This window comes from Plecotus auritus, assembly GCF_963455305.1.
Source record: "Plecotus auritus genome assembly, chromosome: 7".
Lineage (NCBI taxonomy): Eukaryota > Metazoa > Chordata > Mammalia > Chiroptera > Vespertilionidae > Plecotus > Plecotus auritus.
Genome location: NC_137774.1, coordinates 133,373,937 through 133,518,115, shown reverse-complemented (window position 1 = coordinate 133,518,115; position 144,179 = coordinate 133,373,937). Strand labels below are relative to the sequence as shown.

The 144,179-nt window shown below is 39.8% G+C and overlaps 1 protein-coding gene and 1 pseudogene across 3 annotated transcripts; one reads left to right on the top strand and one right to left on the bottom strand.

Moving 5' to 3' along the window:
- Window positions 1–4,931: 4,931 nt before the first annotated feature.
- On the bottom strand, window positions 4,932–5,669 carry LOC308254265 (chloride intracellular channel protein 1-like; annotated as a pseudogene). Its single transcript has one exon. The product of its transcript is annotated as a chloride intracellular channel protein 1-like (transcript).
- Window positions 5,670–54,861: 49,192 nt separating this feature from the next.
- JMY (junction mediating and regulatory protein, p53 cofactor) lies at window positions 54,862–141,242 on the top strand. 2 transcript variants are annotated; one of them, XM_080682680.1, is made up of 11 exons: window positions 54,862–56,491; window positions 84,644–84,817; window positions 100,150–100,300; window positions 106,541–106,710; window positions 118,719–118,884; window positions 119,439–119,626; window positions 120,956–121,042; window positions 128,646–128,741; window positions 130,063–130,657; window positions 131,718–132,028; window positions 136,090–141,242. In XM_080682680.1, the coding sequence occupies exons 1-10, from the start codon at window positions 55,466–55,468 to the stop codon at window positions 132,023–132,025; spliced, it is 2,961 nt and encodes a 986-aa protein (XP_080538806.1). In that variant the 5' UTR covers window positions 54,862–55,465; the 3' UTR covers window positions 132,026–132,028; window positions 136,090–141,242. The 2 variants fall into 2 exon arrangements, with proteins under 2 accessions (XP_080538806.1, XP_080538807.1); XM_080682681.1 differs by lacking the exon at window positions 136,090–141,242 and adding an exon at window positions 132,862–132,955.
- The last annotated feature ends 2,937 nt before the right edge of the window (window positions 141,243–144,179 follow it).

The following is a 144,179-nucleotide window of genomic DNA, read 5'->3' as shown; positions in this document are numbered from 1 at the left end:
TTTAAAAAATATTGTTCATGTCTTTTGGGTTGACTTTTCAACAATTCCAGCAGATTCCACCTATTTGGCATAATGTTAAGGACATTTCTGCCCAATTCATATGTTTTTCCAACTGCTGAAAGACCTTGAGCAGGAATCAAGGCTATTTATTCTGGACCTAGACAAGGCTTAAAAGGCACATCCCAGAGGAAAGCAAGGCATTTATTCAGATTCACTCTAAAATATTCTCTCCCCCGGTGCTCTCATCTCTATTCAATTTCTTCATTACTACCTATACAGAAATGACTCACAAATTTATATCTCCAGTCCAAGTCTCTGTCTTCTCAGACTTCAAACTTAACTATACAACTGGCAACTTACCTTATCCTCTTGAGATTCTCAAAAGTGCCCAACCTTAATGAATTCATGCTTTTACCACTACCCATACTCACCAATACTCCTAACCTGGTTTCCTTCCACAGTGGCTCACCTCAGTGAACTAGTATTCCATTGAACAAGCCTGAAAGCCAGAAGTCATCCATGACACCCCCTCTCCCTCACCTCCATGGCCAAACCATTCCCCAACTCTGTCAAAATTACTTGTTTCCCTCTATCTTCTCCACCATTTTAGCCAAGCTTTGTCTATTTTAGTAACTCCTACTCAGTCTACCTGTATCCTTTAAAACCCAGTGAAACCTATTCACCATATTACAGAAAAAGCAAAAATTTTAATACATATTATATTCTTTGGCCCTCTACTATTACAGGGCCTTTGCTTATACTGTTTTCTTGATTTGAATCACTCTTCCCTCCTTGATAACTTCAATTCCCTCACATTTCAGCTCAAGCATCATTTTACAGTGAAGCTTTCTTTGACTTTTATGAGCAGGTCAAACCCCCCTGTCTCCTAGCACTTCGTTCATCTCCTTCAAAGGTTCCTTAAGTTGTTGTCTCACTAATCTAAGCCATAAAGGCATGAATTTTCCTAATTGCTTTCTCCCTACTGTATCCACGCACCTAGCATACTGTCTGACACATAATGGTTGCTCAAGAGATATTTATGGGGTAAATACATAAACTAAAATATAAATAATCAACATAAAATCCTTTCCCAAGAATAAGTTTTTATGACAACTACAAACCAGAAGGAGAATAAAACATTTCCTTGAATGAATAAAAGAACATATGGGGAAAAAAATGTCTAGCACACAATAGGTAAGCAATGTTGTAAAAAGTCTCCTGATTTAAAACTTTCATAGGACCAATATCTGCATTCTGTTCCTCTGTGTGTTTATGGAGAGCAGGAACAAAGCAATGCATTTTGCTTCCAGGAGGCTAATAATGAAATGTTTTTGTCTGTGTTTCTGCTCCTTGAACATTCTTTACTTTGTATAAATTTACACAAAATATAACAGGCCAAATGAAAAAAAAGAGTGGCAAGGATTTCTATTTTGCAAGTTGGGCAGGATGCCTAGATGGGACAAAATTTAGGTCTTCCTGTTAAATGGATACACAGCTGTCTAGTCTTAAACCTCAGATAAAAAGTATCTACTACAAAGGGAATCATCTCTAAATATGGAGCAGAGAATTCAGGATTTCAAATTTAGCTTCCTCCATGTGAAAGACATTCAAAGGGATCAAAGGTGAAGTGTTTAATCTTGAGTTCAGTTAAGGACACATTCCAATAAGAAAAAGCTGTGGGGCTTATAATTGTTTTATAAAATGGTGTGAAGAGAATTGTTTGGCTCTCATTTGCACATGACAAATTCACGATTCATTTCTTTAAATATGAAGCCTGAAATCACCCCATCTAAAATTATGTTTTCTACCAACATCACTTAGTAACTACACATTGGAATGAGCACTGGCCTGGAGGCTACACCCACAGATCTGATATGATGACATGCTCTTCCATTTACAAGACTCTGCTCAGGAGACCTGGGTTCTTGTCCCATTTCTCTGGCACTAATTAGCTCTGTGGCTCTCACACAGTCTCAGATCTTCACGTGTAAAATGAAAAGGTTGGATTTGACAAGTTTTTAAAGCCCCTTCCAGTTCTAAATCCTTTGATTCATGCCTAAATCACTGCCAGGAGACTGGATTAAGTCGCTAACTTCATCTGTGGAATCCCAAGTGCATTGGATGCAGGGGTTCCTGCTCCATTTCCTCTGGTTCCTAAGAGGAATTTATAGCACCATCGAAAAGTGAGCAGAGGAGAAACCTTTCCTTTCCTCAGAGGGGCATAAGCAGCCGCCAATCTGGGCTGACTGGAGGGATGGGGTGGGAAAAGAAGTAGGGCGGGCAAGGCCGCCATGATGATGAGGCAATTTTGCCCCCCAAATGGCACTGGCCAGACTTCCCTTCACTACTGCTGGGATCTCAGCAGGCAGGCCACTGACCTCACGTTCTGCAACAGTGATTCACAGGACTCAACCCAATAACATGAACTCTTCCATACCAACCTTGTTATGGAGCAGCCCTCCGTGCATTTTTTTTAATTGTTGGTTTATTTTATTTTATTTTTCAATTACGGTTTACAAGGAGTATTATTTTGTATTAGTTTCAGGTGTACAACATATACTTGGTTGGACAATCATATACTTTACAAAGTGTTCTTCCCTGGCACCATACATAGTTATTACAGTTGTATTGCCTATATTTCCTTCGCTGTACTTGACATCCCTAGGACGAATTTGTAACTACCACTTAGTACATCTTACTAGTAATCCCTTCGCTATTTTACCAATCCCCCAACCTCCCTTCCCTCTGGTCTGTGTCTATTTTGTTTATTTTATTCTTTAGGATCTAAAGAACAAAATGGTATTTGTCTTTCTCTGACGAATTTATTTCACTTAGCATAATATGCTCTAGGTCCCTCCATGCTGTTGCAAATGCTAAGATTTCATTCTTTTTTTATGGCCCAGTAGTATTCCATCATATACACTGAGTGGCCAGATTATTATACGTTCAGAGATCATAATAATCTGGCCAGTGTATATCCTATATAATAAAAGGCTAATATGCAAATTGTCCCCTCAACCAGGAGTTCGACCAGCAAGCAGGCTGGCTAACCACCCATGTCCCCTCCCCCTGGCCAGGCTGGCCGGACCCCACCCATGCACAAATTCATGCACCAGGCCTCATACACACACACACACACACACACACACACACACACACACACACACACACACACTGAGTGGCCAGATTATTATGCGTTCAGAGATCATAATAATCTGGCCACTCAGTGTATATGTAGCACTACTTTTTTATCCATCTGTCTACTGATGAGCACTTGGGTTGCTTCCATGTCTTGGCTATTGCAAATAATGCTGTAATTAAAATAGGGGTGGATATATTCTTTTGAATTAATGCTTTGGGTTTCCTCAGATATATACCCAGAAGTGAAATCTCTGGGTTTCTGATTTTGAGGAAAATGCTTTTAGTTGTTCCCCTGTTGAGTATTATGTTAGCTGTGGGTTTGTCATATATAGCCTTTATTATGTTGAGGTATGTTCCCTTTATTCCCCCTTTGCTGAGAGCTTTTATCATAAATGGGTACTGGATTTTGTCAAATGCTTTTCTGCATCTATTGTTATGATAATATGATTTGTATTCTTTACTTTATGTAATGTATCATGTTAATTGATTTGCAGATATTGTACCAACCTTGCATCCCAGAAATAAAACCCACTTGATCAATGTATTGCTGAATTCAGTTTGCTAATATTTTGTTGAGGATTTTTGCATCTATGTTCATCAGAGATACTGAACTATAATTTTTTTCTCTGTAGTGTCTTTATCTGGTTTTGGAAACAATATAATCCTGGCCTCCTGAAACAGGTTTGGGATTCTTCCCTCCTCTTGAATTATTTGTAGTTTGAGAAGGATGGGTTTTAGTTCTTCTTTGAATGTTAGATAAAATTCACCTGTGAAGCCATCTAGCCCATGGTTTTTGTTTCTTGAAAATTTTTTGATTACTGCTTCAATTTCATTAATTGTAATTAGTCTGTTCAGATTTTCTTCTTGATTCCAATTTGGAAGATTATATGTTTCTAGGAATTTAACTATTTCTTCCAGATTGTCTAATTTGTTGGCACGTCATTGTTTATAAGCTATTCCTTCATTTTTAAAAAAATGTATTTTGTCAAGTAACCATCTGGCTGGGTTATTCCACAACAGAAGGTTTTAAAAGCAAAGAGAAATACCTGTGCAAGAAGGACTTTTTCAAATAGGAGGCATAAACTCAAGCTGTCTCAATCACTTTGTGCTTCCTTCCCCAGCAGAGAAGAGAAACACTCTTTTTTTTTTTACATCTCAAAATTGGGTGCCTTGTCCCTACTCAGGACTTTACCATGGGCAAAGGCCAGTGTCAACTTCTCAGTCTATAGGAAAGTATTGTTTGTTCAACTAATCTACCAGAAGAAGATTCTAAATTAAATTTCCTTGCCTTGTTTTATAAATGATAAACTGCTATGCTCAGCATATTTTTTCCAAATGTTACACAAAATGGAATATGTCAAAGTAAGTTTCAAATTTCATACTTATAACTATACAATCTCTAACATGTAGCAAGATGTTGTCAAAGTATAATTTGCTTAAGAGTAATATTAATTGAGATTTTTACTTGGCTATAATATACATTTGTCATTTCTTGGAAAAAATTTTTGTCAACTCCCTTCATTATGGTTCTTAATTTTCTTGTTTTATTTTCTTCATTCTGCATTTTATTACTGAAATACATTGTCCTACCCATCTCACCCCACCCCAAAATAAAAATCTCACCCAGATCTCCCATTCCTTTCCTTCATCCTCAAGGCAGTCCTGCACAAGTGCTCGAGAATTCACTTCCCACTGGACATTTTGGAGTGTGTCCAAGGGGTAGCCAAGTGGAAACTACCAGGAGCCTTTGTGCAGAAAAATGGAGGGGGGTGAGCTAGCTCAGGAGGAGCTTATTTGAGGGCCTTGGTCACTTGCTCATAGATAAGCTCGATGTCCTCAACGTCTGGACAGGTGGAGATGAACTCTGCAGGCATAGGCATTGGGCAAGTACCGATGCACCCCTCGGAACAACTCAGAGATGGAGAATCCGCGGTACTTCTTACGTACCACCTGTACTATGTGGAGCTTTGGCAATGGGCTGCACTCAGCCAGAGTGAGCTCATCGCCACCCAGAAACTTCCTCTGAGAGATGCCCAGCACTGGTCTCATCCACTTCTTCTGGGGGCAGGAGAGGGGGGGAGATGTCAAGTAAAGGTCTAAACTTTCAGGGCTTTCAGGAGCCCCTTCTCCATATCATCATTGAGGCTTGGGTTTGAATTCTTGATGTAGGGAGAAAATCTGGCAAGTATGTCCAGGCCAGCTGTGTTGTATTCAGGGTTGAGAGTTGCCAACTTGGGGTACCTGGAGGACACAGCACTGCCTCCAAAAATTCCTTAATCTTGCTGGTGACTTGTGCACACTTCGTTGCCATACAGCAGAAATGGGAGCTGCCCTTCTGAATACAGCTTCTGTACCATCTTGGTTAACCTCTTGGTGTAAGTGGTGGTGATGCTGAAGGTGACTCCCTTGAGCCAGAGCACCATGAAGAGTCTCTGGGAGAAGGGGCTCTCAGTCTTGGCCCCATCCCTGCTAGCCTTTACAAACAATTCGACCAGCAGTTGTTCTTCAGCCATGGTTGCACTGGGGTCCAGGAAGTTGCCTTCGCTGAGGGAAAGGGAGGGACCCAGGTGCAGGAAGGCGGGTCTCACAAGCAATGATTCTCTCCCCAAGAGCTAGGACTGTCCCCTCAGCTCAACACCAGCCTGGTCAGACTCACTTACTTTAGACTGGCCCTCCACCAGTCCAGTAGACCCTATACTCAGCTCCTTCAGCTCAATCCCCTCTGGGGCTGGATCAAGGGGCTCTTCTGTTTTATTTGAATAAAAAATTGACTTTCATCTTAAGTAGACATGATAAAAAAGAAAATTTCTGTCTGAAAAAGTTGATAATATGAGCCCAACCTTTTACTATCCAGTCCTACAACATTACCTTGGGTATTTTTGGCCTAAGCCAATCTTTCAATATTTACTTTATATATGTAAATAATACAAGTTCTTTTAAAAATGCTACTTACATTCCAAAAAAGCAATCACTCTTATTGCCCACTGCTGTCATTCCAGACTTAAGGGTTCTAATCCAAATTTGTGGGTGACTATAAAGACACCACCCTCATCCTATTGGATTCATTATGAATAACACAAAGATAATGACACTTATAATTACTGTCAGATAGCTTGCCACCTTCTTAGAAGTTCTGAAAAGCAAGATTCCCCAAATGTGTACTCATAATTGTTTATTAGTCAGATTACAAAGCAAACTATAGCTTACTCAAAATAAAATGGCACTTTTTCATTTTTTAAATTTGAGTTACAGTGTTTCTAAGTTAAACACAGAGTATAAATACTGATATGCATAATGTAAATACCTGAGCTATTTGCATGAAAGTACCATTATAAATAGAAGTCAACCTATAACAAGTTTTGTTTTAGGAGAGTTATTGTTTAAATTCATATTGAAAGTAGTCAAATCCCACTAAATAAGGAGATTATTTTCTTTATAAGGCAAATTGTGTGTTTCAGTGAATATTCAAAAAGGAACACTTCAAATTACTTATCTTAAGATTTTGGAAAATCTTAAGATAAAGAATAAAGCCCTATCTACTCTCTGGTTTTCCCATTCCCCTCTACATTATAGATGAAATCTCATAATATTGTTTTGAATGTTATCTTCCTTCCTTCTGACTCCACATTCTATTTTAACATAGTAAATTTGTTAACAATTTGACACCCAAAACTCTATGCCTATTTTCATCTATCTCCATAGTAACTGCATTCAGCACAATGTAAAACATTAAATTAAAGACAACAACATATAACTAAGGAGAAATTGTTTTCTAAGTACAGAGACAGTCCAGTATATCTGCTATAAATTCCAGCAACAACTTTGTAATGGAATTGACTATGCCCTTTAAATAATCACCCTTTTGGGAGAAATGACATCAAGTTGACATATAAAATTGTGTATTATTCTATAGGATTGTTTAAGATATAACAGGAAAGACAAAACAGTTGCCCAGGCTGAAATCCAAAGGGAATGCAAATCATAAGGGCAGCTGTGGCTTCCCCAAGACTTGAGCAAAACTATTACAGTACTTCTCCCAAGGAGCAATTCCCCTTCCCAGCAGGAAACTCATTGGAACACCCCTGAGTCACTTGCAAATTGTTATGTGACATCAACTCACTTCCATCATAAGCAATTTCAATATAAACATTTGAATGTTCTCTTGATAGCTAAAGATGACAGATTCCAAAGGAGATTTAGCCAAGTGACAGTAACCCAGTAGATGCCTGCTAGGAGGCTGACCATCACAACATAGTAACTTACAGGTTTATATGTTGGTTTCTCCAGCACCCATCATTATAATGTTCAAGTGTTGTAACACATCAAACATTACAACACAATAGACTGCCAAAAACTTACACAAACAACAAAGCCACACTCTCCTTGTTGAATGATTCAGATAATTACAATGAAAATACCATCAACAAGGATCATAAACTGAAACTAATATTAAAGAAAACAAATGAAGCTTTACTGTGTAGAAAAAAACAACCACCATAAGATTCTGACCTAGAAAAATAGAATCCTATAGTTGGAAAGAGTCTTAGAGGTCATCTAATTCAGCAACCCACCTGATGCAGAAGTTTATTCTACAATGTTCTTGACAAGTAGCCATTCAGTTTCTCCTTATTCCTTCCTGACCAGTGCCCAAGATGCTATTGACTATTGCTATTGACTCAAAATTTGCCTTGCTGAAACTTCCACTCATGACTCTGTTTTCTAGAGCTTTTAAATTAATTAAGTCTCTGTACTAACTCAGTTGGTTTTTAAAAAATACATAATAATAAAATATCAAGCACTTATTGAGTACTTACTTTGTGCCAGGCATTTGACTAGGTATTTATATGAACCATCTTATTTACTTAGTGATTATAAGTGTAAACTCTGGAGCCAGAATGTCTGAGTTAGAATTCTGGCTCTGCATTTACTAGCTATATGATATTAGAAAAGTCATTTAGCCTCTCTGTGCTTCAGTTCCTCAACTATAAAATAGGAATAATAATAATAATGTCTACATGATACGGTTGATAGGAAAATTCAATGCTAGCATATGTAAAGTGTTTAGAATAGTGCTCAGCACGTGATAACAACTGTAAAAATGTTGTTGTGCTACTCATTGTTATTATTATTTCTCTTATAATCCCATTCTACAGGTGAGAAGGCTGAGGTTTAGTAAAGAGTTTAGGCAACATAAGTCTGGGATTTTCAATTATCAGTGTTCATTCACATCTGGAAAAGATTTATTATGCAATCTATTTGCTATTTCTCATGTATTTGTGATCCCATTTAGCTTTGTATATTAATATATTTAAATTGATTCCATGTCGGGAACTTTCTTCAGTGTTTGATTTGTTCTAAGAGTTTGGAACCAAGAGTATGGCTTCTCCAAAAGAAGGATTCCCAATATTATATTCTCTAATGAAACAAAATCATCTAGTGTTAAACCAGAGATGGTAAATGTGCGTTTGGAAAACTATATTATAAAATGTATCAAGAATCATAAAATCATTCAAAGCCTTTGATTCAATGATCCTACTCATGGAAAGTTATTCTAGGGAAATAATTGAACAAAATATATTAGGGGTATAGTTAGGTAAATTATGGTAAATAAACATGAAGGGAAATTATGTAGTAATTAAATAATCATTATGAAATATGGAAAGAAGTTTATAATAAATTTTAAAAAGCACCCAAAGTTGAGTTATTATGGAATTATCACTATATCTTTAAATTTATCTTTATTGTTGAAAGTATTACAGATGTCCCCTTTTTTCCCCTCATTGACCCCCTTCCCCTACTCCTGCCCCTTCCCCAGGCCTTCACTGCACTATGGTCTGTCCATGAATTATGGATATATACAGATAAGTTCTTTGGTTAATCTCTTCCCATCTGCCCCCCCCCCCCCCGCCCCCGCTCTGAAATTCATCAGTCTGTTGCATGCTTCCATGTCTCTGGGTCTATTTTGTTTGTCAGTTTAATTTGTTCAATAGATTCCACATATAAGTGAGATCATGTAATATTTATCTTTCTCTGACTGGCTTATTTCACTTAGCATAATACTCTCCAGGTCCATCCATGCTGCCTCTAAGAGAGCCTTCCTTTTTTACAGCTGCATAATATCCCATTGTGTAAATGTACCACAGTGTTTTTTTAACCATTCATCTACTGACGGGCACTTGGGCTGTTTCCAAATCTTAGCTATTGTGAATAATGCTGCTATGAACATAAGGGTGCATGTATTCTGTCTGATTGGTGTTTCTGGATTCTTAGGATATATTCCTAGAAGTGGGATCACTGGGTCAAATGGCAGTTCCATTTTTAATTTTTTGAGGAAACTCCATACTGTTTTTCATAGTGGTTGTAGTCTGCATTCCCACCAGCTATGTACTAGGTAGGGTTCCTTTTTCTCCACATCCTTGCCAGTACTTGTTGTTTGCTCACTATTAATATATGTATGCTTAAAGACAAAACTGGGAAAAAATACCTCAAAATGGAAATAGTTCTGTTAAAATGGCTCAATTCAAAAAAATGTTTTAATCTTACCTAATAATAGACAAAGAAGAAAATTGACGTACCTCCACTACACCACCAGCCAATCAGGAGTGATAGGCAAATTAACACAACAAAGATGGTGGTTAATTTGCATACACAGGCACTGAGTGACAGGGGCAGGACGCATGGTGATGATGCAGGCGTTCTGCCCCACCTCTGGTCTCTCAGGGCCTGTGGGCAGCGTGGGAAGGCGGGGCTGGAATGGAAAGAGGCAGCCCAGAGCGGAAAGAGGTGGCTCTGGGGCCTGAGCAGAAAGGGGCTGGGCCGGAGTGGAAAGGCGGTGCCGGCAGCCAGGGAAAGGAAAGCCCATTCTAGCACGAATCTTCGTGCATCAGGCTCCTAGTATTTATATAATAGGATACTATACTTAGTGACAATGAGCTAAAACAACATATATCAATATGAGTAAGTCTTTTTTAAAGCTTTCTTCCATTTCTTTTCTTTTTTTTTTTCTTCCTTACTTTCTTTCTTTCTTTTTCTCCCTCCCTCCCTCCCTCCTTCCTTCCTTCTTTCCTTCCTTCCTTCCTTCCTTCCTTCCTTCCTTCCTTCCTTCCTTTCTTTTTCTTTCTCTTTCTTTCTCTTCCTTCCTTCCTTCCTTCCTTCCTTCCTTCCTTCCTTCCTTCCTTCCTTTCTTTTTTTCTTTCTTTCTTTCCCCCTTGTCACACCACCAATTGAAGCAAAACAACACAATATGCTGCTGCTTCACCCAAAAGTGATGTTTTTACTTTGACCTTTCTTCACAGCTCAGTGGATCATTAGCAAAAGGCCCACAGAGTGCTTTAAAAGGGGTATGAATAAATCTTGAGCACAAAAATCTTCAGTAAGCTAGATATGACTTCATTTCATTTATACAAAGTTGTTAAAACTTATAAATGCCATACCATATTATTGTTACAAACACACATACACATGTGGTAAAAGCTTAAATATCTGGATAGAAATGATAAACACCAAAATTTAAGCTAATGATTACCTCTGGGGCTAAGGAGAGAAATTTATCCAGGGAAAGATTCACCAGGAAAACGTATTTCATAAGCTGGTTAGAGAGTAACCTGGTTATTTAACAGTATTATCTTCTACCAGTGGTTCTCAACCCATCTGACCCGTTTATTAAAAATACAAATGTCTGGGTGCCACCACTCTAGATTAGATTCAATTGGTTTAAAGTAAGATCTGGGCATCAATAATTTGAAAAGTTCCCAGTTGATTCTAATGAGCACCTAGAGTCAAGAACTAATGTATTTTTAGCATAGCTAAAATATATAATAATTATTACAACTGACCTTTAAAATTGCTGTGTTGTTTTAGCCATAAAAATATGAGGCTATATTTATACATACATACATACATACATACATACATACATACATACTTATCTTCGATTCTGCTTAACTCAGAAAACTAGAGAACACTGCAGCTCTCTGAGCCCAGGTATCCGTGGACTCTTTGCTGTCCACAATATGAAGAACCCAGCATGTGCATTATGCAAGAGTGAAAACCAAGCCAAAACAGATCAGGGAAACAGAACTGTTTAAATTGTCATGCCAGCAACAGCACAACTGAAAATGACACCCCCATAGTATTGTTTTCCCTGTAGAGTGAATTTCACAAGAGCTCCCTTGTAGAGGGTGACTCTACGCCTGCAGCTTCTTCCTCTGGGCCTCTCTCTGACTGTAATAAAGGAGAGAAGAGAAAGAAGCCCATCTGTTAGGTCTCTGCAAGGCAGGCTTGTCAGATTTCCACGATGCCAGGCCAGCAGCTACAGTGGCAGAATCACCCTGTGGGCCAACAAGGAAAATAAAACAATTGCCTTCTGAAGCAATTGAGGATGATCTTGAAGTCATGAGAAGAAGCCAAAGGAAGCTGCAGTGGCCAATGACAAACTCATCTACTAGTAGCTTCCTCAGGTTAGCTAGATGAGGAAGCAGAGCTCACAAGTGTTGATGGCAGGACTACTCCACCCGCTCACCAGCTGTTCACCCTCCTAAGCCTCTCCCTCTTCTCCGTTCCTTTCCGTCAGACTCTCCATGAATTTCTGTCCTGGTCTTCTACAGAGTGAGGAATGTGAAGAAGAGGACAGTAGACGGAGATGAAATCATAACTTTCGTGGTAAAAAAAACCAACAACAATTAAATAAGTAAAATATAGAAATAGTGGGGGGAAAGCCAAATTAATAGAATAACTTTTATTGATTGAAATTTTGGTCTTTAGCAACTTAAAATTAGATGCCCTTAAAGAGAAAAGAAATGCCACCTTTTGGTGAAAACACTAACAAAATAGTAACTCATTTTTTGCACAATTTATTACAAAATCTGTCATCAATGGAACCTAAGTTTTAACAGGACAATTGACACTTAAGGTCCTGTTAGTCAAAGGCCCCAGCATACCAAACTGTGGGAATATTTTTACTAAGGGACTTGAAAATTCCAATGGGTCACAAAAGGTTAAGTAAAAGGAAAGAAGAGACATATAGAATGAAAGCAGCACTGCTGAAATTAATTTTTATTAACTATCCTAATATTTTTAAATGGGGATATTTGAATAAAATATCCTGGCTAAGACTAGCTAAGGAGTGCCATGTTAAAAACAGTGACTTCCTTTTCTTAGAAAAGTGAATTTGTGTCAGCAAGTGGCTCTTATGGTCCATTTGTAGGAAGAAGTTCATTAGAAAATAGGCCTCTCAAGTTTCTCCAGACTGAAGGAATAGTGATTAATTTTGAGATGTTATGGATGAGTGAGCATGTAAACAAACGTGGGAAGAAGCAGGAAGGTAAGGAATGCTAATAACCACCGCTAATATGTCTGGCACACAATTTTTTAAAAAAATTATTTCTCCAAAGCTAATCATCCTAGCATCAGAAACAAAAGTTGAGGGATTAAGCTCTATTCCAAGAACAGTTTTGACAATATTAATTACATTGGTAAACAAACTCAGAAACAATAAAAAGAAATCAAACCATGTTTCAGCTCCAGTGAAAAGGCAGTGTTTGCCAAAAAGGCCCCAATAACAAGGCAAAAATCATTTTCAAATGACTGAAAGAAGTCTAACTCTGAAGACTAAAAAACTAAAACCTCTAGAAAGGAAAGAGAATAAAACAATTTTCTACTTTAATAAATATTGTAGTCCTTTTTAAAGAAACAAAATGCTGTAATGTGCTAGTGATTCTCTGGAATACATGAAGTTACCTAACAAGAATATAATATGCCTCACATGCAATTAGTCATTTATGCAGTCATCAAGCAAGGAATGCCAAGATTTTCATATATAGTAACCTGATGTCTTCAGAAGCAAAGACCAGTCAGACAAGTTCCAGATAGAAAAATAAAAGCAAAAAGGTAGAGACTGGGCTTGCATGGAGAAGATAAAGCTTGTCAACAAAGAGAAGACATGTAATTCTTGGTCCCATGTGAATTAAAAATTCACAATCTAATTAATTTAAAATTCAACAAATCAATCAAATAAATTAAAAACTCAGCACAAACTCTCCATTATCATTTAGGTATCTAAATACACTACTTCATCCAGATCATTCTGGATTATAAAAATGACAATAATAGTTTATACTTGAGTTTCTTTTACATCAAGATATAAAATGGTTACCTTATTAATCTCATACCACAGTGAAGAAAAATTAAAAAGTGTTGAGAATAATGACAGTAAATATACACACTCTAGAACACTGTTTTCAAATCATAGGGCACAAGTCTTAGGTGAAAGGCCATGTATAAGTTGTTTGTCTTCCTGCAATGGCATTGAATACATCTTTTGTATAATTCTTGAAATGGGGACTTCTCCAGTCTAGGGTTGTGGACAGGTAAAGATGATACATTAATACCCAATTTATATCAAAGTGGTCCATCTCAGTTCCCATTTTGAGACCCACCCTCCCACTGCTGGTATTGCTTGGAGGTTGTACCTCAGTGGTGGGGTCTACTGAAACAGCTCTAGCTCTACTACATTCATTCATTCATTCCTTTACTCATTCATTCATATATTCATTCACTGGTGATTTCAAGGGCTGTCATGAGGGGATATTAGCCACACCCCTTTAATTACCATAATTTCCTACAGCAAATACAATTTTAATTTCAATTCAAGTTTCCTAATCTCCAGTCCCAACCAGATGATCATCACTAAACCATTCCTATATCAAAATTCTGGTGATACTACTGTAATCATCTTTCACAATTATTTTTTTCTAAATTATTTTTCTTTTTAAAAAATAAATTTATTGGGGTGATGTTGGTTAATAAAAGTATATAGGTTTCAAGTGTACAAACCTGTATACATCATCTGCATATTGCATTGTGTGTTTACCCCCCAAAGTCAAGCCTTCCTCCTCACCATATATTTGACCCTCTTTACCCTTTGTTACTCACCCACCCCATTCTATCTGTTAACTACCATACTGTTGTATGTGTCTATGAGTTTTTGTTTCTCTGTCTTGTTTGTTCACTTGTTAATTTTCAATTTTTTATTGAACTTATTGGGGGTGACGTTTCAAGTGTTTACAGGTTTCAAGTGTTATATTCTATAACACATCATCTGCATACTGCATCGTGTGCTCACCACCCAAAATCAAGTCTCTTTCCGCCACCTTTTATCCCCGCCCCCCCTCCTTTGTCCTCTTCCACCTCTTTCTCTCTGGCAATAATCATACTGTTGTCTGTGTCTGTTTTTTTGTTTGTTTTGAGGGGGGTTGTTTTTTTGTTTTTTGCTTAATTCCTTTACCTTTTTCACCCAGCCCTCCCACCCCCCTCAAACATTTATTTTTCAGGCACTGGTCTGAACACTAGGTATATGGCTAAGATCAAGCTCTGCCCAGGTTTTTATCCTCTGTCTGGATTATAGAGTTGGGGGAGTATCTGCTTGAACTGAGGTGGGGACAGGATGGAATTAGAAAGAGAATTCTAATTTCTCAAGATTCTTAAAGAGGGAAAGACCTATAAAAAGGAGTCAGGATGTAGACATTCCTAAATATTCTTAATTTAGCAAAAGTAGAACTATAATTGAAGCAGATACTTCTTAGTGTGTCTTTCAGAAATGATAACTAACAATTATTGAGCATGTAAATACATAAATGGTTCCTGACTTACATTCATCTAATTCTTATTCTGTCTCTAACATAGAGCAGAACACTCTACAGATTAAAACATTTTCAATCAGGTTAACTGTGGCTTTACAGAGAGGTGGAATAACCTGCTGAAGATAACACTGCTGGTAACAGCAGACTACAGAATTCCCATCTTCCCAGTTTGGCCCCAGACCCTATACCTTTATCCACCATTCCACATGAGCTGTTGATGCCACTAATTTCACTTGTCCTCACATTCTGGAACCCTTTAAAATGTAATAACAATAATTACCTTGAAGGAGGAGCCCTCTGTGATATAAGGAAAATAATTTTTTACTGAAAATTCTGTTCTTATCCCGACACTGCTAATTAGCTATGTGAAGGACAAGTATCTTCACCTCACCTCCTCTTAGTTCCTCATCTAAAAAAAATTCTGACTTAGAACTTAATGGTCTCAAAAGTTTCATTCCTAAAATTTAAAGCTTTAAGAAAAATATATTCTAAGTTAAGGAGAATATATTTTAAATTAAGGAGTATATCATAATTTAAATTATAAGTCTTGGTCTATAATGACATGTTTCAACTTGAGTATACCTTAAGGAAAACCTCATAGGACTTCTGTTTGTTTCATAGAGGGCTTTAAAACTGAATTTTGATATACTAATAATCTCAACTAAAAATTATCTCATTTCATTCACCCTTTTCAGGAAGATAAATCCAGCTCTAGCAATGCCTTGAACTCATGAAGCTCCTCTCTTGAGACATAGCAGAGATAAACACTTTCTGAGTGGCATCTGGATTCCTCCCTTGATACTATGACGGCAGGTAGTGGTGATGGCCAATGTTGACAGGAAAAGGAGAGTAGTGGAATGTGGGAAGGTGGGAGGGAGACAGGTGGTGGCAGAGGAGGGGGTGGGACCCGCCTGAAAGGTGACACCTCCAGCTGCCCAAGCTCATTATCAGTTGTTGACTTTGCATAGGGAAACAAGTTTCACACACAGTATGCAAATGTTGCCGATTTCTACACAGTGTGTACTAACTTATTCAGCCCTTCTTCTAGCCTTAACGTCCCTCTTTCTTTTTCTCTTGATCCAACTCTTGAATACACCTGCTTGAATCCTGACTAAACAGTAGCTCAGAGTTAGGGGATCCCTGCTTGGAGACAGAATGCAGTTACAAAGAGAATTCTGAAACTGTACTAGATACCCATAGTGTTAATAGCTAGCATTTATTGAGAGCTTACTATGTGCCAAGCACTGTTCTAAAGCATGTATGTGCCCTGACCGGGTAGCTCAGTTGGTTAGAGCGTTGTCCCGAGATGCCAAGGTTGTGGGTTCAATCCCTGGTCAGGGCACATACAAGATCAACCAATAAATGCATAAATAAGTGGATCAACTAATTGATGGTTCTGTCTCTCCCTCCCTCCCTTGCTCTTTCCTTTCCTCTCTTTTTAAAATCAATACAAATAAAAATTTAAAAAGAAAACTAAAAATATTAATCAATCCATCAATGCATCAGTCCCCCAAATACCCATCAAGTTGTAGAACTTCTTTTGGTGGTTTGGGCGGGGGGTGAGGCGGGGGGGAAGAAGAAGAAAAAGAATGTATATGTACTAACCCTTTGTTTCTCCCAACAATCCCATGAAATAGGAACAATTATCCTATATTACAGAGGAAGAATGTAGGCACCGAGAAGTTAAATAAGAACTGGGTTATAAACTCAGGTGGTTTGGCTCCAGAGTCAGTGCTCCTAACTGCCACCCTATGCTACCTTGGTATATAAATTGTTCCCTGGAAACCCAGAATCCATCTTGTAGAATAAGGAAACCAAGGCCAGCAATGTTCAGAGGCTTGCTCACGTCCACATAGCTGGTTAAGGAAATAGCCAAGAAAATCATAACTCCCAACTTCTAGAACAGTAATTCTCTTATCTTTTGCTAACTCTAATGGGGTTGGGAGTTGGGGCCATCAGAGGGAAATGTCTTGAGTACCTTATTCTTGTTTCCTGTAGAACCTGTTCCATGTCCTTATCAGTTCTACTGTTCTTCTCTAGGAAGTTTTACTTGGCTTTCCTGAGATGTGACATCCAGAACACATTCTGGCTGAACATCTCCATCAGCAGGGCCCAGGCAGGAGCCCATTACCCTTCCTAAGACAGTTTGCCCACTTTTTTAAAGAAAAAAACAAACAAACAAACAAAAAAACAGCTGCCACCCTGAGCAGAACTTGTGCCTCTAATGAGCTTTTCTATTTTCAAAGCCTTCCTCTCCTTTTTCTTCTCCCTCTCCCTCTCTCTCATATATGTACCACAGAGTGCAGGCTCTTGAACCAGACTAGGAAGGGCCTAGTCCCAGCTCTACCACTTACCACTGAGGGGAATAAATAAAGTTACTTAGCCTTTCTGTGCCTCAGCTTCTTCCTCTGAATAATTAAGATAATAAGCCTCACAGGGTCATTGTGAAAGCTTCTTGTGAGTTAATACCTATCAAGCTCTTAATGTTAGCTATTATTGTAGGTAACATTAGTTCTGCAATGTTAACCCACTCTGAGAAATGATTTATAAATATCTTGCTGATAAAACAAAAATATCTCTCAAGTCCAATCAATATGTGGCAATTATATGTCTGAGATAGTCCAGGACAGCCCAGTATGAGCTTCATTATTCCAAGATTTGGGCCTCTCTAGTCTTTTTCTCTGTGTAACTAGAATATGTGTCCTTCATTCTACTACATTCTGGAGGTGAGTATTAAGTGAAATACACACACACAAACACACACACATTAACATACACACACACACTCGATACCGTCTAAGGAAAAACAATAATTCTCAAAGGTAGTATATTTATGGTAAGGTATATTAAAGAACAAAATATCTTTCTATATATAAAAGGATCAGCACAGAGACCCAGATCCACAGTGGAGAGGGCAGGGCACATCACTGTTAGTTGTAGTTCTAGCATCTGCCTGTTGAGCTATTTCCAAGGTTAACACACCTAGCTCATTGTTCTGTATACATACCAGGCCCAAAATCTGAAATTGCAGCCTTTTTCCCTTTCTTTATGCAAGATTAGATTCTGCAGCAAGAAGTCTCTCATCCCCTATGTTAATTTCTGCAAAGTAACAATGGCAAACATGAGTTTGCATAACTCCTTGTGCTGTACCCAGTCCCCAAGGAGTCAGAGGATGAGGGTGTAAGACATATTCTCTAAATTATGTTAATTTCAACATTTTTGTGCATCCTTAGAAAAATTTCAGCATATTTGTTTTAATCAAATATAACATTTATATATATGTACATTTTTGTGTGTGTGCTTTGGTTTATATATTAACATATCATATAATACTAGAGGCCCAGTGCATGAAAATTCATGCACTGGAGGGGGGGTCCCTCAGCTCAGCCTGCCCTCTCTCACAGTCCAGGAGCCCTCAGGGGCGGGAGGTGACCCGGTGATCAGGGGAAGGCAACGCCCCCATCACACCTCTGCTACTGCCACTGCCGGCAGCGCAAGCCTCAGCCGGCCCTGGTTACCTGAGCCTCGGGCGGCCCTGGGTGGCTGGGCAGCTGCCATCCGAGGCTTGCCTGCACCCTGGGCTGGCCCTGGGCGGCTGGGCAGCCAACATCCAAGGCTTGCCTGTACCTCGGGCATTGGCTGGGCAGCTGACATCCAAGGCTTGCCTGCACCTCGGGCATCGTCTGGGCAGCCACTGTCTGAGGCTTGCCTGCGCCTTGGGCCTGCCCTGAGCGGCTGGGGGGCTGAGGGCGGGTCCGGCTGCACTGTGCGCCTGCCACCCCCCCCCCCCGCCCCCAGCAGGGCTGAAAGGACTGGGGGACTCTGGAGGGACTGAGGGGACTGAGTGCCGCCATATTTGAGGGCGTGACAGTCAATTAGCATATTCCCTCCTTATTGGCTGTGGGCACCGCCATCTTTGTGAGGGTGTGATGGTCAATTAGCATATTCCCTCTTTATTAAATAGCATGCCAAACAAAATCATGATAAACTTATTGACTTAGAGATGTTTTGCCCTCTCAATAAATTCATACCTATTTGTTTCAAATGCTTAATTTTCATGATTAGATAACAAAAAAATTGAGAAATTATCAAAATCAATTATCACTCAAAATGTATAGCATTGTCCTAAAAATGAAACTATATCTATTTGCAAGTTGAGAACCATATTGTGATTAAGTCAAGTAAGATCTAGGAAGCTATAGTCAAACTTCTTACATTCCATCTTCCTGAGTAGTAATTTAAATGTAAATAAATTTTATTCAAATCAATTCTATCCTAAGTCATATGCATAAGTGCAATCATTATGAATAGCAGATGGAATAGATTCAGACAAATAACACTCAAAGATTAGACAGATGAATAAAAAAGAAACTGTCATTTTGTTCTGATTACTCAAAGAAAACATCAGGAATAAGTAACTGTTTGGGGAAGTCTGTGATATGAAAAGTGACTTTGTGACCTCATAAGAAGGGACATAATAGGAAGAAAGCCTTCAAACTAATTTTTGGCAAATCAATCCAACCAGATTTTCTAGACTGTATATCAATTCATTTTACCTGGTGCTAATCAACTTAAAATTTTTAAATGAGGGTATATAAGAAATCCGAATATATAAAATATTAAGAAGTTAAATGAATTATTAATCAGCATTATGAAATTTCAGCTTGTTTCTACCTCATCAGTCTATATTCCAAATTCATATTTATCTTATAATATGCTTCAGATTTGTATTCTAATCATTACCATCAAAATCAATAATGAATCCATAGGAAATAGTCATGTGAAGTTCTGACTCATAGAAAACATTCAGAGAGAAAATATTTTGGCATAAAGAAGCCACTCTTTCAAGGCAAGAAAAATTCAGATTTCCACTCTGCTAAAGTTACAGACTGAGTATGGATATTTAGAAAGTTAATTTTAATATAATAGCATTTTTCTTTATCATCAGCACCAGAATCTTACTTTATTGTATTTACTACCATTCTCTTGTCTGCCTATGACCTTATGTGACCTCATAGCAGAGACAGACCATGCTTTATTTGTTCTGGGTGTGGTCTCATCCATGTCTGGGAGAACAGCAGAGCAAAGCAGGATGCACGTATGTGACCAACACAAGGGAATGCTAGCAGTTTTATGGGTTTTATACTCAGTGGTGCTTCATGTTAATTTCCTGTGAGTTATGTCTTAATCTTTAATTGCTTCATTTTGCAGTCAGCCACCAGCTGCAGATAATGCAGGTCACACAGTCACCAGATTAGTTAGTCTCCCACTCCCGAGGCCGCTGTGCACATTTGCAACCAGCATTTAGACAGACAATTGGGTAAGGGCAGCTGGACTAGAGCCCTGATTCTCAAAGTGTGATCCTGCACTAGCAGCATCAGAATCACTTGGGAATTGTTAGAAATGCAAATTCTCAAGCCCCCGCCTTAGACTTAGTGAATTAGAAAGTAGGCCCAGCAACCTGGATTTCGGCAAGGCTTCCAGATGATCTGACACACACTAAAGTGTGAGAACCAGTGAATTAGAGTGATCCCCCAATGTTATGATTCTTTTAAAATGTGTGATATGTTGATTCTATCACAAACTTTCAAAATATCCAAGAACATTTTCATATTACATTGTCTCATGTACAGCTATGAAAAATTAAGGGAAAGGAATGTTGAAGACTTATGGGTATTCTAAAGAGCATAATATTTAAAAACATAGCTAACTTTATATTTACAGACATGGAGTTTGGGTGGAGAAAGGGTGTGAATTTCTTTTCCAAGACCTATACCCAACACAAGCTAAAGGCTCTCTGGGAAACAGCTTCCTCTCGATTCCAGTAATTACAGGCTGTTGTTGTTCCTTGTGATTAAGCCCCTATCCCAGTGGTTGGCAAACTCATTAGTCAACAGAGCGGCAAACCGCGGCTCGGCTTGTGAGCGCAGTTTGCCGACCACTGTCTAGGTCACCAGAGATGGGGCAATCATCTGCTAACAAGGGGAACATGGGGACAAGGGCCGGAGCTCAGGCCCTGGGATACTTGGATCACCACCATCAAATATTTAATAGAAAATTTTAGCTCATTCATGCCTGGTAGAATTTCTTGCCCTCAAAGAGTCTACATCATTGCTGAACCAGGCCAGGAGAGTCAGACCTGACCCACCAAGGCAGGTTAAACTGGTATGCATACATTTTAATGGATGTAGAACACCTACTGCCCTCCCCATTCCTGTCCTTTTCCTAATTTCTATCCTTTCCTGGAATCTCCCAGAAGAGTATAGATGCCAACTTCCAACATGGAGCATACTAATGCATTTAGAAAATCAGTAAGTTTATCTAATATATAACTGTTATGAATGAATTCTAGAATGAATGGATGAATGAAACAAATCAAATCTTGAGTACTTTTTCTTTATCAGACATTTTTTTATTTTTAAAATCTTGTTTCTTGTGTGGGTAAAATCTGCTGTTGTTTGTTTTTTGTTATTGTTTTATAGTTGTTATCTTTTAAAATAAACATAATATTGTTTTATGAAATTATTTTATGGTAATATGAATTCATAGCCCTACCTTTTCTAAAACTAAATATAGACCATACAGTAACTTTCAATAAGAGACACATATGAACACATTTATTGGGACAGAAATATAATACCAAAGTTATAAAAAGGAAGAGGAAGCATATACTCTAGCCCCAAAAGCTAACATGGCAACTATGCAAGATTACTAATTCTATTTCTGCCACCAGAAAAAGAAGACTAATCCAATATTGCTCCTAGAATGGAAAATAAAGAAACCAGTTTTTCAGAAGGGCTTTTCCCCCTACTACTAAACCCTAAAATAAACACATTATGTAATGCCTTCTGTAGGAGACAATAGTTTCATAGCAAATTTGGTCCTTGCACTCTCTAAAAGATAAACTCAATAATGGGGAATCTGGAGAGGACTTAGTTAATGTTGCATAAATATATAGCTTTACAACAATCTAATGAGATACAAGTACAACTCTTAAAAGTCACCAAAAAGTAGATGGATAACATGCTCCTTAAACAATCTTGACTAAAAGTCATTTTTCTCTGCTTAACTTTTTAAGAAAGTAAAATAATGACAATCCAGGATTCTTCTCCAACTAGAATGTAGTGTTAGGATTTTATGTTGCTGACTGATAGAAGATACTACATCTTGTACATCAGGCAAGCAGGGGGCAAGGCTAACATCTGTTAAGCAAGTTGAAAACCTTGCCCCAAACTCTGCTCTGAAGGAAGGTGAACTGCAGAATACCTGAGCCAAAGCCAGAATTCTCCCTCAAGAATCACCTTTACCTCCATTCTAGTATCTGGCTGAGGTACCAGAAACATACAAATTTGAATTGCATGGGATTCATCGTCTTATCACTGGTGCTTGGGCGGGCAGAGCCTGGTATACATAAATAAGCTTGATGTGGAAAACTTTTAGAGCAGGTATCATTAATTTAGCCTCTCAGCCATAGAAAAAGTCCGGTAATGTTCCTGTGGAACATTTGATGCTGAACAGCATAATTTCCTGACGTGCCTGCCAGAGTGAATTAGCTGCAAACTGTACAGCCAGTAACCTACACAACTTGACCTGTGACAAGGAGCTAATTTGAATTCTGGTGAATGACCACAGAAGGCAGAAGCTGAAATCTGAGCTACTCTTTCTGGCAGAAGTTAAGATAGTGGGAACAATTGCTTATAGAGGCCACCCATAATACATGCTATTAAAACTACATCATGAGCATGCAGAGACATATCTGTATGATTTGCTATGGCAAAGGGGCTTGCATTCCAGTAATGAAAAAGTGGCCTCCATGAGGTTCTTGTTTCTAATAGAATAATTATTGAAAGGGCAGTGAAATAAGGGTAAAGTCTGTAGTAGTTAGGGATCTATTTGAAACCCTATGAAGGCCAACAGTAAGAATTTTCCATTGAGTAAACAGGTTTGAACTGGCTTAATTTCCCCTTTTTTTTTTCAGTTGGATGTGTTACCCCCAAACTCAGTTTCCTAGGAGAGTGGTGACCACCCACCCTATCAAGGTCTCCAGGTTCTAGGTAGCTTTCACCTATGCTCAGACTGCTTTGTGCCAAGGCACATTTATCCCTGAGCCACACAAGACACCCTCATGCTTGCCACATTAAACAAGAGCACAAGGGATGTCATTGTCCTTTCTGCTGGTGTATAATCCCGAAGTGGCTTCAGCCACACCTCAGCCCAAACAAGCCTCTCTGCAAACACTGAGAGCCTGGGAGCCTGGTTTGCCTGCTAGCCTGCTCAGGAGTGGTGCACCCTGGTGTTTACCCCAAGCTCATTAGGAGACAAGCCCTTACAAGCCATAAAATAAAAAATTGATTAGAACCCAGAGAATGTTGTAACAATTGTTTTCTTGGACAAAACACCAAAGGAATATCCCCTTTCCCCCACAGCTATAGGCTGAAGGGGGATAAATTTCTATAATTCAGCTCTGACACACTTTCCTACAGATATTAATCCATAGTTTTCCTTATTTTGCCTTTTTTGGAAAAGGAAATGACTTCTTCCTACAGTTGCTGTTTATAAAAGTTTGTTGTCAGTTGTGTTGTTTTAAATACTTGCTTGATTTGGGTCCATCTCTTTTGTCCTTTTATTTATTTATATTAATTTTTGACTAGGCATAAAATTCAAAAGGTACAAAACAATGTAATTTTAAAAGTTTCCTTTTTATCTTATTCTCCAAATACCCAGTTCAAATTTCTGGAAGCATCTATTGTTATCAGTTTCCTTAGAGATTTTCTATGCATGTATGTTGTTGTTTTTTAAAAACACCAAAAATAGCAGAGCATACATCTTAATTCTTTTTATTCAACAATATATTTTAATAATCCTATATAATAAAAGGGTAATATGCAAATTGACCAAACGGTGGAATGACCGGTCGCTATGACACACACTGACCACCAGGGGCAGACACTCAACGCAGGAGCTGCCCCCTGGTGGTCAGTGTGCTCCCACAGGGGGAGCCCCGCTCAGCCAGAAGCCAGGCTGACGGCTGGCGAGCGCAGCAGCAGTGGCGGGAGCCTCTCCTGCCTCCATGGCTGTGCTAAGGATGTCTTAGGCCCCCTCCCTGCAGGTTGAGTTGAGGACCCCCGCCCCCAACCCAGTGCACGAATGTCAGGTACGAGGCCTCTAGTCACTTCATATTACTACAAACAAATCTTCTTCATTCATTTTAAAAGTTACACCGCACTTATCTCCTGGTTGGACTATAACTTAATCTGTGCCTATTGATGGACATTTAGGTTGTTTCCTTTGCAGTAATAAACCCAGCTGAATTTAATAAACTTATATATTTGTATTTTATTTATTTGTTTATTTATTTATTTATTAGAGAGAGAAAGAGAAAGGGGGGGGGGTTGTTGTTCCACTTATTTATGCCTTCATTGGTTGATTCTTATATGTGCCCTGACTTGAATGAGGATCAAACTTGCAACCTTGGCGTATGGGGATGATGCTCTAACCAAATTGCGTTTAATTTTAAATACATGTGTTTAATTTTAATAACTATTGTCAGACTGTCTCCCAGAGAAGGCTGTAGTCATTTACTGTCTCACTATCAATGTATCAGAGAGCCTGTTTCTCCACATTATGACCAACCAGGTGAATATCAAATAATTTTATCTTTGCTAATTTGATAGGTACAATTTATCTTTATGCTTCTAATGAAAATTTTATTCTTCATTTCCCATTTTTATATATTTTATTTCTTTACTTGTGTTGCATTAGCTACTACCTCCAGAACCATGTTAATAATCACGGTGAATATGAATATCGCTGTCTTGTCCCTGACTTTCAAGGGAAGGGGCTTGATGCTTCCCACTAAACATAATTTTAACTCTTTGGTTGAAATATAGATATTTTGCCATGTTAAGAAGGCATCCATCTACTTCTATTATTAAGAGGTTTATTTTTATTTATATACTAGAGGCCCAGTGCACGAAATTCATGCACGGGGCGGGGGTGGCCCTCAGCCCAGCCTGCACCCTCTCCAATCTGGGACCCCTCGAGGGATGTCTGACTGCCCGTTTAGGCCCGATCCGTTTAGGCAGTCAGACATCCCTCTGACAATCCAGGACTGCTGGCTCCCAACCACTCACCTGCCTGCCTGCCTGATTGCCCCTAACTTCCCTCCCCTGCTGGCCTGGTCACTCCTAACTATCCTCCCCTGCAGGCCTGGTCACCCCCAACTGCCCTCCCCTGCAGGCCTGGTCCCCTCTAACTGCCCTCCCCTGCAGGCCTGATTGCCCACAACTGCCCTTCCTTGGTGGCAATCTCGTGTCCACATGGGGGTGGCCATCTTGTGTCCACATGGGGACAGCCATCTTGTGTGTTGGAGTGATGGTCAATTTGCATATTACCTCTTTATTATATAGGATTTTACTAAGAATGGAGCTTGAATTTTTTCAAATGCTTTTCACCATCTAATTTCACATTTTTCATCCCTTCTCACCAACTCAGCAGTGTATCCTATCATTTCTGGATTCATCACTTTACTCGTCCTTAGTCATCCAATCATCAATTCCACATGTGGTGCATACTGCAATGCTCCACCTGGATCCCTTTACCCACCTTGCAGGTGCTAAAGGCTCACACAGCCATCCCTCCCTGGGAATTTCTCTAGGTCACAGGTACTGCCCAGCCCTAACCCAGGCTCCAGGCCCTACCCAGCATCAGACTAGCCAAGCAGAATGCCCAGGTCAAGCACTGCACTTGATGCTGATGGCCAGTATCTTGTCTGCTGTTGACCTGAGCTCCTTTTTGTTTCTCATGTTCCTGTCCTTGCTAATCTGACCTCGCTGATCTGAACTTACTGCCTGGTCCTGCAGAACCTCCATCACTTCTTGCTCCTGCTCTTGCTCCAAATTCCCAGAGCTGACCTCTCCAGACTTGATCTCTGTCCTGCCTGCCTTAGACACTGCTGTGGCTACTTCCCCCTGGTCTCACTGAAATGAGCCCGCCTCACACACTCTGGTCTGGCCTGACACAATCTGTCTTGATGTAGAATATCCATTGCTTCCCTCAGTCTCTCTTTTGGTACAAAATTGAATGTTGTCAGTCTCTGCTGTTAAATACATTCCCTTTAAAGAAAAGATTTAAACATTTTATTGTCTATGTACTGTCTATATATTTTAAAATACTTTCTGTTCTATGTTTTTATTAATCTATTCATTTGTTCATTCATTTGTTCCTTCACTCAATGATTCCAACTGATATTACTTGTCTACCACATGATCAGCATATTTTCCCTGCTTGAAACCTCCCATCCCTGTTCACACATATCATTCCTTTTCATCCATAGTGGAGTCTATTTCCTCTCTCCTTGAATCTGGCTGGCTCTGTCCATTTGAATGCAGCAATATGGCATCCTGCCAGTTTCAGGCCTGGGCAGCTTTGGCTTTTGCTTTCTTAAGGTTCCTGAGTCCAACCTCCCTGTTGGAGCAAAAGGGGCAACTGAGGTGCCAGACATGTGAGTCAAGTATCTTGGATCCTCCAGACCCAGTCAAGCTGTCCCAGCAAAAACCACATGGAGCCCTAGCTGGTTTGGCTCAATGGATAGAGTGTTGGCCTGCGGACTGAAGGGTCCTGGGTTCGATTCAGGTCAAGGGCACATGCTAGGGTTGTGGGCTTGATCCCCAGTAGGGGGCGTGCAGGAGTCAGCCAATCAATGATTCCCTCTCAAAGTTGATGTTTCTCTCTCTCCCTCTCCCTTCCTCTCTGAAATCAATAAAAATATATTTAAAAAACAAAACAAAAAACACAGCAGTCCCCACCCAGCCTTGCCCACATTGCAGAATTGAAACAAAGAAATGGCTTTTAATAATCATTATATTCCTAGTAAATTTAGAAAATATATTAAATGTGTAAACCCAATATTGTTGAGTCTAAGATAAATAGATATAATATTGGAATATTAATTTAAAGTCATAAAACTGTTCATACCCTTTGGCTTAATTCCACTTTAGGATTATACCTCAAGGAGATGACCAGAAAGAAAATAGTTTGTACAAAGATGGTCATAGAAATGCTATTTATAATTCTGGAAAGTTGGAAAAATCTCAAAAGTTCAACAATGCAGTAAGGCTAAGCAAACTGCAGTGTATTATCAAGATGGAAAACTATGGAACACTGACTAGTGTGGGGACTAGGTGGATACATGGAAATGATAACTAAGTTCAACAAAAAGACAAAAACAAAATCCTTAACTGAGGATGGCAGCTATATAAAACAGAGATATATGAAATAACTCGGATCAGAGAATAAGAAGGAAGGGTGTAGTGCTCACTTCGGCAGCACATATACTAAAATTGGAACAATACAGAGTAGATTAGTGTGGCCCCTGTGCAAGGATGACATTCAAATTCGTGAAGCATTGCATATTTTAAAAAAAGAAGAAGAAGAAGAAGGGTGTGAACAATTATAACTTAACTAGAGGCCCGGTGCATGAAATTCGTGCATGGAAGGGGGGGTCCCCTCAGCCCAGCCTGGACCCTCTCCAATCCGGGACCTCTTGGGGGATATCCAACTACCAGCAGTTGGACATTCCTCTCACAATCCGGGACTGCTGGCTCCTAACTGCTCACCTGCTTGCCTGCCTGATCACCCCTAACTGCCCCCCTGCCAGCCTGATCACCCCTAACCGCCTCTGCCTGCCAGCCTGATCGCCCATAACTGACCCCCGCCAGCCTGGTTGCCCCTAACTGCTGCCCCCTGATGGCCTGGTCACCCCCAACTGCCCCCCTCTGCCAGCCTGGTTGCCCCTCACTGCTCTCCCTGCCAGCCTGGTCACCCCAGCAGCCTGCTGGCCAGTCATTTAGTCGTCCCTCGTTAACCCCCCTGCCGGCCTGGTCGCCCCACACAGCCTGCTGTTTGGTTGTTACTGTGAGAACATCGTGACCAATTTACATGTTACCCTTTTATTAGTATAGATATCCTTTCTCCATTGAACTGGTTAAAGTCTGGATTTTTTAAATTGGGGGAGGGGGTAGAATATAGGGCTTGCCTTAGCAGACTTAACTACCTACTGTACTTCTTTTAATTTCTTGTTCCTGAGAACACCAGTGTTCTCCCTCTGCAGCAATGTGGTTTAACACCCACAAAAACAACTGGGCACATAAACCTTGGGGGAGTAGACTTTAATCAGTGCCACAAGTCAGTGTTTTACAAAAACACTGGTGCAGCAAAGGATATACCAGAAAATATGGCAATTGCAGATTAATAGAAGGCATTCTTTTCCTTTCCTATTCATGCCAAGTGATGGCATATACTTAGGTGATTACTTTATAAACATAGGGAATGGAACGTTTAAATGCTTTAAAAATATGAACTATCTCAAACATACCAAGAAGCAGAGAAAATAATATAATAAACACCCATAAACTCAACACCTAGGTTTAGCCAATGTGAATATCTGGAAGTCCTTTTAATGTCCCTCCCGATCCTACTCATTTCCCTCTCTCCTCAAAGGTAACACTATTTGGATCTTGGTGAGGGTCCTGCCCTTTTATTTGAAAATATCTTTACCACATAAGTGTAACTCTATAAATAATAGAGAATGTCATTTTGCTTATTTAAAAATTAAAATGGCATCATAATGTATACACCGTACTCCAACTTCTTGTTTCCATTTAACATTCCTTTTGAAATATAGCCATGTTAATGTTAGTTATAATTAATTTTGTTTTAATGACATGGTATTTTTTTTCTGTTTGTTTAATCCTGACCCAAGGATATTTTTCCCATTGATTTTTAGAGAGAGTGGAAGGGATAAGGGAAGGGGAAGAGAGAGAAAGAAAAACATCAATGTGAGAGAAACACATTGATTGGTTGTTTCCTGCATGTGCCTGACTGGGGCTGGGTGGTATTTTTTTTTTCTGTATAGATGATTTTTATTATAAACAATAAAATGTTATGTCTCCATTACAAACCTTTCATATTGAAAGGATCTCTAACATGAATTGTTTTAATATTAATTATGAAACAAACAAAGTTTTAGAACCTCACAGTGGGAAAAATCCAACACCGACAAACTCTAGTGATCAGACATTCTCTTTTAATGTAAAACAAACGTAATTCATAATTACATAGAGAATGTCCTAGCTGTGGGTGTTATGAGACAAGCTAACTTTCCAGACCAAAAGGCACTCACTGCTAGGGATGAAACAAGCTCTGAACCAAACCAGCCACGTTGGGTTGGTCCCTTGAAAACAGTGGTCACATACTGTTCAGCTTGAGCAGCCCAAGGACAAACGGAGCAAGCAAAATCACCCCCTTCTCTTTAAACCTACCACTCACACAGGGACTGGCCACCCTCATCACTGCGCAGGTAAAGTGTGTGGAGAGCAGTTCAGTTCTAGTTTGGAGCTGTCATCCCCCTCTGCACAACTGCCATACGGATGATCCAGACTCAGTATTTTTCCTGAGAGCCACCTGCCACACATCTTCATGAGGTAGCCATGACCGTGCACTCCCAGACTGCTTCCTGACTAGCCCCCCTTTAAGACGGACACTGATAGCGCCATTCTTTCCAGGGCCACATAACTTTCCTTGGTCAACTCTGGAATCCCCGTGACAAGCAAGAGGACCTCAAGCATCTCTGCTGCTGGGCCTGAGTGGAGCACAGGGACTGGGAGCCCACTGCAGTGTGGTGCTGGGCTTCACCAGCCCAGTTCTTGTGCAGATTCCCCAGCCCCCTAGTGTGTGGGTTCAAATTTTTCTGTTCATTTTCTTAACAGCAGGTATCCTACCCCACCCCTAATAAGATAAAATTTAAAAAAAAAATCACACTATACATTGGGGAAGACAAATAGGGCAGCATTTCTATGAGAAATAATAGGCTTGAAAAGCATGGCACTGTAAATGCTTGCTTGACCAGTTTCACTGAGCGTGCTCAGGGGTAAAATTTTAGCACCTTTTTTTTTTTTTTGCTTTTTTCTAACCTTTAGAAATTAAACACAACTTTTAACAGAGCACTTGAACAATAATGAAGTGTAGCCCTATAGATCAATACTGTTGTACAAATTGAAGGTGGGTGGTTTAGTCCCAAATTGACCACACTGACATCAATCCATGGCACCTAAAAGTAACTGTTGTCACATTTGTAACAAGACATTTATTATTCTCAGCAGCAGGAAATCATGAAACAATCCCTTCATCTTCAATAGCGTTTTTTCCTTACCTCTGCAAGGGAAAGTGGCAGGAAGTGAGAATGCAGCCCACCCTGGGCATCCAGATGTCAGCCCATTGCCCCTGCACGCGCCATAGCCTAAGAGGATGACACCAAGCTAATCTGCCCACCTTTATTCATCTCTTCCAAGAAATAAGACAGCTATGCCTATAATAGCACGTGTCGTTTCTTAGACTGTGTCCCTGTCCACCCCTTTCCCCAATTCCTGGCAGAAGAAAACTCAAAAGGTCTTTTGACTTGACTATTTGCCCATTCTGGGAAGCCACACCATCACCACATAAACTTTTACAAATAAATTAAATAAAAACATTTTGTCCACCAGGTTGACATCCAATCCACTTCAAGAGTTCTCTAAGCGCGCTGTTGAGCAGTGTTACCCTTAGGGTCTCCTCCTACTGGCCACTCCTCCTGTGAGCCCTTCCAGCAGTGCTTCCGTTACAGTGCTGCCACAGTGGGGCTACGTATTGAACCTGCAACCCAGTTATGTGCCCTTGACCGGGAATTGAACTCAAGACCCTCCAGTACGCAGGCCTGCGCTCTAACCACTGAACAGCACCAGCCAGAGCATGACATGGTATTTTAAAAATATTATTAATTTGATTATATATTCAAATACAAAAAATTAAGTAATATATTAAACACTCATGTGCTCAAGACAAAATTTCATCATATATTAACATTGTGTTATAATGCATATTAGTTCAGATCTTTAAAAAAAACAAAATTTATGGATACATATGTAATTCCCTGAACCTCTTTCCCTGATCTTAGTGCCCACCCTGCCTTCCTAGACATATGATGAATTTAGTGGTTAAAATTCCTGTGAATATTCTAATACTTTTCTTACATATTTCTGATCCATAAATATATAGTTGTATTTTGAATGCTCTTAAATTTTATAGAAATAATACACGTGCTTTTTTTTATGTGATTTTCTTTTCAATTAACAACATATGTATGAAATTTAACCATTCTGACAGTAACTCTAGTTCTTGATGGATATAGTGTTAGTTCACTCATTTTCATTGCTGTATAATTTTCTAACATATGACTATGCTACATATATTTATTAATTACTGTATAATGAAGATTTAGGTTGTTTACAGTTTTTACTATTATAAATACCACTACAGCTGACCCTTGAACAACACAGGGGTTAGGTGTGTCAACCCTCCACAAAGTGAAAATCCATGTATAACTTTTGATTCCCCCAAAACTTAACTACAGTAGTCCCTTGGTATCCCAGAGGAATTAGTTCCAGGATACCCCAAGATACCAAAATCCGCAGATGCTCAAGTCCTTTAAATAAAATGGTGATAACAGTGTAAAAAGTCGGCCCTCTTCATTCCCAACCACGGATAGAAAATACAGGTCGAGCCCTAGCTGGTTTGGCTTAGTGGAAAGAGCATCAGCCTGCAGACTGAAGGATCCTAGGTTCGATTCTGGTCAAGGGCACATGCCCAGGTTGCGGGCTCAATCCCCATTGTGGGGTGTGCAGGAGGCAGCTGATCAATGATTCTTTCTCATCATTGAAGTTTCTCTCTCTCCTTCTACCTTTCTCTCTGAATCAATAAAAATATATATTTTTAAAAAATACAGGTCGATTCACATTTGATTTAATATGTGGTGTAATACCTGGGGATAGGAAGGGCTGAATACTTACTGAAAAAGATCCAAGTGTCAGTGGACAGTATAATTCAAACATGTGTTGTTCAAGGGTCAACTGTACTATGAACCTTGTGGCAGAGACTTGGAGAGCAGAACCCAAATCCTCCTTCAAGGAGGGTGATGCCTCAGCTGCTGAGAGTGCTATACATAGCAGTCCCCCCTTATCCGCAGTTTCAGTTACTCACAACCAACTGTGGTCCAAAAATATTAAATGGGAAATTTCAGAAATAAACAATTTAAAATGTCATTATGAGCAGTGTGCTGAAATCTTACTGCCCCGTTCTTTCCTGCCTGGGTGTGAACCATCCTTCCATCTAGCATGTATCCAGGTTGTATACGCTCCCCATCCTATAGTCATTTAGTATCCATCTGGGTTATTAGGTATCACATGGTGTGTGTTCAAGTTACCCTAATTTTACTCAATAATGGCCCCAAAGCTCAAGAGTAGTGATGCTGGTAACTCGGATATGCCAAAGAGAAGTCATAAAGTGACTCCTTTAAGGGAAAAGCTATGTATGCATAGGAGAAAACAGTATAAATAGGATTTAGTACTACGTACAGTTTCAGGCTTCTACTGGGGGTCTTCGAATGCATCCCCACTGGATAAGGGGGGTGGGAGGAAACTACTGTACAGCTTTCATTCACCTTCAGCCACTTAGGGAATTTCTTTGGCTTCATCCAAGGTCACACCCATCCAGGGACAACCTATATCCAAATGACTGGGTAAATGCATAAACACCTGGCCCATTGCAGGAGCAACTCTGCTAGAGCTCCATGAGGTCAGGACGCTGAGGCCCCCACCACAGCTTGATGGCCTCCATCTCCCCACTTCTCCTCCCTCCTCTTCCTTTCACAAGTCTTGATCCCAAGGGTGCATCTTAGAAAACAACCTGTACATTAAACTATGCCAACAGCCCAGCTGGTGGCTCAGTGGTTGAGAGTGGACTTATGAACCAGGAGGTCCCAGTTTGATTCCCGATGAGGGCACATACCCAGGTTGTGGGCTTGATCCCCAGTGCAGGGCGTGCAGGAGGCAGCCGACTAGTGATTCTCTCTCATCACTGATGTTTCTATCTCTCCCTCTCCCTTCCTCTCTGAAATCAATTAAAATGTATTTTTAAAAATTAATAAATACATATACTCTGCCAACATTCACATATTAAAGAAGAAAAATGTGATTATCTCAACACATACTACAAGCTACTCTGTGGGAGAGAGGGACTCCACAGAGAAGCACAAAAGCCTCAGGTTTGTGAGTGAAATAGTAACCATATTGGATATCCAGCCTGGGTAAGCTCCAAGTAAGAACCACCCAACTAAGCCAGTCAACTTACAGAGACAAACAGATAATAATAAAATGTTGTTTTAAATCATTAAGTTTTGGATGATTTATTACAGAGTAATATATAAGAGGGCCATAAGACTAAAAGATAACTTCCTTGATATGATCATGTATAGCTACTAAATGCTATGAAAAATAGCCTAAGAATAATAAACCTTTAGAACCATTCCCACGAATGTCCAGAAGAAAATTAAGACACCAGAACTATTTTTAACTGATATTGTTTTGGAGTCCTTGGCTATAAGGCCTGTGGTAGGTAGAATAATGCTTTTCCTCCCCTACCCCACCTAAAGATGTTCATGTGCTAATCTGTGAAACGTGGAAATATGTAAGATTAAATGGCAAAGGGGAATTAAGATTGCAGATGGCATAAAGGTTGCTAATTAGTCAACCTGAAAATAATAAATTGTCCTGGATTATCATAGTGGGCCCAATAGAGTCACAAGGGTCCTTAAAAGTGCAAGAAGAAGGCAGAAGTCAAAAATCAGAGAAACATATGACAACAGAAGCTGGGTCTGTCTCAGAAGAAAGGTGGCGTGCCATGAGAAGAATTCTTCCCACCATTGCTGACTCAAGATAAAAAGAGCTACATGCCTATGGGCAACTTCTAGAAGTTGGAAAGGAAATGGATTTTACCCTAGCTGACAGTGGTCGGCAAACTGCAGCTCGCGAGCCGCGGTTTGCCGCTCTGTGGACTAATGAGTTTGCCGACCACTGCCCTGGCACTCCAGAAGGAATGCAGCCCTGCAGACACCTTGACTTTAGCCCAGACTCATTTCAGACTTCTCTTCTCCAGAATTTTAAGATAATAAATTTGTTGTTTTAAATCACAAAGTTTGTGGTAATTTATTACACCAGCCACAGAAAATTAATACACGATCATATATATAAAATAAAGGATACATGATAGGAAAGTAAGGAAAATTGTGTACTTGGGGATGTGTACTTCTTACACTCAAAAACATCTTTTAGAAATGCAGTTATTGTTCCACATTCTAGGTTTTAATTTATTATGTTAAACTCACCCATATTTTCTGCATTAGGTAAGATAAATACAGGAATGAGTACTACGGAAAGAGGAAGAGCCCAAACCCCATTCTCAGAACTTACCCTAGAATATGAAAAATCATTTCAAACCAAATAATAAAGCCATACTGTGAAGATCTGCCTCAGGGGATTTTGGAAATCTGTCTATTTTTGTTTCTAATTTCTGAAACACTATTCATAATAATTCACTAAAACTGAAGCCAATTACTAGAATGTGAGCACCACATTGTATTCATATTTTGCTCTTGATGTGTCACGAATCAATGAATGAATAGTATCGAGTGTGTGCTTTTTAAGCACAGATGGTGTTTGTGGCAGCCATGAGACTGCCTCTCAGATCTCTGAGCATAATACTGATGCCCCGGCTGCTGCATTATGAATCCACCACATTTCCCACAGGCTGCTCCTAAACAGTAACTGAGTTGTGGCAGGGAAACTCAAGCAGGCCTATTGCTCTGAGACACCAAACTACTCTGACGTGGGTTACTCGGGCTAGAGCAGTGGTCGGCAAACTGCGGCTCGCAAGCCACATGCGGCTCGCGAGCCGCGTTTGCCGCTCTGTTGTCTAATGAGTTTGCCAACCACTGGACTAGAGGATTCTACCTTATCAAAAACTTCCTTACACTGCATTACATTCTCCTCCTTTCCTTCACAATGTACCAGCGCTCCAGCACTTTCTTCTGCTTCCTCACTATTTCCCTCACAGGTGTTTTTACAAAAAAGCTCTTGCACATCTAATCCCATCTTGGTATCTACTTCTTGGAGAATCTTAAGTAACACAGTGATTAAGTGTATGAGTTTCAAAGGATTCCCTAGACAGGACATAAAGAATGAAAAGAGAAATAAAATTTAGAATATAAAGATTATTTTTGTAATTGATTTTTTAGATAGAGAAAGGAAGGGGAGAGAGACATTGAGGTTGTTGTTCTACTTATTTATGCATTCATTGATGTATTCTTTTTTTTTTCAATCCTCACCTGAGGATATTTTTTTTTAATTGATTTTAGAGAGAGAGAAAAAACAAACACATCAATGTGAAAGAGAAACACTGACCAGTTGCTATCAGTACATGCCCCAACCAGGACTGAACTCCCAACTCAGGTATGTTCCCTGAATGGGAATCGAACCTGCAACCTTTCGGTGTACAGGACAACGTTCCAATCAACTGAGCCACTCCAGCCAGGCCAAAGATTGTCTTTAAATGATATTAAAAGATGCATATTTATTAACATCTTCAAGACACATTAAGTGAAAAAGATAGTTTATAAAATAGTACTTATAGTAGGATCTTCTTTTTGTAAATAAGCATAGAAAATTTATGAAAAGAGCCGAAACCGGTTTGGCTCAGTGGATAGAGCGTCAGCCTGCGGATTGAAGGGTCCCAGGTTCGATTCTGGTCAAGGGCATGTACCTTGGTTGCGGGCACATTCCCAGTAGGGTGTGTGCAGGAGGCGGCTGATCGATGTTTCTCTCTCATCGATGTTTCTAACTCTCTATCCCTCTCCCTTCCTCTCTGTAAAAAATCAATAAAATGTTTTTTTTTAAAAGAAAATGTATGAAAAGAGATACAAGGTTTTAAGTGGCATCTCAGTAATATTTAAAGTTTCTTGTTTCAGATTACTTGCAGTTTCAAATATGCCTACATGTTGACATATGAACACATGTTGCATTAATAATAATACTTAAGGAATACTTATTTTAAGCTTTAAAGAAATATTGAAGTCCTAAATTAAGCATGCTACTCCTCTTTGGTACAGCCCAACATGAAAATTCAATTTTTTATCAGACGTAAACTTAGTTCACCTTCTCAGCTCTATTCAACTACCTTTCTTTCAGAAAGCACTGCCTGAATCCCAGACCACCCACCGCTGCTGCCTTTGTGGAGTTGTGTGGCTGGCTCCTATCTGTGGGTGTTTGTTGAACCTACTGGTGCTGAGCCACCCTCTATGTCTAGGCTGGATTGAAACACCACAGTGCAGAGCCCAAACTTTGGTTTTCTTAAGGGCTGGATGATGCAACCTGAAGTGTGAGCTCCACACCAGGTGAAACTTATTTTTTGGAAATGATAGATGAGAAGGACCAGGAAGACACATTCCCCTTTTTGTCTCCATTCCTGTGAACACAGTGCTTTCTTTTTAAATATATTTTTATTGATTTCAGAGAGGAGAGGTAAGAAAGAGAGAGATAGAAACATCAATGATAAGAGAATCATTGATAGGCTGCTTCCTGCACGCCCCCTACTGGGGATTGAGCCTGCAACCTAGGCATGACTGGGAATGGAACCCTGACCTCTTGGCTCATAGGTCGAAGCTCAACCACTGAGCTACACTGTCTGGGCAACATGGTGTTTTCTTGCATCCCCTCTGGGAAAGCAACCTCTTGCTGAGGGAGAATGGGTGCAGAGTGACCTACTGTGTCTTACAAACTGGTGGCGGAGCAGTCAGGTATCACTTTACAGAGATTCACATTTTTCATGCCTCCTTTTTCCCCTTTTTCTCACTCTCACCACTTGGGAGCTGTAAAATAAGAATACTGGCCATAATAGATGTAACTTAAAATACTAAAATGAGTAGCCATGAACATGCACTACTCAGATTCCTTTTTTTTTTCTTTATTGATTAAGGTATTATATATTTGTACTTATTCCCCCATAACCCCCCACCTCCCATTCATGCCCCCACCCCCCTGTTGTCTGTGTCCATAGATTAGGCTTATATGCATGTATATAAGTCCTTTGGTAGATCTCTCCCCCTTACCCCTACCTTCCCTGAGGTTTGACGTTCTGATTGATGTTTCTCTGTCTCTGGATCTATTTTTGTTCATCAGTTTATGTTGTTCATTATATTCCACAAATGAATGAGATCATGTGACATTTATCTTTCTCTGCCTGGCTTATTTCACATAGCATAATGCTCTCCATCTCCATCCATGTTGTTACAAATGGTAAGAACTCCTTTTTTTACCGCAGCGTAGTATTCCATTGTGTAGATGTACCACAGTTTTTTAATCAACTCATCTGCTGATGGTCACTTATGCTGTTTCCAAATCTTAGCTATGGTGAATTGTGCTGCTATAAACATAGGGGTGCATATATCCTGTCTGATTCATGTTTCTAGTTTCTTGGGATATATTACTAGAAGTGGGATGACTGGGTCAAATGGGAGTTCCATTTTTAGTTTTTTGAGAAAACTCCATACTGTTCTCCGCAGTGGCTGCACCAGTCTGCATTCCCATCAGCAGTGCACAGGGGTTCCTTTTTCTCCGCATCCTCGCCAGCACTTGTCATTAGTTGATTTGTTGATAATAGCCATGCTGACAGGTGTGAGATGGTACCGCTACCGCATTGTTGTTTTGATTTGCATCTCTCTGATGATTAGTGACTTTGAGCAGGTTTTCATATGTCTCTTGGCCTTCCTTCTGTCTTCTTTCAAAAAGTGTCTATTTAGATCAGTTGCCCATTTTTTGATTGGGTTGTTTATCTTCTTTTTCTTAAGCTGCATGAGTTCCCTGTAAATGTTGGAGATTAAACCCTTATCGTTGATATCGTTGACAAATATGTTCTCCCACACAGTGGGCTTTCTTGTTGTTTTATTGATGGTCTCCTTTGCTGTGCAAAAGCTTTTTATTTTGATGTAGTCCCATTTGTTTATTTTCTCTTTAGTTTCCATTGCCCTAGGAGCGGTATCAGTGAAGAAATTGCTTCGGCATATGTCAGAGATTTTTCTGGCTGTGGATTCTTCTAGTATTTTTATGGTTTCTCATCATATGTTTAAGTCCTTGATCCATTTTGAGTTTATTTTTGTGTATGGTGTAAGTTGGTGGTCTAGTTTCATTTTTTTTTGCATGTATCTGTCCAATTTTCCCAACACCCCTTATTGAAGAGACTGTCTTGACTCCATTGTATGTTCATGCCTCCTTTGTCAAATATGAATTGAGCATAGTGATTTGGGTCAATTTCTGGGTTCTCTATTCTATTCCATTGATCTATATGTCTGTTCTTGTGCCAGTACCAGGCAGTTTTGAGAACAGTGGATTTGTAATACAGCTTGAAATCTGGCATTGAGATCCCACCTACTTTGTTCTTCTTTCTCAGGATTACTGTGGCTATTCGGGGTCTTTTTTTATTCCAGATGAATTTTTGGAGAGATCTTTCTAGGTCTGTGAAATATGCTGTTGGTATTTTAATGGGGAGTGCATTGAATCTATAGATTGCTTTGGGTAGTATGGACATTTTAATGATGTTGATTCTCCCAATCCATGAACATGGTATGTTCTTCCATCTGTTTACATCTTCTCTATCTCTTTTTTCAGTGTCCTGTAGTTTTCCGCGTATAGGTTTTTTACCTCTTTAGTTAAGTTTATTCCTAGGTATCTTAATTTTTTTGGTGCGATGGTAAATGGGATTGCTTTTTTAGTCTCTCTTTCTGTAAGTTCACTATTGGTGTATAGAAATGCCATAGATTTCTTGGCGTTAATTTTGTATCCTGCTACATTGCCGAATTCATTTATTAAGTCTGTTAGTTTTTTGATGGAGTCTTTTGGGTTTTTTATGTACAATATCATGTCATCTGCAAATAAGGACAGCTTTACTTCTTCTTTTCCAATTTGGATGCCTTTTATTTCTTCTTCTTGTCTAATTGCAATGGCTAATACTTCCAGTACTATGTCGAATAAGAATGGTGATAGTGGGAATCCCTGTCTTGTTCCTGTTCTTAGGGGAAATGGTTTCAGTTTTTGCCCATTGAGTATGATGTTAGCTGTGGGTTTATCATATATAGCTTTTATTATGTTGAGGAATGATCCTTCTATTCCCACCTTGTTGAGAGTTTTTATCAAGTGTTGATTTTGTCAAATGCTTTTTCTGCATCAATTGATATGACTATGTGATTTTTATCTCTCAATTTGTTTATGTGATGTATCATGTTTATTGATTTGCGAATATTGTACCATCCTTGCATTCCTGGGATAATCCCACTTGGTCATGGTGTATGATCTTTCTGATGTACTGCTGGATCTAATTTGCTGGAATTTTGTTGAGGATTTTGGCATCTATGTTCATGAGGGATATTGGCCTGTAATTCTCTTTCATTGTGTTGTCTTTATCTGGTTTTGGTATTAGGGTGATGCTGGCTTCATAGAATGAGCTTGGAAGTGTCCCTTCCTTTTGAATTCTTTGGAATAGTCTGAGGAGGATACGTTTTAGTTCTTCCTTGAATGTTTGGTAAAACTCCCCTGTGAAGCCGTCTGGCCCCGGGCTTTTGTTTGCTGGAAGCTTTTTGATGACTGCTTCAATTTCTTCCATAGTTATTGGCCTATTGAGATGTTTATATTCTTCCTGATTGAGTTTTGGAAGGTTATATTTCTCTAGGAATATGTCCATTTACTCCAGGTTATCCAGTTTATTGAAATAGAGTTGTTCATAGTATTTTTTAACAATCCTTTGTATTTCGGTGGGGTCTGTTGTTATTTCACCTCTCATTTCTGATTTTGTTTATTTGGGTCCTCTCTCTTTGCTTCTTAGTGAGCCTGGCTAGAGGTTCATCAATCTTGTTTATCCTTTCAAAGAACCAGCTCTTGGATTTGTTGATCTTTTGTATTGTTTTTTTGGTCTCAATGTCATTTATCTCCCCTCTGATCTTTATTATTTCCTTCCTTCTGCTTACACTGGGCTTTTCTTGTTGCTCTCTTTCTAACTCTTTGAGTTGTAGGGTTAGGTAATTTATTACCATTGTTTCTTGTTTTTTTGCAGTAGGCTTGTAGCGCTATGAACTTCCCTCTCAAGACTGCTTTCGCTGTGTCCCATAGATTTTGGATTGTTGTGTTTTCATTGTCATTTGTTGCCATGATGTTTTTTATTTCTTCCTTGATCTCTCTGGTAACCCAGTCATGGTTTAATAGCATGCTGTTTAGTCTTCATGTGTTTGATTTTTTTTTGGATTGTTTTTATTGTAGTTGATTTCCAGTTTTATGCCACTGTGATCTGAGATGATGCTTGATATGATTTCTATATTCTTGAATTTGAAGAGACTTTGCCTATGACCCAACATATGGTCTATCTTTGAAAATGACCCATGTGCACTTGAGAAGAATGTATATTTTGTGGCTTTGGGGTGAAATGTTCTGAAGATGTCAATTAATTCCATCTGGTCTAGTGAGTCATTTAGGATTGATGTTTCTTTGCTGATTTTTTGTTTAGAGGATCTGTCCAATGGTGATAGTGGGGTATTAAAGTCTCCTACTATGATTGCATTGCTGTCATTCTCTCCCTTGATATCCTCCAGGAGTTTTTTTTATGTATTTGGGTGCTCCTGTATTGGGTGCGTATATGTTTACCAGAGTTATTTCTTCTTGTTGGATTGCTGCCTTTAGTATTATGAAGTGGCCTTCCTTATCTCTTGCTATGTCCTTCACTTTGAGATCTAATTTGTCAGATATAAGTATTGCTACCCCAGCTTTTTTTTCATTTCCATTAGTCTGAAAAACCTTTTTCCATCCCTTCACCCTCAGTCTGTGTGCGTCTTTTTTTCTGAGGTGGGTTTCTTATAGACAGCAGATATATGGGTCGTGTTTTCTTATCCAATCTGTTACCCTATGTCTTTTGATTGGGGCATTTAATCCACTTACATTTAAAGTTATCATTGATTGGTACTTATTTGTCGCCATTTTTATTCTTTGCCCCTGTGTTCCTTCTTCACTTCCTTTTTTTTATTATTTTATTTTATTTTTATTTTTTACAGCAGACCCTTTAGCATTTCTTGCATTGCTGGTTTGGTGGTAATAAATTCCCTTAGTCCTTTTTTGTCTGTGAAGCTCCTGATTTCACCTTCAATTTTGATTGATAGCCTTGCAGGGTACAGTGTTCTTGGATTCAGACCCTTCCTTTGCATGACTTTGTATATTTCATTCCATTCCCTTCTGGCCTAATGAGTTTCTGTTGAGAAATCAGTTGCTAGTCTGATGGGGGTTCCTTTGTAGGTAACCTTCTGTTTCTCTTTGGCCACTTTTAAGATCCTTACTTTGTCGTTGGTGTTTGCCAATTTAATTATAATGTGCCTTGGCATTGGTCTTTTGGGGTTCATTTTGCTTGGAACTCTGTGAGCTTCTTGGATTTGTGTGGAGTTTTTCTTCCCTATATCCCGGAAGTTTTCTGTCATTTTTTCTTCAAATAGTTTTTCTATTCCTTGCTCAGTTTCCTCTCCTTCTGGAACCCCTATTATGCGGATGTTGTTTTGTTTCATGTTGTCCCAAAGTTCCCTTAGGCCAGCCGTGGGCAAACTACGGCCCACGGGCCGAATCCGGCCCATTCGGCTGTTCTATCTGGCCCTCGGAGCTGAAAGAGCGGAGGGTTCTCTTGCTCTCCCCTCCGCTCCTTTACTTTGAATTTATATTAGTTCACACAAACACTCCATCCATGCTTTTGTTCCGGCCCTCCGGTCCAGTTTAAGAACCCATTGTGGCCCTCGAGTCAAAAAGTTTGCCCACCCCTGCCTTAGGCTCTCCTCCTGCTTTTTTTTTTTTTCTAGAAGCTGCTCTACTTGGGTATTTTTTCCTACCTTGTCTTCTAGCTCACTGATGCGGTCCTCTGCTTCTTCTAGTCTACTCTTGATGCTTTCTATTGAGTTCTTTACGGCAGTGATGTCATTTTTCATTTCTTCTTGGTTCTTCTTCATTACCTCTTGGTTCTTACTCATATTGTCGAATTTGTCTTCCATTCTTTTCAGCTACCTTATGACCATTTCTCTGAATTCTTTCTCTGACAGGTTGCTTGCCTCCATTTCATTTACTTCCTTTTCTGGTGATGCCTGCTTTTCTTTCATATGCAGGCTGTTACTTTGTCTCCCCATGGTCTCTCTTCTCTGGGTGTCTGGTTATGTAGTTCTCTCTCTCCTGCATTGATTTAAAGGCACAAAATACAACACAACCAGGTACAATACACAAGGCACTGAACAGAAATGTATTCACGATATTAATAACCCCAAATAAAGGTGACCACCAGAGAAAGGCAAATTAGGGGATAGGAGAGTAAGAAGAAGAGAAAGAAAGAAAGAAAGAAAGAAAGAAAGAAAGAAAGAAAGAAAGAAAGAAAGAAAGAAAGAAGGAAGGAAAGAAAGAAGGAAAGAAAGGAGTGCCAAAATGAAATTGGGAAAAGGGAAAAAAAAGTAAGAGAGAAAAGAAAGAGAATAAGAAAGAAAAGGGGAACAAACTATATATATAGGGAGAAAACTCCAATAGAACAGCCACTAATCCCAGCAAATGCCAGCAACAAGTACCTGGAGATGAATACAAACTACAAACAACAACTAATATCAAGCGAGGCGAGGGAAAACAGAAGCAAAAAACAAACAAAAACAAAGCAAACAAAAAAAGGAATAAGCAAAACAATCTCACCAACAAGCATAAAAAATTGATATAATCAACATTCAAGCAAACAACAACAAAAAGACAGAGAGAAAAACAATTTTTTGGATAGTGAAGACAGAGAAGAGAGAGGTGTGTATGAACTCGGAGCAGGGGATTGGAAATTAGGTATATAGGTAGGGTGAAATTTTAACAGGGGGTAAAAAGAAAGAATATGGAAACTCTAAAGCAGGAAAAGGGTAAGAGAAACAGGACAACAAAAGGGGAAAAGTTAGGAAGAGAGTGATGGCATAAAGGTAGAGTTGAGATAGAGTAGAATGATGCTAAAGGAAAGATGAAAATAGAATGTAGAACACTAATCTCAAAGTCAAATAAAGAAAAAATAAAATGACACTTTTTTTAAAAAAAGGTAAAATAGTAGTAGTAATAATACTGATTGAAAATAAAAATGTAATAATTAGAAAGGTAAAATCAACTGAGGAAAAAAGAAATTAGTTTCTTAAGTAAAAGATGAAAAAAATAAAAATAAAATGTGCAGTAGTGAAGGTCATTCACTTCCTCTATTGTTCTGTTTGGCACGCCTGTTTCCCAGTCAGGACAGTATTGCAGTTCCCTGCGTTCCACTGCTCCTCAGTGTTGTAAGCTAGTCCTGATTTTTTAGCAGGCAGTGTGTCTTACTTTCTTGTATTCCTTTATTTGTGATTACACAAGAGTCAATTTGTGATTCAGCCCCAGGGTGGCAGGGTTTCTGGATTGACCTCCGGGTCTATAGGTCCTCTCTAGCCTGTGCTTAGATCCTGCTTTCCCTGTGGCACTCAATACCGGTTTGTGGGAGTGGGCTGCCCCAAAGCTGGTTCTCTGACGGTCACTCCCCGCTCTGATCCCCAGGTTCCAGCAAAACAACTTTCCCCTGCAGTCTCCTAGGGTGTCCCCAACTGGGTGATCCTATGTATTAGGCTCAGTAATCAGAAGCAAGGATTCATAGAGGAAAAGCGCAAGTGTGCGAACTCCAGGGCTGCACGCAAGCCTGCGCAGTCCCCTTTTCCCCCTTGTGTCCAAGCAGCCGGCACACTCCCAAAATTTTTAGGCTGTCCTTCTGCGTCAGATCAAAATGGGTTGCTTTTTAGAGATCCCCTCCATTAGCAGCTCTGAGGACCCCCTTCCACATTCACAGATCACGCCAGCCCCAACAGCCACGGATTTTTCTAGGTGCAGACTTCCCCCAGTCCTCCAGCTCCCGCAGTGCGTGTGTTTCTCTGTCCTGCCAGGACCAGAGACCTCACCTTATCCCAGGCGAAATCTGACCTTTCCGTGGTGGAGTGTAGAGCTCCTCTGAATCCGCATGTTTGCGCCAATTGGGGACTGGTGCTCTGGGGTTCGCAGCTGTTTGGTGGGTGCCACAGTTGTAGCTTTTCAGGCTTCCAATAACATCCACTTTCCCCTTCAATATGGTGCGGTCTCCGTGTCCGAGCCGGAGGCTCCAGGAGGGAACCCAGCAGCAATGGGCTGCCCGGTTAGGGGAGCCCCGTCCAGCAGTCCCCCACCTTCTCCTGGAGTATAGCTGTCCCTTAACTCACCAACAGACACTTCCTGTGCGACCCTCAGCTGTTCTTTCTATCTGCTCTGGGACATGGCTCAGGACACGTCTGTCTATTCTGCCGCCGTTTTTTTCTCCTCTCTCTCAGATTCCCTTTTAAGAAAGTCTTTCTATTCAGCTGCAAAAAGTGGGTTTTGCTGACAGCTCCCAGCTGATTAGCACCTTTTTTATTCACCTTAGACTTTGAGCCTAGCTCAGGCACTTCTCAAGGTGGCCCTCAGGCTATGATGAGCTGTGACAATGGTAGCCAAGATAACATTCTTCTTGGCTGACTTATCCGATGACTGGATGACTGTGCAGGGCTGTCTGCAGTACCAAGGTCTAGCCATTCCTGTGCAGCTTACATCTCATCTAACAATCACTGTTCAGGTTCCTCCATTGGGCTGGCAGAGATTTCAGGCTGATGTCCCTCTACCCATGCAGCCTCCTCCCCTTTTCTTTCATAGGTCTTCCTTTCCATAAACTTTTTACACTCCTCACTTCCTCAGTGTCTGCTTCCCAGAGATCCCAGCCAGCATCTAGTACCAGCCAGATGGTACTAGAAGTAGTCCGAGAAAACAATAAGTAAGATGGGGTTTGGAGACTAGATCACTCACCACCTGACTAGCAATAAGCATACCATTCTGAGTGATGGGTATATCACAGAGAGCCCCTTGCAAAAGGTGAGTCCTGTTTCTAAAGTTTTCACTGAGGGTGAATTAGGATAATGTGCCAGTAGAAAGGAATGCACTGGCTGGTGCAATAATTTACTAGGTGTACCCGTTAATAATGTGGATTTTTTTCAACAGATGGAGTTACACATATGTTGATATATATGCAATTTGATTTGTATGCTACTTTGTTGTATTGACAAAAGCTTCAAAACTTCATATGTCAAATTTGCTGAAAGTGTTAACATCATAGATATTTTTACACTTAAAAATGTAGAATTTTGTGCCAAAAAAAGAGCATTTGCAGGAAGTTATAATTCATTACTTTATTTTGAAGAAAAGTGCTGCTGAATACTTTGGGAAGCTTATGGTGAACATGCTCCATCTCAAGATACTTGTGAACACTAGTTTAAATGCTTTAAAAGTGATGATTTTGATGTGAAAGACAAAGAATGTCCAGGTCAACCGAACAACTATTACAAGCATTATTGGATGAAGATGCATGTCAAACTCAAAAACAACTTGCAGAAAGATTAAACGTTGCTCAGCAAAAAATTTCCGATCATTTACAAGCAATGGGAACGATTTTAAAGGAAGGGAAATGGGTGCCACATCAACTGAACGAAAGACAAATGGAAAACCAAAAAGTCATCAGTAAAATGTTGCTTCAATGGCACGAAAGTCTTTTTTGCATCGAATTGTGACTCTCGATGAAAAGTGGACTTATTTTGAGAATCCCAAATGCACAAAATCATGAGTTGATTCAGGTCAACCATCAACATCGACTGCAAGGCCAAATCACTTCAGACAGAAGACAATGCTCTGCGTTTGGTGGGATCAGGAATATGTGGTGTATTATGAGCTTCTAAAACCAGGTGAAACCATTAATACTGAACGCTACCGACAACAAATAATCAATTTGAACCATGCTTTGATCGTGAAATGACCAGAATGTTCCAGAAGACACAGCAAAGTAATTTTGCTTCATGATGACGCACCATCACACACTTCAAAACCACCCGCTGTATTCACCAGACCTTGCCCCTTCAGATTACCACTTGTTCCAATTGATGGCACATGCACTTCCTGAGCAGCACTTCAAAACATACGAACAAGTGGAAAATTGGGTCTCTGAATGGTTTGCCTCAAAACAAGAAAAGTTCTACTGGGATGGTATCCACAAATTACCTGAAAGATGGGGAAATGTGTAGCTAGTGATGGACATTACTTAGAATAAAGCACTTTTGATGTTTCTCTTGAAATTATCGTGTTTTCTTTTATTACAAAATCCGCCATTAACTGGTACACCTAGTAGCTATTTGAAATGTAAGGGGAATGATAAATATAGGATAATGAAATTTGAGGGTTTTTATGGGAATTTTCTTTTTTAAAAATTTTATTTATTGATTTGAGAGAGAAAGAGAGAAACATTGATTTGTTTTTCGCCTTATTTATGCATTCATTCATTGATTATTCTGTGTGCCTTGACCAGGGATGAACCTGCAACCTTGGCTATCGGGATGATGCTCTAACCAACTGACCTGCCTAGCCAGGGCTGTTACGAAGTTTCACCCTATAGACATAATGAAAAGCTGTAACTAGCTTTGTTTATTGATACTCTCTCAGGACAAGATAATTTAATATTTTAGCTAAGACCCTAGAGCAGTGGTTCTCAACCTTTCTAATGTCGCGACCCTTTAATACAGTTCCTCATGTTGTGGTGACCCCCCAACCATAAAATTAATTTCGTTGCTACTTCATAACTGTAATTTTGCTACTGTTAATGAATCGTAATGTAAATATCTGTGTTTTCCGATGGTCTTAGGCGACCCTGCTAGTGGTTCTCAACCTGTGGGTCACGACAACCTGAGAACCACTGCTGTAGGGCCTAAAAGACCATCGGAAAACACAGATATTTACATTATGATTCATAACAGTAGCAAAATTACAGTTATGAAGTAGCAACAAAAATAATTTTATGGTTGGGGGTCACCACAACATGAGGAACTGTATTAAAGGATCGCGGCATTAGAAAGGTTGAGAACCACTGCCCTAGAGGATGTTGTAACTTGCAGCTAGAGTAACTCCTAGAAACCTGGAAAACAGAATGGCCTTCACAGATCCTGAATTGAAATGCTTGAATTCATATGGTACACAGAAGAGGGAGGGAGTAAAGACTCAGGGACGTGGGGATGCTGGAATGGATGTGTTATATGAAGCCAGAAGGACTGTGTTTCCCAGGGAGGCCTAAAGAATACACCATTCACCAAGAGCATTAGAAATGTGAGGGGGGTCTCCTCTGCAGGCCAGGGTTAATGACAGGAGAAGCAATAACAGAATTTGGCTCAATGAAAGCAATGGGAAGAGAAGGCCCTGGAGCAAGAAAGGCCAATGATGGCATTTCACCATCAGAAGCCAGAGGGTCACAGTGTCCCCAGTTAGGGGATGATTAATAGAACACAGCATCCCCAAAGGCAAAATAATTGAGCAGCCAAAAGGCACTGCTTAATACTTTACATAATCAAAATAGAATAAAAGTGGATGAGCAAGAAATTGAGGGGAAGTTGTTTTGCACTACTCTCCACACCCTCCATCCCCCCAAATCTCTTGCCCAAATTCTGAACCTGAACCAGTTTTCAGACCTGGTGCCCACTGACTAAAGAAATGACTGGATTCCAGTATGAAGAACCCTGAAATACATCATGATTTCCCCAGTGTTTCCCCAAAGGAATCTGGGTCATGTACTTGTGACTATTCACTGGTGGAAGAGGAATACTCACACATTTCAAAGACTGTTGAAGACAGGGTCCAAGTTGACACTGATACCTAACAACCAGAAATTTAATCATGGGCACTGGGCTAGAGTGAGGGCATACAGGAGCCAGGTAGTAAATGGAGTCTTGGCCAAAGTCAGAGTCCACTGGGTCTGTGAACTCGCTTAGATACTCATTTCCCTGATCCCTAAATATACAATTGAGATGGACATACATGGCTGTAACCCACACCTTGGGCCTGTTGGTGAGAGCTATCATAGAGGGGAAGGTAAAGTGGAAACTTGTGAAACTGCACCCCTCCCACCTATGTAGTGAGTCAAAAACAAGTATAACCCTAGTGAGAAATGGCAGAGATTAATGCCATTCTTAAAGATGCAGGCATGGAAGTCCCTGGAATATCTGTTTAATTTGCTGGTCTGGCTCTTAAAGGACCAGATGGATCCTGGAGACTATTGCTAGCTCAACGAAGAAGTATTCTTAATCACAGCTGCCCAGCCAGTAGTTTTTTTGTTAGGACAGACAATATGGTCTCTGGTACATAGTATACAACATTTATTTGGTGAATGTGTACTTTTCTATCCCAATCAGGAAAGATCAGAAACAGTTTGCTCCAGGGCCATGTTAACTCTGCCACCATCTGTCGTAATTTAGCCTGAAGACATCTGGACCATCTGGACACACTGCAAAACATCATATTGATTCATTACATTGGTGACATCATGATGATCTGGCAGCATGAGTAAGAGGGTATTAGCATGCTGGAGACTTTGGTAAGATACATGTACTCCAGAGTGAGGGAGATAAATTATAAAAATTGAAGTACTTGCCAATTCAGTAAAGTTTCTGCACAGACCATGGTCAGGTGCAAGCCAGGACATTCCCTTCTGTGGGAAGCCACCTACTGCTGATGCTATCTTGAGAGTGCACCAAGGAACGCGGAAGGCAGATGGACTTTGGGTGTTAGCAGGGTTGACACTAAGCACCTCATCTGTTGAGATAGTGGTGGCTCAAGGCAATTCCCTAACCTGATAATCCTTTTACTGTTTACCAAATTTTACCTTTGATATGCCTGTATGCATTGCTAAAGGGCAAATGTGTATTCAAGTAAATAAAAAGCAGACCAGCCAGAGGTCAGTGTGCTTTTCACGAAAGAGACACCACATGGCCCCCACCCCTTAACAATTAATATTTCTTGTCTAGTGTTTTCATTGGTGTGTCAGCCCTTCCTTCAGATCCTGAACCCAGCCATGCAGGTCATGGCACCCTTCAAAGTAAAGGACAGATTGCTGCATCATACATCCACTACTACAATGAAGGAAGCACAATAACTGTTAAGGCTCTTTGGCTTTGGAGGCAACACATTCCACACCTAGGAAAACTGCCCAACCCATATATAGAAGGTGCCAGCTTTGACTAGGGCTCAGAGTAGAAAATGGCTCTGCATCAGGTCCTGGCCATATGGGCCTGCCCTGGCCAGTGTGGCTCAGCTGGTTGGGCACCATCCCATGCACCAGGAAGTTGCTGGTTCAATTCCAGATCAAAGGCACATGTCTGGATTGTGGACTCATCCCCCAATAGGGGGAAGGAGGCAGCCAATTGATGTTGCACTCTCACATGAATGTTTCTCTCTCTCCCTCTCTCTCTCCCCCTCTTGCTTCCTCTCTCTCTAAATAAAATAAAATGTTAACATTCTTTAAAACAAAACAAAAAACACACCACAAATGACCATATGGGCCTCCCATTTAACCAGCTGAAGGAGGATGAAAAACTCCTAGCTTGGTTTATGGCAAGGCTGATTCAGTATGCAAAACTAAAAGTTAATGCTGTCTGCATTATAGCCTTATTCAGGGGTGGCTGTGAAAAACAGTAATGAGACACTGTGTGAAAGACAAATCTTCCCAGTGGGCAGAGCTTCAGAAGGTACACCCGGTCAACCACTTTGTACAAAAGGATAATGGCCCAAAGTAAAAATGTACATGGATTCATGGATAATGATCAGGGACCTGGAAAGAGAAAAATTAAAATATCAGAGACAAGAAGGTCTGGGAAAGAGATATATAGATGGACATATGACAGTGGGCACAAGGTGTGACGATTTCTTTTATTGTATTTTAATGCCCAATGAAAGCAACCTACATAGTCTGGACACCAAATAACCAAGTGGATAAAATAACTTGCACAGTTGACATTCACTGGCATGACAAGGCAAACATATGACATGTCCACAGTGGCAGAGATGGAGGCTTTGCCTGGGTCAAACAATATGGACTCTCATTCATGGAGGCCAATCTAGTAATTGCCTGCTTTGAATGTTCAAGCTGCCAGCAACAGAGCAGCAACACTGAACCGCCAGTGTGGCACTATTCCTTAAAAAGACCAATCAGGGAGAGATTAAAAATGGCGGCAGAGTGAGTGGATGCTGCACAAACATGCTCCCAGGAACAAAATGGAATTGCAACTAGAAAGGTTTGGCTCAGTGGATAGAGTGCCAGCCTGCAGACTAAAGGGTCCCAGGTTCAATTCTGGCCAAGGGCACATGCTCAGGTTGTGGGCTTGATTCCCAGTGTGGGACATGCAGGAGGCAGCCAATCAATGATTCTCTCTCATCACTGACGTTTCTATCTCTCTATCCCTCTCCCTTCCTCTCTGAAATCAATAAAAAATAAAAATAAATAAAATAAAATACAGAAAAATGTCCCGAATAAACAACATAAAACTTGCAGGAGAGAACCCTGACACCCGAGGACCTGCATAGAGACTGGTAGGAGGGGCGGAGGTGCTAAAGGATTGGCCAGGCACCCACAGACAGCAACTGAAGTCCCAGAGAGATATCTTAGCTATGGGGATTGCCACTGAGAACTCTGGGATCTAATCCCCAAGCTGGGTCCCCCCGCAAAGAACACAACTGAGAAGGGGACCCACATAACATTTGGCTGTGAAAAGCAGTGGGGTTGCTGTCTGCCAGAGAGTGATAGCTGAAAGTTCAAGCACCCTCTTAAAGAACCAAGGCACAAAATTCCCTGTGGAGCCACCCACCTTGTGCTCTGACAGAGGGAGGGCAGAGTAGACTAGAGCTGTGTGAGCAGAAGCCAGGATTCGTGGCTCGACTCAGGGGTTAGAGCTCAGAAGGCAGAAGACCCTAGTTTCCTGTGCTGAGTCATTTCCTCCATTTCCTCTTGCAGCAGAGGACATCTTTCCCACACAGACATTTGCCTGGCCTGGGGAGAAGACAGTTGACCCACCCTATTGGAAAACACCATGTTCTGAGGCCACTTAAGAGACTAAAAATAACAATTAGCCTCCAGGCAGAAGCAACTGCCCCACCCTGGGGCAATTCAAGTCAGAATCCTATCAGTCTGTAGGCAGCAGTGGTCTCTGGAGGTTTTGAGGCGTTGCCTGATCTATTTAATCAGAAACAGCATTTGACACAGTTCTGCACTAGAGATTCAGAGGGATAGAGGATCTACCTAATACATAGTCACAAACCCAAACAGACAGCCAAAATGAGGAGACAAAGAAACCACCCCAAATGAAAGAACAAGAGAATTCTCCAGCCTATCAATGATTCTCTCTCATCACTGATGTTTCTATTTCTCTCTCCCTCTCCCTTCCTCTCTGAAGTCAATAAAAAAAAACTTAAAAAAAGAAACAATCTTTGCATCAGAGAAATGAAAATTAAAACCACAATAAATATCACCTCACACCTGTCAGAATGGCTATCATCAATAAATCATCACCGAAACCGGTTTGGCTCAGTGGATAGAGCGTCGGCCTGCGGACTGGGGGGTCCCGGGTTCGATTCCGGTCAAGGGCATGTGCCTTGGTTGCGGGCACATCCCCAGTGGGAGGTGTGCAGGAGGCAGCTGGTCGATGTTTCTCTCTCATTGATGTTTCTAACTCTCTATCCCTCTCCCTTCCTCTCTGTGAAAAATCAATAAAATATATTTAAAAAAAATTTTTTTTAAAATAAAAAATAAAGCCCTAACCCGTTTGGCTCAGTGGATAGAGCGTCAGCCTGCGGACTGAAAGGTCCCAGGTTCGATTCCGGTCAAGGGCATGTACCTTGGTTGCGGGCACATCCCCAGTAGGAGGTGTGCAAGAGGCAGCTGATCGATGTTTCTCTCCCATCGATGTTTCTAACTCTCTATCCTTCTCCCTTCCTCTCTGTAGCAAATCAATAAAATATATAAAAAAAATAAATAAATAAAAAAAAATAAAAAATAAATAAATCATCAAAAAACAAGTGTTGGTGAGGATGTGGAGAAAAAGGAATCCTTGTGTACTATTGGTGGGAATGCAGAGTGCTGCAGCCACTATAGAACACAGTATGGATTGAGGTGGTGAACACACAATATAATATATAGATGATGTATTATAGAATTGCACACCTGAAACCTGTATCATTTTATTAACCAATATCACACCAATAAATTCAATAATAAAAAAACAGTATGGAGGTTCCTCAAAAAATTAAAAATGGAACTGCCTTATCACCCAGCGATATCCAAAGCATTAATTTGAAAGAACAGACACAATCCTATATTCATTTCAGCATTATTTACAATAGCCTAAATATGAAAGTAACCCAAGTGCCCATCAATAGAGGAGCAGATAAAAAGGTAGTGCTACATATGTACAATGGAATATTACTCAGCCATAAGAAAGAATGAAATCTTACCATTTGCAACAGCATGGATGGACCTAGAGGTTGTTAAGTGAAATGTCAATCAGAGAAAGACAAATACCGTATGATTTCACTTATAAGTGGTATCTAAAGAACAAAATAAACAAACGAACAAACAAAATAGAAGCAGGCTCAGAGATACAGAGAAGAAACTGATGGTTGTCAGAGGGGAAGCAGGTTGGGGGACTGGGTGCAAATGGTGAAGGAATTAAAAAGTACAAATTGAGCCCTGACCAGTTTGGCTCAGTGGATAGAGCGTCAGCCTGCGGACTGAAGGGTCCCAGGCTCGATTCCGGTCAAGGGCATGTACCTTGGTTGCAGGCACATCCCCAGTGGGAGGTGTGCAGGAGGCAGCTGATTGATGTTTCTCTTTCATCCATGTTTCTGACTCTCTATCCCTCTTGCTTCCTCTCTGTAAAAAATCAATAAAATATCTTTTTTAAATAAGTACAAATTGACAGTTACAAAATTATTACCGGGGATGTCAAGTACAGTATAGGAAATATAGTCAATAATATTGTAATAAATATGTACAGTGCCAGGTGGGTATTGTAAATATTGGGAGGAATACTTTGTAAAGTTTATGATTGTCTAAACACTATGCGGCACACCTGAAACCAATACAAAGTAATAATGAATGTGAAGTGTAATTGAAAAATAAAATTTAAAAAACACACACCTAATCTTTGGTCTGGAGCTCCAATTCTACGTCAGTCCTTTTTCTTTCACAGGTGTTACACCATCCACTACCCTCCAATACAGTTGGACGTTCCTGTCTTTTCAGTGTCTGCTTCTGAGAGAATCTAATTAGAACAGATGTCCATTAGGCCCCTGAACTCAAGTTGTCCCCTGCTCCCAATCCCGGGATGTTTGACCTAACAATCCAAACTATTTTTTATACATAAAATTTAAAGATTTATTCCTTTCATACCTATATTATGATTATTATAAAGATAAAATGAATATGTGCAAGAAAATGCTATGTAATTTGAAAATCACTATGTAAACTAGTACAGTTTTTATTAAAAGACCTAAAGAGTTAAAGCATTTCCCAGATTACCTAACAATTCACAGCAGTTTAAAAAAATTCGAAGAGATAAACATTTTCAACCCCTTTCAAAGCCAGTATGGTGTATGTGCTTTTTCTGTAGCTTTACTTATTCCCAGGGAGTAATTTATACACTCAGAGATCTTGCTTGACAATCAGATTACAGACCTAAACAAAGAATTGTAGAGTCCTACAGTAACCTTCCATGGGAATTTTTGTTTGTTTCTTTTCATTTCTTGTGTAACAATTACTTAGAGAGAGGAAACAAGAACCATTGAAACAATCCTTTTGACAAAACACAGTGGCTCCAGAGTATTAGGGGAAAATATTTAAAACCCGTGTGACCACCAGTCAAGTTTCTTTAGCACTACTGTGATAAGACATAATTTTATATCTGTGGATAAATACTGAAATACATGTAAATAAAAAATGTTTCCTATAAACATATTCTTTGATTGTTTATTCTTATTCAGACTTCTCCATAATGTATTACATGAAGAGACCTAGTGATTATGTCCACTTTTTATCAGAAAAACTTTTAGGAGTAACTTTTCAGTAGAAAAGATGAACTTTTTTTCTATAATGTGCTATTGTTTGCTTAGATGGTGATACATATTTGTGATGGGTTTTCTTTCTTCCTACCTTTCGAAAGGTGTATCTCTGATTTGCATCTGAGAGTTGACACAAGTTCTTTTACAAGCTTTGAAAATGTGTGGTTCCACATAAAGAACTACAAAAAGGTTTAAAAACCAGTTCTGTTCCCTCTTTGCTCATCCAGCCCAAGTGCCCCCCTCCCGTTTATTGTCAAAGCAGATCCATTGGTCTAAAATGTCCTGCTGAGTGACAGGGCTAAAACTTTTGCTGTTTAGTCGGATATCAGGACAACACTGAAGTAAAAGTAAGTATATCTGACAATGCACGGTTAATTCAAATTATTTTGCATATGTTTTTGAAATATGTATAAAAGTAAAAGAATGAATTCTCATTGTACTTTACTGCGGATGCAGAATACCTGCAATATGAATTGGACACGAATAAGAAAAAAATGCCAATAACGTAAACTGGATTATAAGATCCACTAGGATATTTTAAGAATGTTTTATCATAGCTCAGTATGAACAGCAGAATTCTTCAAATTTACATGATTTTTATTTTTTTGCATGTGCATTCTGGGAACTCCTAATTGAATACAACTTCAAAAGTGCTCAAACCAATTATCTCAAAATGAGGTTCAAAGAACTACACAATGATGAAACCTGAAGCAATAAAACACCGATGAAATTGTGTCTCGAGGGTGTTAGGGTACATCCAACAGTTTGGGGGGACCCAAAAAGTTCATCACAAGGTTCGGGTAATATTCGGAGTACAGAATTTAGGACTTCTCCATCCCGACTCCCCCCAGGGAATGGAGGCAAACTTACATTTGAGGGCCCCCTTAGCATGACTGGAGTTAGAAAAGTCTCAGTTCCTCAGCCTTCGCTCCTTTTTTCCCGGGGTTCGGAGGCCACTTGGCCCGCGAGGCACACCTGTCATTCTAACCCCCTCAGACCCCACAGCCTGAGAGTCGCCGGCTCCAGCCTGTGGGAGGCGGAGGCTGAGCTCAGGAAGGAAAGAGTCGGAGCGCGGTGCTCGCGGGAGGGGCGGGGAGACGCTGAGGGGCGGTGCCGGCGCGCGCGGGCGGGGTGTGCGCGCCGCCGCCGCTGCGTCACCAGCGTGCGGCACGTGCCGGTGTTTACGTCCCTCGTGGAGCCGCCGACGTCAGCAGCCGAATGCTAACATTGTGGCGATACCGAAGCTCAGAGTTTAGGAGACGCGTCCATCCGTCAGACAGCTCCGCGCGGTCGGGAAGAAAACGAGGCGGGGAGATCGGCCTGGGCGAGCGGAGACGCACACACCGCCGGCCCCAACCGTCCACCGGCCTTCTCGGCCCCGCGGGACCCGCGTCTTACCTCCTGGGCGCCGCAGAAGCCGCACCGCGGCCTCGCGCGGTGGGCGGGCGGGCGCGGGGCGCTGCCACGGTGCGGAGCTTGTAAACAGATCCGGCTGCACGTGACCATGTGAACTACCTGCTCCAGGGACGCGCATTGTCTGTATTTCCCGCGAGCCGGTCCACAAAGGAGCGCGGCGGGTCCGAGTGCGGGGAGGACGGGCGACCAAGCGAGGAGAGCCGGCTGGGACGCTAAGATGGCTGAAGGCGCCCGGCGAGGGTGAGCGGGGGGCGCGGCGCAGCCAGCCGGTGAGTTCTCGGGCGGGCAGGACCAGCGTCGCCTCCCCCGCGGCCTGGCGCCGGAGCCACCATGTCGTTCGCGCTGGAGGAGACGCTGGAATCGGACTGGGTGGCTGTGCGGCCCCATGTGTTCGACGAGCGCGAGAAGCACAAGTTCGTCTTTATTGTGGCCTGGAACGAGATCGAGGGCAAGTTTGCCATAACCTGCCACAACCGGACGGCCCAGAGGCAGAGGAGCGGCTCCCGGGAGCAGGCGGGGACGCGAGGGGGCGCCGAGTCCTGTGCTGCCGCGTCCGACGGGACTCGCGGGCCGGGCAGCCCAGCGGGCAAGGGGCGGCCGGAGGCCACTGCTTCTGCGACTCCGGGGAGGAGTCCGGGGCCCCGGAGGAGCCCGGCCTTAGCGGAGAGCGGCTCTCCGCGGAGTACGCGCTACCTTCGGGGGGATTCGCTGCTGCGGAATTCAGCCGGCAAAGGGGCAGAGAGCCCCCTCCGGAGCCCAGTGCGGGCCAAGTCCACCCCGGCCCGGAAGGGATCTGAAGGCAGAGATGTGGCGGGGGCCGCCTTTGCGGCAGTCCCACCGGTGCCCAAGGAGGTCCCTGTGTCCTCGGTGCGGGTAGTGAGCGCCTGCGGGGCGGTCTCCGAGGAGATTGAGGTGCTGGAAATGGTGAGGGAGGACGAAGCGTCTCTGGCGCGCTCCGACCCGGAGCAACCCGCCACTGAACTGGAGTCCGCGGCCGAGGAGTGCAGTTGGGCCGGGCTCTTCTCCTTCCAGGATCTGCGCGCGGTGCACCAGCAGCTGTGCTCCGTGAACTCGCAGCTGGAGCCGTGCCTGCCAGTCTTCCCCGAGGAGCCCTCGGGTATGTGGACCGTGCTGTTTGGGGGCGCCCCGGAGATGACCGAGCAGGAGATCGACACTCTGTGTTACCAGCTCCAGGTCTACCTGGGCCATGGCCTGGACACCTGCGGGTGGAAGATCCTCTCCCAGGTACTGTTTACTGAGACCGACGACCCTGAGGAGTATTACGAAAGCCTTAGCGAGCTGCGGCAGAAGGGCTACGAAGAAGTGCTTCAGCGGGCCAGGAAGCGCATCCAGGAGGTAAGTTTGGGCTTCAGTCATAGCTTTTCGTTACTCATTACCAAAGGCTGGAGCCTCGGTCTAGGCTGTGCACATTTGGGACACTTGTTTTTCTAGACAAGGGAAAAGGAAGACGATGGGTTATTGTGACTTGCCTCCCCCTTCACTCCTTTCAGTGGTAGGAAAACTGGCTTTCCTCAACTGGCCCTCTGAAGAACCTTTGGTAAGTCTTTAGATATTCTCCCCCATTTATCAGATAGCTTCTATATTGTAAGTGCTCTGTTTATGTACTGCCACTAAGATTAAAGCCACTTTGAAAAAAGGCGCCCCGTAAATGTAAGCTAAGTGAGAATTTATTTCTCTTTGCTCTCTAAATCTCTTTCTAGCAATAACTACCCAGGCGTTAACTAACTCTGGTGTCATTTCTTGGTATCATGCTCATTTACTCCAAATAGTTTGTTTTATGGAGTAAAGTTGGTTTGCTTTTACCTCCATATGTAGTTTGGCAACTTAGGCAAATTGTAAATTCATTGTCCTCCAAATAAGTGGCCTGTGCAAATGAAAAAGCACTAAGTGATATTTGGTTGTAAATGTATTCTTAAAGGTTTTAGACACACTTTAGGAATATTTTAAGTCTCTACAGATAATTCGTGTTTCACTCCTGTTTTAGGGAGAAAAAAATGCCCTAGGCAGGAATGTTTAGTATACTTTTGTACTTAGGGATCAAAAAGTCGTGCAGTATAGTGCAATATGGGGGAAAGATTGGAATGGATATACATAGGGAGCTCTACAATCTGTAAAATATATATAATTTGAGGTTATGCTTGCTTACAGCTTCTGTAAGAACTTAACTGAAAATGTATTTTCACATATACTCAGTTTCCTCTAATGGACACTTTTCTCAGAGCAATTTATTATTTTTAGTATCAGTACCAATTGAGGTTGGACTTGGGTAGGTAAATGCCCCTTTTTATGGTTTTTATATTCCTGATATTGTGTTGTCATCTGTTAACCTTGACTATATTTATATAATACTTGAATACTGCTATTGAGGCCAGGAAGTTGGAGCCTTCTGGTTTTAAGAATATGGTTTTTCTTTGCTAGACTTGAGGATTTAGGAAATAACTCTTCCTCACTTATCCCACAGTGTTCTCATACAACTTCCTGATCCAGGCTTTCACTCCTTCCAATTAGTATATTTTATGCTAAACATCACCCACCTGTAATATGATCCTAGCGTTGCAGGGTTTTTATTTCCTTTGGTATCATCTCCTTTCTGGAGTCTGTTATACTTAGAATTGTTTTTTGTAAGGGACAGAAATCTTAAATGGCCACATATATTCTCTTCAGAGTTTTTCTAATATTGACCTATATTTCATTGAAATTGCAAGAACAAAGTGCTTTTTTCTCTTACTTGAGTTATACATATATTTATACATATATATTACAGTCTTATAGGCATGTCTGGTTTTATTTTATTGATACTCAGAAAAAGTTATTTTGTCTTTTTTAATTCAAATTGGGTAAAAAATGAAGGCTGCCAAAAGTATAGTTAATTGCAATTTTCTAGAACCCTTTCATGGGGGAGGTTGTGTACATTTTTTAAAATGTATTTTTTACTAATTAAAGTTATATTAACTATAATATTGTTTTCTGTTTAACAAAGAAATTTTTAAACTTTTAAGGAAGCTTTTGTGTTGGAAAACACCTCAAAATAAATAAAATTTAGTATAAATTCATTGAACATTAAATACATAAACTTTTGATGCTTCATTTAGTTGGCTTGAATAGTATTTTAAAAATAACTGTCAAGGAAATAAACAGGTTCAGTTTTAATGCCCTCCTGATTTCTACTGGAAGGTTCTGTTGAAATTATGAGATTCAGTGGGGGGAAAGTGTGGTGTGATTAATTAGTGATGTCTGCCATGGGGATGATAATGGGGGTGTATAACATACCAGCCATGTTTTTTGTTCCCCAGCTGCTTAAATTCTTTGCTGTCTTAATATTTTGCAGTAATTTTTTTTGGTAGGTAAAATCTTTATAGAATGTGTCATTTTTGAGTTATTCTGTTGAGTTTAGTAATTACATCTAATTCAATGTTTTTGTATTTCCAGTTTTCAAGTTGACTTAACTTGTGAAATTGGCTATAGTTTTTCAAGCTAGGTGTATTTGCTAAATCAGAGACATTTCTTAGGTATATGTTACTTTAAAAATTTAGTTGTTTGGTTGTGTTTTTTCTTTAATTTCTGTGAATATTTTCTGGTCCCTTTTTCTACAGAATTGCTTTTCCTATCCATGTAAAGGTTTCATCTTTTTTTTTTTTAATCCTTACCCCAGGATATTTTTCTATTGATTTTTAGAGAGTGGGAAAGACAGAGAGAAACATCAATGTGAGAGTAACACATGGATTGGTTGCCTCCTGCACCCGCCCGGGCCAGGGCCTGCAACCGAGGTACATGCCCTTGACCAGAATCGAACCCAGGACCCTTCCGTCCGCAGACTGATGCTCTATGCACTGTGCCAAATCTGCTAGGGCTAATGGTTTCATCTTAAAAACTACACCTGTTTTTGTTCAAAATGGTCAGTAAATTGTTGACAGGAGTTGTGTGTGTTTTTTTAAATAGAACAGACTGTGCAGATAGATTGTAAACTTTTCAAGGTCACTGGCCTTGACAATATCTTGGAATTCTCTTCTTTGCCACCCCCTAGTTCAGGGCCACACATCTTGTGAGCACTCTTAATATTAGTGGACAAAAGACACCAGAGTTTGTTTTCAGTATTTCAAGAATTTGAAGCGTTTGGAAGAAGTGTCCTGTTAATGTCAAGTTGTGGGTAAATAAGTTTGTGTAAAATGACAAATGTAAATTACTCAAGGGACCATGCTATTGAAAAGCTAGGAGAAAGATCTCTTAAAAATGTAAATGATTTCCTAAATAAGGGGTCTTTATCTGAGGTTGGTGAGTTCCCTATAAATTGAGGAGAACTATATTTGGACTTCAATGGGCATGTAACATTTTATATGCATAGGCATGTTTGCATTTTTGGAGAAAGGCTTTTACCAAACTCCTAAAGGTGTTTTTCAAAAAGAGCTAAACCACAATTGTAAATTATGTGCTTTGTAAATTAGCACCCATGACTGATACGCTTTGTAAACAATATTGGAGTTTAATTTTTGGAATACACGTATGATTAATTGAGTTATAAGAAGTATTCCTATATCCTTGGCTTGTGAAATACTGAATTAAACCTTAAATTTTCTGCTAAAAGGTTTTTTTTAATATATTTTATTGATTTTTTTATAGAGAGGAAGGGTGAAGGATAGAGAGTTAGAAACATCAATGAGAAAGAAACATCTATCAGCTGCCTCCTACACGCCCCCTACTGGGGATGTGCCCGCAACCAAGGTACATGCCCTTGATCGGAATCAAACCTGGGACCCTTGAGTCTGCAGGCCGACGCTCTATCCACTGAGCCAAACCGGTTAGGGCTAAAAGTTTTTGTTAATGATTCATAAATTTTGTTATCTGACTGGAAATAAGTTTTGGAGGAGCTGTAATTTATACAGTACTTAGAACTTATTTTTAGATTACATACGAATTATATACCACTTAAGACCTCAATCTTGAATATAAATGAAATGTCAAATTTATTATAGGGTAAGTTTGTCTTGGACTTTTACAAGGGTTTACTGTAAATAGTGCTATTTATACAACAGGCATTCAATCCCTGAATGAATTAAGTGCCACCAAGGTCTTTTGGAATGGTTTCAGCAATAGCCCAGATCATTGATCAGAGCTGAAGGTTGTATTATAGTGTGTGTGCATGGGTGGCCCAAACTATGGCTTACCTTTGATGACTTAGGTTTTGTAATAATGGTTTTTGTATAAGGACAATTATTCTTGAAATTATTATTTGTGGTCTTTTAGATAACAAACCTTAATAACTATGATGGTAGGCTTGATTAAGATCTATAAATCAGTGTTCACTTAGGAATTTATTATGTTTGTAATTGTGCTCCATTCTAACTTCTTTCCAGTTGAAATAGCATGTGTTTTCAAAAGTAGCCATCCACATAAAGCGCACAGTAACCAGAGCCTACCCAGGGTTTGGAGTCAGAACGACCTGGATTCGAATATAGACTTACCACTTCTGTAACCTGCTTAGTTATTTAAACTCTTAAAACAGGGAAATGGGGAAAATACTTAAAGGCTATTTTAAGATTTAATTAAGACAGTATGAAAAAGTGCCCAACAAAGTGTCTGGTATTTATAAAGGAGACTTCCAAGAAGTGTTAATGGTCTCTTTCATGTAATAAGGATTCTCTAGAGTTTTCAACTCAATATTTCTCTTAGGTAATGTAACTAATTTATTGGCTACTTAGGTATTGGGCACTTCACATTCTCCTTCAATCCTCCCCACTATCTTTTGAGCTAAGTGGTGTTTTTGTTTTTACCTATTTTGCTGAAGCAGAAGTTGAAACTTAAAGATGTTACACAGATTCGGTCAACGTTAAACAACTAAGGAGTGACCAAATTCAGATTCAAACATAGATTTATCTTAATCCAACTGTGTGCCTTTCCTGCCATCCCTAGTTTTCCTAAAGACATTTGTTTGTTAAAATGACACAGCTAGCTAGCACTAGCTGGTTTGGCTTAGTGGATAGAGCAATTTGCCCAAGAACTGAAGGGTTGAGGGTTTGATTGAGGTCAAGGGCACACACCTGGGTTGCAGGTCGCTCCCCTGGCCCAACCAATAGATGTGTCTCTCTCACATCAATGTTTCTCTTGTGTCTCTCTCCCTCTCTTCCACTCTCCTTTAAGAAATCAATGGAAAAATTTCCCCGGGTGAGGATTAACAACAAAAAAATATGACTCAGCCAAAAACAAATCTGACTTCTGAGGTTATTTAACAGAAGGAGCAAGGAGCTCTAAGAAGACTGTTTGCTTATTACCTCTCCTCCCAATTATGACTTTCCTAAGTTTTCTGGAAAACCAAGATTAGTTATAAAACTTTGGAGACTTGCTGAAACCCCAACTATATACATTACAGAAGTGACAGGAGCCCTAGGATGTTGGTCTTCATTAGGTCAGTGAGCCATGATCCATGATTAGCTGGGTATGAATAGTAGAAGCAGGCTGGGGAAAGACATAGTGTATTGCAGTGGAGAGAGCTGTTCTGCCTGTATATTCCCATAGAAAGAGTGCAAACTTAAACACAGCTAAGGAATAATGAAGCTAAGTAAATTTTGTGGGATTCTTGAGAGTTATGATGAAAGACTTGAAGCTGGAAGCTGTTAAAATAATGACTTAGATACTAATCATTTTTTTCAATCCTGTGCTCAAATTTTTGGTCATTTTTCATATCACTGAAAAAAGAGATAAGTATAGAAAAAAAAGATGAATATATGCCTCTAGTTTAGCAGTTTTGTAAAGCAGAAACATGGAGACTGGTGACAGGATGGCAGTTTTCCTGATAACTAATTTATGTGGTTGTTTCTCTGCTTGCCATTTAACATCACATGATGCCCAGCCCACCAAATATTTCACAAACATGAAATCGGGCATGTTTCCTCCTTGCTAAAACAAGGTCAAGTTGGACAGACACTTTAGTAATTTGAGTATAAGGGTGGGTGGGTGGGTGGGTGTGTGTGTGTGTGTGTGTGTGTGTGTGTGTGTGTGTTGAAGGGAGAAGGTGAACAAGAGGTTTAGTTTGTCAAACATAAAGGCAGAAGAATGTTTGAATTGGCAATTAGCAATCTTCACTCCCCAAATGTTCATGTAACTTTAATCAGTCTCTCACTGTTCTCCATTGCTGCTTTATTTGATATTTCATTGACTGTAGAATATTATTGGAAGTGGGACTTAAAAGCACAAGGTGGCCTTCCCTATTTGGTTAAATGTATGTCTGCTTTGTTTTGTTTTTAATGGAAAGTTTCCTATGACTTCTTTTACTCTTTTTTAAAAGGCCAGAATCTGCTGCCTCTGAATCTGACCTATTCCCTCAGTTGTTGATAGGAAAAAAACTAAGTTGTAAGGGGAAGAGGCATAGGCAGTAAAGACTAAATAATTCTTGGTGCTGCCCTAGCTGGTTTGGCTCAGTGGATAGAGCGTCGGCCTGCGGACTGAAAGGTCCCGGGTTCGATTCCAGTCAGGGGCATGTACCTTGGTTGCAGGCACATCCCCAGTGGGAGGTGTGCAGGAGGCAGCTGATTGATGTTTCTCTCTCATCAATGTTTCTAACTCTCTATCCCTCTCCCTTCCTCTCTGTAAAAAATCAATAAAATATATTTAAAAAATAATAATAATTCTTGGTACTTTTTGGAGGAGTGTGTGTGGTAGAGGTGAAGTTCATTTGGCTTTTCAAGCTTCTTGTAGGGCAGTGGTCGGCAAACTGCGGCTCGCGAGCCGCGGTTTGCCGCTCTGTTGTCTAATTAGTTTGCTGACCACTGTTGCAGGGGACTTGTAAATACCAAGTAGCCTTAACACAATATATAAGTTATAAAACAGAGAAGAAGTCATTCAGCAAAAAGCTAGAAAATTTTGTGAGTTTTCTTAAATGTAGGGAATTTCCTTTTTATGCTTGTCTTAGAATTTAAAATTTTATTTGGTCATATTGCATATAATAGACTATTTTCACATTGTTCAGGGTTTTGTAGAATAGGATATGAAGTAAAAAGAAGCCTAATGGGCTAGACATTTTGTATAGAGGAGAATTGTTTTAAGAATAATGTACGAAGTTCCTTTAATAATTGGGGATTTTATTTGTAACTTTAAGGTTTGAGGGTGATGACTTGGGGGAGCTTAGTTTATTCAACAAATAGTGCCTTCAAGTAAGTAGGCACTGGGAGAAGACAACAGAATGGTCATTTTCTTTGTGAAAATAAGATTGGTTACCAGGTCATCCTGATGGTAGGAATTAGTTGAGGCAGGGTACTTTTAAAGAAGCATCTCACTACACTGTCATTAATTTGTGCTTAGTGGAAAGAAAATTTATTAGACATGGCTCAAGAAGATCTGTGTTTTTGTCCTAATTCTGATACTTGTTGCTTGGTCTTAGGTTGTCACTTACCATCCTCTAACTTTAGTTTCCTGTTTGTAAAGTGAAGTTAGTGTCCTTTTAAAGGAATTTAGGGTAGTTTATAGGCACAGTGTGGCAAGGGTCGGGACTTAGGCCACTTGTTTTGTGTGCTAGTGTCCAGGTTTAGGTCTCCCTGCAATAATGTGACTATCCAAGTCTTAGCACTTCTAATGTTGCTAGGGTTTTTAGGCTTTAAAAAAGCCCTAATTAATTTTTGGATGAAGGTGGGCATTTGAAGAGGCCAGGAGTAGTGTTCCTTCCTGTTTTTGTGTTTTGTTTTCTTGTCCTTTCTTTGTTTCTTAGCTGAGCTTAAAGGTGCGTTGTTTTTGGTGCTTTTCCCTATAGTTTCAGTATTCAAACTGCTTTTCCCATTCGTTTTTGATAGCTTGTTGAAGTTGTACTAACAAGATGAATGTTTAATTCCTAAAATTATTTCTTTAAGCCTTTCTTCCTCTTCACCTTCCTATTTAGGTGAATCTTTGTCCTCTATGGACAATAACAAGGCCTAACTGGAGTGGCTATGTGTAGAGAAGTATATGAGGCTCTGGTTTTCAGTAATCACAGTAACCTTTATTGAATGCTTCCTGTGGGTGAAGCACTGTGGGGAGGTCTTTAAATATATTATCTCTGTTAGTCTGTAGATAGAAGTTAATAGGTAGGTTTCAAGAATTTGTTTCCTGGTCCTCTACTTAATATCTTTGAGAATTTGGGCCTACCTAATTCTCTTCAGTACCTTAGCTTCCTCATCTGTAAAGTGAGGAGAATAATACTGTTGCCTCATAGAGTGATTTAAAATAGGTTTTATGTAAAATATGTAGACTAGTAAATACTTGTTAAATGTTAACTCTTTTTTAATTTAAATTCTTTATTGTTTAATATATTACATAAGTCTCCTTTTCCCCCCATTGACCTCTCCCAGGGCGCCCCCAACCCCCAGCACATGCCCTCACACTCCCACCCCCCTCCACTGTCTGTGTCCATTGGTTATGCTCATATGCATGCATACAAGTCCTTTGGTTGATCTCTTAGCCCCTCACCCCCCGCCTTCCCTCATAGGTTGGACAGTCTATTAGATGCTTCTATGACTCGGGTTCTATTTTTGTTCATCAGTTTATGATGTTCTTTATATTCCACAAATGAGTGATATTTATCTTTCTCTGACTGGCTTATTTCATTTAGCATAATGCTCTTCAGTTCCATCCATGCTATTACAAATGGTAAGAATCCCTTCTTTTTTACCGCAGTGTAGTATTCCATTGTGTAGATGTACCACAGTTTTCTAATCCACTCGTCTGCTGATGGGCACTTATGCTGTTTCCAAATCTTAGCTATGGTGAATTGTGCTGCTATGAACATAGGGGAGCATATATCCTTTTTGATTGGTGTTTCTGTTTTCTTGGGATATATTCCTAGAAGTGGGATTACTGGGTCAAATGGGAGTTCCATTTTTAATTTTTTGAGGAAACGCCATACTGTTTGCCACAGTGGCTGCACCAGTCTGCATTCCCACCAGCAATGCATGAGGATTCCTTTTTCTCCGCATCCTCTCCAGCACTTGTCATTTGTTGATTTGTTGATGATTGCCATTCTGACAGTTATGGGAGGGTACCTCATTGTTTTGATTTGCATCTCTCGGATGATTAGTGACTTGTAGCATGTTTTCATATGTCTCTTGGCCTTCTGTATGTCCTCTTTCGAAAGGTGTCTATTTAGGTTCTTTGCCCATTTTTTTGATTGAATTGTTTATCTTCCTTTTGTTAAGTTTTATGAGTTCCCTATAAATTTTGGAGATTAAACCCTATCAGAGATAACATTGGCAAGTATGTTCTCCCATGCAGTGGGCTTTCTTGTTCTGTTGATGGTTTCTTTTGCTGTGCAGACGCTTTAAATTTTGATGTAGTCCCATTTGTTTATTTTTTCCTTAGTTTCCATTGACCTAGGACAGTGGTCGGCAAACTGCGGCTCGCGAGCCGCGGTTTGCCGCTCTGTTGACTAATGAGTTTGCCGACCACTGACCTAGACTCTTGATTCCAGTAATTACAGGCTGTTGTTGTTCCTTGTGATTAAGCCCCTATCCCAGTGGTTGGCAAACTTATTAGTCAACAGAGTGGCAAACCATGGCCGGCTCGCCAGCCGCAGTTTGCCGACCACTGCCCTAGGAGCTTTATCAGTAAAGATATTGCTATGACAAATGTCTGCTATTTTGCTGCCCATGGTTTATTCTGAGATTTTTATGGTTTCCTGCCTTACATTTAAGTCCCTTATCCATTTTGAGTTTATTTTTGTGTATGGTGTAAGTTGGTGGTCTAATTTCATTTTTTTGCATGTATCCATCCAATTTTCCCAACACCATTTACTAGTATTGAAGAGACTGTCTTGACTCCATTGTATGCTCTTGCCTCCTTTGTCAAATATTAATTGAGCATAATGGCTTGGGTCGATTTCTGGGTTCTCTGTTCTGTTCCATTGGTCTAGTATATGTCTGTTCTTGTGCCAGTATGAGGCAGTTTTGAGAACAGTGGCTTTGTAATATAGCTTGGTATCTGTTACTGTGATCCCTTCCACTTTCTTCTTTCTCAAGATTGCTGCAGCTACTAGTAGTCAGGGTCTTTTTTTATTCAGATGAATTTTTGGAGAGTTTGTTCTAGATCTTTGAAGTATGCCGTTGGTATTTTAATGGGGATTGCATTGAATCTAGATTGCTTTGGGTAGTATGGACATGGTAAATGTTAACTCTTATTTATATTAATCTTCATATCAACCCAAGAGGTAGGGATTTTGCAGTAGAGGAAATAGGTTCAAAGAGATTGATAAATTTGCCTGAGATAACATACCTAATATACAGAACCTGATTCAAATCTAAGCCTGACTGATTCCCACCTGCTTTCTTAACCACTGGGCTATCTTCATCCCTGTAGAAAGGGAGTGAGGCTGATAAACAACTTAATCATTGTCAAATTGAAGTGCATGGTCAATGTTTCATCAGAAAAAAACATAAATAGTGACTGGCTGATGATTGTTTTTTATAAACTTTGATTATGTACATCCTATATAATAAAGAGGTGATATGTTAATTTGTTTGTTACGAGTCAGTGGGTTGCACACGCACAGGAGCTGGGGGATGGGGGCTGGGACTTCTGCCCCCAGCGGAGGCATGCCCAGGCCTGCCCAGCACTAACGTCCTGCCCAGCGCTGAGGTGAAGCTGCCCTTCTGCATCCCTGGCCAGGGACGTGACACTGTCTGCCTGTGTCCCTGACCTGGGACATGACACTGCCTGCGTGCATCCCCCCCCCCTTCCCCCGTCCCCCCAGCACAGAGCTGCTTCGGCGTCTTGGTGAGCTTTGCAACCCACCCAAGGAGGAAACTGAGAGGGGAGAAGCCGGGAGCTGTGGATTCCCAGCGCTTTAGTCACTTGAAAACAGCCCCGCTTGAAATGCGAGGTGGCGGTACGTTCAGCTGAGAAGTGAGGGGGCTGAACACCACCATCCCTGGGCTCCGGTAGGCCCGAGGCCCGAGTGTCCACCACGAGAAGGGAAAAATGGACGGAGGGGCCTGGAAGAAGGGAGAACAATAGAAGGAAATGTGTCTAGACTTTCCCCAGCCCTCTCCCTCTTTCCACTGCCTATAAAAGCCCCAGGTCCGGCCACAGTTCTGTCTCCACCTTTTAAATCCCTGTTCTCCAACCATAGAGGAAAGAAGGAAGGAGTCCATGCTGCCTCAGAAAGTATCTATATATCTGATCGGCCAGTCACCTCCTGCAGAGGTAGGCCAGACTGTGGCTTAGGCCTGCTCCCTGTGAGTAGGACATCCTGTGAGGGCTCCCGGACTGTGATGGGGGGCAAGCCAGGCTGAGGGACCCCCCCCCCCTTACCCTGTGCACGAATTTTTGTGCACCGGGCCTCTAGTCCTATATAATAAAAGGGTAATATGCAAATAGACCAAATGGCAGAACAACCGAACAACCAATCAAAGCATAATATGCTAATGATATGCTGAGGCTGCTCAACCACTTGCTATGAAGTGCACTGACCACCAGGGGACAGTCAACTGGTCAGCCAATCGCTATGATATGCACTGACCACCAGGGGGCAGACAGTTGACCAGTCGCTATGACGTGCACTGACCACCAGGGGGCAGATGCTCCAACCGGTAGGTTAGCTTGCTGCTGGGGTCCAGCCGATCAGGACTGAGCGAGATGGGCCGGACATGCCCTGGAACCCTCTCACAGTCCCTTCCCAGCTGGCCAACCTCCTGCATCTCTCCCTGGCCAGCCGACCCTGATTTGTCCGATCAAAACTGGATGAGATGGGGCTGAACACACCCTGGAGCCCTCTCGTAGTTCCTCCCCGGCATGATCGTGCACCGGTGGGGTCCCTCAGCCTGCCCTGCACCCTCTCGCAATCCGGGACAGCTCGGGGGATGTCGAAGAGCCGGTTTCGGCCCAATCCTGCAGGCTACTCCTTTTGGGAGGGCGCCAGATGCAAGGCTCATGGCTGGCAAGCACGAGCCTCTCTCGATCGGACTGATTGGGTGCGAACCCACAGCAGGCACAGTGGGGCCTGAATGAGCAGGAGCAGCAGGTAAGAGCTACAGGTGCATTGGACTGCAGGTTTTGCCCGATCTCTGCAGGCCACCCAGAGGAACCCCACCCATGCACGAATTGGTGCACTGGTCCTCTAGTGTATTATGGTCAACAAATGTTGTCTGTGAGTAGAGAAACTTGTAATCCCAAAGATTACCCCCCCACACTCACAGGGTATTTGGTATATTCTAAGTTACAATCTAAAAAATACCTCCTCCCTCTCACTGTTTATTCCCATTTTAAGTAATCAGTTCATAACATCAAATAGTTAATATTATCCTCCCCTTCCCCTAATAACATCTATATATATAAAAGCCTAATATGCAAATTGTCCCCTCCGGAGTTCAACTGGGAGACCAGGAGTTCTATTGCTCATTATGACTTGTGCTGATCACCAGGAGCCAGTGCAGAACGAAGAAGGCTCTGGCTGGCAGCTGGGGAAGGAAGGCCCTGGCCGGCAGCTGGAAGGCCCTGATCGGTCCTGATCGCCAGCCAGGTCTAGGGGCCCTACCCATGCATGAATTTTGTGCACCGGGCCTCTAGTTACTAAATAATTGGCTTAATGTTTTTTGGCTAGGTGGAAGAGGAAGGCCATTTAAGATGTTAACTTTTCTTGTTTGTATTTGAAAATCCTGCCTCTTTTTTCTTTTATATTAGGTCATGTGAATTTTGATATTGGGTTTGCTAAATAAAAATGTTATTACAGGTAGAGTTAAAGAAATGAAGGATTAAGAGAGAAAGGGGACTAGGATTATTATTGTAGCAATATTTAAACTTAAAAAATTTGTGGCAATGAGTAGCATTCATTATTTTAGTAAAAGGAAATTATTTGCAAACTCACAGTGAAGACTGTGGATATGTTTGTAAATAGTGTGTTATAAAGTCTCTGGCTCCCTGGAGGGCTCTTGAACAGGTTTTACTCTATACATTGAGCCTGTGAGACGTAAAACTTGAAATAAGACTATTTCACTTATTCTTTTTAATTGAACTTGCCTCTTTCTTTAAAGTGCTGACATTTCTGACCCGTATTTTATTTTTCTGACCAGTATTTTAATACTTGCTCTTGCAAAATATTGTATTCTAATATTTTTCATTGTACTTGTACAAATTTACCTCTATTTTGGGTAGTCATTTTTGTGGGTTGTGTGGTTAAGAAGTCCAGCCACCACTTAAAATATTGCCTTTATGGGAGGATGGGGGGGAAACCACAAATGTGTCTTTATGGCACATGTTTAATAGTCAACATTTTTCTCCACCTTTATTTAGCACGCTTTTCAAAGAATTCAGAATTTTATTTATTATTTAGAAAATTTAGGTATTTGCATATGCTGATTTTTTTTTTTTTTTTTTACAAGTCAATTTATTTGAAAATTACCATTCATGTTTGGTTAGGAAGGAGTGGAAAATTAATCTGGTTTTAGACAATTGGGTATACTTTTGGTGTTTTCTTAATTATAAATAATGTAATGAATTTTATTCGATAGAATACTTTATTACAGCATTTTGGGGTACGAAGTCTAGACAGTAAATGTAGATTTTGCTTTATCTCACCTTTGAATTGTATATATAATATAGGTAATCTGGCTAACTGAACCAATCTCATAATGTTCACTTTCTGAAATGTGAAGCCATTGATATGAAATATGTGCCAAGTTTACCCCAGTCTTTCAAAGAACAGCACTGTAATTACAATTTTTTTTTTTTTGGAAATAATCCTAAACCCTTTTTCTAGCTTAATGATTGGAAAAGTATAGCAGGGCTGGATATATACACCATAAAGGTGATGGTTCAATTCCCTCGATTCCTGGTCAGGGCACATGCCTAGGTCAAGTACCTTTAGGGTCAAGTAGCAATCTTAGAAAATACAATGAAATAATTGGTAGAGGGAGGATTACAGCACATTATTGTTGTGCCACAGGTCATGGTTTTTAGTTTTGGAGATATAGTTTTTGAATTTTTATAAGTTGAATTTTTATAAGTTGTTGATTTTTATTTCCTGAACAGGAATTGAGGGAATCGAACCGTCACCTCCTAGTTCATAGGTTGACACTCAACCACTGAGCCACAGTGGCTGGGCCAGGCATATTCTCCATCTGCCATCCCTGACTTGGTCTGTGGCTCTATCTGGTGCATCCACTTTTAATCTGAGTCTTTGCTATTTCCCTGGAAATGCTTCGCTCCCATTAATTCTCAGAATTATTCAGTTCTTCCAAATCCAGTGTTTGTTGGTTCTTATTGATTATGACACACATGATCACTTTGGGACAGTTTTTTCAACGTAGGTAAAGCAACACTGTGTTTTATGTACATGTTCATTTGTAAATGCATACCAATTCAGAAATGTTAAATATGAATTTTAGAACTGAAGAACTGTGGAATCGCACTCAGCATTAATTACTGCTTTCCCATGTCACTCCTAAAGCCATTTTAGCTTAATCTCTCGCTATTTCATCCCTAGACTAGTTTTAGCTTTCTTCCAGCATCCCTTGCAATATAAACTTTCTATACTTTGCTTCCAAATACACACACACACACACACACACACGAATGAACTCTTTCATTCCTGTAGACAAGAGTCCAAATTCCTAATATTCAGGATTATTTGAGTTAGCTTGACAGTATTACTCTTTCTATTCTCTACATGAACCTTTCATTATTCTAACCAAGCTCTTTTAACCATTGTTCACTTGGTTAATCCATCATATATCATGTTCCATTGTACAGGACCCTCCTCCCCCCATGTCTTGCTTTTTTTGCTTGTCTACGTTCTACCTTTCTTACCTGGGCCAGGTCAGATTGTCATCCTGTAGAAAGCCATTTCTGACCACTGTCAGAAACCAGAGGAATTTCTATCAGAAATGCAGAGATTAGAGAGGTGTTATGTTACATTAGGCTCATGTCATACGTAAGTGCTGCCCTGTGTTTTTCTGTTTATGGGAACCCCTCCTGCTCTTTAAAATACATTTTAAGTCCCTAAGAGACAAAGATGGATTTTATTGTGGTTTTCTTTTTCCTATGTCTCAATTCCTCCAGTGCTTCTTTACACAGTAGGTGCTCAGTAGATGTTCTTTGATCTGCTTTTTAAAATTGGTTTCTGTACATGACGTTTGCATGCAGCTAACATTTTAACTAAAAGCATGTATTTCCCCAGAAGTAAAATGAAGTTTAATTTACCACTTATATATGAAGTAAAGGATCTAAAATTCAATTTTTAAAGTACCAGAATGAGTCCTTATTGTCAGTGGCCCTTATACTTGCTAAAATTGGATTTTAGAATTAACAGTCATTAACAAATAACCAATGATTAACATGGAAATAGCTTAAAAATGATTAAACAGTTTTACAAAACAATAACAGAGTTGAGCAGCGTACTTTGTGAATGTGGAAAATTTATGTGACATTGGTCTTCACTAGTCAGTTGAGGAAACAGACCTGGTAGGTCTAAGGTAGACCTAATGTAGATCCCAGGCCCACAGATACAGTTTCATTGCTTTTCCTTTTGAGCCAGCTCAGTGCTAGTCCTGAGTTACCCCTTTTTATAATGATTTGTATATCCTAATATATAAAAACCCAGGGTCCATAATGACTGAAGGTTCGACCTGCAGTCAGTGCTGGGTTGCCATGGCGACCCAGCACTGACTACCGAGGGGCCTGCGGATCAGGCCTGGAGAGAGAAGCAGGGTCTGAACCGTAGCCTCCGTGGCAGCTGTTGATCAGCCCTTGCCTCTCTCTTTCTCTTTGGGCCTGGCCAGCAGCAGCGCCTCTTTTCCGGGCCTCCGCAGGGACTGCTGATCAGCCCCGCCTCTCTGATCAGGCCCGGAGATAGGCCCGGAGACGCTGACTGGCATAGAAACCGACCAATCAGAACCAAATCTGGGTGAACTATGAGGAGCCAATGGCTGCCTAGGAGGCAGAGCTTTTGACACTGACTGGCATAGAAACCGACCAATCAGAACCTAATCTGGGTGAACTGCGAAGGCAGAACCTAAGGTGGGGCTGATGAGGGGTTTTAAGGGCAACAGCTGTTTGGTGTAAGGTTTAAGAAAGCGGTTCAATTTTTTAATGACAGGTTTGGCAGTATAGTGCTTATGGCTGGCTATCAGTCCAGATATAGATATAGGGATTATGTTTTGTGGTGTTTTTTTTTTTTTTTTTCTGTTTTTTCTCCTTTATTGATTAAGGTATTACAATTGTGTCCTTATCCCCTCATTGTCCCTGGGATTATGTATTTTTGTCTGCCAAAAGCATCTCCTCCTGCTGAAAAAGGCTTTTACCACCCCCCCATTTAAGCAATCCTATTCTATATAATCTATCTATACTAATAAAAGGGTAATATGGTAATTAGACCGGGTCGACTGGCCATCTTCTGGACGTCTGACTTCCTTCTGGACAAAGCCATGGTGGTGGCGGTCGAGGCAGAGAGGGCAGTTGGGGGCGAGATCAGGCTGGCAGGGGAGGGCAGTTGGGGGTGAGATCAGGCTGGCAGGGGAGGGCAGTTGGGGGTGAGATCAGGCTGGCAGGGGAGGGCAGTTAGGGGCAATCAGGCAGGCAAAGGCAGTTAGGGGTGCTCTAGCCGGTTTGGCTCAGTGGGTAGAGCGTCGGCCTGCAGACTCAAGGGTCCCAGGTTCGATTCTGGTCAAGGGCATGTACCTTGGTTGCGGGCACATCCCCAGTAGGAGGTGTGCAGGAGGCAGCTGATTGATGTTTCTCTCTCATCGATGTTTCTGGCTCTCTTTCCCTCTCCCTTCTCTCTGTAAAAAACCAACAAAATGTATTTTAAAAAAAGGCAGTTAGGGGTGATCAGGCAGGCAGGCAAAGAGTTTAGGGATGATCAGGCAGGCAAAGAGGTTAGGGACGATCAGGCAGGCAGAGGCAGTTAGGAGCGATCAGGCAGGCGAGCGGTTAGGAGCCAGCGGTCCCAGATTGTGAGAGGGATGTCCGACTGCCGGTTTAGGCCTGATACCACAGGGCCTAAACTGGCAGTCAGACATCCCCCAAGGGGTCCCCGATTGGAGAGGGTGCAGGCTGGGCTGAGGGGAACCCCCACCCCCACCTCCCATGCATGAATTTCATGCACCAGGCCTCTAGTCCTGATAATAATGTAATGAAACTTCCAAGATTTTCAAGGATAGTAGCAGTCCTATAATCATGATGTCAGAGAAATTTCCCTTGAACTAATTCTGGTTGGCAAGGTACTGGATGGGGACTCAATGATGAAACACAGTATGTGTCTTCCTGTCCTATATTTGTAATTGATTACTCAGTTAGCAACCAAGTTGAATGGCACTGGGGAAAGTAGTAAGTGGCCCAGGGTGGTGGTGCAGTGATTATCATAGGTTCATGAAAAAAAAATGTTTTTAACTGTTGTCACTGACTCCTTTAAGAACCTGCTAAAAGTTGTGGGTCCTTGCCCTAGAGAAATTTTGCAACAAGCAGAGCTTTGTTTCTGTTTCAAGAATCAATAATTAAGACCTCATAGGTAGGTTAAGAGCCTAGACTTATCAGGATTAAATCAGGGAGGCAGGGGCAAAAGGTATCCAGAGAATAAAATAACTTTCTAAAATTGCATGAGAGATGTGTCAGCTTTTGCGCAGGAATAATTCCACCCTTTACTTTCTTAGGCCCCTGTCCCTTCTTTCCTCTGTATCTCTATTTTTCACCTTTATATTATGTTGGTTTCTGCTTGAGCCCTTGTGAAATCATCCTTTGCAGGCATGTTGTATTCTTATTCAAATCCATCTACGTTCTGACTCAGTTTATGTCCATCAGTGTGTCTTCTCGAATTTAGCCAATCTGCATTTTCTATATTTAAATTCAGGCTTTTCCTATACACTCCAAACATCCTTAATCCCAAATAATCCAACTCTTTTTCTACTCTTTGTTTGTTTGTTAAACCTCACCCGAGGATATTTTTCTCATTGATTTTTAAAGAGAGTGGAAGGGAGGGGTAAAGACAGAGAGAAGTGTTTTAAACATTAATAGTTCTGCTATCCCTAAAACTTCATAGAAAATCATCTCGAATGTTTTCCATTTTCAAGTGGAATTAAAGACAGACACATTGAGTAGTTGCCTCCACACATGCCCCTACCAGGATTGGGGATTGGGTCTGCAACCACAGTACATGCCTTGACCAGAATTGAACCCTAGACACTTCAGTGCACGGGCTGCTCTTACCTTCAAGAAAAACCGGCTAGGGCTTCTTTCTACTTTTTTTTAAATGTGCATTATCTATAGCACCTTGCACATTTCGTAGTTTATATGATCTGAAATGTCAGCAGCTCAAGTTTATTTCCTGGATTTCGTCAGTTTGGGTTAGCAAAATAGAAAATTAAATTGTTATAACAGATTAGTGGTTATGTTCTTTTACCAGTTGAATTCTTTTATCATGGATTATAGGAAATGGTTTAGGGTCTAAAAGTCTAAAAAGCCTGGTGCTTATTAGTAAACTCTATCTTTTGAAGTTTTAAAATGCATTTCATTTACTTAAACATTATTTGCAGATACTTAGATTAAAATAGATTGCCAACTGAAGCTATAATTGGTTTTAAGGTAAGCTAATGTTGGAAAACATGAAACTTTATACCAAAGAAGACAAATTAATAAATTAGCAGTGTTAGGTGAGATGCCTTGGGCTTCTCTGCAACAGTATTAAGTTTAGTTGCTGCATAATAGTTTTGTAAAGTGCTGTACTGTTCTGTTTGAGAATAAAAGGCATGTGGGAAATAATATATAAATGTGTTAATATTTAAATAGAATAATTGATTTTCTTTCTTTTTCATTGCACATAGTTGTGTAGAGGGGAACTGTGACTTAATAAACATACAATGACTTGATTTTGTTTTGGCAGAAAATAGTATCTAAACTGTTATGTTAACATTTACTTTAGTGTCTCTGTAAGAAGAGCTCCAAGAAACCCTGTGTCTGAGGATTGTCTTACTATTGAATCATGGCATTTGATCACTTGTAAATGACTCTGAGGAACTTTACAATTGAGGAATGTTGCTACTATTTTGTTTTTTTCCCCTCATTCTTTTAATTTATGCTATTCCTAAAACTTCATAGACAATAATCTCGAATGTTTTCCATTTTCAAGTGGAATAAAAAATAAAGGGCTTCTGTGAATGTACATTTTCTTGTAAGGAGAGAATTATTGCCTTTAAAACTATAAACAGATAGTTTATAATTCATTGTAAGGACTATAATTGTGCGTTTTTTAAAATACAGTTTTCTTGTTCTATCCTTCCTTAATCTGGTTATTATGTTTCTTATAGCTGTAGTCTTGAGGTGGTAAAGCTGTGTTGGAAGTGAGTACCTGTGCCATCAGTTAGAATTAATTTCTGGGACTTGAGAAAAGTGCTGTAATTATAAATTGATCATACAGCTGTTATTCCTTTTATAATACTACTTTTCAATTGTAGCTTAACACAGCTGATTCAATACAAGATTTATCTACTTACGAATAATAGGTAGGTGGGCACAGAAAGAGAAATATGTAGTATTTTCTTATTTCTTATGCCTTATCTTTTGGAAAAGTTGTATTTGTAAGCCAAAATACGTTCGTGTGTGGGTAAGTGGAGAATGGATAGAATATAAAACCTTTCTTAAGATGTACAGTTGGCCAACAGGCACATGAAAAGATGTTCTGCATCACTAATTATTAGGGAAATGCAAATCAAAACTATGAGTTATTACCCCTACCTGTTAGAATGTCTATTATAAAAAATATTAGAAATAACAAGTGGAGAGGATGAGGAGAAAAGGGAACCCTCTAACTCTGTTGGTGGGATTGTAAATTGGTGCAGCCACTGTGGAAAACAGTATGGCGGTTCCTCAAAATATTAAACATAGAACTACTATATTATTTAGCAATTCCTCTTCTGGGTATTTAACTGAAGAATATGAAATCACTAATTTGAAAAGATATATGCACCCCTTTGTTCACTGCAGCCTTATTTATAATAGCTAAGATATGGAAACAACCTAAGTGTCCATCAGTAGAATGGATAAAGAATAGACAAAATAGTTAAAGATGTGGTATATACAGTTAACTCTTGAACAACTGGGTTTGAGCTGCACAGGTCCACCTATAGAAGGATATTTTTCCAATAAATATACTGTTGGCCATCCACATCCCTGGGTTTCAAATTTGTGGATTCACCCAGCAGCAGATCAAAAACAGTATTTTCCATCTAAGTTTGGGAATCTGCATATACAGAGGATCTACTTAAGTTATACACGTATTTTCAGCTGCATGAGGCCAGCTATATATACAATGGAATACTACTCAGCCATACAAAGGTAAATATTGCCGTTTTTGACAACATGGATGTATCTTGAGGGTATTAATACCAAGTGAAATAAATCAGATGTAAAAGAACAAAAACATGATTTCATTTGTGGAACAGAAAACATAAAGAAATGAAAGAATAAAAACAAACTCATAGATAACAGACAACAGATTGGTAGTTGCCAGAGGGGCGGGGAAAATAGGTAAAGGGAATAATGTACACCTGAAACATTCGGGGAGAAACTGGACTGTCTGGCAGCGGGCGGAACTCAAGGGCGGCTTTCTCTCAGAGGTGCTTGCAGCGATTACCACGGGACACTGAGACACAGGGGCCTTTTAGGGCAGGGCTGACGGGAAACCAATGCTGTCTGCTCTGCCCTGAGACTCCGCCCCATCCAAGCTGAGCACAGAGGCTTTTGCAAGTCTTGTCTCATAATGGTGTCTGCAACACAGAAGTTCTCCCAGCATAGACACAGCTGATCCTCACATTGAATTGACCTGGAGGTCAATTTTTCCCAGTGATACCAACAACAGTCAAGGTTTAACTACAACAAGACTGTGCACACAGCCCGCAAAGGGGTGCACCAAGAGTGTCCACCTCAGGTAACTGGAGAGGCTGAGCCACTGGGCCCTACAGGACACCTAGTACACAAAGCCACTCTATCAACTCAGGGAAGCAACCAAAATGCGGAGACAAAGAAACAGATCACAAATGAAAGAAATGGAGGAAAGCAAACGACTGGATATAGAGTTCAAAACCATGGTTATAAGGTTTTTCAAGAATTTTCTAGAAAAGGCCAATAAATTTAGCGAGACCCTTGAGGATATGAAAAAGGACCAACTAGAAATTAAGCATACACTGACTGAAATAAAAAATAATATACAGAGATCCAACAGTAGACTAGAGGATTGCAAGAATCGAAGTCAAAGATTTGAAATACAAAGAAGTAAAAAACACCCAACTGGAAAAGAAAAAAGAATCCAAAAATACGAAGATAGTGTAAGGAGCCTCTGGGACAACTTCAAGCGTACCAACATCCGAATTATGGGGGTGCCAGAAGAAGAGAGAGAGCAAGATACTGAAAACCTATTTGAAGAAATAATGACCAAAAAATTCCCCCACCTGGTGAAAGAAATAGACTTACAAGTCCAGGAAGCACAGAGAACCCCAAACAAAAGGAATCCAAAGAGGACCACACCAAGACACATTATAATTAAAATGCCAAGAGCAAAAGACAAAGAGAGAATATAAAAAGCAGCAAGAGAAAAACAGTTACCTACAAGGGAGCACCTATACGACTGTCAGCTGATTTCTCAACAGAAACTGTGCCGCGCCAGCACAGCCAAGGGTTCGGCGAGCCTGAGGGAGGGCTGGTGAAGGATGAAGAAAAGACAGACAAAGAGAATAAGCTGGGTTTAGGTCAGCCTTGGGCAAACTACGGCCTGCGGGCCGGATCCCGCTGTTCTGTCCGGTTCTCTTGCTCTCCCCTCCGCTCCTTTACTTTGAATTTATATTAGTTCACACAAACACTCCATCCATGCTTTTGTTCCGGCCCTCCGGTCCAGTTTAAGAACCCATTGTGGCCCTCGAGTCAAAAAGTTTGCCCACCCCTGGTCTAGGTGGATCTGTGCCTGGCTGAGGCCACAGAACAGATCCAGACTGCAAGCTGATGGTTTATTTTAGTCAGAGGTAAACAAGGTAATTTGCAATGTTCTTGTTTCACTTGTTTTGGCAGCACTTGCTGCACCTCCCACAGCCCATTAGCTACCCAGGAAAGATCTAGGGAGCAGTCACAAGATCAAGCTTACTGTGTTTCTCCGAAAATAAGACAGTGTCTTATATTAATTTTTGCCCCCAAAGACACGCTAGGTCTTATTTACAGGGGATGTCTTATTTTTTCCATGAAGAAGAATACGGTACACATTTATTGTTAAATGAAAATAAAGGAAATTTATTACCTGTATACGATACGGTAGTACGGTAGTTGTCAACACAAACCAAACTGTGAATCCTACAGTATCAAGAATTTACTCATTTATTCAATGACAATCATGTCATCATCTTCTGGAACATCATCATAACAATCCAATTCCTGAATTTCCTGGTGAATTTCTTGTGACTCCATTTCTTTCAGAATCAGTGGACCAAATCTCTCATGTTTAGCAATAGCATTGTCTTTAAATGAGTACTTCTTGTCAAGGTAGCCTGCTCGCAGTGCATTTGCAATGCAACTGTCAGTGATTTTCTCCCATGAATTCTTCACCCAAGTCACAACTTCTTGCAGTTTAGGTTTCACAAAGTTTCCACGCTGATTTCTCTCCATTCTATTTTCAATGTAGTCATTAATTTCCATGCGCAAATTGTCTTTGAATGGCTTGTTTATTGCAATATCAAGAGTCTGGAGATAGGCCGTCATTCCTGCGGGAATCATTATCTGATCTATTTTTCTTTTGTGAAGAAATGTCTTCATGTCTTTAGCACGGTGAGTGCTGGCTGCATCCCAGACTAGCAGACCGCTTTGGCTCCCTCGCATAACAAGCGGCAGCATTAAATCGACCCACTTCCTTATAACTGCTTGTGTGGCCCAGGCTTTTTCAGTTTCAAGAATAAAAACGCCCAAAACACGTTCAGTCTTTTCCTTCTTGCCCTTCGAAATGATTAAAGGTGGGATTTTAGTGCCATCCAGACGAATTGCCAAAATACAGGAAACACGTGCACTTTTGTAAGCAGTGGAGGGAATGTACGCTAAGGAGGCACCCCACTGTTCAATTGTTTGAGATGATTGGCCCATAAACACTGCAATTTCATCCATAGCAATCATGTTGGAAAGATTGTATTTAGAGAAGTCAGCATCATCAATAAAGGACTTGAATGCAAGTGCTTGCTTAATAACTTGAGTATCTTCCAACCTAAACAATGTTGTAGATCTTCTTAAAGACAGTTCACTTCGCTGAAGGAAATTATCCAGCCGGTATTGTGATGCTTTGAAGTCTTTAGGGGCTATATCAAACTGTGGTGCCATTGCAAGGGCAAATTCTTGAATCTGAGCCCTATTCACAACCAAAGCCTTTGCTCTCCTGTCAACAACCCATTCACAGATCAGGTCTTCCAGCTCGGAAAATATCCACACTTGCACTTTTTAGCATTTCCCTTGTCCACTTGTTCAATGAGGTTACCATACTCTGCTCGCCATTTTCGGACCAATCGGATACTCAACATCTTCTCTTTGCAGAAAGCAGTAAGATTTTGGCCCTAAGAGTCTTCCACGATTCCTTTCTTGTACTCCACGGAGCTTTTTCTTTTTGCGCTCATTTCTAGGGGTAAAAAAAAAAGGAATTGGGGTATCAAGGTGGGGGGAGGGGGATCACTCAAAATGACACAGGGGGGATCTGAGGGGGGGAATCAAAATGGCACAGGAGAATCAGAGGGGGGATTACCATTTTAGTAATCCCTTTTGATCCTCCTGTGTCATTTTGATTGTCCCCTCTGATCCTCCTGTGTCATTTTGATTGCCCCCTCTGATCCTCCTGTGTCATTTTAAGTGATCCCCCTCCCCCCACCCCTGTGCCACTGAACACCTTCACCAGACATCCCCCCTACCCCTTTATCAGACGTTTACCCCTTGGGGCCTGCCTGGGGACTGTCACTGGGCTTGCTGGGGCCTGGATCTGGGCTGGAGCAGGGTCTGCCACTGACTGAGAACCTTCAGTCATCATGAAGGCGGCCGCGAGCATCAGGTAGTGTCACCAGAGACAGACCAGCATTCACCACCTTCGCCGCGTCCCGTCCGCTCTAATCCTCCTGTTCTTCTACACACATCTGCGAAAGTCTCCTCCTCTCTCCCGCCCCGCGCTCACCGCTCACTCCGACCTCCGCTCCGCCTCCACACAGCAGTGACGTCAGGACTCCGCGTAACGTCACTGGTTGCTAGATGCCCGTCGGGGCGGCCCTAGTGACCAGTTTAGGGTAAATTAATTTTCATTCTGAGACAGAGCCTGGGGGCCTTATTTTCGGGGGATGCCTTATATTTCACTCAGAAGGAAACATATAAGTAGGTCTTATTTTCGGAGGATGTTTTATTTTCGGGGAAACACGGTAATTATGCTTAGAGGACTGTGCCCTCCAAGCTGGGACTTGTTTGCGACTTTGCTAGCAGGTCTTAACCTATAATGGGGGCTTAACCCTATAACCTCTCCCTACAAGAAACTATGCAGGCCAGATGGGAGTGGCAAGAAATATTCAAAGTGATGAATAGCAAGAACCTACAACCAAGATTACTCTACCCAGCAAAGCTATCATTTAGAATTGAAGGGCAGATAAAAGAGCTTCACAGATAAGAAAAAGCTAAAGGAGTTCATCACCACCAAACCAGTATTATATGAAATGCTGAAAGGTATTCTTTAAGAAGAGGAAGAAGAAGAAAAAGGTAAAGATAAAAATTATGAACAACAAATACATATCTATCAACAAGTGAACCTAAAAATTAAGTGAATAAAAAAATCTGATGAACAGAATAAACTGGTGAATATAATAGAATTGGGCATAGAAAGGAAGTGGACTGACAATTCTTGGGGGGAAAGGGGTGTGGGGTATTCGGGAAGAGACTGGACACCTATGGATGAGGACAGTGGGGGCAGGTAAGGGCAGAGCGTGGGGTGGGAACCGGGTGGAGGGGAGCTATGGGGGAAAAAAGAGGAACAATTGTAATAATCTGAACAATAAAGATTTATTAAACTTTTTTTAAAAAAGGAATAAGGTAGCGACCCAACTTATTTTTCCTGATGAAATGACAGTTAACACAAACATGCTTTTTTGAATGACTCAGACTTATCATGCAATAAATTTTCATATATTTGAACTCTTGACTACTTTATTGTGCTTGATTCTTATAGCAAATATTTATATTACATGGTAAGGCCATTGCCCTTCCTCACAAATACAGTTTATTAAAGAATTTTCCTTTTTTAATTTTTATTTTATCCTCTTATTTTTTCCATGTGAATGTTGGACTTTACTTATGGCATAAAAATGTCAAGAGGCTTTTTTATTACTTTGTGAAATTTATAAATTAATAAAGAATTGATATTTTTATTACTTTCATTTGTTTACATTGTCTTTTGGACTCTTTTAACATTTTATTTACATGGCTCTTAATAGATTTAAGTTTAGTCCTAAGTATTTTTCTTTTTTTGTTGTTGTAAATGGAATCTTTGCTGGTTGTTGCTTATATTTACTGTAAAAGGGCTGTTGCTTTTTGCATAGAAATAATAACAGCTTATTGAAATCTATTTCTATTGTAATTTTTCAGTTTATTCTAAATTAGATTTTTAAAAGCAGTTTTTTCTAAAAAGAACCAGAATATCTTCATGATTTTTTGTTTCTTTGTTAGGAGTATAAGACCAAATTAAAAAATAAAAACAATAAGTATGTCATCAGAATGAAGAGAATTAATTTGGTGATTGTAATCACTGTTGGCTTTAAACATCCAACTTCATTGAATGACCCATGTACTGTAGATAAGATCCTGGCCAGTGCTGGACATTAGACAAGAAGAGAGGGAATAGCATTGTACCTCTCTTCTAAAGATGAAAGTCATTCTGTGATTGGTTTCAGAGCAAAGGTTTTTTGTTTTTCTTCCATGAGAAATGGAAATGTTGGCTTAATTTTAAACAGTGCTAATTGATCTAATGTAAAATAATAGTAAATATAGTGAGAGAAAGTAAGTGGAAAAATTATTTTAGGTTTAAGAAAAATTTACATACCATAACTGCACGTATTTGAAAATGGAACACATAATGTATATAACTTTACAGAGATGTCCTCACATTATAGTTAAATGGGTATATTAATATATTTACCCACTGAAGCATCACTGAAAGAATACTCCCAAATTTTGACATGCCTACTTCATGACAATCTTGTTAAAATTCAGATTCTGATTCTGTGGGTCTGGAGTTGGCCCTGAGGTTCGATATTTCTAACAAGTTCCCAGATGATGCTGATGTTGATGGTAAAATGGGGTGGATTGACAACATGCATAATCTATTTTTTTTCTACTCCGTGGATGGTTTCACTGCTTATTAGATTGTGCTGCATTTATAGACTCAGTGTGATCCCCTGCCTCTCTAGTGTGTACCCTCTACCAGGGGTCCTCAAACTTTTTAAACAGGGTGGCCAGTTCACTGTCCCTCAGACCGTTGGAGGGCCGGACGATAGTTTTAAAAAAAAAAACTATGAACAAATTCCTATGCGCACTGCGGGCCTGAGATGAGTCGGCTGCTAAGCAGGACAGGCAGCAGCACCTGGCGGGCCGGATAAATGTCCTCGGCGGGCCGCATGTGGCCTGCGGGCCGTAGTTTGAGGACCCCTGCGAGTCTACACAATGTAGATTATCTGATTTGCCATGATTATTACTGATATAGTAGGCAGAATACTAAATGCCCTGGTGCTGCTGCACTTTGGTCAAGAACCTGGGAAGGAAGTGAATCCCGAAGTATATATTCATCATAATATTATGTACAACAAAATGTGATAGCTAAAGCAAGAAGTTGGAGAAGGAAGGTAGTAGTGGAAACTCTAGGCATCAGAAAGAATAGCAGAATTTTGTGCCTCTAGGCCAGGGGTGGGCAAACTTTTTGAACTCGAGGGCCACAATGGGTTCTTAAACTGGACCGGAGGGCCGGAACAAAAGCATGGATGGAGTGTTTGTGTGAACTAATGTAAATTCAAAGTAAAGGAGCGGAGGGGAGACCAAGAGAACCGGATAGAACAGCCGGATCCGGCCTGCAGGCCGTAGTTTGCCTACGGCTGCTAGGCAGATGACACTGTCACCAAGTAAATGGACTCTAAGAATAAATAAGTAAAATATTTTTTATTTTTGCCACATGGTTCTTTTAGAGGTCCTGTAAATTTCAGCTTACACTTCCTTGGACAGCCTTTTCTCTATATTCTCTAAAGAAGGTCGCAGTTTATATAACACCAACTCCCGCCCTTTTTTATGGGACCCATCATTTTATTGTGTTACTTTTATACTCTTAAAACAATATTCTTCATAACATGTATTATTGTTCATAATGTTTTTATTTTATATATTTTTATTGATTTCAGAGAGGTAGAGAGTGGGAGAGAGAGATAGAAACATCAATGATGAGAAAGAATCATCAATCGGCTGCCTCCTGCATGCCCCACATGGGATCGAGCCTGCAACTCTGGGCATATGCCCTGACTGGGAATCGAACCATGACCTCCTGGGTCATAGGTCAACACTCAACCACTGAGCCATGCAGGTTGGGCTCTAATGTCTTTATTTTTTCTTTCTCTCTCTTTTTTTTTCTTCCTTGTGTAATGTTTTTAAATGGAGAAGTACTGTGAACTCCATGAGGAAAGGGACCATGCTTTTTTGTATGCCCAGTCCTAGCCCACTGCCTAATATGTTACTCAGCCCATATTTGTTGAGGAATGAATGAATGAATATAAACACACATATATGCATAGATACATACATGAGTTACGAAGAAAGTTAAATTGAGTTCCAAATTGGGAGGAAGAAAGGAGTGACAAGAAGATTTGGGGAAATTAGTAAAATAACATTGGCAAGAGTTGATAGCTATCTTGTAGATTAGCAAGAAAAATTTTTGAAAATAAATATGGAGAAAGGTACTAGAGCCAGCCGTGGGCAAACTACGGCCCGTGGGCTGGATCCTGCCCGTTCGGCTGTTCTATCCGGCCCGCGGAGCCGAAAGAGCGGAGGGTTCTCTTGCTCTCCCCTCCGCTCCTTTACTTTGAATTTATATTAGTTCACACAAACACTCCATCCATGCTTTTGTTCCGGCCCTCCGGTCCAGTTTAAGAACCCATTGTGGCCCTCGAGTCAAAAAGTTTGCCCACCCCTGTACTAGACCATGGAAAACTTTTTTAAAGAGTTAACTAAACAAATACTATGGAGTCCTAGAAAATACAGAGAATAGGAATAATATGGTGAAAGCAGTTTGAAGAGGATAATTCGGGCCTAAGGCATGGATATGAGGGATAAAGAGCAATTGGAGCTTTTTGTTCCCTCTTGCTTCTGTGTTTCAGGGTTCTCATGTCCTCGTGATAGGGAGCAAAAAGTAAATATTTATAGGCTGTTATAATTGGATTTCTTTTACACACACACACACACACACACACACACACACACACACACAATCGGATTTCTTTGTAGTAAAACTTCATTGTTCCACAGCTCTTGGATAAGCACAAGAATACAGAGAGCATGGTGGAGCTTCTGGACTTGTATCAGATGGAGGATGAAGCCTACAGCAGCCTTGCAGAAGCCACAACGGAACTCTATCAGTATTTACTACAGCCATTCCGAGACATGAGAGAACTTGCCATGCTACGAAGACAGCAGATCAAGGTATTTTTTTTAAACCTAAATAGTAGCCTGCCTGTTTCATAGTTCTCAACCTGGCTGGCCATGCATTTTAATTACTAGTGGAACTTTATAAAAATGTACATATCTGGTTCTTTGTCCCCAAAGATTCTAATTTGATAGATTTGGGCTATATACAGCCTGAACAATCATTTTAAAGCATCTCAAAAGATAATTCTGCTGAGTAGCCAGGAGAGCATCCTAGAAAGTAAAATTATAAATACAGTGAGAGATTCCCCTGCCCGCTTTCCTGTACTTCTCTTTCTACTCCTGCTGTCCCTTTTAATGTTTTGGGGAGCAGGTAGTCCTAGGCTTCTTTACCAGAAGTTGGGAACATTTGTTTTGGAAAGACCTTGTTTTGAAAGTTACAAGGATTTAATGGTAGAGCTTTAAAATTCATGATACCTAATTTTCATGTGTAAAGTATATATTACATTTTTTGAGACAAATGTTTAAAGATTGGGTTTTATAGCTGGCCACAAATAACTGTTACTCTGTTTAATTCACATGGAAATGTTGCTGATCTAGGACATGAAAATTGTGTTTTTGCATAATGGGTTAAATTGTAACCAATTATATAAAAAATGTGTATTTGAGAAATTAGCAATGGGCCCTCTCTGGAACACATCCACACCTTTCTTCCCTCTCAGGTGTGCATTTTTACTTAGACCCTGACCAGGTAGCTTAGTTGGTTAGAACGTCACCACCTCATCCCCATAAACCAAGATTGCTGGTTCAGTCCCTGGTAAGGGCACATGCAAGAAGCAATCAATAAATGCATAAATAAGTGGAAAAACACAAATCATTGTGTCTTTGTCTCTCTTTCTAAAATCAATCAATCAATTAAAAAAAAAGAAATTAGTTACTCTGGGAACTTGATGATTGGGAGCAAGGAAGAGTAGCATATTTGAAAAATTCTGAAAAGGTGAATGAAGTATGTCTGTGTATTTTTTTCCCTTTACTAATGAATCAGGATATAGAGCAGCACAGAATTGAATCTCATATGCTCCTTTATTAATACTTTTGAAAAATATTGGGGTTGTCAGTCAGTTTATCATAAACTTGGTATTTTGGTTAAAATAGTAACTTGTAAATAAAGTATTAATTTGTAGACACCAGAATATCCTCCAAATTTTTTAATGAAATAAAGACTTTTGTCATTTGAGAAATTGCCTGGAAGGCAGGAATTAACTGAATGACATGGAGGCCCCATATCAGAATCTTTGTGCATTTTGCTTTCATATTAATCATATCAGGATTTATATTGAGTATTGGCATTAGCAAATTGATTGAACCTACTTGTCATGCTGTGTTATCCACTAGCATCACATTTTGCTTCATTTTTCCTAGAAAGCAGAATATAGATAAGGAGGAATAGACAAAAAAAAATTTTAAATTTGTAACTTTTTAAAAGGTAAATATGGTATTTTGCTTTATTGCTGTTTTTGTGATATTGCTCCTAAATGCCCAATCAACTATGACTCTTCTTTACCCTTGTGAAGGTTTAAATAGAAGTATTAGATTTAGTTTGTGAGCTCATACAGTATGTCAGACAAGTGTGTTAAATGGTGCTGTTGTATTTTATAAGACTAGCTAAATTGATTTTTTAAAAAGAGAACCACATATCACTTTACTGAAAGTATAGCTATCACTAAAGTTTCTACAGATTTTAAATGGCTAACAACAGAATATGAACAAATTTGTGTCAATAAAGTCTACAACTTAGGTAAAATGGAAACCTTCTTTGAAAATTACTATCAAATTGGATTCAAAGAAAAATATATAAGTTTTGATAGCCCTATATTAACAAAGTTGAATTCATAATTTAAAACCTTCCCTCAAAGAAAACTTTCAATTCCAGATGACACCTTTAGAGGATTTATCAAAGATGTAAGGAAAAAGTAATACCAGTTTTACACAAACTCTTTCAGAAAACAAAGTAGGGAATACTTTCCAACTTATTTTTTTGGCCAGCATTAATTATTCTGATACCAAGCCAAATGACATTTACAGAAAACAAAAGACTACAGATTGACATCCCTCATGAATGTAGTTGCAATATTCATTAACATAATATTAAAAATAGGATCTAGTAAAAGTCAACAAACTAGGAGGAGTGGGGAATTTCTTCAACCTGACTAAGGGCATGTATGAAAAGTCTATCATACCTGACTTCTTTCCCTTAAGATTGGGAGCAAGGCAAGATTGTCTGTTCTCACCAGTTCAGCAAGGCAAGGACAAAAAGGCATAAATAGGAAAAGCCAAAGTAAAGCTCTCTTTATATGTAGATCACATGACCATGAATATAAAAAATTGTAAGAAATCTAAAAGCCACTGGAATCCTATCTAATAAAAGAGAAACATGCAAATTGACCGTACTTCTGCTACGCCCACAAGCCACGCCCACCAGCCAATCAGGAGCAAGTATGCAAATTAACCCAACAAACATGGCGGCAGCCATGGAGCTGGAGCAAGCAGGAGGCTTGGGTTGTCCCCAGCGATGGAGGAAGCCAAGCTTCCTGTCTACCCTGGCCAGCCCTGGCCTCTGCTCAAGGCTACAAAGTTTCAATTATAGAAGATAAATAAATCCCAGATACCAGGGCCTCCGCTTGGGTCGCCACGGGGCGTGGCTGGCCTGCAAACAACCACAGGCCCATCGCCCAGACCGCCAACCCCCCAAGGGAACCCCTACCCTGATCCGGGGCACCCTTCAGGGCAAACCAGCCGGCCCCCACCCGTGCACCAGGCCTCTATCCTATCTAATAAAAGAGTAATATGCAAATTGACCATCACTCCAACACACAAGATGGCTGCCCCCATGTGGACACAAGATGGCCGCCACAAAAAGGCCAGCAAGAGAAGGCAGTTGGGAGGGACCAGACCTGCAAGGGAGGGCAGTTAGGGGTGACCAGGCCAGCAGAGGAGGGAAGTTGGGGGCAACCGGGCCTGCAGGGAAGGGCAGTTAGGGAGGAACCAGGCCTGCAGGGGAGAGCAGTTGGGGGTGACCAGGCCTGCAGGAGAGGGCAGTTAAGGGCAATCAGGCTGGCAGGGGAGCAGTTAGGCATCAATCAGGCTGGCAGGGGAGTGGTTAGGGGGTGATCTGGCAGGCAGAAGCAGTTAGGGGCAATCAGGAAGGCAGGCAGGCGAGCAGTTGGGAGCCAGCAGTCCTGGATTGTGAGAGGGATTTCCAACTGCCCGTTTAGGCCCGATCCCGGTCGGGCAGTCAGACATCCCTCAAGGGGTCCCAGATTGGAGAGGGTGCAGGCTGGGCTGAGGGACACACACCCCCGTGCACGAATTTCGTGCACCGCGCCTCTAGTAATATATAATTTTAATCACAAGGTCAGTATTAAAAATTAAGTTACATGTTCTACTCAAGTCTTGTATACTGAAAACTATAAAACCTGGCTGAGAGAAATTAGAACATATCTAAATAAATGGAGAGAGAACAATAATGGATTGGAAGGCTCAATAATGTTTATCAGCTCTCACTTGATCTGTGGATTCAAATTAAAATTCCAGTATGGTATTTTTTAATATACAAAAACTGACAAGTAGATTTCAAAATTTATATGGAAAGGCAAAGAACCTAGAGCAGCCTTGACATTTTTGAAAAAGATAAAAGTTAAAGGACTTATTACCTGATTTCAAAGCTTACAAAAAGATAAAGAATCCAGACATTGGGGTATTGACATAGAATAGACATGTAAACTAATGAAACACAACTGAATTCAGAAATAGACCCATCCTATCTAATAAAAGAGTAATATGCAAATTAGCAATCATTCTGTTACACCCACAAGCCACGCCCACCAAGCCAATCAGGACCAAGTATGCAAATTAACGCAACCAAGATGGCTGCGGCCATGGAGAGAGCAGGAGGGAGGCTTGGGTTTCCCTGGCAATGGAGGAAGCCAAGCTTTCCACACACCCTGGCCAGCCCAGGACTCGACTCCAGGCCACAAAGTTACAATTATAGAAGATAAATCCCAACAAAAATGGCGGCAGCCACGGAGCTGGAGAGAGCAGGAGGCTAGGGTTGCCCTCGGCAATAGAGGAAGCCAAGCTTCTGCAGCCCTGCCCTGTCTTGGCCTCCGCTTAAGGCTACAAAGTTTCAATTATAGAAGATAAATAAATCCCAGATACCAGGGCCTCCGCTTGGGTCACTGGGGGGTGTGGTTGGCCTGCAAACCACCACAGGCCCCACGCCCAGGCCACCCCACGCCCCAAGGGAACCCCCACCCTGATCCGGGACACCCTTCAGGGCAAACCAGCCGGCCCCCACCCATGTACCAGGCCTCTATTCTATTTAATAAAAGAGTAACATACAGATAGACCATCACTCCAACACACAAGATGGCTGCCCCCATGTGGACACAAGATGGCCAATAGGGGAGGACAGTTGGGAGGGACCAGGTCTGCAAGGGAGGGCAGTTGTGGGTGATCAGGCCAGCAGGGGAGGGCAGTTAGGGGTGACCAGGCTGGCAGAGGAGGCAAGTTGGGGGTGACCGGGCCTTCAGGGGAGGGCAGTTGGGAGGGACCCAGGCCTGCAGGGGAGGGCAGTTAGGGGAAAATGGGCTGGCAGGGGAGCAGTTAGGCATCAATCACACTGGCAGGGGAGTGGTTAGGGGGTGATCAGCTGGCAGGCAGAAGCAGTTAGGGGCAATCAGGAAGGCAGGCAGGCGAGCAGTTGGGAGCCAGCAGTCCTGGATTGTGAGAGGGGTCCCAGATTGGAGAGGGTGCAGGCTGGGCTGAGGGACACCCACCCCCCATGCACGAATTTCGTGCACTGGGCCTCTAGTTGTTATATAACCGTTTTCCACAAAAGGTAAGAACGCAATTCATTTGGGAAAAGAATCTTTTCAACAAATGGTGCTAGAACAACTGGATACCCACACAAAAAAGATGAACCTCAGTCCTTATATTTCACACAAAAATTAATTTGAAATCTATCTTAGACCTAAAACATAAAAGCTCAAGTTATAGAACTTATATATAAGAAAACATAGGAGGAAATTTATAGCATCATTGGGAAGGAAAGGCAGAAGTTTTTTAGATAGGATGCACAACTTGAAGTCAGACATCCCTCTTGCAGTCCATGACTCCTCACTCTTTACTGCCCGCCTGCAGTGGAGGTGGGAGAGGCTTCCGCCACCACCACTGCACTTGCCAGCCATGAGCCTGGCTTCTGGCTGAGCAGCGCTCCCCCTATGGGAGTGCACTGACCACCAGGGTGCAGCTCCTGCATTGAGCATCTGCCCCCTGGTGGTCAGTGCGCATCATAGCGACTGGTTGTTCTGCCAGTCGTTCTACTGTTTGGTCGATTTGCATATTAGGGTTTTATTATATAGGATGTTCTTTGGCTAGTCCCTTCACCTTCTTTCATCCAGTCCGCCCCTCCCTTCTCCTCTCTAACAACTGTCTGTTCCATCTATCCATACCTTTGTTTCTATTTTGTTCATCAGTTTATGTTGTTCATTAAATTCCACGTATACTAGTAAGTGAAATCATATTTGTCTTTCTCTAACTGGCTTATTTCACTTAGCATAGTAATCTCAGTCCAACCTACACTGTTACAAAGGTTAAGAGTTCCTTCTTTTTTTACAGCCACATAGTATTCTATTGTGGAAGACCACATCTTTTTTTTTAATTCTCATACGAGGATATGTTGTTATTGTTTTAAATTGATTTGAGAGAGGAGAAGAAGAAGCAGAAGAAGAGGAGGAGGAGAGAGATAAACTTCGATTAGTTGCCTTCAATATGATGCCCAGCTGTGGATTAAAAAGGAAACCTTGGTACGTTCCCTGACCAGGAATTGAACCCACAACCTTTTGGTATACAGGATGATGCTCCAACGAAACGAGCCACCCAGCCATGGCTGTGCCACTTTTTTTTTTTTTTTTCAATCTTTATTGTTGAGAGTATTGCAGATGTCCCTCCTTTTTTCCCCTATTGCCCCCCTCCACCCGGTTCCTGCCCCACCCCAGGCCTTCACCATCTTATTGTCTGTATCCATGGGCAGTGCACATTTGCATTCTTACACTTCTTCCTCTCTTTAAAGAATACCCTTCAACATTTCATGTAATATTGTTTTGATGGTGATGAATTTCTTTAGTTTTTTCTTGTCTGTAAAGCTCTGTATCTGACCTTAAATTCTAAATGATAGCTTTGCTGGGTAGAGTAATCTTGGTTGTATGTCCTTGCTATTCATCACCTTGAATATTTCTTGCCACTCCCTCCTGGCCTGCAAAGTTTCTGTTGAGAAATCAGCTGACAGTCATATGGGTGCTCCCTTGTAAGTAACTAACTACTTTTCTCTTGCTACTTTTAAGATTTTCTCTGTCTCTAATTCTTGGCATTTTAATTACCATGTGTCTTGATGTGGGCCTCTTTGGGTTTCTATTTTTTGGGACTCTGCATTTCCTGGTCTTGTAAGTCTATTTCCTTCCAAGGTAAGGGAAGTTTTCTGTCATTATTTCTTCAAATAGGTTTTTAGTATTTTGCTCTCTCTCTCTTCTCCTTCTGGCACCGCCATAATGCAATAGTTGGTATGCTTGAAGTTGTCCCAGAGGCTCCTTAGACTATCTTCATATTTTTGGATTCTTTTTTCTTTTTGCTCTTCCGGTTGGGTGTTTTTTGCTTCCTCAGATTCCAAATCATTGGTTTAATTCTCGGAATCCTCTACTGTTGAATCCCTTTATATAGCCACCACATTTTGTGACCTGTCTCCTAGTTGAATTTTGAATGTGCTCTTCTTCCTTCACCCCTTTCCTTCTCCAGGACCAAGTAAATCAATAGGTGTCTTTGTGAAACAAAAAAGATACCCACTCACCCCTGACCCCAGCTGACAGGTTAGAATAGAGCCCCCCTCTGAGCAGATGCAACACTACACATGGCTTGGCTAAGCATAGGCTGGATTTCAGTCTCTACTCTGCCTCCATGGTTGGGTGCTTTTGTGCATGATGCAATTTTTATACCATTGGAGCACTGTACTCTATAGTATGCACACTGTGAACTATATAATGCCACTATACATTAAGGTCCTTATCTTAAATTTGTTTCCTTACCTTTAAATTTCTCTCACCTTTAAAAAAATGTATTATTTTATACTCTTTCCTGAGAATATTATATCTAATATTTGCTTTGAATATAAACATTTATGAATAGATGCTGCCAAAGCTAATCATTTCATTCTTTTAACAGTCACTTCAGATGACTCCTGGGCCTGGAAAATTTGCATTTAAGGGTACTGCTACATCAGTATATTCGCAAATTTATCCTGAAATTTGTTTCATCTAAGAATTGTTTTTTTCTTTTCCACTCTCCTAACAATAGATGGGAATAACACATAAGACCCGGTATCTAAGCAAGTGATGTGTTTATCATAAGTAATCTTGTGCCAAGAAATTTGTATTTATAAATGAGTCTCACTGTCCTAGCTACCTAAACTGACACATTCTTTTTTCCATGCTAAAAACAGGCACTGTTTTCTTTCTAGTTCTGAAATTGAAAACAGAGGTATCACTGTTTCAGCACATGATCCAGATGACCAAGGCTGTGCATCTTCAAATTTGCCAAGTTAGGAAATGAACTTAGTATCCTATCTTCACTTAATGTCTTAGGTACAATTGTAATCACATTTTTTAACAGTTGGCTGAAACATTAGCTACTGAATTTCACAAGTCAGTAAAAAACAGCATTGAAAAGTATAATATACATGAACAGTGAAGGTAAAGATAATCCAACAACAAAGTGTAAATTATCTTCAAATAATTGTGACTGGATTTATTTTTTGTTAACTTTTTCTCTTCTAAAAGCCATAATGCAAATTTTCTCACTACTGTGTACACTGTTTAATTGTGCAAGTGAAAATAAATTCTGCTAATAATCTGAGTTAAGATTTTTGAATTTGGAACACGGCTTGTTCTGTTTATTAAATTTCTGTTTCATAGTTGTGTCTCTTGGAAAATGAAACCAGATACTTCAGCAGAGGGACTTGAATATAAACAGTTGTTAATTAGGTATAAAGTTATTAACCAGATCATTAAGAAGGCAAGAATGTAACTCTGTAAGATATCAGAGGTAACAATTGCCAAAACAGCCACCACTCCTAGGTGTGGGGGGGTGTACAGGAAAGATGTACTTTATTAATCAGCAAAGAGGATGGGCCTGGTCCTGGTGAAACTAGTCTCTGAGGAAGAGGCCATTGCTCACCTAGTGCTGGTGTTTGAGCTGCTCTAGTGGAGAGACCCTGCTCTCTGGGGATAGTGCACTGGTGGGCTGGTGCTGGTTTGTCTTTCGGAGGTGGGACTGGGGGGCTGGAGCACACAATGAAGCTGGTTTTGCAAAGATGGGAAAGCTGGGAAATGGATTCTGTTACCTGCTTCAGGAAAAAACTGCAGATGCTGGGTTGAAGAAGTGAGGCTGGGATGATGCTCACAGGAACAGCAAACAGTAAAGTCAAGTGATGCAGATGGGAAGAAGCAAATCTCTGTTACCTCCTTTAACCCTGAAATCTCCTCCCACCCTTCCTATTGACAAAGCCTAAATGTGGTTTGCAGAGCTTGAACCCTAGCATCACCGGGCAAAGGTGGAACTTGGAGCCAACAGACAAGCCGTTTACATACATCTCAGATTTTCAAAGTTAGGGAAAACATTTAGTAACCTAGCTTATGGTCTTAGGTAAAATAAACTTACAAGTTCTTTAAAGGGTACAAGTTCTTTAAAGGGTACAAAGTTTAATCAATCAGGTCTTTGAAAAGGATTTCTATTCAAAATGTGCTGAATAAGAGTTTAAAATTTTGGCTGCAGTGTTCAATTTATTAAATTATATTCCATACTTGTGAATTCTAATATTATACTTTTTAACTTGAGTGTTTTAAAATCAGAAGTAATCACAACAAAAAGTTCAGACCTTGATGGTTTTGTAATAGCAAACAAGTCTTTTAGAACCCTTAAATCAAAGCTGTAGTCTAAATATGCCACTTACTGCTAAGAATCCCACAGAGGTTTTCTGTTTCTTGTCAAATTAAGTACAATTCCTCAGCCTGACATTTAAAGGCCTCATAGTGATCACAACCTCCTTTTCTGGTCCTATCTCCCATTACCTTTATCTATTTTACCTAAACTCCTGCCAGGCTGGACTGCTGTCTGTCTCTTACCATACACTAAACTTACCTGCCTCTAGGCATTTGCTCAGGTTAATTCTTGCTTCCAGCATGCCTTTTGAAGGTGGTTCTATTTCTCCATCTGTACCTGTCAAAATCCTATCCCCTAGCGTCCAAAGCTTCTGCAGTTATGAACCTCAATAAGTTCTATTTTTTTGTAGTGATTTTTTTTCTTATTATTTTCCCCCCATTACCATTTACCCCCTCACCCTGCTCCCTATAGCTAAGTTCTCTCTCACCAAACCTTTAATTTTTCTTAAAGATCTTAAAATACCTTTATTCCTTTTTTACACAGAGACACTGTTTGCCATCTGTAATATTTGGCCAAAATGCTACTTATTCATCATTCCCTTTAGAAAGTCTGCCCAGACTTTGCACCCCAAACTCCACAGCTGGTGCTCCCCATGGTATCTTAAGCATACTCTATCATGACATTTTTCACACTCAAACTAGAGCCCCGGTGCGTGAAATTCGTGCACTTGGGGGAGGGGGATCCCTCAGCCTGGCCTGCACCCTCTCACAGTCCAGGAGCCCTCAGGGGATGTCTGACTGACAGCTTAGGCCCGCTCCCTCCCGGAGAGAGGCTCCTGCCACCACAGCTGCCCTCACCAGCTGTGAGCCTGGCTTCTGGCTGATTGGCACTCCCCCTGTGCGAGAGCACTGACCACCAGGGGGCAGCTCCTGCGTTGAGTGTCTGCCCCCGGTGGTCAGTGCATATCATAGCAAACTGGTCATTCGGCCGTTCGGTTGATTTGCATATTAGCCTTTTATAATATAGGATTGTAATTCTTTACTTGGGTATTTATGTCCTCCACCGGGCTGAATATCTTGTTATCTCATGCCTACTACAATACTGGCACTGAGCAGATACTATACATGATCGTTTTGAATGAATAATTGAGACCTTTGTTAAAGGTCTCACAGCAGAACTAGTCTCCTCATTTCAAAACAGATTTCTTCATCACAGATCTCTCTCTCTTCCCACCCTCAATTAGATTGTAAGTTTCTTGGGAGGACAACATGCATGTTACTCATATATTTCCTCTAAAGCACCTAGTACAGTAGTCTCTGCATTCAAATTATATAATTGAGATGATTTCCAAATATTAGCCATGGGAAAATCTAAAAGGAAAAAACCCCAACCATATCCACTAGTAGCATCATTTAAGTTTGACTCCTGAAGTTTGAAACTGGAGATACAGTAATCATCTGAGAATTAAAAAAAAAAAAAAAATCTAGTCTAGATGAGTATGGAATTGGATATCAAGAATCCAAGCTGCTGCTACTGGCTTAATTTTCTTTGCTTGGTACTATTTTTATAGTCTCAGAAGTGGAGTTTATATAATTCTGTTTCCAAATTAATAAGGAAGACATTTATGTTCTGAACCATATTTCTACTTCTTGTCCTTCCTCCATACACTGGAAAAAAAGAGGTCTCATAATTTTGCCTCTTTCTGGGCCTCATATATGAAAACATGAGCTCATTGTTTGTTTGACTAGGAACAGGAAACCTCTGGGATAGTGTGTCTTCAGCCTGTCTAGTTGGTATGATTTGTGAACCCAAAAAAAGATAAAAGCATTTTTTCTTGTTCATGCTTATAAAAGATACGTATAATGAAGAAGATTTGGAAAATGCAGATTTTAAACAGGAAGAAAAATATTACCAATAATTTACTACCAAAAGATGACATCAATAATAATACACCTTACATACTTTGTCCTTTTTTCCCTGGGTATTCTTTTATGTAATTGAAATTATATCTCTGTACAATATTGTAATAACAATACTGTGGTTATTACTCTTAGAAGGTATTGTCTTAAATATCTTCAAAAAGTATGGTATCATAAAATACTTCCCCAAAAATGTTTTAATCATTGTATAGTTCCACTAGTAGTGTATAAGTGTGTGTCTTTTTCACCATTACCACTGTTTAGTCTCATCATTTTTTTTAATCTATTTTTATTGATTTCAGAGAGGAAGAAAGGGGGAGAGAGAGATAGAAACATCAGTGATGGGAATCATTGATTGGCCGCCTTCTGGGGATCGAGCCTGCCACCCGGGCATGTGCCCTTGACCGGAATCAAACCCAGGACCCTTCAGTCCACAGGCCGACGCTCTAGCCATTGAGCCAAACCAGCTAGGGCCTGTTTAGTCTCATTTTTAATATCTATTTAATGAATCTTTCTAAGTGGTTATCATCCTGCCACCTAAAAGCAGCTATTTGTGTCTTATCTTCTCCTCTCCCTTGCATCAACTTATTCTTATCTGGGCTCTTTCTTCACAGGGGAAAGCAGAGATCATCAAACAGGAGTTCCCTTCATCCTTTCTTTACCATACCCAAAACCTACCTTTCTTTATGCCATGAAGGAATTCTTTCTCTTTTTGCCAAAAGCAAATCCCTACACCAGTACTCTGATCCTGTCCCTTCTTATCTTTCAAGGACTTTCCCACTCTTGTTAGCCCCATCTCTTTCCTGCATCTTTAGGTTCTGCTGGATACTTCTTTTCACTGCTCAGACCACTCCATGATCTTCATTAGAATAAAACAAAAAGCAAAGGGCCTCACCTTAAGCCTTATTGTTTTTTAGCATCACCATATTTTTCTCAATTCACATATCTCTCAAAAGAATATTTACTGTTTACATGTGTCCACATTTCTCTCCGAATAAAAAACGTGTATGGAAGTGAGCCAGTAATTCAGCTGAGATCTGATGATGTGATGTGAGTTAATGGGCAAAGGGAGTTTGCTTATTTCCCAGACCTGTTGTTGGCTAAGGTCAGTGATCTTGATGCTGTTAAGTCTGGATACTAGTTATCATCCTACTTGATCCCTAAATAGTGTGTGAAAGCATCGATTTCTCCTCCTTTGAATCTTGCTCCTTATGTAATTCCACACTTTTACTGGTGTACCCTCTACCTCTGGCTTGGTTTCTGTATGCACTTTTTCACCCAACCTGAGTGCTGGAATGAACTTAGGGCTCAGTCATGAGCCTTTTCCTTGTGACTTCCTTAGATAGCCTCATTTATTCTCATGGCTATAAATGTCTTCTGTGTGTCAAGGTGACCCAGATTTATATCTCTGGCCATGACCTTTGCAAAGTCAAATCTCAAATACGCAAAATGAAATCCCCTGTCTTCCTTTTGAAATAAGCTATTCCTCCCTTCACTGTTTACTTTTTAAGGAATGCCAATTGCACATACATATTTCCCCCAGTGATCTTGGAGTTATTCTTGACCCTTCCCTCTGCTCTGGCATTGTCCTTCTTAACACTGCTAATAAATTGTTCACTGTGTGCTGGGTACACTATTCCTCTATCTCAAAGAATCTTCATTTGTTTAAGGAGCAAGTATATTATAGCTAACAGTAAATGTTACCTTCAATTGGGTGTTAAATTTCCAGGTGATTAAAATTTTATTTTGGTTTTAGACTTTTCTTTAAATTTCCATTTATTGCACAATTAAGAGAATATGGCCTGTACAATTTCTACTTTTGAAAGTTATTATCAATTTTTATATCAAGGCTTATATAACACTAGATAACTTCTTAAAAAGTATTCCAGGGGTGTATCAACATTTTTTTGTATATTTTCTTTTCATGTTCCTAATATGGTTTTAACTTCTCATTTCATTTTTGGCAGTCTTTTCTCAATATATGATAAAGTAGGATGGAATGTATATAAAGAGTTCATTGATATTTTTGCTGGTTTGTACCCTTCTTCCATGTTAAACTTAACCGGTGTAGTGATTTTATGTACTTTAATATTAATATTGTCACTTCATTGAATTTTATTTTAGCATATATCACTGTCCATCATTTGATTTTCAACTTTCCTTAGTGTGTTTTTTTTTCAGTCATGACTCTTGTAAATAATACAAAGCTAAATTTTTTGTTATTTTTTTCCAGAGTCCTTCAGTAGGTAGATGGGTTGGTTTTTATGTATTATCAGTCTTAAAATATTGTTTTTATTTTACTTATAATTTATTAAATAAGTATTTTATTGGCACAAATAACTCTACACCTCACTGAAAATATAATTATCACAAAGGAGGAAATAAATTTCTCATGATCTCAGCACCCCAAAATAACCAGTTACAACAGTGTGCTAAATGCCTTTTGTTTATATATGGAGGAAAAAAGGATGAAAAAGAAGATAGGAGAAGGATGAAGGGAGAACAAATTTTATGTCAGTATCTTCAACATTGTTTTGTTTTCTTTTTTGGTTTCTTTTTTTAAAAATTATTGATTAAGGTGTTACATATGTGTCCTTATTCCCCCATTACCCCCCCGCCGCCCATCCCCCCCACTCATGCCCTCACCCTCCTGTTGTTTGTGTCCATTGGTTAGGCTTATATGCATGCATACAAGTCCTTTGGTTGGTCTCTCCCCTTACCCCCACCCTCCCCTACCTTCCCTCTGAGGTTTGATGGTCTGATGTTTCTCTGTCTCTGGATCTATTTTTGTTCATCAGTTTATGTTGTTCATTATATTCCACAAATGAGTGAGATCATGTGATATTTATCTTTCTCTGACTGGCTTACTTCACTTAGCATAATGATCTCCAGTTCCATCCATGCTGTTGCAAATGGTAAGAACCCCTTCTTTTTTACTGCAGTGTAGTATTCCATTGTGTAGATGTACCACAGTTTAATAATCCACTCATCTGCTGATGGGCACTTAGGCTGTTTCCAAATCTTAGCTATTGTAAATTGTGCTGCGATGAACATAGGGGTGCATATATCTTTTCTGATTGGTGTTTCTAGTTTCTTGGGGGTATATTCCTAGAAGTGGGATGACTGGGTCAAATGGGCGTTCCATTTTTAGTTTTTTGAGAAAACTCCATACTGTTCTCCACAGTGGTTGCACCAGTCTTCATTCCCACCAGCAGTGCACGAGGGCTCCTTTTTCTCTGCATCCTCACCAGCACTTGTCGTTTGTTGATTTGTTGATGATTGCCATTCTGACAGGTGTGAGATGGTACCTCATTGTTTTGATTTGCATCTCTCGGATGATTAGTGACTTGGAGCATGTTTTCATATGTCTCTTGGCCTTCTGTATGTCCTCTTTCGAAAAGTATCTATTTAGGTTCGTTGCCCATTTTTTTTTTTTTAATATATTTTATTGATTTTTTACAGAGAGGAAGGGAGAGGGATAGAGAGCTAGAAACATCGATGAGAGAGAAACATCGATCGGCTGCCTCCTGCACACTCCCACTGGGGATGTGCCTGCAACCAAGGTACATGCCCTTGACCGGAATCGAACCCGGGACCCTTCAGTACGCAGGCCGACGCTCTATCCACTGAGCCAAACCGGTTTTGGCCGTTGCCCATTTTTTGATTGGATTGTTTATCTTCCTTTTGTTCAGTTGTATGAGTTCCCTGTAAATGTTGGAGATTAAGCCCTTAGTCGGTGATAACATTGGCAAATATGTTCTCCCATGCAGTGGGCTATCTTGTTGTTTTGTTGATGGTTTCTATTGCTGTGAAAAAGCTTTTTATTTTGATGTAGTCCTATTTGTTTATTTTCTCTTTAATTTCCATTGCCCTAGGAGCCTATCAGTGAAGACATTGCTTCGGCATATGTCTGAGATTTTGCTGCCTGTGGATTCCTCTAGTATTTTTATGGTTTCCTGTCTTATGTTTAAGTCCTTTATCCATTTTGAGTTTATTTTTGTGTATGGTGCAAGTTGGTGGTCTAGTTTCATTTTTTTGCATGTATCTGTCCAATTTTCCCAACACCATTTATTGAATCAACATGGTTAATTTTCTTGTGTTATTAATTAATAGCAAGCACTCTAAAGCAAGGGAAAACAAGTATTCTTTGTTTTAGAATCAAGCACAGTGCCTGATGTAAGCATTCAGTAAATGCTTAAGAAATGAATAAAAGAAAGAAAATAACTTTTTAAAAATGTTTTATTTTATTGATTTTAGAGAAAGGAAGGGAGAGGGTTAGAGAGATAGAAACTTCCGTGATGAGAGAGAATTATCTATTGGCTGCCTCCTGCATGCTTCCTACTTGGGATTGAGCCCACAACCAGGGCATGTATCCTGACCTAGAATCGAACCAGTGACCTCTTGGTTAATGGAGCGACATCTAACCACTGAGCAACATTGGCCAGGCAGAACTTAATTTTTCTTTTTCTCTCTCTAAAGATTTCCATGGAGAATGATTATCTGGGTCCCCGAAGAATTGAAAGTTTACAAAAAGAAGATGCTGATTGGCAGCGGAAAGCTCACATGGCTGTGCTCTCTATTCAAGATCTTACTGTCAAATATTTTGAAATAACAGCTAAAGCTCAAAAAGGTAAGTTTCCCAATGAAATTATACTTGTTTAACTTTGAAAACGAGTTGTTTAAATATTTTATGTTCACATTAACTGTGTTGAAAAGTATATAAAGACCACTAATAGTCCTAACAGTTTGGAAGGAAGATCACTATTAATAAAGTTATATCTTTTCAATCTTTTTTAGATATATTAGTAATGGGATATTGATATAGTATAATTCAGTTCTGACACTAATCATTCACAATTACAGACCCCACAATTTAAAGGCACAGAGGTGAGTCTCCAACAAGACTATTTGGGGCACTACTCCCTCATTTGGGGGGTGAGGGGTTTCTCAGGCCATCTGCTCTTCTAACCAACTTGCTACCAATTTGGGGGTCCCCATAGCTTTTTTTAGGCTCAGTAATTCACTACAATGACTCAAAGAACTCAGGAAAGCACATTCTTAGAACTTATAAATGATACAAATCAGGACAAGCCAAATGAGACATAGGACAAACTCTGAAGGTTCATTTCTTTCAACTTCCTTCCATAGGTGGCCATAGAAGTTCTTCAGTGGCTCTTTAATATGCAATTCAAACTCAGGGCCGTCCATTACATTAATAATTTGTTAATCTCTTTACCTGCAGTTAGTACAGGTTAACATTCAGGTTATTCTTTCATCAAATTCACATATTCTGAAGTTGAATTTAAAGTAATTTTTCCCTTCAGAATGCCAGTGCAGAATGAGGTTACTTTTCTTGATTTCTCCACATCCTTTGGCATTGCCATAAAAACACACAAAACGAACAATTTGATAAGTGAAAATATTATCATGTTCTTAAATTTTACATTTCTTTGGTTACTGAATGTTGATCTTTTTTGTTCTCATATAATAATTGGTATTAGAATATTCTTTTTTTTTTTAGTTAACATTTTTGCCTATTTTTCTATGGTATTTTTTGTATTGCTCTATAAGAGCTCCTAATATATTCATTGATATTTTTATTATATTTCTGTTATAGTTGTATAGTTTTGACATCTGTTGCAAATATCTATTCCTAAATTTTCTTTTAAAATTTTTTGTTATACAAATTTTATTTGTAAAAACCATCAGCTTTTAAGAATGATTTCCTTTTTAATCTTTAAATTATGTTAACTTGTAATTTCTAAAGTAAGTTTCTGTGTTCCTTCAAATAGTTAAAGCCTACTAAAAATCCTTTTATATATTTAGATTTCTTTCTACACTGTCTTTTCTGTTCTTATACTGTAATTGTAACTTTATAACAAAATTTATTACCTAGTTTATCAGTTAACTCCTCATTATTTTTCAAAATATCTTGGCTATACTCAATTATTCTTCACTAAAATAGTATTATAACCCTTTTGAAAAATCACATACACTCTTTTTTTATTAGGATTATTTCTTCCCAAACTAATATAATTCTGATCAAAATTATAATGTTTTAGGATTTGAAAGAGGATTTTAATATTTATGAGGAAGAGTAAATGCTTTATTTATTAAATAGATGTTATAGGATAATTTTAGCGGGGGGGATGTGGTTGGTATATCATGCCATTTATTTAAGTTGATTAGGTTTTTTGTTTTGTTTTGGTTTTTGTTTTTTATCTGGGTCCTACACATTTGTTGTTCAGTTCACTTAAGGGCTTTTTATGTTTTACCTTTGTTATTATGAAAGGACATTATTCCTTTTAATAGGTTTTGAGCTTTATTCTTTAATCTTCAAATCTTTGATCCGTTTTGGTGATTAATATGGTATAGAATGTGTTCAGGTTCTTATGTAGATATTTCACTTCCATACAAAGTGAAATTTGATAGCTATAATAAAAACTGTCAATAATTATATGTGATTTTTATTTGTTAAAGAATAAACTAAATATGGTTTGTTTCTTAGATTTAACAAAATGCTTTAGATAGATGAAATTATAGTTAACATGTAGTGTTTGACTATGAAGTGCTTTCCTTCGTTCTTTAAGGTATGTTTTAGTAATACTTTTTGTTTTAATGTTGATGTGTGTGATTTTGTGCATAGATGCTGGCAAAAGTGTCTGACATTTATGCTATTGCTACTTTTTAAACTCATAGTTTCAGTCACCAAGGTTATCGTGTCCCATCTTTGCTGGTCCTGAAATATAGATATTTGCCTAAGCAGGTGGCAAAAGTTTGAGTAAGCCATATTACTTGTTTCTCCCCATCTTCAGTCTTCTGGGGGAAAATAGTATAATATGATTAAGGAATTTTGAAAATCACATATACTCTATTATTCTGCCACCAGTCGTCATCTCCTACTTCATGTCCATTTCAAGTACACATGAAAATACTTTACATTTAAAAATGCATTATATTAAGATGAGCTATTGCTATAGAACTTGCAGGCATCAAAAGGATAATAAAGAAAATGCTACAAACAACACTTCACATGCAAATTTAACAAAGGTGAAATGGAACAATACCCTGAAAAACACAAACTGCCACAGTTCATACAAGTTGATAATAAATAACCTGAATATTTTAATAACTATTAAAGCTATTGGATTTGTAGTTTAAAATCTTTCAACAAAAGAATTCTCTAGGCCCAAATGGTTTCACTGGCAAATGTTACCAAATATCTGAATAGTAATGCAGCTCTATCTACACAGTCTCTTCCAGAAAATAGAAAAGGGAAGGAACACTTCCAATTTATATTAAACTAGAGGCCCAGTGCATGAAATTCGTGCACCGCAGGGGGTCCCTCAGCCCCGCCTGCACCCTCTACAATTCGGGACCCCTACACCTTTTTCTTAGCTAACCTCTTCACATTTAAAAAAATTAACTGAAATAGCACCTACTCTAGGAAATCCTCTTTGAACAAATGTCTTTACAATCTGTATTAAGTATTTTCCTAGTATATCATTCTTTTTCTTTAACAGCTACTTAGAGTGGATGCAATGCGGTTTTCATTCTTGCATCTGAATTTTTCTTGTTCTTGTATTAGCAAAGCTTATCCAGTTTACATTTGCCCTTCAAGGGCTTATATTTGGTTCAGTTTCTAGTTGGCTCCCTGCTTTTTTTTTTAAGCAATAAATTTGGGTTGTGATAGTAAACCTCACTTGTAATCAAGCCTGTATGTAGGTCTCCCTATCTGAATATTTCTATAATACCTATCACTTTAGCATACCAGAGATTGTGTTCATTTATAGAAAATAACAATAAATGTCACCTGATCATTTGATCTTCTAGTAATATTTTATAGCAAGATGTATTATTCTAGTAATTTAAATATTACAAACTGAGTCATACAGAAATAAATCACACTGAACAATAAAGAATGACTCAAATATCAAAGCATAGTACACTTAGGGCCTCCCTTGTCCTGTGCCTCAGATATCATAGCATAGTACACAGTTCACATGGAACTCAGCTTCCTTTAAAATAGGAAGGGATGCCATACTCATGAAGCAGCTACTTCCACACATATTTTTTTTATTTAATTCACAGCACATACTCTTTGTACTAATTATTGGAAAATCATCCTAGCAATTGCCTCTGTTTCTCTCTGTATTGTTTCCTTACATTCTGATGTTATTACTGTGCTTTTATCATCCATTCGCTCTAATAAGATTGTGAATTTTTTAAGGGCAGAGATCATGACTTGAGCTTGTGTTTCTCTGTCATGGTGCCTAGATAAATACTCAAATGCCATCCAATCCAAATGACTATGATGAGAGAGGCCCACCGCTGCTGGAGACCTCTGATTTTTATTTAAGGGGCCTCACTTGTTCTGCGCCTTTACAGAGGGGTGAGTAGGGGCTGAGGGAATTTGAGGAAACCTAGACAATTCTCCTCCTAAAAGATTTTGCTAAGCTGGCGCCCAGGACGCCGGGCATTTGTCCAATTAAAATCCGGACACACAGCAATAACAAAGGCACTGGTCTCCTACTGCTAATGCGTGGGGATCAAACCCCAGCCTGCAGGAGCTCACCCTCTCAGTCAGGACCAGGCCGCTGGGTTGACCTGGGCTGGTGCTCCTAACTCTGGGGAGAGGGAGACTTCCCGTGGCTGCAGGCTAGAGGCCCACCCCAGACTCCGCACCACGCAACCGAACAGGTCCCTAGCGCAGGTTGGTCAGCAGAGCGGCTTCTTCGCCTGGGATTACGGGGCAGTTTGGCCAGGCTCGGCCTGGCCTGTTCGCTCCATGATCTCGGGGCAGCTGGGTCTGGGCTCTTCGCCCGGTGATCGAGGGGCGGCTCGGCCTGGGCTCTTTGCCCCGTGATTCACCAGCTGCAGCTTGCCAGTCTCCCATGGGCTGGGGGGAGCTGACCAGTCGAGCCCACAGCCTGTGGCAGCGGCTGTGAAGGTTGCCACGGCAACCCAGCACTGACTTCCGGTTGGTCAGCCTTTGGTCGTGATCGGTTGTTACAAGTTACAACCCTGGGCTTTTATTTATTAGGATGAGACCAGCAATGCCCTAACTCCAAAACTATACAAAACAGTACACAAAAAGAAGAAGAAAACTATTGCATTCTACATAGATAGATGCAAAAATCCTCAACAAAATATTGGCAAATTTTAAAGTATTTAAAAATTAACAATCATGACCACATGGAGTTTTTCTTTGCTCATATCAATGCATTCTACTGTATTGAAGGTCTAAAGCAGTGGTTTTTAACTGGGTGTGATTGTATTACACAAAAGGACACGGAGCAGTGTCTGGAGACATTTTTGGTTTTCACAACAGCATAGTGTATAACTAGCATCTATCTAGCCAGCAGAGGCCAGAGATTGTGTTCAGCATTCTATGTTGCACAGGATAGACAGTCCACCATAATGGCTAAGGATTTTCTGGCTTATAATGTCAAAAGTGCTGGTGTTGAGAAATTCTAGTCTTAATAAAAAAAGCATGATCAGTATATCAGTAGATGTTGAAAAAGCATTCGGCAAAATATAATAACACGTGCCAAAAAAGCTCCGCAAACTAGGAACAGAAAGGAATTTCCTTAAATTAATGAAGTGCATCTACAAAAACACTAAAGGCATCATCTCAGTTAATGGTGAAAGAGTAAATACCCCATAAACTAGGTAAAAAGTCAAGAATGTTCACGCTTGCCATTGCTGTTGAATGTAATATAGTAAATCTTAGCTGGTTGTAATGAAGTGAGAAAAAGAAATAAAATGTATATAGTTTGGAAAGGAAGAAATATAATAGTCCTTCCTATTCACAGATAATAACATTGTTTATGTAGAGAATTATATGGAATCTATTTTTTAAACTCTTGGAATTAAGTCACTTTTTTAAAATTAATTTCTTTATTGATTAAGATATCACATATTTGTCCTCATCCCCCCCATTCCCATCCCAAACCCCACCCCATGCATGCCCCCACCCCCCTGCTGTCCGTGACCACTGGTTAGGCTTATATGCATGTATACAAGTCCTTTGGTTGATCTCTCCCCTTACCCCCACCCTCCCCTACCTTCCCTCTGAGGTTTGACAGTCTGATCGATGCTTCCCTGTCTCCAGGTCTGTTTTTGTTCATCAGTTTATGTTGTTCATTATTTCCCCTAGATGAGTAAGATCATGTGATACTAGAAATACACTTATAAGAACCAAAAATGAGACAAGCAATAATGGTTATGCTGAGAGGCAAATGAATCAGTCTGTAGTGAGTTTCTTTCTGGGCCAACAGTTCTTTTGAGTCTCAATTTCAGTGTCAAACAGTTCCTTATGTGTACATGTCAGCAGTGATATTTCAGTTCTGGATGGTGGACAAATGGTGGTAAATGCAGGTCCGACCCTCTCTGGTTTGGTCCTGAGCACCCTGCCACAATTAAGTCACTTTCTCAAGGTCACAGGAAATAAGGTCAACCACAGAAGTGAATTTTAGTAGGATTTAAATAATTTTAAATAATCTTGAATATTTCAACTAACATTACCAAGGAAAAAGGTATAAACCTTCACAGAATAAAGTTTATATAGAAACTTTGAAATGTAATGACACTGGATATGTGAAAGAGCATTTTTAAAGTTAATCTGACAACTTGGTTTCATTTTCATAAAGTTATTTCTGAGGAAGATTATTTAAAATTTTTATTGAAGACATTAGAATCTAAGATATTGTTGAATAATATTTTAGAGCCGTTAATAAGTAATTTATCATGGGGGTAGCATTTGGGTGTTTATCTTTGAGTAGGTGGTTAGTGAAAGCTAAGTCTTTCAAATTTTTTAGTATCAAGTTGTTTTATATCTTAATGTCTTTTAAAAAATTATTATTAATAGCTGTGTACGATCGAATGCGAGCAGATCAGAAGAAATTTGGTAAAGCATCTTGGGCAGCAGCCGCTGAACGTATGGAGAAACTCCAGTATGCAGTTTCTAAGGAGACGCTGCAGATGATGCGAGCTAAAGAGATATGTTTGGAACAGAGGAAACATGCACTAAAAGAAGAGGTAACAAAAACACGGAAAGATACAAAATTTTTTAAAACTTAAGATTTAATTTTATCTTTCTACAAGACTGACATTTTTCTGATTCTACAGTCAACTATTAATTTTGCACTGACTCCATTAGACAATAATACTCATGATGGGGCCTTCTGATTTGAGGTGCCACTAATAGAAAAGTTAGATACATATGGTATTTTCACAGCATCACAGTGGGACTATAGGCATCAATGCACTGTTAAGACAAAAAGGAGGTCTACGTTAGAATTCCTTTGCTTTCTTTAAAATTTTTATACTGTAATGTTCAAAGCTTTCTGACAATTATTAAGAAAGTTTCACTGCCTAGGGAAATTTAGCAAAAATCCTAAGGCAGTAACATTTTGTTAGACTTGATTGTATTATGTTTAGACCATTACCTTTGGAACTTTCATTTTATTTCTTCTGGAACAAAACAAGGTTAATAGAGGTCCAGTTTTCTTGACTGGGCTTCAATTTTTCTCTTCATGGATACAAAAAAGAAAGGAAAAAAAGCTATAGAAATCCCTGAAACGGGTTTCTTAAAACCTACCTAAAATGAACTTTTAAAAATAAACTTTTTTTCATTCTCATCCTGTTTATCAGTGGTTTTAGTATTCCTTGGGTCCAAAACAGCACTGGATATACCATTGATACCCAAATCTTGCTTGAAAATATTGCAGCCATTAAATGTATACTAAATGTGTACCTTCTAAACCATTAGTTTTGAAATACTGTTATATATTTTATGTTTTATTATTAAACTCAGCCAGAACAAATAGCTTTTTATAAAAGAGTACTTAAATATCTACATTGGTGTATGCTGATAGTTTCTCTAAGTATTAGAAGAAGCAAATGTTATGGCCTAGGGATACAGTATTTTTGAAAATCAGGAAAGTATATAGTTTCAATAGTGAATGAAGATTAAATCTAGTGTTAGGGATGAATCTAAGCAGGTGTTCTAGATGGTAGGTAGTAACATTTGATGTTTTAGGCACAACTATTCAGTTTGTCCGTTGTACCCAGAGTTAAAACTCAAAATATATCAAAGATGAAAAGCAGTCAAATTATTAAATAAATTTTGGATTGCTTTTCCTTTTCTTTATCCATTTTTTACCTTATTGAGATAGATAGTTAATTTATTGTATCATACATTATTAAGTCATTTTGGGGGAGGAAAATGAAATCACTTTTTGGGGCCAATATGTCATACATGAAATATTTCTAAAACCAAACTCCTTTATTTCCCCATATAGCAGGTCTTCCTCATATCTCTCCTTTCTGTTAAGGGCGCATGGTTCTTCAAGATACTCCAGGCCCAAAACCTTAGGGTCATCTTTAACTCTTCTTTTTCCTTTGCCTCCAGTTTCTGCTTGTTAGAATTCTGCCCAACTAAAATGTCCCCGCTCAGTTTATTCATTCAGCAACTATTTGTTAAATGTTTTTAATGTTTTTGCTAGAAATTATAATAGGTGTTGGGGATAAAGACATGATTAATACCCCCCCCCTTCTTTTTAAGCATAAAAAGGTGCAGGCCTGGTATTTTGAACTCTTAGAATATGGTGGGGCAAGACATGGGCAGTGTGAAAATGAGCTGTGAGATAGACATGTATCATAATATGCAAAGTGGACCCTTGGAGGAATATTCCACTTTGACCCAAAGGTCATAGGTGAAGAGAACTGCATGTTCCAGGAGTCCTAGTAGAGGCAGAAAAAGTCAGCCTAGTTATCTGAAGGAGAGTGAGAAAGGAAGTTAGAAAGTAAGCAAGTTTAGGGTTGGCCTTCTATGTCCTGCCAAGGAATTTGAATTTTACCCTAAAACCAGTATAGAGTCATTGTAAGATTTTAATCAAGGAGTAATATGATCAGATTTGTTTTCATGAAATACTAGGGGCCCAATGCACAAATTCGTACACCTTGAAAGGAACTGCGGGCCGGGAGGTTGCAGTAGGCACAGGGGCGGGTCTTGGCCCATCCTCAGCAGCACCCCTGCCCAGCCTCTCCCACCACAGCCCCCGGTCCCCTGTCTGCTGGCAGCCCCACTCCCACCGCCGCTCACACCCGCTGACGGCGTGGAGCTATTGGGGCCGGCACTAGCAGTGGGTGGGAGTGGGGCCAGCGCCGGCAGCAGGTGCGAATGCCAGGTGGGGCCACATCATGCGGGAGCAAAGAATTTTCAGTAACCACTAGAGGCTCGTCCCGATGACAGCGACTGGCGCCCTGCCTTGGTCTGGTGCCCCCGCTCACCTATCCCACCATCCCACCGCAGCCAATGCCCACCATGTTCCGCACACACCCCCTGGTGGTCAGCGCACATCATAGTGACCGGTTGTTTGGTTGTTCGGTTGTTTGGTTGTTCCACCGTTCGGTCTATATGCATATTAGCCTTTTATTATATAGGATTATTCTGGGCAGTTTCTAGAGAATTGATTTGAAAGCCATTCTTAAATCCTTAACCCATTTCCTTTACACAGGAAACTGTTTTCAAATTTTGTTTCACTGCTGGTCATTGAAAGCAAAGCATTTCTCATAATTTGGATCTTTAATTAGTAATGAAAGAGGTTTGAATGAAAGGCAATAGGAAATTGAGAAAGACTAAACTTACATTATGTTTTGATAACCTGAAATTGCTGCTTTTAAAGCTACTCAGGGTTGCAGGGTATTTCTAGGCAGCTGAGAATTTGAGGTCCAGATTGCACAGGTCTGGCCTCCTCCAGAATGGACATGAGCTTGTGCCTTTGTTCAGATAGCACTGCAGTCATGTCATCTTGAATAGACTTGTAGAAGAGGCAAGAAGTATGGATTTTTGTTGGACAGAGGAGAATGAGCTGGGTTAGGCAACTGATTTTATACTAGTTATTTTAAGAGAGGAATTATACTTCAGAATGATTAGATAAGAATAAAATTATTTGCTTCATCATTAGATTTGTAGTACTTTGTAGCTCAAAATGATTTTTAAATCATATTTTGAGACATACTTTATATACCATACAGTTTTCCCATTTAAAGTGTAACTAGCAATACACTCAACTGTAGAATATTTTCATAACCCCCAAAATAAACCTGTGTCCATTAGTAGTCATTCTTCATCTCCCCTTCAACCCTCCCCCAGACCTAGGCAATAACTAATCTACTTTCTGTCTCTCTAAATTTTCTATTCTGGACATTTTACTAAATGGAATCATAAAATATGTGGTTTTTTTACTTAGCATGTTTTCAAGGTTCATCCATGTTGTAGCATGTATCAGTTGAAAGCAAAGCATTTTATACTTTTTGTTATGTTTTGTTTGGGGGTTTTTTGGTGCCAAATGACACTTTATTGCATGGTTATACCACATTTTGTACATTCATCAATTGATGAACATTTGGATTCATTTTACTTTTGGAGCTATTGTGAATAGTGCTGCTGTGAACATTCATGTGCACGTTTTTTTATTTATCTTGATATATACCTAGTGTGAAACTGCCATTTAACCAATTGAGGAACTGCCAGACTGTTTTCCAAAGCAGTTGTACCATGTGCATTCCCACTAGCAGTGTAAGAAGGTTAAAATTTCTCCACATATTTACATTATCACCACCAATGCTTCTTACAGTTTGTCTTTGTCTTATAGCCATCTTGGTGGATGTGAAGTGGTACCTCATAGTTTTGACTTGCATTCCCTGATGGCATTGATGTTGAGTATCTTTTCATGTGCTTATTGCCCACTTACCATATCTTCTTTAAACATTCAGATCTTTTGGCCATTTTCACATTTTTTTTAATACTAATTTGAAAGTTCTTTGTATATTCTAAATACATGTCTTTTATCTAATACATATATAATTTGTAAAATTTCGCTCCCATTCTGTGGATTAACAATAGGTTTTTAAAACATTGAGTATATTTGTGAAAGTAGTACATCTTTGTAGAGAAGAGCAAAATGTCTCTGCTTATCTATGCATATAAAAGCCTAAGTAACCATTATGATGGAACGACCGGTCACTATGACGCACACTGACCACCAGGGGGCAGACACTCAACACAGGAGCTGCCCCCTGGTGGTCAGTGCGCTCCCATGGGGAGCCCCGCTGGGCTCACAGCTGGCGAGGGCAGCTGTGGCAGCAGGAGCCTCTCCCAACTCCACAGCACCACTACCAAGCAGTGGCAGCAGGCGCAGCGGGTGGGGATGAGCAGCACGGCGCCCAGTCCCAGTTCGGGCTCCTCCCTGGCCGCCTGCCGCTTGGCACACTGCTACAGCCCTCGGGGGATGTCCAACTGCAGTTTATGCCCGATCCCTGCAGGCCAGGCTGGGATCGGACCTACCTGGATTGCAAGAGGGATGTCCGACTGCAAGAGGGTGCAGGCCAAGCTAAGGGACCCCCCCACCACCACCACCCCCTAGTGCACCAATTTCATGCACAGGGCCTCTAGTATTAATATAACTTTATGAAACGTTTTGGGCTTACGAGGCATACCAAGACAGTTCTCATTGGCATTTTAAAAGTGCATATGCTTGCCTCTTGTTTAAAAAATAGTATATGAGCCCTGGCCAGTGATGCTCAGTCTTTAGGGGTCATCCTGTGCACCAAAGGGTCATGGGTTCAATTCCCAGTCAGGGCACCTACCCAGGTTGCAGGGCGTGTATGGGAGGCAACTGATAAATGTTTCTCACATTCTTTCCCTCTTCCTCTCTCTAGAGCCAATGAAAAAAAGTATCCTTGGGTGAGGATTTTTTTTTAAGTGTATGAGGTATTGTGGTCATGATCTAGAAAGAAATTTTTTTGTTAATGGAGTTAAAATTGTAGTTTTATTTTTCCCTAAGTTCCAGAACTTTTGAAACTTAAAATCCTAGCTCTTTATTGCCTTTGAAGTAGTGTATCACTCTTCGTCTTCATCACATTGACTAGCTTTATTCTAAGCAGGCTAACATTGAGTTGTTCTGACAACATAGGGAATCATAAAATATGTGGTTGTTTTATTTAGCATGTTTTCAAGGTTCATCCATGTTGTAGTATTCATCAGTACTTTTTTGTTATGTTTGTTTTAGGGTGCCTAAAAGAGCTGCTGAGGGTAAGGTTTCTGATTGCAGTACTTGCTATTGCAGAAACATTATTCTTACTGGAATTGGTCTAGGGCAGTGGTCGGCAAACTCATTAGTCAACAGAGCCAAATATCAACAGTACAACGATTGAAATTTCTTTTGAGAGCCAAATTTTTTAAACTTAAACTTCTTCTAACGCCACTTCTTCAAAATAGACTTGCCCAGGCCATGGTATTTTGTGGAAGAACCACACTCAAGGGGCCAAAGAGCCGCATGTGGCTCGCGAGCCGCAGTTTGCCGACCACTGGTCTAGGGTGGTAGAGGAAGCTACAGTGGGCCCTGAGAATCTGGGATGATGATTATCTGTGGGGTCATTTTCTTGGGGCCATCCTGTTACCTTAATGTCTGTTTTTTAACATTCTGTATTGTGTTTGAATCTTCAAAGGTTTTGGTAAAACTGCCAGTTAGTCATTCTTGCCAGGTTTATGATTGTTGTGTGTATATAATATACGCATTGTGCTTTTTATGTGCGTCTGTGATGATTTACTATACAGTTTTATTAGCGTTAATTTAAGGTGACCACATTACTCATGAGAAACAGAACAAATGTCAGTTATTAAACCCATCCAAACAAATGCCAGTGAAGACCTTGTGATACAGTACTACCCTGTGATTTAAAGATGGGGAGATTTCTGTTCTCTTAAAAAATGTTGCTGTGTTGTGTTTCCTTAGGTTATTTTGAAGACAAAAGACTTTAAAAATAGGAATTAAATAGAAAATTATTTAGTATATTTGACATAAGCATAATGCTGAACTTGAAACAAAATTTTTAAATTAACATTGAAATGTCACCTGGGCAAGCAAAATTCTGTTTAAATTTTAAATTTTCTTTACACTAGTATTCAGAATAAGTATGATGCCTTTTACTCTATCTCCTTTTTAACTGTTTCTGAGTCTTGATTATAGCCATTCTTACCCTCTTTAGGTCACAATTTGTCCCTTTAATGATTTGAAAGCGAGGAACCCTGCACTCAGAGAAATACGCATATGCACAGCTTTGCACACAAATTTAGTGGGTTCCCAGATCATCTGTATCTGAGTCTCTCTCTGCTGGTGTTCAAATTTTTCCATCAAAAACTCTTGAAAATATCATTACCCTTTTGGTCCGATACTTTTGAAAGGGTGAGTTCAATTAGTTGTGACTATTTTATTCCACACTTTCAATAGTATATTTCCCATCAATCCAGATTTTAAAACAATAGCACAGTCCATCTTTACTTTCAGATATTATTACTTACAGATCACATCAGATACATTTTAAACCACTGAACAAGGTTAAGCTACATATAATCACACAGGGTTAGGAGTAGGATGTCTTTTAGAAGTATCATTAAAATAATGGTTATTAATGAAATAAGGGATTCTCTTTATAGTTATTAATTGAAATAGATATTAAAGTTAAGATGCCATCATGAAACAAATCACATATCTCAATTAATTTGTGGACTGTTACCTTCTGTTGACCATGTTCTCTGGTTAATAGGGAATTAACCAGAAAACCCTTGGGATTCCAATCCTTATGGTTGAAAGTTCTAAAAATATACCAATGTGCTTTCTTGTCTTGGCAGAGGATATTAACCATTTCCATTCATATTTTTAAAACTGATTCTTTGAGGTCATCTCTATGAATATACATAAACTTCTAGAATATTGAGCTGATTATATATACCAATCCTGAGGCTAGTTCCTTTTATTTCATTATTTTGTCTTTCTCCTAAAAGCATATGGCTAAATTATGATTAATTAAGGTTATAGCCCTCTATGACAGTTTATTTAAGTCATTAGTAGTTAACTAGAGGCCTGGTGCACAAATTCGTGCATGGGGGGGATCCAGCTGGTGCGCCCCAATGGGGGCTGATCAGGGGCTGGGCAGTGGGGGGGGAGGGGCCACAGGTGATTGGCCTGCCGGTCCCACCCCCGATTGGGCCGGTTGGCTGACCGCAGTGGGCGTCATAGCGACCGGTCGTTTCAGCATTCCGGTCGCTGGCTCTTTATATGTAGAGATTATTGAGCACTTATACTATAGTGAGCATGAGCTTATGATATAGATAGAGATCTTCAGCAGAACTTCCTTCAGTGATGGAAATGTCCTACATCTGCACTTTCCCATAAGCTTAGCTACTAGCCATATTTGTATTGAGCCCCTGATATGTGGCATATATGACAGAGGAGCAGAATTTTTTTATTTTTAATTATTTAAATAGCCACATAATGGCTTGTGGCTGCTAAATTGGACAGAGTTACAGATCTCACCTTGAGTGAATTACTTAACTTCTCTATAAAATAAAAACAATATATACCTTCTAGGAGAGTTATGAGTTCATATATATAAATCATTTAGCAAAGTGCCTGGCATAGAGTAAGAACTCAAAAATAAACATTAGATATTATTATTATTATTGTGATCTGTGTTAGCTAACTGTGCATGTATCATGGAAGGGAATACAGAGGTGGGGGAAATGTAATTCCCATGTTTAAGATGTTTATTTGTTTTTCGTATGGGCCTTTCCAAAAAGTTTCAACCTCAAGGAACATAGGTGCTTGTTGAGACAGAGAGGCTGGTTTTGTGTTTTTAATTTGTTTATCAGTAAGCAGATAGAGTCTGTTTCATCATATATGTACAGTAGACATTTCAGTCTCTTAAGTACAGAAAGCTAGGTTCCACTCCAAAACTCTAATGTTACTTAATTATGAAATTCTATTTTTACTATCTAAGTTATATTTTGATAGTGGTTACAAAAAAAAAATTTTTTTAAATGTTTCAGGCCCTGTCCTTAGTGCTTTATGTGTATTACCTCAATTCCCAATCATAACCCTTTGCACTATAAGCCCATAAGTCATTATCTGAAACCCCAAGACCAGATATGTTTCAGAATTCTCAGTTTTTTAGATTTTAGAAAGCCAAATGAGGGCATGTAACTACTGGACCAGTGTTAGCATTTCAGTAATGAAACATGTAGATATTTATATTAAATGGAATAAATAGGGACTCATATCAAGTCAGATCATATTTTCTTACAAATTGTGAGATTAGGTTTCGACATCAAATAATTTATGGATATTTCCAATTTTAAAATATTTCTGAAATGTGGGATTTTTTTTAACATATTGATTTTTTTACAGAGAGGAAGGGAGAGGGATAGACGATGAGAGAGAAACATCGATCAGCTGCCTCCTGCACACATCCTACTGGGGACGTGCCTGCAACCAAGGTACATGCCCTTGACGGGAATCGAACCTGGGACCTTTCAGTCCGCAGGCCGATGCTCTATCCACTGAGCCAAACCGGTTAGGGCTGAAATGTGGAAGTTTAGATAATTCTGTCAGCTTGTATGTATTTTCCCTATTCGTGCAGCTGATATGGTGGAACCCCAGGTTTGTCTAGTTACAAGTCTCATGTTTTTTTCATCTTTTCCACATAAAAGGGCTAGTCTTGATTGAATGCTTGTCGAGCTTGCCTTTAATGTTATTTCTCTTATGCTGTGCATTGTTTTTATGACTACTCTTTGAACCCTTGCTTCATTTCTTGTTTACTGCCATCTTCTCTGTAACTCACATAGTGGTGAGTACTCAGTGAGTATTTGTTGGCTACTATATTGGCTCAACCCATAGATACTGTTTTTCACAGCCCCTCACATGTTGTGGGGTTTTCTAGCACAGTAGGGTAAAAGGCAGGACAGGGCCATCATTATGTAAATGACTTTACATTTGTTTTTAAGATATAGTACGGTCAGTAAAATAGGTACACATGAAAACTACTATATCATTATTGTGGAAGGGGGGGGATGATTATCTGTGGGGTCAGTAGTGTATGATGTACTTATGTGGATATACGGATATCGACTAATACTTCCTGTACTTCATTTCCTTGCTAGATTTACTGCAGAAACATTTTTCTTTGTTCTCTTTTCTATATTTATTGGAATAGTGCTCCCTACTTTTGTCTAAGTGGAAGGACCATCCTTGTAGGAATTGGTATAATTGGGCTCGTTCTCACGCTGCTCGTTCTCACCTAGGTTACCTTAGGAAGTCACAGTTTGGTTTGGGGTCTTGATTTCAAAAGTGTGTTTAGAAGGGTGAAAGTTGAACAGAGTTTTTTCATTGGCACTGATAGTCTTTTTTTCTTAAACACTTAACCTGCTCTTTAGGCTTCCTTCTTGTCAGGGGAAGCACTGCCCCCCAGGTTCCGTCTGTGGCACCTTCCTTCACTGCATGGCTCCATTGCTCAGAGTTAGTGCTCCTTCCACTCTGGATTCCCATTCCCTTAGTTCTGTGGCTGTCAGCTGAATTAGTCACCAGGAAAGAAGTCAGTCTGGAAATTTCAGATGTTAACAGGGAAGAGATTTGGAGCAATGTAGCCTTTGCATACCTCTCCATGCCTTTTACTGAGAATTTCCCCACCATGTTGAAGTTTAGATAAACCATTCTGCGTTCTCAAGATTTCCCTGGCTTGTCTTTAACCCCCTTCTCCTTAGCTTATCCCATGAAAGTCTTCTCTACATCTCTTTAACTTTTCCTGAGACCCATCACTGCCCTATTGTTTGTTTGCTCAGAGTTTGGTACTTAACAGATTTCTTGTCTGTGCTTCTATCTCTTAAGAGGTTTTGTCCTTCTTTTGAACCCAGCCATGCCAAATACACTTCTGGACTCCCTTGCTCTGAATAGAACTCACTAAGCCAGAAAATTGGGGGTGAGATCACTTGCTGTAAAAGAACACCCCTTCCTTTCTTTGCTATTTGCTGTACTCTGGTATCATTATTCATCTCATGCTTTTAAGGTGTTTGGGCTCTGGGCAGGAATCAGAGTATTGCTCTACTTGCAGTTGAGGCAGCTGACAATGTACAGGTATGTCAGCAGGGGACTTTGAACTTCCTTCCTTAGCCAAAGTATGGGACAGGAGTCTGGTAGTTAGCACATGTCATAAAAGTGGCAGATAAATGGTCACTTCTGGCTGGCGAGAACTAGAGGTAGTAAAGATGGAACAGCCTGCACTGGACCTGAACAGCATCACTGATGAACTGATCATAGATGAAGGTTTTTAGTGATACCTTTAGTGATTCACACTAAGGTTTCACTGATTATAATTCCCCACTTAGAGAATTAAAGCCTTCTAACATTACACACTCGATCTGTTTGAATGCTGTGCTCACAGACAGTGTTGGTGCCGATAAGAAAGGAAGATGTATCCTGGGACTGTGGTCTCCAAGACTGGACAAGACCCCCAAGATAGTCTGTAAAGGGTTTATAATTTAAAGTGAGACTGGGAGTCTTGGCAAATAAATCACTCCTAGATTCTTCTTTTATAACTTAGGACAAAAGCAGCAGGATTTTATTTTGTCAACATTCCCCTTCATATGTGAAACTATAATTAAACCCATTTTGGGTTTGTTTTATATTTATTGTTTGTTACTCATATTCCTTAGTGTAGCAGGATCACTAACTTACAACTTAGATAACTTATTAACTATTTATAAAATGTTTATAAAATTAAATAGCACTGTATTTAATTCATCTGGTTATTTTTAAATGTTGCATATTTAGACCCCAGCTTAACTGTTGTTTTGCAGTTCAAAATTTTTATTAAAAGAATTGAACTATATGGATATCTAAAATGTAAAGGAAAGCTGGAATCTTGTTTAAAAATACTCTTTTTTATGTGCTAACATGTTTTACCAACCTCACCAGCCAGAAGGGGTTATTTTGTAGCAATGAGGATTCACTGTCTGCTGCCATGGCTGCCCAGGACTATCAGTTAAGTGTGTTCCTGGGATTCTGGAAGCCCCAGTGATGTCTCACTCGAGCTCATAAACATTTCTCTCATTTTCCTCTTTGTTCTCCCCCCACTTCATTTGTTAGTTACCCCTTAGCATGCCACTTGAGCCCAGGGCCTCCTCACCGTGCTGCTAGTTCCCAGCAAATTGATACCTGTGCCAGGAGTCTCCTGGAACTTCTGAGCTTGAACCCTTAAACTGCCAAAGAGTGGTGCCATGTTCTTAGAAGAAATGTTTTTGGAAGAATACTTACTCTCTCATACCAAAAAACTATTCCCATATTACAGACTCATGAAAAGTTTCTTGCACCTGTCTTTTTCCAAAGAGCCAAATAGTAGAGAGATATGGAACCATTATCTAACTTATACTTTTCCTACTGATTCCCAGCAAAATTTCTTCCCTCTCACTTCAGGACTAAAACCAACCAACAAGCAAATCTCATTCAAGACCACCCAACTACTTCATGAGACATGCACAGAAATTTCTGAATCCCTTAGGTTCCCTGTAGTACCCTGTGTGTGTTTACTTAGATACTAATAATGATCATTATCAGTAAATTGCAAGGATTCCCATGGAAAGCAGTTGTCATGCCGCTCTAGCTCACATCCACTCACCTTCTTCTCCAGTCAACAGATCCTAGAAGCCAGCCAGGCTGTGACCTTGGAGCAAAATAAAGCCCTGATGTATGTGTGACCTTGGAGCAAAATAAAGCCCTGATGTGTGCTGTTAAGCAGACTTTTACCCCTCTGTTGTGTCTATCCAAGTATGGCCTAATGGTATTCATATATCTTATATGAACAGGATAACTGCATAACTCTCAACCACTTTTTGAGAGTGAAAAGGGATGCCATTAATATTTATGTCAAGATAATTGGGATAATATATTATTAACCTAAATATAGACTTTAAAAACCTTATTTTTACCGTGTTTGCCTAGTTATTTCTGAAACCATATGTTTTAATTATTACTGTTTTTATGTCTTTTAAAAATTTTCTTTCTTGCCCACAAGTTTCTTAGAATAATTGCTTTATGGATTTATCCTGTCTGATTAGTTTTTATTTCTAAATTAGAACTTACAACATTAGAACTTATAACATTTTTTCTTGTCCCCACCAACTAGAAATATTTTTATTTTCAATACAGATGCAGAGTTTGCAGGGTGGTACAGAAGCCATAGCCCGATTGGATCAGTTAGAAGCTGATTATTATGATCTGCAACTTCAGTTGTATGAAGTACAGTTTGAAATCTTGAAGTGTGAAGAGTTGTTGTTGACAGCACAACTAGAAAGCATCAAAAGACTTATATCGGGTATGATGTACATTTAACCACATAAGTCCACAAAAGATTGAATGCTTTGTAAGAGACTAGAGGCCCGGTGCATGAATTCAGCAAGGGGGAGGGGCTGTGGGAGGTTGGTTGTGGGAGCGCATTGACCACCAGGGGGCAGCTCCTGCGTTGAGCATCTGCCCCCTGGTGGTCAGTGTGCATTATAGCTACCGGCCGGTCATAATGGTTGCTTAGGTTTTTTCAGGGGTCCTCAAACTACAGCCCGCGGGCCACATGTGGCCCGCCGAGGACATTTATCCAGCCCGCCGGGTGCCGCTGCCTGTCCTGCTTAGCAGCCGACTCGTCCCGGGCCCGCAGTGCGCATAGGAATTTGTTCATAGTTTTTTTTTTTAAACTATAGTCTGGCCCTCCAACGGTCTGAGGGACAGTGAACTGCCCCCCTTTTTAAAAAGTTTGAGGACCCCTGCTATAGATAATGGCTTTGCCTGAGGTTACAGAGCCAGTAAGTGGATGAGAACCCTGTTCTGTCTGCAGTCCACGCTCTTAACCATATCTTTGTTGCTGTTCTGTACCAGAAAAGAGAGATGAAGTGGTGTACTATGACACTTATGAAAGCATGGAGGCCATGCTGGAGAAGGAAGAGATGGCAGCGTCGGTGCATTTACAGAGAGAAGAGCTGCATAAACTTCAGCAGAAAGCACGCCAGCTGGAAGCAAGACGTGGACGGGTTTCAGCCAAGAAAGCCTACCTCAGAAATAAAAAGGTATAATAAGTTATGTATTCATGAAATTCAGCCTTAATTTTAAATTTTGCTTTTATTCATTACCTAATCCTTGATCCATAGCTAATAATTCTAAGCTAGTTTGTCACTAATACTTGTTCATCTTTTAAAATGAAGTTATTATGGGGTGCTGCTTCAGAATCCTGCTGGAGTTGCTTGGTAATATGATATATGTAACCTATCACCTTTTTAAAATCTGAAAAAAAAATTAATTTCAAAACGTATCTGACCTTTGTTCTGGGTAAGGGATTGTGGACCTGTATTCTCATTTTATAACCAAGGGAACCAAGGTTAAATAAATGACCCAAGGAAAAGTGCTTAGTATGGGGCAAGGTAGGATTCTATCAGGTCTATGTGACTGAGAAGCCTGAGTCAGTATACCACTGTATCATATCTCTGTATAGGACTGCCTTTTTCCCCCCAGGGAGACAGCCCTGGACAAGTTCACTTCATGATCAATACTTGTTAGGCAAGAGATTTAACCCAGTGTGGGGGGAGAATATAATATCAACAGTTGCTTTAAAAAATAGTTTACTGGCTTAAAATGTCGTTCCTTAGATGCCTTTCTCTGATTAGAAGAGTAATCTTTGGTATAGCTCCGAGAGTGTTGGGAACTAATGGAAACCCTTTCATCTAGAAGGCTTTCCAAAAAGACTGAGGGAAAATGAAGATTTAGCGTGGTGCCACTAAAATTGCCAAATGGCAGTGCATTATTTTGTAAAGAAGCACATATATCCCATTTTATTTATTACGTTTTTGTTTTCACATAATTAGAGCATAATTCTGACTTTCTAGTCTTTTAGGTCTCTTAGTTCTGAAGTCTGTGACCAGAAGTTTAAGATTTCATAATATGGTTCAAAGCAGTCTGGGCATAATCATGTTCTTTAATTCATCAGAGAGAGTTTAAGAATACAGACTTTAAGCCAGGAGTTGTATATCCTTTTTGCCCAGACAGTTTAAGGAGTACAATAAGACAGAATATTCTGGCCACAGACTTTCAGAGCTGAAAGAGACCTTTGAGATTATATAAGAACACCCTCTTCCACTCTGCCTTGCCCCATCCCTCCCCCTCCAAAAAAGGGAAATCAGGAATGCTAGAGAAGTTTTAATAGTTTGATAGAAGACTCTTTTTAAGATCCTGATTATTTGGCTTATGCTGCTTCAGTATTACAAATGAGAAACCAGAGGTGGTTTATTTGATATTTTGCTATGCAGTTATATGTTAAAATTTGACTTACCACGTAAACCCTGGTATGTTGTTTAAATCTTTTAAGTTCCACTTATATTAAAACACGTTTTATGTGTTTATAGGAAATTTGTATTGCAAAACACAATGAAAAATTCCATCAGCACCTTCAGAATGAAGAGAACTACAGAACCCATCATACAGTACAACTAGTAAGTTTTTATTCTTGGAGACTTAGAACAAAACTTGGATTTTTTACATGTATCAAAGTGAATAAAATCTATATAGAATTTAAAATGTTAAAAAATATAGATGTTATTATTAGTTCACTATACTTTTATATACTGTATTAGAGGCCCGGTGAACAAAATTCATGCACCGGAGTTTGGGGGGGGCGTCCCTCAGCCTGGCCTGCACCCTCTCAATCCGGGACCCCTCAGAGGATGTCCCTGTAGGATTGGGCCTAAACTGGCAGTTGGACATCCCTCTCGCAATCCGGGATGTCTGGCTCCTAACCGCTCACCTGTCTGCCTGCCTGCCTGCCTGATTGCCCTTAACCACTCTGCCTGCCTACCTGATCACCCCTAACCACTCGCCTGCCTGCCTGATCGCCCCTAACCACTTTGCCTGCCTGATCGCCCCTAATCACTCACCTGCCTGCCTAATTGCCCCTACCCACTCTGCCTGCCTACCTGATCTCCCCTAACTGCCTCTGCCTGCCTGATCGCCCCTAACTGCTCTCCTGCCTGCCTCATTGCCCCTAACCGCCTCTGCCTGCCTGCCTCATCGCCCCTAACCACTCTGCCTGTCTGCCTCATCGCCCCAACCACTCGCCTGCCTGCCTCATCGCCCCTAACCGCCTCTGCCTCGGCCCCCGCCATTCAGAAGGATGTCTGGAAGGTCGTTCAGCTGTCCAGTCTAATTAGCATATTATGCTTTTATTATTATAGATAATTTAGAGCAGTTTAGACACAAAGCACATACGTGCACAGATTCCCTATTAGCCAAATCCCACACACGAGTGGTACATTTGTTACATTCAGTGAACCAGCATTGACACATCATTATCACCCAAAGTCCATGGTTTATATTATAATTCATTAAGAATACCATACAGAATATTTTCACTGCCCTAAAAATGTTCTGTGCACCCTTCTCTGTCTCCAAAACCCTGGAAGGCACTGATTTCTTTACTCCATAGTTTTTCCTTTTCTAAAATGTTTAATTGGGATCATATAGTAGGAACCTTTTTCAGATTGGCTTAACTTAGTAATATGTATTTAAGGTTCTTTTATGTGTTTTCATGGCTCAATAGCTCATTTGTTTTTATAATATTTCATTGCCTGAATATACCACATTCATCCTACTGAAGGATATGTTGATTGCTTCCAACTTTTGGCAATTATGAATAAAGCTGCTGTAAACACCATACGGTTTTTGTGTGGACATAGATTTTCAACTCGGGGGGGAGGGGGAGGTAAATACCAAGGAGCATGATAGTGGTAATAGTACGTTTAACTTTGTAGGAAATTGCCAAAGCATCTTCCAAAGTGGCTGTACCATTTTGCACTTGCACAGCAATGAATGAGAGTTCCTGTTGCTTCCCATCCTCACCAGTGTTTGGTGGTGTCAGTGTTTTGGATTTTAGCCATTATCTAGTACTAGAGGCCCAGTGCACAAAAATCGTGCACCGGGGGGAGGTGTCCCTCAGCCCACCCTGCACCCTCTCCAATCTGGGACTGCTGGCTCCCAACCGCTCGCCTGCCTGATTGCCCCTAACCGCTTCTGCCACCAGCCCGATCAACCCCTAACTGCTCCCCTGCCGGCCTGGTTGCCTCTAACTGTCCTCCTCTGCAGGCCTAGTAACCCCCAACTGCCCTCCCCAACAGGCCTGCTCACCCCTAACTGTCCTCCCCTACAGGCCTGGTCACCCCAACTGCTCTCCCCTGCTGGCCTGATCGCCTACAACTGCCCTCCCTTGCCGGCCATCTTGTGGCTGCCATCTTTTGTCCACATGGGGGCGGTCATCTTTGACCACATGGGGGCGGCCATCTTGTGTGTTGGAGTGATGGTCAATTTGCATATTACCTCTTTATTAGATAGGATTATGTAGGATAATAGGTGTGTAGCGGTATCTCATGGTTGTTTCAGTTTGTGAATTCCTAATGGCATATGATGTTGAGCTTCTTTTCATAATGCTTATTTGGCATCAGTATATCTTTGGTAAAGTGTCCAGATCTTTTGCTCATTTTTCAACTGGATTGTTTTCTTGTTGAGTTTTAAGAATTCTTTGTATATGCTTTATAATAGTCCTTTAGCAGAGATGTCTATTGCAAATGTCTTCTCCAAATTTGTGCCTTGTTCTTTCAGTCCTTTCAGTATCTCTCACAGGGCAGAAGTTTTTAATTTTAATGAAATCCAACTTACCAATCTTTCTTTCATGGGTCGTACCTTTGATGTATCTCAAAAGTCATCATCAAACCCATCATCATCTATATTTTTTCCTATCTTATATTCTAGGAGCTTTATGGTTTTTCATTTAGGTCTGTGATCCATTTTTTTAATTATTTAATCCTCACCCGAAGATATGTTTTTGTTTGTTTGTTTTACTAATCTTTAGAGAGAGAGAAACATCAGTGTGAGAGAGAAACATCAATCATTGCCTCATGTATGCACCCTGACCCCTAACTGGGGCTTGAACTCAAAACCTAGGTATGTGCCCTAACTGGGAATCAAATCCAAAACCTTTTGGTGTACAGGATGACACTCCAACCAACTGAGCCTCCTGGCCAGGGAAGTCTTATCTTCCATTTTGAGTTACTATTTGAGTTACTTTGGAAGGTGTAAGGTCTGTGGCTAAATATTTTTTTCTTTTTTGCATGTGGCTGTCTAGTTCTAGCACCATTTGTTGAAAAAAACTGTCCATTCTCCATTGAATTGCCTTTGCTCCTTTTTAAAAGATCAGTTAGTTATACTTATGTGGTTCTATTTTTGAGCTCTCCATTGTTCCATTAATGTAAGTCTTTTGCCTCTAAAGAAACTTTAGAATCTGCTTGTCAGTAACCATAAAGTAAGCACCTGGGGTTTTGATTAAGATAGCATTGAGCCAAAACCGGTTTGGCTCAGTGGATAGAGCGTCGGTCTGCGGACTGAAAGGTCCCAGGTTCGATTCCGGTCAAGGGCATGTACCTTGGTTGCAGGCATGTCCCCAGTAGGGGGTGTGCAGGAGGCAGCTGATCGATGTTTCTCTCTCATCGATGTTTCTAACTTTCTATCCCTCTCCCTTCCTCTCTGTAAGAAATCAGTAAAATATATTAAAAAAAAAAAAAGATAGCATTGAATGTTTAGATCAAATTTGAAACAGTTGACAGTTCAACAATATTGAGTCTTCCTATCCATGAACAAGGAATATATCTCCATTTATTTAGTTCTTTGATTTTTTTATGAGTTTTGTAGTTTACTTCATGTAGATCTTGTAAAGATCTCATTAAATTTGTACCTAAATTTATCTTTTTTTCTTTTTCTTTCTTTTTTGTGTGTGGTAATTTAACTAGTTTTTAATTTCAGACTCCTATTGTTCTTTGCTGGTAGATTGGAAAGCAGTAGACTTCTATATGTCAACCTTGTATCCTGCAACTTTGCTATATTGACTTGTTAGTTCTAGTTTTCTTTTTTTTTCTTTTGGTTCGGTTCCTTCAAGTTTTCTACATAGACAATGTCCTCTGCAATAAAGACAGTTAGTTTCTTATGTTCCAGTCTATGCCTTTTATTTGCTTTTTTTATTGCATTAGCTAGGACTACCAATACAATGTTGAAAAGGATTGATCAGAAGGGACAGCTTTGTTTTTTTCCTGATCTTAACAAGAAAGCTTCTAGTTTCTAACCATTAAGTATGATATTAGCTGTAAAGTTTATGTTGGTTTTTTCAAGTCCTCACCTGAGGATATGCTCACTGATCTTAGAGGAAAGTGGGAGGGAGAGAAACATCAATGTGAGTGAGAGCCTTGATCAGCTGCCCCCTAACCAGGGGTCAAACCTGCAACCCAGGCACATGCCCTAACAGGGAATAGTACCTGCACCCTTTTGGTATACAGGACGATGCTCCAACCAATTGAGCTACACCAGCCAGGGCAAGTTTTAGGGGTTTTTGTAAGTGTTGTTTATCAGGTTGAGGAAGTTCTCCTCTATTTGTAGTGTGCTAAGATCATTAATTCACTTTTACAAAACCTTCCATCCCCAGTATTGCTGTACCTCACCATGTCTGCAGTATATCCTCCTTCCTAATAAAAGAGTAATATGCAAATTAACCATCACTCCGCTACGCCCACAAGCCACTGATTGGCACCAGCCAATCAGGAGCGAATATGCAAATAAACCCAACCAAGATGGCTACAGCCACAGAGAGCAGGAGGGAGGCTTGGGTTTCCCCAGCAATGGAGGAAGCCAAGCTTTCCGCCTGCCCTTGCTGGCCTAGGCCTCCACTCAAGGCTACAAAGTTTCAATAATAGAAGATACATAAAACCAAACAGAAATGGCGGCAGCCACCGAGCTGGAAAGAGCAGGAGGCTAGGGTTGCCCCCGGCGATGGAGGAAGCCAAGCTTCCCGCACACCCGGGCCGGCCCAGGCCTCCGCTTAAGGCTACAAAGTTTCAATTATAGAAGATACATAAATCCCAAAAGAAATGGCTGCTGCCACTGAGCAAGCAGAAGGCTTGGCTCCGCTGTAGGCTACAAAGTTTCAATTGTAGAAGATAAATCCCAGATCCCAGGGCCTCTGCTTGGTCGCCAGGGGGCATAGTCGGTCTGCAAACCACCACAGGCCCCTCGCCCAGGCCGCCCCACACCCCAAGGGAACCCCCACCCTGATCCGGGACACCCTTCAGGGCAAACCAGCTGGCCCCCACCCGTGCACCAGGCCTCTATCCTATCTAATAAAATAGTAATATACAAATTGACCATCACTCCAACACACAAGATGGCTGCCCCCATGTGGTCAAAGATCCTGCCCCCATGTGGACACAAGATGGCCACCACAAGATGGCCTGCAGGGGAGGGCAGTTGGGGGGGGACCCAGTTGGGGGGGACCCAGGCCTGCAGGGGAGAGCAGTTGGGGGGGACCAGGCCTGCAGGGGAGGGCAGTTAGGGGTGACCAGGCCTGCAGGGGAGGGCAGTTAGGGGTGTCCAGGCCTGCAGGGGAGCGCAGTTAGGGGCAAACAGGCTGGCAGGGGAGCAGTTAGGCATCAATCAGGCTGGCAGGGGAGTGGTTAGGGGGTAATCAGGCTGGCAGGCAGAAATGGTTAGGGGCAATGGGGAAGGCAGGCAGGCAAGCAGTTGGGAGCCAGCAGTCCTGGATTGTGAGAGGGATGTCGAACTGCCGGGCCTAAACGGGCAGTCAGACATCCCTCGAGGGGTCCCAGATTGGAGAGGGTGCAGGCTGGGCTGAGGGACACCCCCCCCCCCCCCCGTGCACGAATTTCATGCACTGGGCCTCTAGTTATTCTGATAGTTGTCTTTTCAGACACGTCTTAGGTTAGTCAACTACAGTGGTTTATATTTCATTAAACAGTAGAAATGCTAATATACTATATATTTCATCTTTTTCTTAGAAGCTAGAAAATAGGTAAATGAATTAGAGTAATTCTATATTTCATTACTATTTTCCTGGGTCACTGGTTTCCAAGGAAGGTTAGACAATGGGTCAGCAAAATAGGTGTATGAGATTGCCTTCTATTATCACCATTAGTACCTGCACTGTCAGCTTGTTATTGAGGTTCCTGAGAATTTGTTCTTAGTACATGAAGATTTTGGCTTCTGATAAAATGCTAAAACTTTGGTGGATGGAATAACTAATTACTTTTAGAATGAATATTAAATCCTTTCTCAAAGAGTATTATGGGGAAAAGAGTAAAAATTAGGAGATTGATACTTGGGGAATCTCAAAGATAAATGTCATCTACATAATACCATTTGCCTAATACCAGCTTTGGGTAGAACATCTCATTGTGGGAAAATGAATTGTTTAACCATTTAGTCATCTTTAACATGCATAGATAGAGGAAAATGAAAGTTGGCTTAGATCAGGATAAATCATTGTTTTTCAGAGCTAGTTCTAAAGCTCTCTATCAAAATCTCTTGGATGGTAGATGTTTAAAATGTAGATCCCTAGATTTTAGTTTTGTTGTTTCAAAATTTTCTTCTAGAAATCTTTGCAAATTAAATATGTAAGTAAGCATAAAGAATTTTAATATTTGATAGTAAGCTGTAAAACAGAATAGTGAAAAGTGTAAAATTACTTGCTTATTACTTTTTTTTTCCAAGATCAGAGACAAATGGAGTAAGGGAAGGAAATGGTGGTCAGAAAACAAGTCAATCCTTCCCATTAAAAATTGCATTCTTGCTTTATGTAACTACACTCATAACTCATGAATTTCACTTCAAGAAAGTACACATGGAATGCTTTTCAGCTGTAGTTTATAGAAATTGATCAGAACCTTTTCAATTATTTTGCTCATGATGGTTTTTTTTTTTTAATACTACCTACTTCTTCCATGCTTTGATATGTGCCCTGACTATTCATTGTCCTCATTTTCTTAAAAAAAAAATGCTTTGTTATAAAAATCCTTTATTACTTTTTTGAAGCATAATACATATATAATATACATACAAAAAAGTGTACAACTCATAAGTACATGACTTGAAGAATTTTTACAAAATGAACATACCTATATAACCAGCACCCAGATTGATAAACAGAATATTATCAGGCACCCACTTTGGTTACCTTCTGTTACCATCCAGTAAGTACTCCCCACCACAACTTGTCTTTTCCTGAGTTTTCTGCCTGGATATCCATAATCTTTCTTTACTGTAGAAGTCTAGTAATGTTACCAGTTGTGCATGAGGGTTTCCTGAAACTTCATGTACACTTTTAGTTTGAAGATTCAAGTCATCATTTAGATTTTGATATAATCATCTAAGGCAAATGTAGCAGTAAGTCTCATTAGAAATTATATTGTCCAGGATAAAGCTGGTGGGAAAGAAGAGAGAAGCAATAGAATAAGAGAATAATGGATGATAAAATTTGTAAAGGACAGCAGACAAATGGAAGAAAGACAGATTAATGACACACTGGAACCACCATCATACCTCCATGTGAAATTATCTGGTCTTGTGGGAAGTAGCTCCAATTTTTTAAAACAGCAGAAAAATAAAGTTTCATAACCCATTTGCTTATCTAGAAAGCCTTTTCATTTATTTAATATTTGTTCTGCCAAATGAGACTTAATTAGATCACTTTTAGTTGATTCAACAATACGAGAAAATTTTTAAATTTTTGTACAAATAACTGCCAGCTATAAGTTATGATAGTAAAGCAAATGATTTATGTATAATGCTGGAACAACTCTTATTTTTTTCTAACTGCTGGTTACATTGGTTGACCTAATGTGTAATATCTAAATTACTGACCAAGTGTTTACTGATTTATTTTAAGGTCCACTGTTTGAGTTAGCAGAATTAACAGCTATAAGTATTTCATACTAAAATTGTTTAAGCCAGAGCCACAAAAATGAAACATTTTTTAGTTCAGAGATTTTATTCTATTTTACAGAATAAAATGCTTTAATTGGGAGTAAATGAAAAAAATAAAATAGTATTATTTTTGCCATTGTGAATTTTAAAATGATAATTTGTTAACAGATAGTACTTCATGCCATAAAACATTTTGTTTAATGCGTCATTCTTCGGGGCTACCCACCTGACATACTGGGAAAACTCTTCTTTTTTCCAATTAAATTACTATTCATTTTTTACCAGAAGAGAGAGAAATTACATGATGAAGAAGAAAGAAAAAGTGCTTGGGTTAGTCAAGAAAGACAGAGAACGCTGGATAGACTTCGAACTTTTAAACAGGTAATAAAAGTACAGTCACTGTTTTTTCATTGCTACATACACACTACTACTATAAGATTTCTTTGTATGAGAAAAACTTGGCTTTCCCTTTGTTGTTTAGAAAGTAATTAAGTTTTGATTGCATGGCTACCTTTCCTCCGGTTGTTTCCAGAATTAATATCCTGTGACCCTTGGCTACCACTTCAGTCTAGTATAAGAGGAATGGGCAAGGCCACGGGGAAGCCTGGATTCCCCTTGAATTATAAACTAATGATAAGGTAATTAGTGTACAGCCAACTCTCCATTTCAAGCATCAACTTGTTATTGATTCCACATACATCAACCTATGGTAGTAATCTATGGAAATGATCAGTGACAGAATTAGAGAGTGGATCAGCATACATGGGAAATGCTTCAGCAGTTTTCTTACCAGGTAAACCCATGACTCGACACTGATATCACAGCAGCTAAATGTTTCCTTCGAACTGTGCTTAAGCTGAATGGTTTTAGTTGCTAAAGTTGCTCAGGAGCCTTACTTCCGCTGTCGGAAGCTTTTGATAAAGTCCTATTAGAATTATAGTGAAAAGGGTGTTAGGCCTTGAGTTAAGCAAATGCATTAATGCTAGGTTTCACTACAGTAAAAATATAGAATGAGAGTTGTTATGTCGGTCAGTACTCCCAAAAATTTCATCTGTAAGCATTTGAAAATAATTGTAAGAGACTAATAATCCCTTAGCTTTCTGCATATATATGTTTTACATCATTTATATTGTGTAATTTGCATTCCTATTATTTTTTTGTTTAAATTCATAGTTTTATTTAGTAAAAACCTTTTTTTAATAGTGGCAATTTTGAATAGTTGCTTAAGTCAATAAGAGGATTACAAGATCTTGATAAAGGATTTGATGATGAGCAAATGTTAAAGAGTTTGGTGATAGCCCTAACGGGTTTGGCTCAGTGGATAGAGCATCAGCCTGTGGACTGAAAGGTCCCAGGTTAGATTCTGGTTGCGGGCACATCCCCAGTAGGAGGTGTGCAGGAGGCAGCTGATGGATGTTTCTCTCTCATCGATGTTTCTAACTCTGTATCACCTTCCTCTCTGTAAAAAATAAATAAAATATTAAAAAAATACTTTAAAAAAAAAAAGGTTTGGTGATAACTGTTTGAAAGTTACTACACTTTGGTATTCTGGTTTTCTGTGTCACTGTATTACAAAAATTTCCCTGAAAATTACAAAAGCTCCAAAAGAACATTTTTCGCTCGAGAGAGAGAATAGATAGCCATTTGTTCATCAATTGTTTTAACATAATTTAACCACTTATGATAACTTCTGTTTTTTTAGAGGTACCCTGGCCAAGTTATATTTAAATCAAGCAGATTACGACTGGCTCATGCAAGAAGTGCCGCCAGTCCTGTGCCCTGCGAGGACCAAGGCAGTTCTGTGCCAGGAGCACTGCAGATAGAAGAGAAAAGTGAAGAGGTGCAGAAAGGAAGAGGCAAGCTTGGGTCATCACAGACAGCAGAAGCCCAAAGCCTCATACAACTTGAAGATACTTCATTAGTACAACTTGAAGCCACTTCATTACCTCTCAGTGGTGGTACCTCAGAACTGTGCCCCACTGTTTCTCTTTCACTTTTGAATAATATTGACCTTGAACCAGGTTCTGTTACCACAGATCCACTCCCACCACCTCTTCCTCCAACACCACCTCCTCCACCACCTCCTCCTCCCCCACCCCCACCGCCACCACCTCTGCCTGTCGCTAAGGACAACATCCCAGAGACACTGGAGAAAGGTCTGCCTAGAGTGGAGGGGAACGAGAAGAGGATCCCTAAATCTGCGAGTGCCCCTTCAGCACATCTCTTTGATAGCAGCCAGCTGGTCAGTGCCAGGAAGAAGCTCAAAAAGACTGCTGAAGGTTTGCAGAGAAGGAGAGGTAAGTTAAAGAGATCGTTTCATGTTCATCTGTTGAAAAAGTGAGGCATAACCAAAGGACTTATTTCATAGGATCTTACGAAGCTTAATACATTATTTTATTTCTGGACATTATTTGATAGCAAATAGGTTTTCAAGATCACAGCAGGGCAGAATTCTCAACAACCCATATCGACAAATTTCTACAGACATAGCAGTGTACCTTTAGCTGTTGGGCATATTTTTAAAAATAAATCTTCTAAAGTGATACTTGATCTATTTGGTAATACATAGTAGGCAGCTCCTTTTGTGTAAGAAAGTGACTTTAAACCTGGGAAATACAAGAAAGGTATTCACATTGGAAAGCTTAAGTCATTTGGTCAGAACTATCACACTAGGGTGACATTGGCAGGACAGTGTTTATTGAGGATCTTGGTATACTCTTCATATAAAGAATCAAAGAAGAATAAGGAGTAATATGTTATTTCTTGCATGTCATATTATGTGTTAAAGCTATTTTTTTTAAAAGAACAGAAAATAATCTTGGCCCACAAGGAGCTTTAGCTTGCATAGAATATTATATAGAACATTTTGCATATTTCAATCTGAAAGACTATCCTGTAAAATATTTTTTACCTTAATCCAAGTAGAATTTCATGTGTAAAACAACTAAATGCAAAGTATAATCGCTATAATGAACCAAAATTAATTTTTAAAAATTAAATGTATAACCCAGTCACTTCTGAATTCAGGTTGGGCTGGTGCATTATGGAAATCCTTCAGAAGTCTCACCCATGATACTACTAAGGACCACCTCCTAGCTCCCAATCTGTTCCCTTCTCTCACTTGGGAAATGATAGGAATACCAATAATACCTGACATGGAATTGAATCTTGGAATTTCTTTTTAGTAAGTGTAATTAGGACGCCCTGGGCTGTGGAACCTTCTGTTCACACTGCATGGGCCATTTTGTAGATGGTGTTTCCAGTGTCATGGGCTATCAAGTCCTACAGTCTAGAGGTTGTAGTAGTTGGACTTTATGTGTTATCCTAATTACAATCGTTTTCTTTCATTTTCTAAAGTGAGCTCACCCATGGATGAGGTGTTAGCTTCCTTGAAACGTGGTAGTTTTCATCTGAAAAAGGTTGAACAACGAACTCTGCCTCCTTTTCCTGATGAAGATGATAGTAATAACATCTTGGCACAAATAAGGAAGGGGGTAAAATTGAAGAAAGTACAGAAGGAAGTTTTGAGAGAATCCTTCACGCTTCTGCCTGACACAGACCCTCTCACACGGAGCATCCATGAAGCTCTTAGGAGAATCAAAGAAGCATCCCCTGAGTCGGAGGATGAAGAGGAGGCCTTGCCTTGCACAGAATGGGAAAACTAACAAGTAAATGGTCTTACTTTCTTCAGTAGCGTTGGTAACACAGCTATGGTGATGAGGTCTCTTATATTGAGCCTGAGGTTTATTATTTATTATACAGGCCAATTGTAGTTGGGTCATAAATTTGTCAACTTCAGATTTTACTTCTGTAGTTTCTAGAAACTTAATAGGAAAGCACTTTTCAAAGATACTGCTATGTAAATGTTGTTTTTCATATGGCAGTACAGTCATATCCCAAGTAAAGAGGATAGTCTTATCTAATACCAAGAAAGTCTTTCAAAACAGAAAAGGCCTTTTCTAACTGAAGCATTTTTATTACAAATGTATGCATATTGAATTTTGATGTTTTATTAGCTGCCAGTAAAGGAATTTTCGAAGATCATTCTAGAAAAGTAATTGTGTTATCTGATTATTTAGCTTTCTAAGCCTTTAAAAGTGAGGTTAATCATTTTTAGGCTTATTATAGTTACTGCATTGTTTAATTAAAATTGCAGTTAACATAATAAATATAAAAATTATACATATAATATCTTAATGAGTACCCCTCTGGGTATTGGTTACACATTTGGCATTCTACCAGGGTAATACAGAGTTATACTCCAGTACATTTTAATAAGGTAATTATAAAGTAATGTAATTATAAATTATATTAAATATATAGCATCAGTAACGATAACATATATTGTAAGTTAAATAGTATACAGCTTCACACCATTCACCAAAAGGGGAAGACTCATAGTCCTGGAGGGAGTAAAGAATAAACATATTCATCAGCACAATTATTCTTTTTGTTGTTGTTGTTACTCCTCACCTGAGGATATTTTTCCATTGATTTTTAGGGAGAGTGGAAGAGAGAGGGAAAGACAGAGAGAAACATCGATGTGAGAGAAACACATTGATTGGTTGCCTCCAGGAGGAGCCTGCAACCAAGGTACGTGCCCTTGACTGGAATCGAACCCGGGACCCTTAGTCTGCAGGCCAACCAACGCTCTATCCACTGAGCCAAACCTGCTAGGGCACATCAGCACAACTATTCTTAAACATGTTTGATTATAAGAATTACCTGGAAAGCTTATTAAAAGGGCAGATTCCTGGCCTTCACTCCCCAGGATACTGACCAAGTAGTTCTGATGCGTATGCAGGAATACATCTGGATTTTGAAGATTTAATACAAAACAAACAAACAGTCATTAATTTTTAGATTGATTACGTGTTCAAAGATACTATTTTGGATATCAAATATTACTAAAAGCAATTTTACCTGTTCCACATCTCTCCAGCAGCATCTGCACAGATCAGTAATTTAACAAAATGGGTGGGGGGAAAATCACATTTCTCTTAAGTGGTTGTGTGTTACCTTTAATGTGCTTGAGCCAACATTCCAGAATACCATGGTCCTGCTGTGGGTTTGGGCTTTTGGTATCCTTTTTTCCAAGGGCCTTGTTTATAGAGGTCCTAATTAACAGTCACTCTGTGTGACTTACTGTTTATGGATCCCAAAATAATTTCAAACCATTTGTGCTTGTACATAACTAGTATATGTATACTATGCTTTGCAGAGGGATATAAATATTATCAGTGTATCTACTTGGTGTATGAATGTATCTAGAGACTCAGGTGTGTCTTGACAGGGAATCTTTTTGACACTGGATATTTATTGTCTTTCACATTACAGTGCTTGCTACCTATTTTTATTGCCTGTCTCCTGCTTATAGCTTCTCGGTGAGCTGCTAAGCCTATGGCTGAAACTACCATCTTAATACTGATTGGTTAATCCCTCAGGTGGGCCTTCATAGAAGGAGTATGCTTAGTCCTTTTATTACAGTTGCCTGCAGTGGCCCAGGCAGGGTACATGGCCTCCCAGCAGCTGCTCACGCCAGCTCATCACTGTTTGTCGTCTTCCCATCCTACCAGATCCTGCCCAACACAGATACTGCAACAGTATTTCCTACATTAAAGTGTCATTTATAGCTTTTGGCTGCTAATTTGGCCTTATTTCTGATGTCCAGGATAAATGCCACTTTGAAAATTGCCTAAAACTTCTCTCTTTTTGAATGATTTTTTAAATGACTGGTATATGTAGTATAATGTTGAGAGAAACAATGAAATAGTTCCACAAAATGTATGAGCTCCGGTAGCTGCAAAGCTAATTTTAAAAGACAGTATATCCTACACCAGAAGCAATCTGTAGATGAGCTGTATGCTCCGCCGATTGAGCTGGCATTGATGAAAGAGCTCCATTTCACTGCCTGCGTGTGGGCTTGGGAAATCATTTTTAAATGCTTTAGATACTTCACAGATAGCTAAAAAGGCTGTAATTTGTATTTCCTGTTATTAATTGGCTTCATTCTTAGAGCTTTTAAATCATTAATGTGATTACATCTTTGAAGAGCTAATTTCTCAAAAATTCGTGAAGTAAAAAGTGGAGGTCCCTGTTCTACCTCGTCCTCTTAAAAACTCTTCCCTATAGTTATATAGACTTTATTAAGTTTCTAATTTGTTTCCTGTGGGGTCCATATATATATATATATATATATATATATATATATATATATATATATATATTATTTTTTTTTTTAATTGATTTCAGAGAGGAAGGGAGCGGGAGAAAGAGAAACATCAGTGTTGAGAGAGAATCATTGATTGGCTTCCTTCTGCATGCCCCCCCCCCCCAATTAAGGATCAAGCCTGCAACCTAGGCATGTGCCTTAACACGGGACCTGTCAGTCTGCAGGCCCACGCTCTATCCACTGAGCCAAACCAGCTAGGGCCCTGTGGGGTCCTTCTTAAACTTATGAAGTAACTATAATGACTCTATCCAATAGAAATACAATGTGAGCCTGACATAGGATTTTAAAAGTTCTAGTTATACTTAAAGAAGGTAGAAAAGAATGGGTGAAACTGATTTTACTAATACTTTATTTTCCATGCTATATCCAAAATAGTATCTTTCAACATGTTTTTAATATAAAATAATACAACACAATTTACATTTTTTTGTACTGAGTCTTCAAAATCCACGGTGTATTTTATACTTATTAGTATAAATTACAGCATAGTACATCTCAGTCTGGATGCTAGTCAATGGTTAAAGTGAAATGTCCTATCAAAACAATGAAATTATATTTAGTAGAAAAAATATTTTCTACCGCTTCATATTTTAATTTAAATCAAATTAAAAATTCATTTTCTCAGTCACACTCGCCTCATTTTAAGTGCTCATTAGGCACATGTAGCTACAGTGTTAGATAACACAGAACTATAATAAAATAAGTTATATTCTTTTCATGTCAGCTTTTATCTGATAAGTACCAGAACTTTTACATAAATGTTCCTGTGCCATAGGTAAGCTCATAGATCTCAAACACAACTATTTTGAATTTTACAGTCCTTGTTTGTAAAGTACCAATTTAAAAACCAGTATTAATCCCGTCCTCTAAATGTCAATCTAACAAAAATTGCTCCCTAGTGAATTTTAAAAATGTATAGTTCTTATGCTGGCAGTTTATTAGGCAAATATTTTTAGATTATATTTTTTCTTTTTTTTTTCTTTTTTTTTAAATATATTTTATTGATTTTTACAGAGAGGAAGGAAGAGTGATAGATAGTCAGAAACATCGATGAGAGAGAAACATCGATCGGCTGCCTCCTGCACACCTCCCACTGGGGATGTGCCCACAACCAAGCTACATGCCCTTGACCGGAATCAAACCTGGGACCCTTCAGTCCGCAGGCTGACGCTCTATCCACTGAGCCAAACCGGTTTTGGCTATATTTTTTCTTTTTGTATTGTCATAAAATGTTACGTTAAAAGAAGTAAAAATGAAAGAGAATCTAACATAAACCTTTTAACAGTGATCAAAACCCATATGTAAGTTTTTTAATTTTTATTGCTTTTGAATACAAGCATACTTTTTTTTTTTTTTTAACTGTATAAATGGCCATTTATAAGGAAAAGTCATCAGTGTTCATTCTGGATATTGCTAACGTTATGAGGGAGCATATATACATACTACCTTTAATAGGTCATTCTTTTTTTAATACACTGTTATTTCGTTTGTAAACAGGTGACTCACGAAAAAGAAAAAAATACCTGCGGTTGAAGACCGATTCATATTCTTTTGAAAAACAAATTTTAAGCACTTGGTTCCAGAATTGGATTCCATTAGATCCAAAGTGTATTGGCTCAGTGGTGTGAAAAAAGGAAGCACAATTGGCAAGTTACTCCTTTTCAGTCATTCCATAGATGATGGTTAACATGAGTTTTAGGTGTGCAATGTTTCTGACTACAGTGAAGAAAAGGCCTTCAAAGAGATTCCCATTTTTTTACCATCTTCCCCTCCTGTCCACCCACTTACATACTTACAGTGGCCAGTAAAGCTAGGGGTTGCTATGAGTTGGAAGAGCACTGGGTGGACAGGGGTCTACTGTAAGCTGTATTGGGACTGCTTTGAAATCCATTTTTCAGTGCACTGAATAGTCATCTGCTTAAAAATTACAGAGCTTCTTCCATATCAGCTTATATAAATAGTGTGACACTCTGAAAAAGAAGTTTATCATGATAGCCATGGGACAGGAATTGAAAGAAAATCAGATGATGAAAATTTCCACATTACTTATCTCCAAAGGAATTTTCACAAAGATATTGAACAATATCTGGAAAGATACAAAACTACGAAGATACATCTAGTTATGTGTTTACCACAATATGATACATTTAACATGGCATATTTTTAGAAGACCACACACTCTTACACTTTGTAAGTTTTTGAAGTAAAAATTTCCATGCTTTTAAATAGCTCTTAATAATTGTGAATTTATAATAGTTTGAATATTATGTGCAGCTTTGTTTATGAGAAGCAATACTTTGTAATTTGATAATTCAAATTATTTTTGGTCTTTTTGTTTGAACTATTGCTTGATTACTGTAATTCAACATGACTTTCCTATTAAGAATCAAAAATCAGGATTCTATAATAGGAATGCAGATTCCTATTTATCATGTCTTTTTATCATGTACCATTTAAGTTTTTATTTTTATGCTCCACAGTGGAAAAAAAAAGTGCTCTCCAGATATGCAGAAGAAATTAGACAAGCAGAAAAGCCTCCTTAGCTGGCATTTCACTATCCTCACATGCTTTGAGTGGAGTTTTTGGATAGAGCCTTTGTTATTGTCACTAAATTAAACATGTATGTAGCTCTAGGTGCCTGTTTTGCTGTAATGGAGTCCTGAAGGGTGCGTTTATATGAATGGAGCCATTATGTGTTCTCAGCTGGACTGCTGTAGGCTTAAATGAAGATAGATATGTTGGACTCAGTATAGTACTCTGTAAAGTAATTCTGCTTAAGACAGATCTTGGCCTTTATCTGAAGGGAGGACCAAAGTACCAAAAAATACTTTTATTTGTTATGAGGCAATTATCTGACCTAGACTTCGAAAGCAGTCCCAGTGTAAAAGCCCTCCAATGAATCAATATTCCGGAGAAGAAGAAAATGCTTACACCTTTGTCACATTAAAGTGTTATTTTCTTGAGAATAATTCATTGACATTTAGAAAAATACAGGAGGATGCAATGTTAAATTAATAGCAAAAGCACTAGAACACTCATATGTCTAGAGGGAATTGCTACCCATTTGGTGTTACAGCTGCGATTCCAAGGGTCCTGTGATCCATGAAGATTATCTCACACTTGAAGATGAGTAGGTTAGAGCAGCCAGCTATGCTCATTCTCTGGTAAATAACTTTCTCTAACATACTCAATTCCCTTGGAGATTCAGATTACTGCTTCCATAAAATTGCATGTTACTGCAGGTCATCAACCTTTAAGAGTTCTCACAAATAATATTAAAATTTTAAATAACTATGACCCACTTGTCTATCAAGATGAGTTGACCAGTTGAATCCTCATTTTAATTTTAAAGCAGTTTTAGACCCCAACAGGAATTATATTGACATGGTTAAATTCTTTTTTTTTCTTGCCCCAGTAAGATGAGCACCTTGGGCCTTAGTATTTCATTTGTATATATTTTAGTTATGATGGTACTTATAGATCACGTTTCCACTTCCAAACTTGCTTGTACTATTTATATGGTTTAAAATATCTGACAGCTATATTTCTGTTAATGTATCATTTCCATATATAAGAATCTGCAAACAACTGCTTGCTTATGCTGAATCAGTTTAGAAGTTAATTTACTAATCTAGTCTCAACTACTATATATTTAAAATAGGGAAACAAGTAGGTGGTGATCTGGGGGATGTTTTGAGAACAGTATTACTTACTGCTCACTTAAATGTCAATGTTAACTATTTCTCCTACTAATGCAACTAAAATTATGTATATATAACCAATGTGGAATGTATAGAAAAGGTATTCCTAATGATTTAAAATCCCAATGGTACTATATTGTAGCAATATGAAAAAATGTCTGGCTAAAAAAGATTTTTAAAAGATGAGAGCAACTGTCTTGCTTACTTGATGAATATTTTATAGGCTTATTGAGTTTGTGAGCAGCATAAAAGCAATCATTCCTTAATTCTTCATTGTGAAACTTAAACATTTCTATAAAATGCATTTTTAAATAGACTTTTAGACACAACTATGACACTTTATCAGGTGTAGTATTTCCATAGTGGGACTGTGGGGCTTTTCTTATATGAAACCGTAGAAAAATTTCAGCACTTTTATGTTACTAGAGGCCCGGTGCACGAGCCCACTCCCCATGGGGAGCAGGCCTAAGCAGGCAGTCGGACATCCTTAGCGCTGCCATGGAGGCGGGAGAGGCTCCCACCACCGCCACTGTGCTCACCAGCCGTGAGTCCGGCTTCTGGGTTCCTGGCTGAAAGGCGCTCCCCCTGTGGGAGTGCACTGACCACCAGGGGCAGCTCCCGCATTGAGGGTCTGCCCCCTGGTGGTCAGTGCACATCATAGCGACCGGTCGTTCCGCTGTTCGGTCCATTTGCAAATTACCCTTTATCATATAGGATGGGGGGTGGGCCTTGGTTTCTACAAAGCTGAGCTATGTAGCAATATTTGGTAACTTGGCGTGACCACTTTTGTAAAGCATACTTTGGCCATAGCAGACACTAAGAATTGAAATTCTTTTATTAGTGGAACAAAAATAAATGGGGAGCATTCTCTCTGTTTGGGATGGGACCAGTATACAGTTAACACAATTTAACTTCATACATTCCCTGAGACTCCATTTTTAATTACATTCACTGAGTATGGAATGCTTTTAGCCTAAGAAAAGTTCTTTCTTTCACTAAATACAAGGTGTGTTTTTTTTTTAATCTTTATAATTTCATTATTATGCACTTAACATCAGATACCAACCTGCAAAGTACTAAAGGGTCCTTAAAGGCCTTATCAGGGAGTTGAAATTTCATATACTTTACCATGTTATTTGTAAAAAAAAATTTTTTTTGAACAGATGTAAAACATTTAAAAACTGTGGCAGACTCATTGTTAATGTGCAACCATTAGATAGTGAAAGCAGAAACCTTAAGTTTTGCCTATTTCTTGCACTGAATTTAAATAATATAAAGTTAAATGTGCATTTTAAACAGATTTTATTCCCCGTTTACTGCTTAACATAGAAGAACTATGCTTAATGTAGAGGATTGACCAGCAGGACTTGTTTCCGATGGCAGAGAGGGAGGGAAGTAGAAGCACCTTACTGTGGGAGCGTGCTGCATTTATTTAGGCTGCTGAACAATTCAGTAGTTGTGTCTGAACTTTGCTGCAGAGTGCTCTTTAGTTAAAGCACATTTAAAAAATCTCTGCTCAATTGCTTTGTAAAATGAAGCAATGGTATTTTTTATCCTATAAATATAGGCTAATTTAAAAGTTTTCCTACAAAAAAATGAGTTTATATTGCTGCCTAAACTATCATGTATGTAAAAAGAGGCTTTTTAAAGGTAAGAGGGAGTCTGGATTGTGTGTGTGAAATGTTTGTCCTCTGAATTATATCGAAGACATACTCATTTGGAAATGTTCTCTTTTGCCCATGGTAAATGTATAACTTGGGATTTGAGGAATTTAATTGAATTCCAAATTTATAAACGTTTCTCTCCTTCTCCATGCATTTATTATGACACTGTAAGGTGCATGTACAGAAAATACCTCTGAGATTGACATATTAAATACTTTATCAATGTTATTTCACACTGAATCTCAAACATTTGTTTTGAGGGTTAGGGGAAAGTTTTTGTGTGTTTTTTAAAGTCAGGTATAACTAAGATTGGCTTATTTTGGGGAGTTAAGGAAGGACCATGGAAAATGATATTTAGACATGTACAAAAGGTACAGGTATTGATTATAGAGTTCAGTTTTAACAAGGGAAATTTTGGTGTTTTGTTGTTTTTTTCTTGCATGTTCTGTGGTCAACTATCAAAGAGTATATAACAAGTTATTCTAGCTTTTCCCAATACTAATTAAATTGTATTTAATTAGTTTTAAGAAGTCTCCATAATCACAGATGGCATTTTCCCTTCATCTGTTAACCAAAAGGAGTAGCCAATATAACCCATATAGTGACTTCTGACTTCTTCAACTTGGACAGAATCCTCACTGTGTCACTGAATTTCTCATTGTACTGTATGTATTGCCAAGGTTGAAACCATAATATGTAGTTTATGAAAAATTGAAGGCCACAGATCATTTTGCATGAGTAAAGCCCATTAGGGCTAATGAAACTGACATGTTTTTTAGCCTTTCCGGTCTAATGAAAATTTTAATAGCAAACTGATTGACCATTTACTAGCTTTGTGCAATATTATAATGGTAGAAGCAAAACACTAGCACATTGTGCTTAGCTTTTAAGGATGGCTTTAACACCATCATATTACATGGGCAGTGTGCACAGTGTATTGTAAATGCCAATTCTTGCAAATTTACAATACTTAAGTATGCTAAATTAACATCCTAAAGTATTAAAAATACAAAGAAAAAACTTAAGCAAGCATTTATAGCAATACTCTGAAATCTCCAATAATTGTTTTGACTGTTGCCTTTTGCTCTTTAGTGCAACTTTTCTGCATTGTAATTATTGTATTGCTTTGTATTTCATGTTTTTTACACTCATGACTTCAGAGTTAAGTACTTGTACACCAAGTATTGCAATCACCTTTCTCTTCTTGTACATGCAATGTAACAACATACAGTTTTGGTGCTTAACAATATTCCATTTTTTCTTTAATAAAATATATTTATTGCATTAACCTCACTTTGTTGAACATGGGTGGGAGATACTGTCACCTCATTTCAAATAGAAGGAGCACAGCAAGTTATACACCTATTAATGTTGATCAGGATTCAGAGACTATTTACCCCTATGCTTCTAACTCTTCCCGACTACTATTTATTATGAAATATTTTCATGGCAGCTTTATCTGTACTAGTACCAGCCTTATTCATGTCATCTCTGTAACTATCCACATAGTTTGGAAAGAATGACTTCCAAAATTGGAAGGTCTTTAAATGCCTTTCATGTTAGCAGTCAATTTGTGTTCATCTAAGAAGGGGATATTATTGCCTTCATGATTAAACATAGGACTAGCTAACTGGGTCCCAGCACATACTCTTACCCAGCGCTGTCTGGATGTAGCCCCCAGCACACACACAGGTCTAAGGGAGGCGTCCTCAATGGACTGAGGTCCCAGATGCTGCCAAGCCCTACTTTTCCCCCAAGTCCTCATTTACAAAATGATGGGCTGAACAGGATAAACTTTGGGACTTTCCAGCTCCAGGATTCTGTATTAAGAAGTGAGAAATTTCTCCCAGGAAGGGCCTTACTTCCATGTATTCTCTCTACAGATACATCAGCAACTAACCAGAGGGTTTTGATTACTAGTTTTTCCATAAAATGGACATGAGAGGAATGTTAGCCATACTGATAGAATATCACCTTCTGCCTCTTGAATTAAACTTAGATACATTAATACACTCTCAACAGTACTTCAGAAGACTCCTAGTATCTAGTTCACCCTTCTGAAAATCATGGTGCTATTGGCTTGGGACGGGTTTATTGGGTGGACTTCTCTGTGAGGTTAGCCATCTTTCCTAAGACAGGCGAGAACCTCCTGAAAATCTAGGCCCGACTGGAATTCCTTACTCTTGTGTGGCCTTGTTGCTTATCCTGACCTTGCTGAGTTCCTATAAGCTGGTTGAAACCTGATGAATTATTTGCTACAGGAAGCCCTTTGGAAGAGGCTTAAAAATCTTCGGTGCAGCACTAGCTGGTTTGGCTCAGTGGAGAGAGCATCAGCCTGTGGACTGAAGGGTCCCAGGTTCAATTCCAGTCAAGGGCACATGCCCGGGCTCATCCCCAGTAGGGGGCATGCAGGAGGCAGCCGATCAATGATTCTCAGCATTGATATTTCTCTCCCTTCTCCCTTCCTCTCTGAAATCAATAAAAATATATTTTTTAAAAACCTTTGGTGCAAAATTCCCTACATTCCATCACATTCGGACAGCTACTGATGGATAATGACATTTAACCATAATTCCCCAGCGCTCTGTCCCTCTGCCCAGGGATACCTTTTCCACAAAGACCCCACAGCTTTGTTGCACACCAGAAACTTGGTTCTCCTTCACTGTTGTTAGCATTTTCTCCAAATCTCTCCACTAATAATCTTAGTTCTTGCTCATCTTTCTCTAAACCTATTTGTCAACTGCTTAACTTCTAATAGGCTGATGACCTATTATTCTACTGAGTTCATACAGATCCATCTCCATCTCCAGCAGCCTCCTACTTCTTTCACCTGCCTCCATTTGCTCTTGGCGATTGCTGTGACCGACTCCATACACTCAGACCACTGAGCTGCTTTCTGATCTCGTATTCTTCCCTGTCACTAATTCCAAAGGCTGTACATTCAGTAGAGTCCAGGACTTCCTGCCTCCATGCTGCCTAAGGAAAACACTACAAGGCTTTCTGTGGGGACATAGGTCTCTTCCAAGCCTTTCCCCTAGGACCTCAATTCTACATGCTCATGTCAGGTCTTTCCACTGGCACACATGTCTGTCTAAAATGCTTCTCTTAACACCATCAAAAGTCTATCCATTGAGTGTTAATTTGGAAAGCAGGTGGGCAATGTATCTGGCTCTCCCTGTGTGTCAAAATTCTTAATCAGAACATTGAAAGAAAGGGAATAAGAAAGTTAAGATGCAAAAGGAAAAATTACAGAATCTGATTTAATTTTCACAATTATACAAAGATTAACCATTTGAGGTACAAGAAAAGGGGTTAGGCCTGGCCGACGTAGCTCAGTGGTTGCCATCGACCTGTGAACCAGGAGGTCACTGGTTTGATTCCCGGTCAGGGCACATGCCCAGGTTGTTGGCTCGATCCCCCATTTGGGGTGTGTAGGAGGCAGCCAATCAGTGATTCTCATCATTGATGTTTCTATCTCTCTCCCTCTCCCTTCCTCTCTGAAATCAATAAAATATTTTTTAAAAAAGAAAAGGGAAGGGGGTTAGATACTAAATTGTCCACAAACTCTGAGTGGCAGGGACCTTTGCTTTAAAATCCCTCCATTACTCCCCATAGCATCTTCACCTTCACTTTTAGCCCTGTGAGGTCCAACTAGTGCTCCGTGAGCGCTTCCTAATCAGTCTCACTCTCTCCCGCGTCTTTAAATGACCTCTGTGTCGTGACAATGCCCAATTTGACTTTTTAAATTTTTTTTCCGGCTTACACCTCTTCTCAGGACTCTAGGTCTCGTGTGTTCAGCTGCCTAGTGATCTCATCATTCGGATGCCTCTTACCTATCTCAAATAGAACATATAAAAAATGGTTCCCTTGATCCAATCCTTCCCAGCTTTACGCATCCTTTCACAGTTCATTCAGTTCTGCAATTTAGAACCTGGAAGTTATCCTTGCTGCCTTGCTCACTCTCACCCTCCACATCCAATCTTCATCTAGTCCTATCAAGCTGAATTCCAGTTTACCGCTGACATATCCACTTTTTCTGTCTCTTACTGCCCTCTGACCCAGAGCACCTTCATCACAGCTAGATAACCACACTAGTCGCTTAACTGATCTTTTTACTGCCACTCTTGTCTCCTTCCAACTTACTCTGCACCCACAGACAAAGTGGGATCATGTCTCACTCCCCTGCATAAAGCCCTCCAGTTGCTTTCCATTGACTTAGGAT

Excerpts from the sequence above, each read along its gene's own strand:
- JMY (XM_080682680.1), top strand. The coding sequence starts at position 55,466 with ATGTCGTTCGCGCTGGAGGAGACGCTGGAATCGGACTGGGTGGCTGTG. Across the intron at positions 84,818-100,149 it reads TACGAAGACAGCAGATCAAG|ATTTCCATGGAGAATGATTA; the intron begins GTATTTTTTTTA and ends CTCTCTCTAAAG. Across the intron at positions 100,301-106,540 it reads AACAGCTAAAGCTCAAAAAG|CTGTGTACGATCGAATGCGA; the intron begins GTAAGTTTCCCA and ends TATTATTAATAG.